This window comes from Takifugu flavidus, chromosome 20 (genome assembly GCF_003711565.1).
Source record: "Takifugu flavidus isolate HTHZ2018 chromosome 20, ASM371156v2, whole genome shotgun sequence".
NCBI classification, from domain to species: Eukaryota; Metazoa; Chordata; class Actinopteri; order Tetraodontiformes; family Tetraodontidae; genus Takifugu; species Takifugu flavidus.
In genome coordinates, this window is record NC_079539.1 from 1831380 (window position 1) to 1934692 (window position 103313).

Here is a 103313-nt window from a genome sequence, read left to right on the forward strand (position 1 = left end):
AGGATATGAATCCAGACGCGAGAATGAAGCGTCTCTTTCTCTACAGCCTCGCTCGGGAGGCTCCGCTGCCTCCAGTGAGCTTTTAAACTTATCATAAATGTATTAAGATTGCAGCGGGCCATGAAACAGCTGTAGACAATTAATCTTCTGCAAATCTTATCCGAGGAATTGGTTTCCGCGAAGTAACATCTGCTGCGAGAGGCGATTATTCATGGGCAACGCGCAGCCGTTGCATAGGGCACAATCATTGCCAATGAAGTAAAAATTTATAGTTTTCCCTGTTCAGTAAAAATAACATTCAGCAGCATTAAAACATCATCCATCAACATTGTCCTGGGGCCCGGGGGCCATCCCAGGCAGAGAAATTAAAAAGTATTCATTTCACAGGGAAGTTGCAGAGCGTGCTGCTTCACCGGGCTGATTTTCTCATTTATTTATTTCTTTTTTTTCTCCAGCCGAAGAGAAAATTGGAGACACTGGTTTGCTTTTGCTCCGGTCGGCAGGCGCGAGGACGCGAGCCCTCATCAGAACCCCCCCCTCCACGAGCGATGCTGATCCAGAAGCGCACATGGGTCACAGAGGGATGACGATGAACACAAACGGGCCAAATATGAACTTGGACTAAAAACCAAGATGTTTGTGAAATGAATCTAATGGCAGATACACACACAGCAACAAAAGCCGCGTGTTCGCGTCCTTTTTATGGTGTTTGTTCGACTGTTTTCATCTACTTCATGCATCCCCACAAAGGCAGAAAGATGAGGACGTGTGTGTTATTGCGTTGCTCAAGTCAACCTCAAGTTGTACTTTGTACCCTACAACTATTTAAAAAAATCTTGCAAAGATACAAGACATCAAGGTTCAAATAAAAAATACCCAAGTTAAAAGGTCCAAGCACTTAAAGGTCATTTCAAAAACAGAACTAGAGCCTTTATTTGGTGTCGCAGCACAGTTGTGATATGAGCGGCCGGATTAGAGATTGATAGAGCTCCTCTTCCTCATTCCCCAACTGCTGTGATCTCACAGATGGCAACATCATTTAGAACGGAGGCTGTCAGCTGGAGCCAGGCCACACGATTTCTTTAAAAGAGATGGATCATCTGTAACTTTGCCTGTCACTTGTTTTTAGTTTTACACAGAGGTGGATGCGTTCTGGGGATCGATCCTCGCGATTCCCTCCGGTAATCACAGACGCACAGAGAAAGAAGGAAGAGTCGTCTGTCATCAGCGTATAAGAGAATCAATTAAACCGAGAACCTCCAGAAGAGCAAAAACGAGACTATTGAGATGATGTGTTCGCACATCGGCCTCCTCCAGAGAAGCCTCATGACTTGTTCAAGAGCGCTGATATAGTTGAAGCCACTTTTTGCTTCTTTCAACTTTATCTGTGGCTAAATAAACGTATCTTGTCGTTACCAAAGTGGTGGCTGTTTAGCTTGACATGATTTCATATGAAATCTATTAAACTAGCTGAAGTTTGGGGGGAATTTCCAGCATAATTTAGGTACGTTAATGGCGTATTTTGATTCCGTTTGCGTGTCTGACCAACGCAAAGCCATGATAATCAACTTTAACTTGCCTTTTAAATCCACTCAACACTAAATTAGTCTTTAATTAGCGCTAACCGCAGACACGGGTTCAGTCTGGATTGCTCCTGAACCAGAACCCTGACATCCACGGCGGCCCCGCGCAGACTCAGGCGACCGTCTTTAAAGCCCAACATGTATTGTTCGGCGTGACACGCTCAATTTATCATTAGTTGTGAGGGAAGAACGGATGAGTACACTTTCAATTTAGTTCCGCTGCTTTCTCCATTCATCACGCCTCTCTCATCATCCATCATTTCCCGTGCTCACATCGAAACCCAAACACACCCTCATAAGTTAAATGCAATTAATCTTCATGCTAAGATAATTTTATATTAATGAACCCAGACATTTCTTTGATTATTCATTTGATGAAGTTGCTTCAGGGGGGCGATGACAAGATCTGCGATGCCCACTAAGCATGAAAGGAAGAAGCATTGGTGATTTTCTTTTTTTTTTTTGGATTGTCTTTCAGCCGAGCTTTATGTACATTTCCCAGGGAGCGGCTGCCGCAGAAGCCTTCTGTCTTCATACAACAAGCCCTGAGAAATTGAAAAAGTTGCAGCAATAGATAGGAGGTGACCTGGAAACAAAAGCAATCAGGGCTGGAGGAGGATGTGGCGGGCGGGCGGGCCGCGGCGGCGGCGGCTGCCAGACATTCAGCCCGCTCTGTCAATAAAAGAAGAAATACCTTTTGAGGCACACGGCCGGGGGCAAAGAGGAGTCTGCAATTTCACACCTTCATGTACCTCGCTGGGGGACATTTTTCATCCAGCTGCAACCTTCCCGCTCGGCAACGTGCGATGAATCGTTGGGGACAGATTGGAGAGGACAGCAGAAATGATTCCTCTCATAACAAACAAAAAAGGGGAGCGGGGGGGTGGCGGGGGAGGTCGTTGGTTCTCTTCTGCCCGTCCGATCGCCGCATAATTATTAAATAAACTGGAATTCAACCCCGAATCAATCAGTTCTCCGTTTGAAGGAGTTCAGAGTCAATTGTAGCTCAATCACAGCGAGAGTGAGGGGAAAAATCAATTGTGACCAATTATAGTAGGTTTCATTAGCGTATGTAAATCAGCACTTTTAGAACTCTCGGTCTAATATTTCCCCCTTCTGGACGCTGGGGCGGTGCGCACGAGGCCCAGAAGCATTGTTGGTGTGTAGCATGTGACAGCTCCAGGTTCATTCCACTGTGTCCTGGCTGGTCTGTGTTAAAGTGGCTATTTTACCTCTTAGAATCAAATAAAATGAGATTTGGTTTTCTGGGGGGAGGCTGGACGACTTCACGAGGCTTCACCACTGACAGTTTAGACCCGTCAGGGGTCACTAGATGCATCTGAGGGCCGATGCTAACAATTAGCTATGAGTACGCTGTCGTCATGCTGCAGAATCAGTGAGGGCCAGTCGCTGTAAGACGAAGGGACAGAGGAAAGCTTCCCCGAGGGCTTTGAATGAAATGTGCACATCAGGATCGAGCAGAGACGGAACCTGACCTTTTATCTGCTGACATTTCACCACTGAAGACGGACCTTCTTTTGTATGTAAGAGATCGGATTAAGGACTCGTCAGTGGAGTAGTTAGAACTGTTGAATAAGGTCCTGGGCTCGATTCCACCTCAGGTTGCCTGAACGGCCTGTCGCTTTGTCAGTATCGACCGTCTCTCTTCAAAAACTAGACTCGTCAAAGTGAAACTGGCATCGCTGCAGCTGCGGGACTCTCCTGTATCTGTCCTTTATTATCGAGGGCCGCATCACTCTGAGGCCTCTGTCAAGGTTTTTAAGAGATGACTTGTCTATGGAGGCTTTTATTTTGAAGGGCTTCCCCGCGTTTGTCGTCCACGGCCCACTGAAAGTAGCACACGAGCTACATAACAAGATAACCTGACCTGAAATGGTGACTAACCGTTGAACCCGTTCCCTCTGTCCAGCCCGGGCTGTGGGTCTGACCCAGTGGTTTCTTCGGCCTCCCTCTGGTATCGATCCCCTCTCTCTGCGACGTACCCCCACAGCGTCCCGTGCATTACGGCGGGAGCGCAGAACAGATGGCGGAACAATGTATTTAAAGGCATTACGCTCCAACTAATGGCGAGTCTCAGGGAGAGAGCCTCAGTCATTTAGGCCCGTGAGTGGTCGGAGCGCTCGGGTTCCCAGCAGCACAGCGTGATTTAAAATGATGTCCTCTCCGGACTGCATTCACTTGGATTCAATTTGGAAATGTATTCATATTTACTTAGTGTACCTGCATTGCATTTGTATAGATCACTTGAGGGTAAAAGTAAAACGGAGCAAATCGAATCAACATATGTGGACATGCGGGGTAGTCTACAGGCAGGGTCACTCCAATGCCTTTTATGATGTCCCTCAGAAATCTATCTGAATCACATTAAATTGGATATAAAGATGTGCAGACACATACATCACAGTAAATGGTGTGGCGGAGCATCGCTCGCCAAGAATCCCACCTCAACAATCGGGTTATAGAATCGGCTTTAGATCCTATTAATAATTCACAATCTTGTTAGGGGAGAACAAACATTTCTGTTCAAGCAATTTGAGTTGTGGGATTGTTATTACAGCCCGGAGGGAGCCGGATCGGCCCGGGCGTGAGACGCAGAGAGGCTGTGAAATGTGCGGAACAATAACTCCATGCTATTTCACAGTCGCTGCTTTCTTTATTAAAGCGCCGTCACAGTAAACATGTCTGCATGGGCACCACTCGCCTCGTCCTCCTTCTCATCCCCAGCGAGAGGAGATAGAGCTTTTGCCTTTTTTTATGATTATTTTTATTATAAAAGACAGCCGCTGCGCTTTAACTGCCTGAATGAGCAAGCCATCGTTTCATAAAACGCCCTCTGAAAAGTGATAAAGGACTCTTTGAGGGCAACAGTCGGGAAAATGTCTTGTTTGGAAGAGAGAAACAGAACAAAGCTGATCGTGTCTCCGGTTAAAGGTGGTCAAATGCTGGTTGGTGTTCACATATGATGTCTGGAGGGTTTATGGGGGACTATATGTTACACAACATATTCAGGAAGGGAAAAATGGATCAAAAGACACCAGATGGAGCAGGATCGATTCAACTAGAGGAACAGAAAATACTCAAATCAAGGAAAAGACAGTTTTAATAGAAAAAGGTCATGAAATGTGCTTAGGGAGCACATAAAACCTATTCATCGGCCTCGCTTATCAATTATTAATATGTGCATTATGTAAATGACGTGGTTGTTCAATCATAAACGCTGTCGAGAACAAAATTTGCTTCTGTTTTACATTAAAAAGCTTCCTTTTATGCTCCAAATTACAAATATGGTGCCTCTTCTTTACTGTCCCAGATATATAATCAGCAAATGAACAGAGCTTATTTATTGATCCCTGGGGGCAACTTAAAAGCAGCAGGTCATAATTTAATAAAAGCTAAAGATAACGTTCAAACTGAGCTCACCCGTTTGCAGAGGGCTGTTTTACATAGTGGGAGCTTTTATTTTATTTGCTTTTTTTTGCTTTATTATGGTGAAAAATCCGATTTTACGCCACTAGTTTTCTCAGCAGAACGGACAAGCACTTTAGAGTTTGCAGGACGTAAATTCATTGTTTATTGTCTCGAAATCAAAGGCCTGATTTCCCCTTATTGATCACGATGACATCACAGCAGCCCTTGAATCAGATTTACAGTCGCTGCCGGTTCCTCTTTGTTCAGCCTGATTCATCTCTCAGGCGCTTTTATCAGCCGGCCTGTTTGCATAGATTTAGATGAAAGTAATACAGAATGTGGTTTTTTCCCCACATATTTTATGACTTCACAGTGATTATTTCTGTTGCCCCCATGCTTCACCTTTGCCCCTGCGCTCTGGTAATAGTTGGATAATCCTTTAATTGATTTAATAAGAAACATTTTAAGAGAAATCTGATGGCTTAATAACACTTTGGAAATATGAGGGTTTTCCTGTGTTTCCTTGCTAAGCATCAAATCATTTTAATGAAATAAACTATGGGGGGAAAAGGAAAATTTGTGCATTCATGTATCAAAAAGTGGCATCGCTGAGTGTCGCTTTAAACTAAAAAGTCAGCAAACATCATTATTCTTGTAACGGCGTGTTTGGAGGTTGAAGAGTGCACGTTTAACGACCGTTACAGCAGGTATCAGTGCCATCATTAACATGTTAAACGACGTGCACAGCCTCCAGCACTCTCGTGCGGAGGTTATTAACTGTTCGTGTGTCCCGCCCACCGCTGTCAGACGCCTCCTGTCATGTTTGAGTCGTCAATGAAGGAATAAGATGGATGAAAGGAAGAGAATTGGAAAATCTATGGATAACATTTTTCAGAAACAGAAATTTAAACATGAAAAAGAGCAGCTTACTTCATCATACAGGTGGTTTAAATATTAAACGCACATTGTCACATTGGTAGGAAAGATAGAGGAGGACGAACAGGATTGTGTTGTCGTATGCTGCCCCCTTCTGGCGGCGCACTGATGTACATTCTTCGTTTTTTTTTTTTTTTTAGAGAAGTTCGTCAAAAGAATTCAAATAAAAATGTAAATATTGGACGTAGTTTGGAGTCACATCAGCATCTGTGTGGTCATGGCGACAGCCCAAAATCACCAGCGTCCTCTGTGTTTTCGCAACAGCTGTTTGGCAAGCTCCCGTTCTGCCCCACGATGATGCTGCTGTACATCTTCTGCTGCTCCTCTTTGTAAGAATCCTTCACTTTCTGCCGTTTGAGTCCTCCATCCCTGGGAGAAATAACCAATGAACACAGTTTTGCCTCATTAATTCTCAACGCTGTCCGCTGTGCTTGCATTTTTAAAGGCCAGAAACGTGAACGTGAAGTAGGGGAACCCCACCACGGCAGGTCCAGCAGCCCTCCCTGATGAGCGATGGCTGACTTCACTCTGTTTGCAAACCGAGCCGCATCCTCCCCTTCCTGCTCGCAGAGCACAGGACACATAAATGTAGCGTGGCTAAAGCTAATCCGAGCTAACGTACCCGCGGTGACACAGGCATACCTGTATGGTCATGGGAGGGAGGTACCACACGTTGACCACGATGGCCCAGCTGGTCATCATCCGCAGCAAATAACTGACCATGTTGTATTTACTGCTGTTCCAGAAGGCATCGCCAAAGCGAGGGTCGTACTAGGGAAGAGCGGAGCTTAGCTCCCGACGCTCACGCGTACCCGCAGCATCTCATCCACTGCTCTTACCTTGATTGTCACCGGGTAAATCGTCCCCCCGATTTCAAAGCTTCCCTTCTTGAACATCATGACCGACGTGTTGTTGATGCAAGTTCCTGTGACGAACACATCTGAGGTTAAGAAAAGCCCCAAAAACCGCCGCCGCCTCATCGCGACCACGTTCCGACTCTGACCTTCGGGAAATATCAGGATGGGAAGTTTGGTCTTGGCTGCGATGTGGGCTGTCAGCCTGCCGAGAGAGGAAGAGGTTTTGATGAGTCACTCAGGAGGAGAACCCATGAAGAACCCGTGGGAGCGTCGTGACTGTCATCTTCACTTTTTTCAGCGATTCCATCCAGCAGCGTAGGCGTCAAAATCTTCATCTATAAACGTCAAAACGCCTGCCTTCTGCTTTTGCATTTTGCCTCATAAATAAACAAGTAAACACATGTAAATCCTCTCCCACTGATATATTTGCTTTCAGACACTTGCCTGGAAGCCAGGGGTGTCCGGATCCAGTCCAAGAAGGCAGAATCCAGCCGGGATTTCTGTCCTACCGGCTGGATTTTGGCTCTGGAGGACTGGATCTGTTTTTTTCAGTCACTGAGTAACATTCCCCAGAGTTTGAGATCATTGTTGAAGCCAACATGTTCCACACACCTCAAACACAGCATGCAAACTAACGCCGCTCTCCTTCATTCAGACTTTTTAAACGATCCATCGTGGTGTCATACCTGCTGGTCACGGCGTGTCTGTCCTTCATCTCCGACCTCTCAAACCAAACATGAGGACAAGCCCTCACCATGGACCTCTGGATGACTCCCAACAGACCCCCGTGGATCTGACCCACCTACCAGAGAGACATGAAAGTGTCCAAATATGGGAGACAGGAGACACAATGTCCACCTATTAATGAGGCTCACCATGGCGTAGCAGCCATCGTTGGCCAAAATCACAACGTCGATGGGCGAGGTGTGATTGGCTACGCAGATTCCTCCTTTCCGGGGTCTATTTTCTCTGCAACACACAGAGCTAGCCTTGGTTAGCGACTCCTGATGTATGAGTAAGGGTGACGTGCACGCGCGGAGCAGGAACTGACCTGTTGTGATAGTGGATGGTGGCTGAGAGGCCTCGGGCACAGATCCTGTAGCAGGTCAGGTGCACCAGCTCGCTCAGCCAGTTCTTCGCACTGGGCAAATCACAGAAAACACGTGCGATTTCCACAAAACCTGCACAGCATTGTCTTTACAAGGTGAGTAAGGGGAGATCCGGGCTCGCTCTCTTCCAACCGTACCTGCTCTCGGGGAGAATTCCAACCAGAATTGTTCCCATGACGAGCCAGGAGAGGCCGATGAGGGCCAAGGTGATCCTGCGGAACGCCAGAGAGGACACTGAGAACATTTAGGACCATAACTGTTATTATCCTGGGTCTAGTCTGTGATGCTCTGTTTCTCCACTAGGGGCGTGGTTGACCCATCGCTCCTGCTGGCTGCCTCCACACCTGCAGCTGATCGGGTTGATTGGAAGCCTTTTAATTAGCCTAATTAATTAGTCCTGGGTCAGAGCCTTTCCTCAGTACCAGTGGTAACCTGAGGGGTCCAGACTATCATTCCTTGAGTTTTCTAACCATGTCTTTGCCACAAGTAGCACGAGCACATTCCTTCACCGTTGAAATATTTTGGAAATAAACTGTTGTTGACTGAAGCTGCCTTCCTTATCTGTCGTCCTTGAGTTTTGTCAGTGAGTTCTAACAAAACATCACAGTCTACGTCATCCACATCTGTGCGTCAGGGAAGCAGATGCTAACAAAAAATGGCTAAGCAGCCAAGTGAACTCGTCTGACTGAACAAAATGTTCGTTATACAGCGACCTGTTTTTGGAGAACCAGTCGGGCCAGTCAATACGCAACGCTCCTCACAGCTCTTCTGTTTAAGGCAGCAGAGGCTTTCCAATGTCAATGTTTACTTTCTGATCAACCCAATTGGCCCCGACAGTCTCAGGAACCCAGGAGAGATCGCTTCACACTGACCTGAGGGGGAAGAGGACGCAGTATCGCACGAACACGCCCACACCCCAAAAAACGGTGAGGCGCAGGCTGATGTAGCGGAAGTTCTGATTGGTCCGGGTGAGGAGGTTCCACGAGGCGAGCTCCTCGGAGGAGAAGCGCTGCGTCACCTGGTCGTCCACGATGCTCTCCAGGCCCTTCTTGTAGAAGTAGAAGGCGTCGCTCAGGGCGAACTCCCCCTCCGCCTGGGAGCTCCGCAGCTGCCCCATTTCCTCCTCCATCGAGCCTCCCTCACGTTCAATGATCCCTGGGACAGTCACAACATGTTTGGTGGATGTTAGATCAATTCTTAGATGTTTCAGGGATTCGTACGCCTCTGTGAACAAAAGGGAGTCCTATTTAGCAACATTAGCTTTAGAGTGGAAGTCACACTTTAAATATTTAAAGTCCATATTGTCTTGAAGATTTTGTGGATAATTATTTGCTTTTTGGCGACGTTGAGGACTGAGTAAGCTCTAAAACTCAGGTTTTACACACTGCTGCTACTCAGAGAGCAAATATGATTTAGGCCTTTATCGAAAATTAAGACTCCAAATATTTAAAGTTCAATCATTTGAAAGAGGCTTATGATGATGATGAAGACAACGATGAAGATGACCGAGCCTCTTGTCAGCTCTACTGTATCACAAGACCCCTGACGTGTCGGATACGTCCGACCCTTTCGTGACCCTCTTGTTTCCTCACAACACCTTCACATTAAACACTCATGGCGGGCTGATGGCGGCGTACGAGGCATTCTAAACATTCTGTACATTTTGATGCAAACGGCTGACGTTGCTCTGAAAAGAGCCGCACAACAGCCGACTCCAACCAGCTTCTCCGTCGCTTCGCTGATACGCGGCGCCAGTAAAGAGCACGTGAGTCTGCTATTTGATTTAAGTTACGTAATCTCTGCTTGCATCATCCTCCTGAGACCAACCATGTGTTGTTCATGCACTCACCACCACCACATACATACATACACAATGTCACATGATCTGTCTGCAACTGAAAGAAATCCCTCATGCAGCAGAACCCAAAGTCCTCGGCGCACGGACGACAGCTGCACTACAGCTGCACGCGTCCACGACAGACTCCCCCAGTCTGCATGTTCCTGCTAATGCATCTGATTAACTGATTCCTTTTAAAGACTAAAAAAAGTTAAACCTACACTTCCTGGTTTATGGCTTCTCCTAATGTCTCATACAGCAAAGCAGAACTCTGCAGAAAAAAACGTTATACTGTAAAAAGTAGCAGCTATACTTAGTTATTAAGAGTAAGTACTGTGTATTTTTTCCACTTACCATTAGGGAGTGGCACTGGCACGCTTGGCTGCTCTTCCCTCCCCCTCTGGATCCGCACTGTGGCCCACTATATATATAAAAAAGATTTTAATATTATATTCGATATATTGGATTGCAGGATCACCATTAGCTTTAAGTTGACCAGGAATCACAGCCTCTGTTTTCAGGTACCTCCAGGACTTGGACAAGAATCTGGATGTAGACCCCAGTGACCCCCAGAGAGAGGCCGAACATGGCTGGGAGCATGATGAGAAACAGGACCACGAACATCCACGCATGGAAGACCCCGACAGCCACACACCACATGTCCTCCATCATCACTGTCAGCTGAGGCGGCCACAGCGGAGGTCACCTCATCATCTGCAAGCAGGGAAGCACCATCACAGCAGCCTTTTCGGGTACAAAAGCTCATCATGGATGGAAAAATAAATACAAGAGTTTACTGAAAAATGGAAAGAAATGATCCCATGCTTTATATCTGCAATCACGACTGTACGTCAGCACTCGCAGGAAACTCGTTTATTAGAGTAAAAAATAAAAATCCTTATGCCGCAGAAGCGCTTTACATTTGATCATGTTTGCGTTAAGGGTTTTTGTGAAAAAGGAAAAAAAATAAAAAGTAGGGAAAAAACGCTTATTTCGAGTTAAAGCCCAAACAGTAAGAACTTATAAACTCTGGGACATTCCACCACGAAACGGGGAAAAAAAATAGTAGCCGTACCGTTACAAGTCTTACGAAATAGTGACAAATATAAAAACGAACAGTACTACGGAGGAAAAGCAAATCTACATAAAGATATAAATACCTGACCAGTTGTAAAATATTCCCGACGGTGTTTAATCCTTCTGCGGCAATGAAAATCTTCCAACAATAGATGGTTCAGGCCCGAAAAGCAAACTCGGCGAGCTGCGTAAAACACCCATGTGACTGCGCTGGAAAAACGCAGCCTGCGGAATTCCACCATTCCACCGCGGCTGCGAATACAGTGCGCAGTAGTAGCGCTCCTCAGGCGAGCGGAAAACAGCATGGCGGCGGAGCCAACAGTTCGTGTGCCTGGAATTGTTTTAGCTTCTTTAATGTTCCATCATCTTAACAGTGATTCCGACGTGGTGAGAATAACGCCCACCATCTACTTAACGATATATATTGCGATTCGCACTGCTTGGCATTTGGTCAACATTTCAAAGACAGGCATGAGAGCTAATATAACTTCAATGTTATTCATTAAGGAACGCGTAACTTCATTAGTTACGCGTAACTTCATTAGTTACGCGTTATTACTTAGACTATTTTCAACTGTCATTTGTCGCAGGGGAATAAATGGGTGTAAATTATTTTCAAGACTCCCATTCTACAAAATTTTTAACCAAATTAAGTGCGCTGTCCCCTTTGATGCACATTTAAATGCGAGAGGGACTTATGGAATTGGGTCCATTTTGTGTAGATCTTTGGATATATACGACATATGTTACAGCTAAAATCTGAATTCCCATCCATTTGTAATAATGTAAATGTAATAAACATATAGTTTGTGGAATAATCAAACGGCATCAATGCACTGTAAATGGAATCGGAAACGTTCTTTTTGATTAAAATGACAGTTTGTTTCTGTCTCACCTTTCTGCAGGAAGGTTTCATCCTGGGAGAGAGCAAAATTGAAGAGCAGGTCACCATAAACGACTCCCAGGCTGATCACATTCACATTGAGGAAATATACAGTGAGTTATATCTGGACACACTAAGGATTAGATCACTCGATAAAGCCTCTTTTTTCCTAAAACAGATGTACAGAAGCACCTCCCCTGCCATGAACTGAACAAGTGAGTATTACATAGAATAGATAATACCTTCCATATGTGATCCCAGATGTTCACAGTTGTTCTCTTGTGGCGGTTTGTGTGTTTTCAGCTTCTACAACGCTGTCAGTGACGTGAATATGGACGTTATAACGAAACTCCTGGCCGACAATAAGCAGGTAAAATCAATGCGTTTATCGCGCGGGGAGCTTTGCATTTCAGCTGCACCGGAATACTGTTACACTCGCCCCCGTCCCCGCCCCACAGGAGAGCATCATCGGTTGGTACAGACAACGCAGGAACACGGAACAGCAGATGACATTCCGAGAAAAGCTCGTCCACGAGAAGCTGAAGAGCGCGCTGTCCAACCCTCACCTGATCTTCCTGCTGCTGACTCCCAGCAGCGTGTCGCCGACAGGATCAACCCACAGGATGGAGTACGCTGCCTTCATCTCACGCAGCAGGTCGCCATTTCATTCATGAATCTCTGTTTATTTATTTGACAGTGGAACCATGTCTGAACCTACATTTAACTGTATTTGTACACTGATTTGTGTGTTTTCATGTTCTGCCTGCAGACGGTTCACAAATGTTCCTGTGCTGGTCAATAACCTGGGGTTACTGGAACAGTTGTCCTACTGGAAGGTGTCCGCTCCGTGTTCCGCCGCAGGTTATAACCTCACCATGAAGAAACACGGGTCTGATCCTGCGCACGGTCGAGATTTTCTGATTCGTTTTGTCACAAAATCATTAAACGCCTCTTCTTTTGTTCCAGCCCTAAATTCTTCTGCTCCAACGGACTCCTAAAGGAAGTCAGTGAAGTGAACAAGATGAACGACTCTCTGCAGTCGGAGCTGCAGGTGGGGTTGGGGGTGGGGGTGGGGGGGGCACTGAGGTTATGTTTGAAGGTTCCATTTTACACATTTGTTTCCTGTTTGTTAGAAAGCATGCAGAGAGGTGGAAGAGAGCGAGCGGCTTGTGGAGGCACTGCAGGCGGACCTTTTAGCTCTCAGGAGAACGCTGGGGAGAAGAAGCAGGACGCAGTCGCAAAAGGTCTGAATCTCCTCAGAGAATCAAGTGATCCGGCACGTTTGAGTTCCAGGCTTCATGGTGCTGGTTTTAATGTGTCTGCAGCCGCCGCCGATCGTCCACCTGAGCAAAGGAACAACCTGCTGCTGCACGAAGCCATCAGAAGTTTGTTTGCCTGCTCGCCTCTGTTTCACACTCAGACATTGACCCTCGAGGGGTTTCCTGTTCCCAGCGCCTGCTGCAGCACCGCGCACGACGCGTCCACTGCAGCAGGCGCGGCCGAGCACCACGGGCTGTGCTCCCTGGTGCCTCCCAGCGGTTTAACCCCTTGGAAGAGACTGAAGCAAATGCAGCCAGTGAGGGAGAGCAAACGCAGGAAAAGCAGTTCGTGATGTGGAAATGTACAACTTTCCATGGAGCCGTTTTATTTCCTGATGAATCTTGAAGCGTTCCAGAGATGTTGATGAGAAATACTGTGTATTTATGTTAAACCGTTTGCAGTCTACAGCTGCACTAGCAGCGTGATGGACAATAAAATCTTTTACAATTTTCTGCAGGTTTAGTTTTTTCAGTTGGGATATTTTTGATTGATTCCAGATTAATACAGATGTTTTTGATATGCAAAAGCTCACAATTGGTGTTATAAAAACTGCAAAACTAGTCTGAATGGTTTTCATGTCTCCAGTGTGCAGGGGATACATTCATCTGAGCCAAGCTGTGCCACTGTTGCATTTTTAGTCAGAATCACGTGGATTGAGACCTGACCTTGATGTGTTTGAACAAGAATGATAACATGTTTACTTTTGCCGGTGTCGAAAATCAGGAGCTTAGTCACATGACCAGTGTATGGCAGGAACCAATGATCCAAGATACAGTTTTCAATCCAGAGCTGGTTTCTAAAATATTCTGCCAAACATTTTTTTTATCATAATAGCACCAGATCAACTGTTATTGTCTCTTTAAACCTGAAACCAGGGACTTTTCTATTTGTGTTGAATTTGCATTAGGAAAATCAGGCAAAAATCAGTTAGACGGCTCATCGGCAACATTTTATTGAACAAGAAAAATACTAATTCAGCTGTTTGACAGCACAAATATTGGGGTCTCTCATGAACTGGGGATGCTTGTGAGTAACTGACATAAAACCTGAAAGAAGAAAACAACACATTTAGATGTTAAATTCTAAATTTAAAAAAAGACATAACAAAGTCAGTATACATTTTGCACTGAACTACTTCAATACAAAACTCACCCATTGATTGAGCTTTCTTTATTGCTTTGGCAACCTGCTTTTGCTTTACTCCACAAAGGCCTAAAATGAAAACAGTGAGAAAATGCAAAAATTCCAAAACTGATTCAGACATCGACAGCAGCAGAAAGCAGACAGAAGCAGCTCACCTGTGAAATGTCGGGCATAGATGTGTCCAGTGTGAGGTGAGATAAACTGGGAAAGGAGCTGGGGAGGAGACAGGTGTGTTACTACATGTAAGGATGGTGAGTGGAAGACAGCAGCTTAAGACAAAATGCTATCTGAAAATGAATACAGGTGAGGTTCTGTGAAGAAAACACGTGATATAATGGTGTTAATTAATTAGAATCCTAAATAGAACCGTAAACCTGGTACTCCTGAAGAACTACAGGTACCAGGCTCACCTGAATGTTTTTGTAGTCCACTGTCACGTTACAGAGGAGGCATCCTTTTTGGGGTTCTTTGTACGGGTTTTCCATCTTGACAAGCTTTGAGATGAAACAAAATAGTATCAAACGTCGCATTGCAAATGCACTACTAATAAAACATGAATTTGTTACCCACCACGCCATCGTCTTCTTTGGCAACGTCTGGTTTGACCGTTAGACTCCTTAAACCTACGAGAGATTACAAATGATCGAATCGCTGCTGTCTTTAGCATTAGCATCAATATTTGTGGCTTATCTGATGAACGTGGCTCCATACACTTTTTGAAATAAACAACTTTGTTTATACGTAATAGATGCAGATGTGTGTATTCCTGTTGCCTTACTTATGTTCCCATGTGGCGATAAACCAGGTTTTAACCTCTGCAAGATTCTCAGTGTGTACATTTTGACCCAACACACGATAGGATGTTATGAAACAGGACATCCGTTGCTTCGCCTGTGTTACACAATAGAAGTTGCCGCCTCTATGCACTCTGGTTTCAGCAGCATGTGTGCGATTATCATTTATTAAAAATACATTTTAAATAAAGAAAGCGATACAGGGATAGAATAATTTGTTCTTTAAAATATACACAGCGTAGTATTTCTGGAAATTGTACGCCTCTTGTGCAAGAATACGGCGGGGGGCTAATGTTTTTACGGAAGGAAATAAATGTTACACATACAAAGATTCATAGACCTCATTGCAGCAAGATAGTTACCCCATGGTTACTTTCGTAAGACTCTTGCTACTTCTGTATGAAGTATAGACGCATTGTTTCTTTCGCATCAGCACCTTATAGCGACTGTCTGTTATGTATACGCTAGAAATCAACTAAAATTTTAAGGGTAATGATTGATTGAGCATTTATATACGCAAGTTTGAGCCTTTAAAGCAAAAGCGGAAGCGATGTTGGGATTCTTGTCTTGCTGTGACGACGGTGTTGTCAAATTTCAAACGAGTTTGCTCTCTTTTCAATTGAAAACTAAACACAAGAGCAACGCTGCACGTTTTAAAAATACTTTTACAAACATTATTTTCTGTATTTCGTTGTATTTCAGCCGTAGGACCAACTGTTACCAATTAGTTCGCAAAGGGAACTAATGTAGTCTCTTTAACAGGAATGAGCTAGCTAGGCTTAGGTTATTTAACGGTTTTTCGCAACGTGAATATTTTTAGACAATAAGAGTGAGACAATTAAGAAATTATTTTATTAGCACACCCTATTTGACATGGAGCACCATTCGTTGCTTGCTGTGGCTGCTGCGACTGGACTGTGATGAATGCTGGAAAGCAAGAAATCAAAGTCAAAAGAGTTTCCTCCAGGAAGAGGACCAGGGAGAGCCTACTGAAGAGACTCCTGACACCTGCCAAGAAGGGAGAGGGCGCCTGTTTGGAAGAATGCTCCAAAAACTGGAGAATTGGCAGCATCATGGCTGATGTAAAAGCCACTGAGGTATGATCTGGGCCCAACTGGAAGGATTCGGGAATTTTTGTAAACTGTCAACCTTTTCTCATGATGATCAGAATCAAAGATTTCACCTAAATATCTTCCATTAATAAAGTCAGTAATACCCATGCATGGATTAAGATATTAAAGGACCACAACTTTATATTTGTCCGTTCTTTTGTCCAGTACTGCAGTGACAGTGAGGATTTATTTGGAGGCTATGACAGTATCCTGGAGGACAGCTCTCTCTTGGCAAAGCTTGACAATGCAGAACAAAACGAGAGGCGGCGCGATGCCCAACCTTCAGGCGACGCAGATGCTGTGGCGGCTCCCAACTTCAGCAGTTTGCTGCAACCTAAACAGGAAATTCGCACGGACTCCGTGTTGGACTCCCTCGGAGACGAATCCTTCGAGGATTTACCCCCCAGTCAGTTGCAGTTTCAGGAGCAAATCCTTGAGAATGCAAAGAGGAGAAGACTGCAGGAGGGCGATAAAACCTCCACACCTAAAAGCACTAATGGAACTGGCATGGAAAGTAATAGTGGGGGGGCCAGTAGACATACCAACATACGCAGGAGCATGATGGATAAGTTAAAGAGGACAATGGTTTGTAACGCAGCGTCTCCCTCCAGCCTTTCCCGGACTATTATGTTAAAGGAGGCTGTGGTTTCGGAGGAGATCAGCGTCGCCATGCAGGCCATGGAGACCGTTTCTGCTGAGACAACTGACCTGGGGCCTTTCTTTGGCCTCCCTACCAAAGTGAAAGACCTGTTGCACTCCCTGAGAGGAATCAAGAATTTATATGGTATTATTTTGGGTTTTTAGTTTTAAATAAGTCCCTTCATTTTTCACCCTCTTATCTAAATGGGAAGGTTTTTCTTCCTCGCCAGTTATGTTTGCTTGGTTGTTTTGATATTTTACATCAGGTAAAAGAGAAATCAGACAGTAAAATGATAATTGTGTCATCTTTTAGCGTGGCAGGAGACATGTCTGAACCTGGAGTGTGTTCAGGAGAGGAAGAATCTGATCTACTCTCTCCCCACCAGCGGAGGGAAGACTCTGGTGGCTGAGATCCTCATCCTGAGAGAGCTGCTGTGCAGGAGGAAAGACTGCCTCTTCATTTTACCGTACATTACACTGGTCCAGGAAAAGGTACTGCCAAGCAAGAAAGCCACAGTAAAATGTGCTAGCTTCAGTTTCAGACAGCTTTTCCCAAACCAAGAGTAATTTTCACAGCTGAACTGATGTTGATGGGATTAAAAACTGTCCTGCGGTGACGGTACGCCTGGTTGCTTTGCAGGTGCGTGGATTAGCAAGCTTTGGCCTGGAGCTGGACTTCATGGTGGAGGAATATGCCGGCAGCAAGGGCAAATTTCCACCCGTAAAGCGGAGAAATAAATCATCGCTTTATATTGCAACCATAGAGAAAGCCCACAGCCTGGTTAACTCTCTGATAGAGACTGGCAGACTAGAGAACCTGGGCCTGGTGGTGGTAGATGAGGTACACTCACCCTAATAATCTCATGGTTTGACTGTAAATATAAGAAGGATTAGGAGTGAAGAGTGTTCTATTTTCCTTGCATATGTAGCTGCATATGTTGGGTGACGGCAGCAGAGGAGCTGTGATCGAAATGACGCTGGCCAAAGTTCTCTACGTGAACAGTAAGTGCTTCGCTCACATCCGTCCTGCGTGAACGTTGAAAACCCTCCAGAGCGGATGAACACGTCCATCGTTTCTTTGCCAGAGGCGACTCAGATCATCGGGATGAGCGCCACTTTGGGAAACATCAGAGACCTGCAGGCGTTTCTGAGGGCGGAAAATTACACCAATGACTTCAGGCCTGTAAGAGACTTGAGAGGAACCCGTTCCAATGTGTGTCACGAGTGGTCGCTGGTCTCAGTCCGCCACCCTTTTAAAACTCTTCTCTGGTCAGGTCCAACTGCAGGAGTACGTTAAACTGGAGGACAGCATCTATGAGGTCGACCCAAAGGAAGAGAATGGTTTCAGATTCTCACGCCTTCTCAACTTTAAAGTGAGTTGATGTGTGTTCCGAGTTGAAGCAGAGACCTTAGTCATCACCCAGACGAGCTTCTATTTCCAACAAACAGTGTAAAAAGACACTATTAATGGATTTTCTCATCTCTGGTCCATCAGTATTCGAGTTCGATGCAGAAAATTGACCCCGACCACATTATTGCTCTGGTGACTGAAGTCATTCCAACACACTCGTGTCTGGTGTTCTGCCCCACTAAGAAGAACTGTGAGAATGTTGCAAGCATGATCTGCAGATACCTGAAAGAGTAAGCCAGCCGGTAATTTGATGTGTTGTATGTGGCTGTGCTGTGATCAGTTCTGACTCCTCCAGGGATTTCCTCAAGCACAAGGAGGCAGAAAAATCCATCCTCCTCAGAGAGCTGAAGGAGAGCGGGAACGGCTCCATGTGTCCGGTGCTCAGGAAGACGATACCGTTCGGCCTGGCCTATCACCACAGCGGGCTGACCTCAGAGGAGAGGAAGCTGGTGGAGGAGGCCTACTCTACTGGGGTCCTCTGTCTCCTCACATGCACCTCCACCTTGGCTGCAGGGATTAACCTACCTGCCCGCAGGTTGGTCTCACCTGATTTGTTTTTTTAGGAATCACTTGTAATGTTTTCAAACTAACACTAGAGGGCGATAAATGGTAGCTATGTAAATTCATAGCGTCAGTCGATATTAATCTTTCTGTTCATTAAAACTAAATGATTTGAGAATCCCTTACAGCTAGTCTGTTTACCCTTAACAACTTTTTGTACTCTCATTTTGAAGTAATGTTAATTAAAACCTACCAGTGAATTGTTTTTTTTTATTGTTACACCTCTTTTGTTACGCTCAGCTCATCTTTCAACACTACACCGGTATTAATTTCATGGAAAACTTCATTTAACCTGTGGAATTCCCAAAAAGTGAAATGCAAATCAATGTGACCAAAAACATGAATGAGAGTGATTAAATCAAACAAATGGAATGTAATCACAAAAGTTCCCTCAAAACTGAAATAACGAAGCTCGTGTCGCTTGTTTTTCTCACCCGGACATCTTTGATTCAGAGTCATCCTGCGCTCGCCATACGTGGCCACAGACTTCCTGAAGAGGAGCCAGTACAAGCAGATGGTGGGGCGGGCCGGTCGGGCGGGGATCGACTCGGTGGGCGAGAGCATCCTCATCCTCCAGGACAAGGACAGAAAGATGGTTCGAGTTGTCAAAGGCTCTTTCAGTCACCAGGGGGCGCTGAGATTGTTTAAACATCTGTTTTAATTATTCCAACCTTCAGGTTTCATCATAAAAATGGATGAATGGTTTCAGATATTAAAGTGAGACGCTTTCTCTTATAGTGGGGATTTAAGTGTTGGGGGGAGGTTAGGTTAAGAGAGAAGATTCTGTTAGAGGAATTTGAACATTATTCATGAATTAAATTGATATAATGATAATCTATAGACCGAAACTGACACTGAAGTGAAGCCTGTCATCTTCAGTTAACTGAACTTGAGAGCTGGCTTAATGAAATGGGCCCAGCAGCTCTTCACAGCTCCAACCAGTGCTGTATTATACACATATATTTGAACTATCTTGGTTTATGTTTCAGGCTAGATCACTGGTGTGTGCCCCGATGGAAAACTGTTACAGCAACCTGATGCATGAAGATGGAAAGGGCCTCCTGAGCCTCATCCTCTCACTCATCGGATTAAATGTAAACCCCTCTGTTTGTCCCCCCTGTGTCTACTCATGCGATGTTCTACTTCCTGTTCCATTTGTCTCTACTGAGATGAATTGAAACCCCATTTTGGTCCCAGATCGCCACATCAGTGGACCAGATGAGAGATTTCTTGAGCGGGACGCTGCTGTACGTCCAGCAGGAGCAGCTGTGTGCTGACAGGAGTCTGTGGGAGGTGGTGCAGCGGTGCGTTCAGCGCCTGAAGGACAAAGGTCTCGTCTCTGTGACGGAACTCTCCCAGGGTCACTCGCTGCAGGTTACCAAGCTGGGGAGGGCCACTTACAAAGGTGGGTCAAGTTAAGGATAATCCAGAAGGATGAACTGCTCTGAGTCTGTGTGAAAGGAGACACTTCCCCAGTCATTTTGTCTCCGCTTGTCATCTTCAGGCTCGGTGGATCTGGCCTACAGCAAAGTTCTGTACCAAGACCTCACCAAAGGTCTTGATGGTCTTCTGCTCAACAGCTTCCTCCACCTGGTCTACCTGGTCACACCCTACGATATTCTTTCCCAGTGCAAGCCTGAATGGATGACGTACCTCAGACAGGTCGAGGCTGTGAATCCCTAAAGTCCTTTTACTTGTGGTAAATGTGGGTAAACCAGTCGCTCTTAACATTTTCTCTCTTTTTTTTGCAGTTCTCGCTGCTGTCGCCTGCAGAACAGAGGATGTCCGCAGCTATCGGGGTGCCTGAGAGTTTTGTTGTCAGACAAGTTGCGGGGCAGACGGTGAAAAAGGTGGAGTACGCCTCAGGAGACTCGTAGGACGAAGTGCTGCAGCAGCAACTTTGCAAAATGACAACGCTTTAGAGGCTGCTTGTTGTTGGGTGTCCAGGGTGTCGACATGGATGTGGTGAAGCGGATGTATTTGGCTCTGGTGCTGTTTACTTTACTGAAGGAGACAAACCTGTGGAGCGTGGCCGAAAAGTTCCATCTGAGCCGTGGCTTCATCCAGACGCTCCTCAGCTCCTCCTCGGCCTTCTGCTCCTGCGTGCTGCACTTCGCAGAGGTGAGATGACAGCTGATGAAAAGTGATTCCAGGCCTGTTAAATGAACAGTGCTTCCTTCATGCTCGTATTCAGGAGCTGGAGGAGTTCTGGCCCCTCAAAGCTCTGCTGACGGAGCTGATGCGAAGGCTGAGCTACTGCGTGACGGCGGAGCTCATCCCCCTGATGGAGGTGGTTGGAGTCATGGAGGTTAGTGTGGAGAGACGAGAGGATCTTTTAAATAGTTGACCAAATTGCAAAGTCTTTCAAGTGAATCTAGAAGCATAAATGTGACTAACTGAACACAACTAGCATGTTTTTGTCTCTTAGCTCAGATTCGTTTGGACTGGATTTATTAAAGTCTATTGCAGAAACGCACTGACCACTCAATTTCACATCATCCCTATCATCTTAAAGAAAACATCGTTTTCTTTCTGCAGTCGCGAGCAAAGCAGCTGTATAAGGCCGGCTATAAAACGCTGTCTCACCTGGCCAACGCTGACCCTGCTGCCCTCTCCAAGACTATTGAAAACCTGTACAGGAAACAAGCCGTTCAGCTAGTGGCCTCTGCGAGGGTGGGTGTCCCCATTACCTGAGTTTCATATTTATAATTGTTAACAGGAGCCCTTTCTTCATCAGGTGATGTATCTGTGTTCCAGATGCTTGTGAATGAGAAAGCTGCAGCTCTTCAGGAGGAGGTCGACGATCTGTTAATGGTTCCTTTAGATCTGCCCACACCATAAATACAAAAAACAGAAAATGTCACCTCTCCCTATTTATTTATACTCTTTATAAATATTGCTTTTTATCACCTTATGCGCACCTATTAAACTAAGGTACTTGAATGATTAATTGTGTTCTTTTTTTGCTTATTTAATGGTAGCCTCCACCTTACAGATCCTCGATTCACTACCATGCTTTTATCACTCACCATTGCACTTTTAATGAGCTGGTTGGTTAGACATCGATAAGTATTTGTAGAAGATATTAATCTATAAAGCTATGCTGAGAAAACTCCCAGCATCCCTTTACAAGCCTCTCTCTATCTAGTAGACTTCATCTGTGAACCTCGAAGTGGCTGCGTTTGAACGTGCCCCAGTTTTTGATAGATCTGGACAAAAGGTTCTCCTGTCATGCACCGTGACGTGAGGAATTACCTCCAAAAACTCCGAAATTAAAAACACTTGTATGCTTTATGGAGTTATAACAAGGAATGTATTGTACCGTTTTATGGTTTTACCGTTTTATTGTTCATTTATGTTTCATGCACTTGTTTTTAACAATCTTTAACTTTATATGACTGCTACCTTGGCCAGGTCTCTTGTAAAAGAGATCTTTAACCTCAACGGAACTGGTTAAATAAAGGTTAAGTAAATAAATGTATAATCACATTCACAGTATCATGAACCAAGAAATGTAAATGAATAAAACACACTTGGAGCAAGGCAAAAAGATTTCAAAATTAGCAATAATTTAAAAGTACAGAAATACAAGCCGTTGCGCCGCCCCCTAGCGGCGACATAGTCATGAACGTAAGCCAAATTATTACCAATAGACATTTTCAATTGACTTTTATTCAAACAGAATAGTACTTTATTTTAAACTAATATACTAATTTATACTAATTTTATATAACGCACACATAGCCGAGTTTCGACAAAATAACGAACTGTAATGTGACTTTTCAGTCAGTTGGCCATCGAAGAAAAGTAACAGATGGTACCTGAAGGGTGACTGAGACCTCACCCGACCTTCCATCAACAGGCTGTTTGCCTCCGCAGACGGCCCCGGCCCACAGGTTCGCCCGCTCGGCCCCGGAGCCGGTGATGTTCCGTCCGTTCCGATGGATGAATCGCGGCTCTGGCCAATGTAAACAAGGAAGTAGCGCAGGAAGTGGTGTGCGCGAGCTGCGGCTCAGTCACTCGTCATGGAGCGTGTCGCGAGCTCGCATCTTCTTCTTCTTCTTCTGTGTATCCTGGGTTCTGGAAGCGGCGGATTCCTCCTCCGAGACCAGAACCAGAACTCCTCACAAGTTCTGGAAGCTGCAATGATTGCGGATCTGTCTGCGGTGCTCCACCGCGTAGACCCGCGCTTTTTGTCCGTCACCATCGATGCCAGCCTGGCCGCGGAGGAGAAGTTCATGTCCCTCCTGAGGTGGGTTCTTAGCCGCGGAATAGAGTTCAAACGGGCGCTGCGAGGCTTCGTGCCGCTCCTGTTCCAGTAAATCCTGTTACTGTCAGCTCAGTTAATGCGCTGCGATCTGCTGCTAACTTCCATTTAAAGCCGCTTAAATCCTCTAAACTCCCGGGTGATGATCTGAGCTCCGAAGAACCTGCGGCCCCGGAATAATGCGATGATTGGATTTGTCTTTTTAAAAAGGGCTTAAAACTCGCTTCTGTTTCAGTTTAACGGATTAAATAAACTTTGAGCAATGAGCCATTCTATTACCCACAACGGGACATTATTTTGTTGTTGTTTTTCTTTATTACCTGCATTGTTTATTGTTTGGCACAAACTTTAAGGCGCTTAATTGGTCTGAGGTTTTTACGTGTTTGTAACTGTTGAGAACATTTTTAAATCGTCATTTTCTCAAGGTTTACAGTCGCCACATCCGCACTAAAGGTTTTGTTTCTTTTTTCCCAGCTCCCCAAAGATAAGGACCTTGGCCAAAGCATTAAATCCAGCTTTTCTAAGATTCGGAGGGACCAGACAAGACTTCATGGTGTTCACCCCGCAAAAGTATCAACCAGGATTTACTTCAGGTGAACTCACATATATTTCTATTCACGTATGTCTTCACACTCGCACGTGTTCAAATTTGTTTCATTGTCTTCTTAGAACATTCCTGTGACAAAACGGAGTTGCCCTTGTCGCACAGGCTGAAGACCGAGTGGATGACGCAACAGGTGATCCTGAGGAACGAAGATCTGCAGAGCGAGTACAGACGAGTCAGGTTCACAGGTGCTTCTTCTTTCTTCATCGGCCTTTTTGATGATCCGTTCTGGGTTTTAGATTAAACAATAACGCAGCCTCAGATATGTTAAACACACGTGCACTGCTCTCGCGTCTCTGCCTCAGAGTACACCGTGGATCTTCTGCACGCCTTCACCAACTGCTCGGGTTTGGATCTGGTCTTCGGGCTGAACGCTCTGCTCAGGACTGCTGACAACACGTGGAACAGCAGCAACGCCCGCTTACTGCTGCAGTACTGTGAAGCCCAGCAGTACCGAATGTCCTGGGAGCTCGGCAACGGTACCAGTCCACACCATCAGCACCTTTAAAGACTTTTAACGGCTGTGTCATCTTGGTTTTACTTTTTTTTCTCAATCAAGTTTGACTTGGGGAAAAAGGGCATCAAGCACGTCATCGGTTTTCATATGATCTTATTCAGGAAGTCATATTGTCATTTAAGCTCTATTTTGTTCCCTAAATCTAACTTTGTTTTTGCTGCATTCTTTGTGAAACTGATATTATTATTTCTTTAACCATTTGAAACAAACCTTTCGCTTCAGAGCCCAACAGCTATGAGAAGAAAGCAGGGATTCATCTGAACGGATATCAGCTCGGAGAGGACTTCACTGTCCTCAGGAAGATTCTGTCGGATTCCAGATTTTACCGTGACGCCAGACTGTACGGACCAGATGTCGGTCAGCCGCGGGACCACCGCACCAACATCCTGAGGGGGTCAGGCCTCACCGTCTGCACACATATGTTAAATATGAAATTAGCACGTGATGATTCAACACACACATGCTGATGATGGGAATAGTGGAGTTTCTTCACCCTGGAATATTTGAGACTATTCAGAGCTGAACTGGATCCTCTTTCTAATCGAATGACACGGTCACGTGGGCTTTCCGCTCCTTCCTGGCGTCAAACAGAGCGAGGAAGTCTCTTCTTACAGTGCAAGTTTTGTCTGCTGCTGATCTAATGCACATTCAGTCAAACGGGGAAGTCTGCACACGTGGCGACAATGACTGTTAAAGCCATGTGAGCCAACATCCTGCCGTGTGTGTTGCGGCTGTAGGTTTCTGCAGAGTGGAGCCGGGGCAGTGGACGCCTGCACCTGGCACCAGTGAGTTGGGCCAACAGTATCATTCAAATACCGTAATTATCAGAATTCTGAATGAATCATGTTAAGTCGCTCATTCTTTCCTCTTCCCCAGTTATTATGTGAATGGCAGAGACACCTCCTTGGAGGATTTTCTAAATCCCGACATCCTGGACACCCTGGCTGTCAAGATCGAGGAAGTCTTGAAGGTAACAACATGCAGTTTCATGTGTGGATGGACACAGAGGTGTCAGGTGTTCAAGTCAACCCGTTTCTCTTGGTTCAGGACGTTAATCAGGTGTCTCCTGGGAAGCCAGTGTGGCTGGGAGAGACGAGCTCGGCCTACGGAGGAGGGGCCCCGGGACTGTCGGACACATTTGCCGCAGGATTCATGTGAGTTTCTGCGTGTTGTGGCTGTATATTGGCATAAAAATCCACTTCAAACTATAGAATAAATATGGCATGTCTGCATTTCAGTCATTAAATACCTTCTGGTTTGGATTAAAGTCAAGCAATTGTTGCACATGCTGCAGAGTGCACGTGCTCTTTCCCTAAGTGAACGCCATGAGGGCTGGGACTTCTCAGAAGTGCTGTTTCCTGCTTAATTAAGTTTACTTTCCAAACCCTCGGAGTAGTCCAGCTGCTCGCACCACAGCTCGTGCACTCTAAAATAAGGAAGATAGAAATGTGAAGCACGATTAGCAGTTTTTTTTTAGCATTTCCAGCGTGTCGGTGAACACTTGCTGTCTGCAGGTGGTTGGACAAACTGGGCCTGGCAGCCTCACTGGGCCTGGAGGTCGTGATGAGACAGGTGTTAATTGGAGCTGGGAGTTATCACCTGATCGACGACAACCTGGATCCTCTGCCGGTGAGACCTTAATCTCTTCTAGCTCTCAGAATTCCATACCTGTAATACCTGTAATTCCCTGGAGAGATGACTTACATCATATTGAATCAGTAATGTAGGGAAATTTGGATTTCTCTGCCACAATTCCTGCATGATTAATGCATCTGTCTGTCTGCGGATGCCTGTTTCATACGCTTCTGGCCTCTTCCTGCAGGATTATTGGCTGTCTCTTCTCTACAAGAGACTTGTTGGACAGGAAGTCTTGAAAATGATGCAAACCGGCCTTTCTGGAAGTAAGCGCGTGAGGCTGTATTTGCACTGTGCCAACAAAAAGAGGTACTCGGCTCCTTAGTGGAGTTATTTTATTTAAATAAACAGTGTAGAGTAACATGTTCCTCTGTCCAGTTACAGAAACGGCGCCGCCACGTTGATGTCCATGAATCTGAGTTACAAGACAGCCAGGATCTCCCTTCCCAAGTGCCTCTCCTCCAGCACAGTGGAGGCTTTTGTTCTCGAGCCCGAGCAGCCGGGGGAGGAAGGGCTGAACTCCAGGTGCCGCTCAATATACCCGCCGATGACTGAGTTAGCTGGGAAGCTTCTCTAATTCTCTCACGTGAAAAATCATCCTCCGTCAATCAGGTTCTCTTAGAGCCAAAGGTTTTTCCTGGCAGCTGTGCATGGAAAACAGGTCAATGTGTAACACACGGTTTGCTTTAGTCCAGAAGGTTCTGCCTGTTTGTACAGCGAACCAGCCATTTCCAACTCTGAATGCAGCTCCGGCGTCCATTGTTAAAGTCTTTGTTCATTCAAACAGATCGCAGGTGTTGCCAGATCATTTGAGTTAACAGTGTTTGCCAGGCTGTTTTTGTTTTTGTTTTTTTGTTTTTTTAAAGTTCTGGATTGCACTGAACTTTACCTGGAATGGGCTCATGAGCTGACTCTGGTCCTCCTTCCAGGTCAGTGAAACTGAACGGCAAAGTGCTGGAGATGGTGGATGATAAAACGTTCCCAGACCTTGACGGAAGCCGCCTGCCTCCGGCCGAACATCTGCAGCTCCCCGCGTACTCGCTGGCCTTCTTCGTCTTCACAGATGCTGAAGCCGAGGGCTGCGTCTGACCTCTGACCTCTGCCACACGGACTCCACAGACAACATGTTTATAGAGCTGCTCATCACTGGGCTGAAGTGACTTGAACTCCGGTGCTGTTTCCTACAATGAAGAATAGATTTTTTTTCACATGATTGATGCTGAGATAACCTATTTATAGGGGTTTAATTTATATTTTATTAACGTTGGTGAAACATCACTGCTTAATCTAGCAGGCAGTAACCTAGCAACAAAATGCACCAATGAAGAAATGCATTTAAATAAAGCACATACGGGTTATCCATGCACATAAAAAAGATATAAATGTAAGGAAGATTATCAAAAGATTTACCCTTTGAAATATGCAATGTAAAGGATGCTGGATTCGTAATCAAAATCATTTTATTTAGAAAATTTAGAGGAATTAAATGACTTTCTTGTCTGAGCGAAGCAGGGTCTTCAGGGACAAGTACGAATTGAAATGGGACTAGCTCACAATCCTCTTGTATGGGTAAGATGTTGAAACTGCTGGTGATGATCAAAGCCTTTTAAAAGTGTTTCCATTTACACAGTTTCACCTCATACAGAATTTTTGTGTAAATGATACACTTTTGACAATTAAATCATATTTTGAAATGAATGATATGTTGTCGAACTGTTTTTCCTGTCAAGTATTGCAGAACTTGATGTGTTTTTATTAAAATAGACATCGATAGTATTTGATGTTGGTGTTGTTCCATGGTTTGTCCACAGGGTGTCGCTGTAGTCATTAGGTTTGACTTTTGCCATGTTGCGTTCACGTGAAAAACTGAATAGTTTAGAAAGGCTGCTTAATAAATGCTTGAAACCTGTATAATATTTAGAAATAATCTCCACAAATTTGTGTGAACAAACTAACAAATTTGTGGAAAATTGGTGAACTGTGTTGTCTTCTTATATGAATCACTGTCCTAAGAATGAGTGGCAAAAGCAATAAACACCGGGTACGCTTAAACGATTAAGGATAGTTTTCATTTTTATCCAGTAAATTGCCTTTGAGTTTCTTAAGTAGATGCACTTGTAGTATTTGTATTAAACGTAGATTGATCCTTGTTCATTTATTTGGCACTAAAGTGTCAGTAGTGTGTTTGCGGCTCATCAGACTGAAGGTATTGGCATTAATTTCGCAGTAATACTACACTACCCACAGCCCCCCGCGTTGAGCCATGTTGTAGGAAATCCGCTTGCGGCGGATTATTGTAATCCGACAGAGTGTCTGGACGACACATCGGATCACGACAGAAAAGCAGAGCCCAGCGGCCTGTACCAGATGCACCTCAGTCCGAGAATAAAGGGATAAAGTTGCGTTATGATCTGACGTACTGCCGTGTGCTCCTGAAGGCATCACCGGCGGTTCCAGACCCGTTTCCTGGACCAGACGACTCGTTTGACAGCCAGTGACAGCGGCTTGGCATCACTGCACCGCAGAGCAGCGCGCACGGAGAACGCATTCATTTAATATTGATAGATCCCCCTTTTCCCGACCCCGTCAGTTTTAAGCCCAGCCTAGCCCGGCTCGGTCGCCTGTCTGCGGAGCGAAGCGCTGCTGCCCCGAGCCGCTGACACACTAGCTAGCGCGGCTAGCTCACCCCAGCTAGCTAGCTAGCTAGTAAGGAATTTCTCAAATTTAGGTAGGAATTTCTCAAATTCTCCGACCCGCAGCCCACAGGGAGGGAGGATGTCGGCGAAAGACCAAAACAAACTCTCCACCGTTGACCGGCCTATTAAAGGTATGTGACATTAATTCTCGTTTTTCCTCACGGGTGCAGGAAGTTACCAGTGACTGCCGTTGAGGCTAGAGCACCAGACGAGACCGTAACGCATTGCTGCATTTTAAATTAATCCCGTTACAGTTAATTTGGGCAGGTTTTTGTCGAGCCCGATGGAGCCTGGTGCTTACCACCGCCTCGCCGCATTAATGGGATGAGGCAGCGACATTATGTAAATTGATCAATCTAGTCACAGCTAACGGGTTAGCGTTTCTAGCTTAGCGGCGCGGAGTGCCAGATGTCAGTTATGCGTTTGACATTCAACTGGAAATGTGCACGCACGCTCCGTGACCGTCGAGCAAGTTTGGAGCCCAAAGCATCCGACTGCAGCGTGAGAACAATAAGCACGCTGTGTTTTGCAGGAAGGAGGCAAATTTCAGTGTAGATAACTTTGCGTAAAGTAACATCGGTTCTGGGGGTAAATGCGGCGTTGCAGTGTGCGTGTGAACGTGAAGGTGTGTGTGTGTGTGTGTGTGTGTGTGTGTGCGCGCGGGCGTGTGTTGGCCTGATTGTAAGAAACCCCTCCCAGACCAATAACACTTTTATTTTTTTTTACATAATGACCGAGAGGAAATCTATGACAACAACTGCGGAGGCTGTTTCTCTTCTAAAACCACTGTGATACTACTAGAACATCGAGTTATTTCTGCAGGAATAGGCTCATTTTGCTCCTTAAAGGAGAAGAAACACTGGAGACACCCCACAAGTGTGTCACAATAGCTTAATATGATGCCCACATTGTTGCATTTTCACCAGTATGCAGAATTAGGTGGAAATTGTAGCAGGAAGTGTGTCCTAAAGGTGTGTTTAGAGAGCTAATATTTCACCTGTCAATATATGGTCGACACTAAAAACCAGTGTTAATCCTCCCCAGTCAGGACACACACACACACGCGCACACACACACTGTTTGTTCTGGTGTTTGCTGCATTGCCTCCCCCCTTCAGTTTGTTCACTTCTGATCATCCTGCGTGCGTTTGTAGCTAATAATGATTTGAAACGAGAGTTTCCTGTTGCCTTTGCAACATTTTTAGCCAGCGTTGGTTCTGTTCAGCCATTCAAATGTGCCAACCAACCGACGCAGGAAATGTTCCAACTGCGTGAGGTTGGCGAAGGTGTGGTCAGCGTATCACAGCAGCTGCAGAAATCCGCCTCTTGACGTTAGCGCGGCTCTTCTGTAGCCCCCCAGATGCTTCAGGTCTGTACACGCACGCCTGGTGGAGGAGGGGGGAGGGATCCTCCCAAAGGGAAGAATGAAGTTCTGGATCGGTCGGTAAATCTGCTCTTTTTCAAGGTGGATCCTGAAGTGCGAACCCTGCCCAGCCGCCGTTGCTCTGCCAGCACGTAATCTGGCCGCTCGATAAGATTTCAAACCCTCCAAAGTCCTTTCTGGACAATCTTTGAATCCCGTCTCGGGAACATCGGAGTGTCGGGAAAGTTGAGTGAAACTCGCTCAATTGGTTTCAAGTGAAAATGAGGAAGCTAATTCTCAGATTACACACACACACACTAATAATGCTGTTTATTTGTGGATTATGATATTCATAAAAGACCTTTATGGTCTGTAGCGTTCCAGAGAACATTCCTGTGGAAGGGGGGGGGGGGGGGGGGCTGTGCACACCCCTGCTGGCGACTGCATGTTGGGCTGTCTCGTTTACACTGTGTTGAAGCATCACCGGGGTCACGCCGCGGCGGCGAGCGCCCACTTTGCTCAGTTTTTCTGTGGAACCTTTGGAAGACGAGAGACAATTATGTTCATCTCCTGGCAAACTGGCTGGATGGAGGCTGAGGAGCACAAAGCCGTAGGAGAGCTTTACATCATTAAACCTGCCTGCTTAAGGCTGCCGCTCACACACACACACGTGCACACACGCACGCACACACACTGTCTTAGCTTATATCGGAGACCACAAGCTAATTTTGCAATTTTTAGAAAAGCTGGTTGGCTGCTAATTATTTAGGCTCCACTGTTTTGGGTCGTGAGCCTCGGTGTGTTTGCGTCAGCTTCTGTTTTGCGCCTCCGTTTCCTGATTGAAAGGGTAAAGCTTCATGCAAAGCAAGAGGCAGAGCCAGCTGTTCTCGAATACACCGTAACACTGTTCTGCTGCAGCTCAGGATCCCGGCCCGAGGCCCGTGCTCTCTGACATTTAATCAATGAACTCGGCTCTCCATCCACTACGTTTCTCTCTGTCTTTAGCTCAATTTTCTTTCTGCAGTCGGATCGAGTCGAGTTGCTTCTCAGTGCTTCGGCTTCGTCGCTAACGCCTTTTTTTAAATGTATTTTTAACGCCAACGCTCCCACAGTTCTGATGAATTGAATCTGATTAATGAGGTGTGTGTGTGTGTGTATGTGTGTGTGCGTGCGTGTGTGTGTGCGTGTGCGCTGCATTGGCCTTTTGGCTTAGTTACTGATTGTAATTGGATCAGTCTGGCCGTTTGCATCTGCTGGCAAGTTTAACGACTCTGTCCTCGTCCATGATTAATGGAGGACCTCCGGGCCTCCTCGCGGACCTCCCCGCTCCCCCCGTCCTGTGAGCGCCGCCTCCATCATAAAGGCAACAGGTGCCGTCGCGGTCGAGGCCGCAGGAAGGCCGAGGAGCGCGAGCCAAGTCCCGCCGTCCACGAGCCAAACCAGAACATCGAACTTTTATTGAAGACGAGCTGCGGTGGCCGGAGGAGAAACGGGTGTTTAAGAGACGCCGTTGATCAGAGCCGCGCTCGCCGCGGCGTCTGAGCGGAGCCGCGGGGCCGTTACGTCCCCGCAGACCCAACCCTGTTGGCACACATAATAAACTTTATTAGTTTCTGTAAACTTTCTATTGGTTTCTTGCTCCTCGCCGCCGGCGCTCGGATGAACCAGTCTTTTATGTGGGACACAGTCGCCGTCACTTCGTCGCCATAAAGGAAAACGCTTCTCCCGCCTTTCACGTCAGGTTCAATACGGTCGGATTGTTTTTACTTATTTTTTTGCTACCGTACGCAAACGACCTGACCTTCACACCCATCACAAACCTCATGTAAATGTCACCGAGGGCGAGGACGCCGAAAAGAACCGCCCCGACGCGGCAAAACTATGGGTTAAACCATTAATGTTAAAGGGTTGAAGAGCTTTATTTCTTCACATTTTACCCTCGTTATTGGTGGTATAATCCACCGGATTTGAGAGGAGTGACTAAATAAGTGCCTCACTAATTTGGGTGTGTGATCTGTGTATCCCCACGGGACAGACAACACACACACACACACTCTGCCGACCCAGTGATCCAGTTTAGGACCTGCAACCAAACCAGGTCGCCGACTCTTAACCAACCAGCCGACCGGCTCTGTTCTGTTCACCACCAGCTGCCGGAGCCAGTCGACCAATCGGCGACGACCACTGAGCAGTTTTTGTTCTCGGGGGAGAATCTCCCCCCCCCCAGAGGAAGTGGTATCCAAATAACCACCGCGGATGAACCGTTCCTCCTCGCAGCTGACAGGGCGGCCGGCAGACTTGTCATCTGCGTCAAAACAGGCTTCTAGTTTACACAGCTTGAATAAACTCCGCTCAGCCGGGCTGGAAATTCTGACGCCGAGCGGAAATTGATCATTTCTTTTCAGCACAAACACACACACACACACACACACAAATCCAGACTGGGAAAATTGTGAAATATTCCAAGTTGGAATTTTCCGCAGGGAACGGGCTGATTGATAACAGGTGACGTTAAATAGTGCCAGGTTAGCCGTGCTAATGCAGGTTTGTCCCCCATCCTGTCTCTGTCTCTGCAGCGGTGCCACATCCTCCCAGTACACGCCTGTCAGTCAAAGACTTGTACGTGGACGGGAGGCCCAGCGTGGAGGTTCTCAAGGCCCACCTGGTGAAAGAGGGCCGGCTGGAGGAGGAGTCCGCGCTGAGGATCATCAACGAGGGAGCCGCCATCCTCCGCCAGGAGAAATGCATGCTGGAAGTGGAAGCTCCCATCACGGGTGAGACCCTGGGGTGGGGTCTGGGGTGGGTTCTGGGCCCAGACAGGTTAGTTTTGGTGGGACGCGCTGGGACAGAGATGTCCTGTTTGAAACTTCAGCCACTTGGACAGTCTCAGACGCAGCAGCTGGCCTCCCCGACATGTGGCTTAGCTTAGGTATCCAACCCTCCACCCTCATGCCCTTTGTCTATTTTTATCCCCTCCTGCGCTCTGCTCTCCGACTTCCATATTTTCAGGCAATCGGTGTTTCCCCCAGCGCCCGGCGTCAGCTCGATTTTGCCTTTTGACGTGTCTCGTCGGGGCTGCAGGACAATACGAAGCTGAAAATGAATTTTGATCAGATGACACTTACTCACACGGAGAAAATTCAGCACAAACCACTCATTTGATTTTGGTTTAATTATTTGTTATGTCTCCCTGATAACAACTTTAATTTAGCTGGCTGATTAGCGACCAAATAAGCAATATGATAACTGGTTATTGTTGGATGGAGCTCACGCAGCTGCAGCGCCATCATTTCCCTCTCTCTATGTCTCTCTCTGTCTCTCTATGTCTCTCTATGTCTCTCTCTCTTTTGCACACACACTTTGCTGTGAAAATAAGCCTCGATGTTACCTACACGCCTATATGTTTGTGTCCAGTGTGTGGCGACGTCCACGGCCAGTTCTTTGACCTGATGAAGCTTTTCGAGGTGGGCGGATCCCCCAGCACCACTCGCTATTTGTTCCTCGGCGACTACGTGGACCGAGGGTACTTTAGCATCGAGGTATGCGCTCGCCTCCAACACTTGTGTTTGTGTTTCTGCCCTTTGGAGTCACGGCCCGTCGCTCTGATCCTGCCCCACAGGGTTTTAAATAGTTGTAGGAAATGAAAGGCGCACTGTCTCCCTCCTCCTCCTCCTCCTCCACCTCCTCCTCCCGACTGCGGCACGCGCGTAAACCCTCAAGTTTACTTCCAGGCACATGCCCCGTCTCGGCCTGCGTCACATTTCTAGAAAAATCAGAGGGAAAACCAGGGCGTGTTGCAAGGCCGAGGGGTGGCGTTCCAGTTTTATTGGCTGCCGTCGCGCTTCCTTGTTGGGACAATCGGATATCTTGTAACACTCTCGTCCACACAAGGACGAGAAGCGGCGTGATCCCGTTTCAAAGGCTTGGTCGGAAACGGGGTCAGATATATTTTGGAGTAGCAGATGCTCCATTGAACTAGATGAAATTAGAAAACCGTTTATCTTCAGGCAGCCACACTTTCCAGACGGATTAGAAGAGCCTCGGAATACTGGAGGCGGGCGTTCTACTTGCAGAGTCAGACGGGAGGTTTTCCTCAAACGGCACAGCCAAATAAAATAATCAGGATCGCAGCCTCTGCAAAAGCACTCGGAATAACGTCGGCTCCGGTCCTCCCTGCGCCGCTTCAGGTGGTGTTTGGGCTCCGGCGGGTACTTCACAGGCGGTTACTGATACTGTAGTTACATTTACTCAGGAGACGTAAAGGTCACAGGGATCCTTTTACACCCTGTTGTCCAAACAGCCTCAACAGGAGCACTCGGCTTGTCTGTCATGCGACGGCGTGCCATTTAGGCCCACTTCTGTAACTACAGACTGTGAAAATCAAATGTCAAGAAGATCAGCTCCGCAGAGGTCCGTGTCTGGGGGAGGAGGGGGGGGGGGCATTAATGAAGACCGCAGCGGTCCCTTTGTTCTCCCGCCGCTTCTTTTGTGATCGGGCCGGTTGAGCTTGGATAAACAGCTGTTCTCGGCACGTTCAGCGGAGAAAATGGAAGGTTTTAGGGAAGGAAAGGGTCGTGCGTGTATCTTCTCATGTAACACTGCTCAGAGGCTGGAGATGGTGAGATAAGCAGCTTTAATCCCCTGTTTTATCTCTGTTTATGCTGACTCGTTACCATGATACCTGGCCCAGCATGTTAGAGTCACAATCAAAGGAAGATATTGAATCATCATATGAATAGTTGATGACTTCTTTTGTATTATCCCCTGCAGCATCAACCGTGATGTCATTTTTTTTTCATACAACAACCCTCCGAGAACATGAGTCATGTGTGTTAAAGAAAAAGACCCTCCGAGCAGGAAATATCGCCGATTTCCTCCACGTCTGGTGTGCGTTGATGTTAAAAGGAGGCCGGATTTGGAGCATCATAGGCGATGAGTGTCTTAAACGTGTGGGATTTTTCAGATACTGATGTTACATTTCAATATAAATGTGGCAGAAAGGAACGCCGGGCTTCAAATTAGGAAAAACTGCTTTTTAAGAACCAGCTGAAGCATTATAATTGAATTCACTGACATTTAAACACCGTGTGAGAGGTTTCAGCATTTGAAGTGGAAGGGCTGATGATTCATTCCTCACCTCCGTGTGTGTGTGTGTGTGTGTGTGTGTGTGTGTGTGTGTGTGTGTGTGTGTGTGTGTTGTGTGTGTGTGTGTTTCTCTGAAGTGCGTACTGTACCTGTGGGCTCTGAAGATCAACCATCCCAACACCCTGTTCCTCCTCAGAGGCAACCACGAGTGCCGGCACCTCACAGAGTACTTCACCTTTAAACAGGAGTGTAGGTCACCTCGTCCCCGTCCTTTTTTATTTGACATCAAGAACTTTTTAACTGACCTCCCACGCCTCTTCTTCCAGGTAAAATAAAGTACTCGGAGCATGTTTATGACGCCTGTATGGATGCGTTTGACTGCCTGCCTCTAGCCGCTCTCCTCAACCAGCAGTTCCTGTGTGTGCACGGAGGCCTGAGCCCCGAGGTCACCTGTCTGGATGACATACGGAAGGTAAACCGAGTGGACACGTGGCAGAATATTTATCAGGCGGTAATAATAATCTATATACTCCCTGCCGGGCCCTGCTGCACCAACCTACCGTTAGCAGGAGTTAGCAGTAAAATACAGGACTAAATATCAGGTCCATCCCAGGAGAAACAGAAGGGAGGCGAAGAGTGAATTTTGAGTGGAGTTTTAGTGGCTTAGCAAGCTACAAATGTTTGGGATCGAGAAGATTCCGGGTCAAAATAGCAGGAGCCCTTCATGAGAACCAGCACCAGCGGACTGGTTAGCAGCTTGCTAAATGAAACCGGTCCCGCGTCTCTCTGCAGCTGGACCGATTTAAGGAACCGCCTGCGTTCGGGCCGATGTGCGACCTGCTGTGGTCAGACCCGGGGGAGGACTACGGCTCAGAAAAGACCCAGGAACACTTCTGCCACAACAGCGTGCGAGGCTGCTCCTACTTCTACAGGTACAGCTTTCCGCCACTGAAAATGTTTCCACATTACAAAAACAAGGGAGAGGGAGGAGAAGGAAAAAGCTCCCGCCGTTAATCTGAGCTGATTAAAGCTTATACAAACAATGGCTTATCTCTGGATAAGTGTCCGCTTAAATCCACTATCAGCCAGGACCTGAAAATAAATATTAGCATTCTCTGTTTTGAATTTACAGCGTTGACAGTTGCAGAATGCAGCTGCTTTCGAAAGCCTCTTTTCCTCCATGTCAGGTTGCTTCCAGTCCACTTCCAGTCGCACTTTTAAATGCTGCCGTTTTCAAATCCCAAGGAAAACAATGAAAAAGGGGCTGAATGAATCCCATCCAAGCGAACCGGATCCTCAGCAGTTATTGCTACAGAGAGATTAAGAGAAAAACCCGTTCACACCGCGAGCCAACGGAGGTCAGGGTCAGGAGCAATTAAAAAGCCCTTAGAAGCCTCAGCGGTGCTCTCCAAAAAGAATTTAGACTCCCACTCCTGCTTTACCAGATCCTTAATTCTAACACCTTAAAGCTTCTCTTGCTACACTCTGATTCACACTGCCCTTTCAATTGTCATAGCAACCAAGGTGACTGAGCGAGGGAACAAAAAAACGGCGAGCTGTGGGAGGATACTGAAATCAATTTGGCAGAGTGGCATCATCTCATCGTGTCCAACGCGATGCCTAATATTCATTCTCTGCTCTGTTTGCAGTTACCCAGCAGTATGTGATTTTCTGATGAACAATAACTTGTTGTCTGTAATACGAGCACATGAAGCCCAGGATGCAGGGTGAGTAACACGCACGCACGCACGCACGCACGTGTCTGAGAGCTGGCCATCCTTTTCTGTTCTGTTTTTTCCCCCCTTCACGCTTGTGAAACTTCCCCCCCATCAGGTATCGAATGTACAGAAAAAGTCAGACGACAGGCTTCCCTTCTTTAATCACAATTTTCTCGGCTCCCAACTACCTGGACGTGTACAATAACAAAGGTAAGTGGAGGCGGGGAAACCATGGCAACCCGACCTTGCATCAGCGGGAGCCAAGCGGGGATGATGTCGTCGTTAAAGAATGTCAGCGCCTGTTGTTCTGTCCTCAGCGGCGGTGCTGAAGTACGAGAACAACGTGATGAACATCCGGCAGTTTAACTGCTCCCCTCACCCCTACTGGCTGCCCAACTTCATGGACGTCTTCACCTGGTCTCTGCCCTTCGTCGGCGAGAAAGGTGAGACGGTTCGCGCGGACGAGCGTCGGCCGTGACGTGGGCTAAGCTTCTCTGTCCGTTGTTGTCTCGCAGTGACGGAGATGCTGGTGAACGTGTTGAACATCTGCTCCGATGACGAGCTCATGTCAGAAGGGGACGACACGTACGAGGGTAAGGGGCCGTAGCCACATCTGGCGTCGGAAAGCCACCCGGCCAATTAGAAACGTGCAAATAAAGGAGGCTACATTACCCCTTCAGTCTGTCACATCAGACTGAAAATCAACAGTGCCCATCGCTAAATATAACCCACTTCCTGTCTTGGTTTTAGCACCCGGCCTGTTTCCTCCTTGAGAAATGCGCAGATAGCGTCTGAAAAGGTTCAGTAATTTCCTATATCAAACAGGCAGATGGGAAGGATGCTTTGTAGTTTTTTCCACATAAACCCCCCCCATCCAGGCTAGTGAGCTGCTGCAGAGTAAGAACTGCTGCCGCGGCCTGCGGTGAGGCGTTGCTCATTAACGCTAAATGTAATTAGCGCTGCACAGGGAGGAAGCGGGACTTTGGAGGTTGTTGAAATGAGCGTTACAGCAGAACGAGGGCCGCAGCTGAGCTGCTAATGCTTCATCACTGCCCGTGTTGGCGCCATCGGATTCACCAATGTCGGATGTAAACGGGACTTTAATCACCGTTCGTCTGGCTGGTCTTCTTTCCCTCATTGTGTCTTTGTTTTGTCACTCAGGCGGAGCTCCCGCTGTCAGAAAGGAGGTGATCAGAAACAAGATCCGGGCCATCGGAAAGATGGCTCGCGTCTTCTCGGTGCTCAGGTGCGACATATTTCTCCGATGGTTTGGCTACATTACAGTTTATTCTGGCATTGAATCATCCAGCTGCTTCTGTCGTCTAATGCTAAAGCTAAGAGTTCAAATGAGTAAATAAGACGTTAATGTGAGTGTGTGTTGGGCAGAGAGGAGAACGAGAGCGTCCTGCAGCTGAAGGGCCTGACCCCGACCGGCACTCTGCCCGTGGGAGTTCTGTCCGGAGGACGGCGCACCCTGCAGAGCGGTGAGTGCAAACGCAGCCGAGCATCCCACCGAACGCTAACGCGGACGCCAGCCGACACTAACGTCCCGTGCCTGCACTCACACCGAGAGACTAACCGCAGAAGCGCTCGTACGAGCACACAGCCGAGCGTCAGAGCGGCGTCCTCTGGGTGACCGTCGATGCTTAGCACGCTGCCCGAAGCTTGGAATTAGAATCGGGTTGGTAACAATAAAAGAGGCGATTTCACACAATCCTGGTGTGTTTCAGCATTAAAAAAAAATTAGCCAACTCAGTTTTTTGATCACTCAATAGAAGAATTTCTGATGGCGTTTGAAGGTGGTTCAGAACTAATTTAAAGCATCACAGTTGGATGAATTAATAATGCCCCCATTTAAATCTTGCAACACTGTCTTTGGTCACTGCTTTTTTTTTGGGGGGGGGGGGGGTTGTATGTTGATTGACTCCTTGTTAACAGGACCAGGTGCTGTGATAATGTGAATGACTGAATGCATTGATATTTAACCTTGCAACTCTCTCTCCATTGGTTTTGGGCATGGCACTTCTACTCACGCTTACACAGCCACCGTAGAGGCAGAAGAGGCACGAGGTACGCATCCATCCTTCTGTCCGTCCGTTTGTCTGGGTCTGGCAGCTCCCTGTCATGAATTTTAACAATGTGACGCCGTTTGGTTTCATTACTGCGCTGCGGCTGTTAGATGAATGCTTACTGCAAGCCGAATGCAGACAAACGTAGACCGTTTCTTTGTTTGCTTGTGTCCAGACCCAGTCCTCAAGGCCCCAAATCCAGCCGGGATTCCTGTCCTCCCAGGTAGACCCCCCCCCCCCCCCCTCCTCAGTTTAAGCAATTTCTGCCTGGTTGGACAGAACCCAGCTGGATTTCGGCCCTCGAGGACTGGTTCTGGACACTCTTGGATTAGCTCAGCCAGACCTCCCCGTCTGTTAACTGGATTATGGGCTTCACAGGTTCACTTGAATCATTTTATTTAAAGTTGGCTGTAAAATAATTGTTTATATTCCGATAATTGCTGCTTTGTCTTCCTCTGCTCAAACGCTGCCTTTAGAGCCACTTTATGAACAGTAATTGGGGCTATCGGATGGCTCGGTGATGACTGTTTCACATTTGATGCTGCGTTCTGGTGGTTCTGATTGTTCTGTTTGCTTTTGCAGCCATTCAGGGCTTCAACCCACAGCACAAGATCCAGAGCTTCGAGGAGGCTCGAGGCCTGGACCTCATCAACGAGAGGATGCCCCCTCGCCGCGACAGCAATCAGCACGAGGCCGCGCTGTCCCTCAACAACCTGCCCGCCAGCACCGGGCCTCCAGACAAGAACGGCACCAAGACCCAGGCCTAAAACCTCCCCCTTCTCTTATGCCTTCTCTCCCCACCTCCCCCCTCTCCTCCACCTCTCCTTTCGTCCCCCCCTGCTTCCTTCCCTCTCCCCCACTTCTCTCCTTTAAGAGCAGGAGAAGAGGGCAGTTCAGTCCGAGCGACTCTCGCCACGCTTCATTTATTTTATCATCTTATTAAATATCATAGTTTAAGCCTGAACAGTCAGAAAATCTCAAAAACTTGGACCTGCTGCAGGCGCTCGCTGCCCAGTGCTGTCCGGGACGGCACCTTTTACTGTCAGCGTTTATAAGGTGTCGAGGGAGGAAGTGACGCTCATTCTAACGCTGTGTTTGTGCCCATAAACACACACACACACACACACTCTCACACACACTCACACACACACACACACACACTAAAATGACAGAATCATTTTGCATAAACTCCATCCTTTCTTATGCCAATGATAGTGTGACTGAGCTCTGAGGAGCAAGTATTGACATTTATATTATAATTATGTATATTTTAATTGTTCCCTCTTTTCAATGTGATTTTTTTTTTTATAAGACATAGATCTAAAGGGGGGCACAGAAAGAAGAGGAACAAATGAATGAGTTATACCACTTTATTGTCACCTGAATTCGGATGATAGAAGAGCTAAAACTGAAATTACGAGCTTTTTCCCCACATCGGTCGTGAAGCCGGGGTTTCTGATTCGACGACGTGTCATTGAACGCAGCGCTGACAGAACCCTGAATTCAGATTTCAAAAGCAACAGGTCTTCTTTCTGTGTCCAGGGCTGATGTTTATTGTTTAAAAAAAAAGTCCATGAAAGCATCAAGTTTAGACGATCGGGACCGACTTGTTGCTGTTTGCAGCCCGAAGACCCCCGTTAGAGTCCGATGCTGGCTTTGATGAAAGTAATTGAGGGAAAATAAAAGGCAAAATGGATGTTTAGGGTGTTTAACAGATCTGGGAGGGTGGGACGTTTGTGGCTTTCTTTATTTTGGAGGGGGCGGGTCGAGCATGCTGGGATTTTGTGGAGAACGAGGCCTCGTTTGACTTCTGTTCATGTCTCTGAACTTATCTCACAGAATGTACAGAAAAGGTTTCAAAAATGAATTGAACTTTTTTTTTTTCCTTCGAAAGGAAATTTGGGGGAGGAAAAAGACAACTTTTTTCTTTTTTTTGGGTCGGATCGATGTGTTGCGGGGCCTCTCATTTATGTAGATGTTTCACTCCATTCAAATAAAAAAAACCCAGAAAACTACCAGTCCTCGCGTCTGTTGAATGTTTCTCAAGGACGCCGTCTTTCCATCATGCAGCTGCCAATCGCAGGCCTGCGTGGGCGGCCTTTTTGTGCGGCTCCAGGAGCTGAGTGGCACTGAAGCATCTCCAGCTCCTCGTTTTTATGTGTGGGCCCATATGTTTCTTAGCAACGAAACCCCCTTCACGTTATTACCTGCAGATCGCCGCAGATGCTTTCGCTTCACAAGTTTGAGCAGGCAGGAAAAAAAGGTTGATTATGGTTGGAGAAGAGGAGCAAAATGCCACGGGGGCGTTTTAAACACAGTTGCCACATAATAGAATCTGCCAGGTTGGGGTGTGTGCACGTCGGAAAGGAGTGGAGAGAACATATTTGTGGTGTCACACTGCACCTTAAAAGTGATCATTTAAAATCAGGGACGGGAAGGTGTTTAAAACTATTTAATGCAGTATTTGGAAAAAGAAACTGGAAATTTAGCTTCTTTAGGAAAACTGTCGGCATTTGTTGCGTGTAATACCTCGTTGCGCCACCAGAGGCGATAGTGAGGTTATATTGCACCATCTTCCTGGGGTCCAGACATAATGGAAGGCCCATAAAAACCTACAGGAATTCAGATTATTGCAATTAGCCCTAAAACCCGGAACTACTACAGCACTAGCAGCATGTCAGATCCAGCATTTTTGCACAATTGCAAAAGGACAGTGACTGAAGCTTCGGTTCAAAATACTGTAACAAGCTGAGCTGGTTGGATTTTGTCCATTTTAATGATTTAGGAAGTGATGCGCTTGTGACTTATTTAATGACTTCCTTTGAACGAGGAGCTTCAAACGCATCTCACTGCTAAAGTACCTCTGAGGCAGTTTCGATGTTTGTCCAGCAGGGGGCAGCAACCAACAGCACTGCTGCACGACATCGCCCGTTCTGTCCAGTTAATCACATAGAGCTGATGGATGTTCCCTCCCTCCATAAAACCTGACATTGATTTATGACCTGGTCTCACAGGAACCGCCCCAGAGTGTAGAATAATGATATTCAGGATGAGAATCAAGGATGCCTAGTGTCTTTGATTCTTTTAGAAGCTAATCAAGGAGTCAAGATGCAACAGAGCCAAGAGTTGATGGCAAGAGAATACAATTTTCTTGCTGCTTTCCATATAGATGATAACTTGTATAGAATCTGAAAAAAAAGACATAATAAAGCCACTCGGAAGCTTTTGTTTCTCTGATTTATTTGACTGCTTTACATTACACAACCCAAAATGATGACAGATGGATGGCGTTGCCCAGCAAAGCGTGAAGACAGACACCTTAAATGTGGCGGATGCTTCCGTGTGGATGACTACAAACTGCTGCTTTAGCGTCGAGATGTGCCTTCGAAAAAGGCCAAACCCCAGGGCCAAGGTGAAGGTGAGCTGTACAATCATCAAATAAATAAATTCCACATAATAAATAGTTACTACAATCAGATGAAGTTACTCCTCGTGTTAAACAGCCGTCATATGAAGTGAAGCCTAAAAAATAAAAAAAACAAGTGAGAGGACTGAATCTGCTTTTGTTGGTTCGACGTTGACTGAAACCACAAGCTTGATATGACAGAGGTGAGTGCACGTCCTGTATTAGCATAAAACCAACTAGAAATACTCAGCAATAAAAGCAACACTGATTAAAGATTGGTTACATCGCAGAGCTGCTAACATCCGACGTGGCAATGTGGTCATTGGTTACCACGGCGATACAACCGCAGTTGTAAGTGAACCTGCTTCATGTCACCAGGAGAGCTCCACGGCCGCCAACGTGCTACCGAGAGGACCCGATCCTGACCCGCGGAGCTCGGCGAAACCAAAAAAAAAAGAAAGAAAAGGGGCGACAGGTGACGCAGGACGTGGGTGATTAGCGAGCAGTGGCGACTAAAAGGGCAGCACAGGTAATATGAGTGTTAGTGCATCAGTTAGGGTTAGTCAAAGTAAAGGGCTGAACAGGGCCGGCTCTGATCCACAGAGCCCACACGGGCGCACGCATCCAGGGACGTGATTGGTTAGATAAGTCATGGCTCGGTGCGTTCCATCATGTCTGATGTCACTTCCTGTTTTTCGCCTTCGTCAAGTATCTCAAAGGGGCTGGGGGGGGGGGGGGGGGTCAAAGGCCACCGCCTGTTAGAAAAGCGAGGCCCTCTTCTTTAGGTCGTTTCTTTTCCACAAAGACAGACGGTCGAACTCGGCCATCGGCATCCCGAACACCCGCTCGAAATCCTCTGGGGACAGATGTCTCTGAGGACACGGGGACAACCAGCTTTTATCACATTTGAAAACAGGAAGGCTTGGAGGTATTTCGCTGTTCCACCGCTGGCTCCTCCTACCTCGAGGCGAGTGCGGTCCACTCCTGGTGGCAGCTTACAGCGCCCTCTGTGGGTCACAATCAGAGCTTCATAGGGATAAATCTGCAGAGACAGAACACTTGAACGTGCCTTCGTCTTCGTCACCCATCGCACGCTCCTCCGAACGTTTGCTAAATGTTACAGAACACGGATAAAAGATAAATAACCCACCTTCTGTTCCAGAATGCTCGGTAAAGAGTTTCCTCTGTCCATCCTCTCCCTCTGAGCTTCACCGTTCTAAACACACACACACACACACACACACACACACACACACACACACACACACACACAGACGTGCTGTCAAGGCCTGCCGTCAGTGCACCGCCGATGCCGTGCACGTGCCTCATGGGCGTGCATGATGCTTACCTGAGCGGCTGCAGAGACAGGAAGTCACGGGGAGCAGAGAGCGAGATCCAGAACATGAACAATAAAGGGAAAAAAAACATCAAATTAAAGCCACGCCCCTTATTTGTGATCCTCTCTTCTTCTATGGTTTCAGAGGAAAGGTCCTACCTGGCCGTCCCTTATCTCCTTCTGTGGAAAACTCTGCTGACTGCATCTGCAGATAGATAGATAGATAGATAGATAGATAGATAGATAGATAGATAGATAGATTGATTGATTGATTGATTGATTGATTGATTGATTGATTGATTGATCGATCCTACCCTGGTCAAGCCTGGGCCCGAGTGTGAAGGAGACTTGGAAGCACCGGTGGACAAGCCTGCGCGGAATCAAAAGACAATAACTGAGGACCAACGTGTCCCGACGGCGAGGACGGGTGACGGCGGCGCCGGTCCCTACTGTTCCCTACTGGTGTGCATGTGCGTCCTGTTGGGCAGCGACTGCGTCTTCCTCCGGAAGCTGACGGCCTTCTCCTTCTCCTCCTTCAGGATGAGGCGGCCCAGGTTGGACTTGATCTTCTCCAGCTCCTGTTCCGGCAGCGTCTTGGACTCGTCCGCCTGGTCCTCCGTCTCGTCCTCCTCCTGCAGCCTCCTCTTGTTCCACTCGATCTCTGTACGGGAAGATGACATCACAGGCCGATGACCTCAGCGTTCTAAATGATCGGGACCACATTCCTGGTGCTTCCATGGCAACCAGTCGTGGCGGATGGTGCATTCGTTACCCATGGCGGCCAGCGAGGGGGGGCAGGGCCAGTACTCTGTCTCTATCTTGGACGGCTGGTTGGGGTCTGGGGGCTGAGCTGCCGGAAACTTGGCCGACTGAATGACGGCTTCGACGTGTTTGTTCACATCTGCGGAGCCGGAGAGGGCGGAGTGGGGTGAGCCGGACGGGACGCAGACGGAGGAGAGGCGACGGCGGCGGCGGCGGCGGAATGAAGCTCACCTTGTTTGTAGATGGGAGGTTTCCTGTAGATGTTGCTCCCATTATCTGCAAACACGACAGTTATGAAAATAAAACGGCAAAAACGAAACCTCAAGCGGCTCAAATTTAATATTGGATGAGCAACGCCAAAGCGAGGACGAGAATATATATTTAAGTGAGGACCTTTTTTGGTTCTCACATCTTTAGAGGTCTGTTTGAGGGTGAAGACTTGGTTTTAGGTTTAAGGATAAAGTTAGGGTTGGTGCACTTTGCATGTGTGTGTGTGTGTGTGTGTGTGAGTGTGTGTGTGAGTGTGTGTGTGTACCTGAGCCTGGTCTGTGGAAGTGTTGATGGCTGGAGCTGATCTTGCGTGAAGTCTGCAGTTGCAGTGAGGAACCTCCAGGGGACCCGCTCTCACTTTTGGCTCTGAGAGTCTTCACCTTCACACACACACACACACACACATGCACATTCAAAACGCTTCACCGCTGTCCTTGGAAGAAGCGGTTTTCTGCCTGGTAGGACAGAAAACCCGGCTGGATTCACGCCCTCCAGGACCGGGTCTGGACACTCCAGCCTTCAGGTCCAAACAGCGCCGAGGCCCATCAGACTTAACCGTCCAGATTTAACTATGAATGAGTTGTTGTGTCGTCTGCGGGCGCAACAACACTACGTTTCCCATGACTACCAGCGTAAGCACATGCCAGACTGGCGGCTGAGGTCGCCCTGACAGAGACTCTCTTTGTTACAGCAGCAACGCCGGAGCCATTAAATGTCAGATTTACACACAGAGATACAGAACTGAGTCATGGAAGGCTGCAATGGGGGGGTCACTGAGGGTTCATGTACTGTACTACACCCGCTGGGCCCACTGGACTCTGCTTTACTGGTGCACCAGTGGAGAGAAACCACAGGTCAGGTTGTTGGACAGGAACATTAAAAATACATGATGAGGATGATGACCATGCATGACACCGCTAATCGGAATCAGCCTCCACTGGTGCAACAGCAGCAGCCAATCAGGGCCAGCGCCTTAGCTGGTGACATCACACCCAGTATGGCGATGCTTAACATGTCTGCCATATGTGCAGTTATTACTACAGTTATTACAGTAGCGGACTCAATAGTAACTAAAAAAACAGATCATTTGACTAACAAGTTTGTTTGAAAGCCGCCGCTGCTAATTTGGAAATGTGGGCCTACGTTAAGGCAGAAAGGCGGGACACGTTTGTCTCATTTGTATTTACCGTATGAATCACCCGGCTCACCGCCGCCACTTAACCCGCTTAGAACTGCAGCGGCTGACGCGGGATTAGCGGTTGTGACTCACTCGCTAATATCTAACGGATGTCACAGCACGCTGCCGTCGCCCGAGTTTGCATGCTAATGAGCTCGCAGACGGAAGTCACACGCGCAAAAACACCGAATCTTACCTCAGGAGACCTGGGAGGAGACGTGGGGGGCGGGGACAGAGATCTCTGCAGGGAGGCAAGGAAAAGAGACAGACTGTGTGATGAGAGGGTGTCGTAGCGTCTCTGAGGCTGATTAGCAATTAGCGCGTGAGCACAGAGGTGGTGATGGCGATGAATGTAAGACACCTCTCGGCGCGGCGGGTCCAGTGGCGAGAAGCTGAGGTGCGGCTGGTAGGTCATGAGGTCGGGTCGCTCCACCTGCAGGATGGCTTTGTCTCTGGGCAGGGCTGCCAGGTCTCGATAACCCACCACCTGGTCGTTCACCCGGGCCTGAACGCACACGCGTGAAGGTCAGAGGGTCAGCGTTCGTGTGGACGCACGCTAACAAGACGGAGGTGTCTCACCGTGATGGTCGTGGCAGGAGACCCCGGGGTGCTCAGGCCTCTGGAAGATGGCAGGTTGACCGGGGTTACCTGTCCCTCCACCTGTGACACCAGCAGGTAAATGCCCATTACCAATTAGCATATTAGCACAGTTTCCTGTATCCTGTTTAATCCTGTATTTATTTATTTTTTAGACGGTTTCCTGGCCAATCAGCGGGGAAGGAAGTGCGAGGAAAAGACTTCCTGCGGCAAGAATGCAAACAAACCCGCGCGTCTTTGTGTGTGTGTGTGTGTGTGTGTGTTGCTGGTGGTCAGGCTCAGGTTCAGCGCAGTGGTGTTTACTGGCAGCCATGTTTGTCCCCAACGTTCGGCGCCGCGATGAGAATATCGGCGATGATCCCGGTGCCAATAACCGACACTGAGAGGCGGTTGGTTACCTTGTGCATGGTCGGACGGTCGGCCTCCTCCCGGTCGGGCTGAAACGGCTGCAGAGATACAGGGAGACGGTCAGAAGCAGCAGATTTTCCGGCCTGAATCTCGGGATTTATTTCGGAGAATGACTCATCTCAACTCTGAGGTCGTTTCACTTCTGGTGCAGCAGAGGGTGGAGAAAATACGATTTCAGCATCTGATTAAGTTATTTCGCCGTTTCGGCGGGACTATTTTCAGCGGTGGAATAATCCACTCTGGGAACAATAGGGAGCATTTGGGGAGATGTTCGGAGCCATTTTTTAATATGGTAAGACCTCTAATTTGGAAGCAGTGCAGCATGAACATGGCTGCTGCTCAGACAGACACCACCTCCCAGAGGACGGTCCCCCAGCCTGGTGTGGGGACAAGCAGACTGTGTGTAAAACAACTCCACGGATCAGAGTCAGGCTGGGCCGTCATCAGAGACGCCTCCTGGGGTCGGTCAGCTGAGGGAAGGGCACCTTGGAGCGGGACAACGCTGTTTTTCGAGGGATATCCTGACTTCCTGTGACCCCCCCTCACTTCAACTTGCGTCTTCTCTTTCATCCAACCCGCCCTTCATCTTCCTCTTCCTCCCTCCCTTGTCATCCCCCTCCCTGCTCCTCTCATGCCTGTTTATCAGCTCGCCCAGCCGGGCCAACGCCCAGCCGGTCCCCAACAGCTACTGCCCTGGTTACGCGGCTCTCTCTCAGGAGAGGCAGCAGAACGCCGGGCTGGGGGAACGCCGCCGTCCTCCCGCTGGAGCGCCAGATGCTGCTCGTCCCCAGCTGAACTGCACCAGCTCCAGAAGCACCTGTCACTGTCACCTGGACCAGCTGTGTCCATCGGGGTGACCAGCGGACGTCCTGAGTCATGTTAAAGTTGAACACCAACGGCCAACAGCTTGTTAGCTTAGCATAGCACAATGGTAGCTAGTCGAGCAACATGTGATGTGTGTGTGGGTGGAATGGCAGAACTAGATTCAACACTCAAAAAAGTTGGAGGTGATGAGAAGTTTGCTAACAAACAAACCTGTGTTTTAATGAGCAGGGTGGCAGCATCAGGAATAACTGCCTTAGACATTTGTTGAGTGTTGGTTCACTCCTAATCAGAGGTGGTTATTAACAGCGTGGGCATGAATGGACGCATGACGTTTGCCTGTGTGGTGTCAAACTGTGTCTGTGTCTCCGAAGACGACCCGTCTGGGATCAATCCACCTGACCGGCAGCAGCCTGAGTGCTTTCTGTGTCTGATAGTCTTATCAGGAGAGCTTTTAACCACCATGGAGCCATCAATGGAGCTGAGCCCATTAGCCCCCCCCCCCCCCCCACACACACACACACTCACACATCTACAAAATTGAAACCTTCTACAGCCTGAATGCATTAAATCACATCAAAGATAATACAATATTATAATGGATTCATTCCATTATAATATAAAACCATGTGTTTGTGTCATTTAGTTAAAAAAAACTATTTTATGCTAAAATTATGTTGTGTTTATATATTTTGGAACACAACTTTCTTTTTTCCCTCACAGTTCTGTTGATATTTTATCATAATCTTGATCATAAAGGCAGGAAAATGCTTGTGAAATAAGTCAGCTTTCCTCTTGATGGACTGTAGATTAACAGAATGTGTCAAAACAGCGCGTCAATGTGGGGGGAAATGAGACATTTTCCCTTTCTATTGGAAGATCTTATGCAAAACAATTGGTCTAAAGGAAGCACATCCAGTGCTGGTAGTGTGGATCCTCCTGTGTGTTTTATTTTAGGAATAAAATCGTGCTTTCGGGGCCTAAAACGAGGCAGTCCGAGGATCTGTCCCGGAGAAAATACGCAAAATCAATTGAAAATGACGCAATGTGGAAAAACCTCACGTTTTGATCAACACATCGAGCAGCTCGGATCACATTATTCGACGTTTCCAGCCCGTGAGGCGATGGTGCTGCTGGTTATTTGGCCTCTGGCAGGTTAATAACGCGGATGAAGAAAACGGGAGGAGGAGGCAAGTGCGTCTGCAGCCGCACGATAATAAATAACAAGGCGTGAACGTCGCGGATCAGACGCGGCGGAAACGTGCAACATTTGGCAAAAAATAGACTTTAAACTGTGCGGAAATAATCCGTTTCTTACCTCCAAACAGCGCAGAAATCAATCAAAGTGTGCAGGTTGTGATGAGAGAAGGAGACCGACGGTGACGCTTGGAGCCCGTCAGAGCTGAGGAGGAGGATGAGGGGGAGGAGGAGGAGGAGGAGGAAGGTTGTGTGATGTCGACTGTGCAGGCCCGGGCAACGGGCTGCTGCTGGGACCCCCCCTGGAGATGCTGCTGGAGGAGGAGTTGATCTGCTGCAGGCTGGATTATGTACTGAATGTTGGGAAACGATGGGGTTTTTTGGGGGGTTTTTTTACAGACAGATATCGAGTTTTTGTGGCCATTATATATATTTTATTATTCTTATACGATTATTCTGCGACACGTTTGCAACCCATGGGGTGTTGATCAAATCTCGCTCACATTTTCTAATAAAATAATCACAGTCCGACTTTTTGCGTTTTTCTCACAGGCTCTTGTATTTATTGGCCTTAATTGTGTTGAAATTAAACCAAATTGGCAAATACACATCTTTGTAATCATTTTCCACAACTATGCTGGAACCAATGCATTGGGAAGCACTTAGATTGTTTACCCTGTTGGTTTTACCACTTTAAAAGAAGGACAGGTTTGTTTAATACCGGTATGACATTTAAAGTTAAGTATCGCGTGATCTGAGACGTGAGTGGCTCTTTAAAACGATGACGTCACATCCGTGTCAAAGTTCGTCAGTTGATTGTAAAATAATCAGACATCTCACTCAGGGCGTTATACATTTATCGATGTTTTCACATATTCCTTGTTTCTGACCTCAGTTTTAATGTCGTACTTTATTTCTCGTAAAATGTTCAGCTCCTGTTCAAATATTGTTGTATTATATTATTACCATATATGTCGCAATATACAATATTGTTATATTATTGTTACTGTATTATAATAACCGCGTAAAAATTGTTATGCCTACGGAAGTAGGTAGTTTAAACATACATTTTCACAAATGACGAGTGTGATAATTTTTTAATCGAACTTATGTGGCCAAACTTTGTGGATGATTCCGAGGATGAAACATATCCCGACGGGTGGACGAACGTTGACCCAAGAGCAGTTTCTTCGTTAATATTGACGATCTTTGTTTGTAAAAATGGAGTCGGACGGTGGACTCGCCTCTCTGGTAACTCAAATTGTGTACAATTTGTCCACTTGAATTATTTTCCATCTTCAATTCATGAGTGACCGCACTAAATGATTACATACGAATAAATATGAGACTCAACCGAACTGTATAAAGCACGCGTGCGAAGAAAGTTAGCTTACTTTGCCCACGCCAGGCGACCGAGAGGAAAACACGTGTAGAATAGCCGAACACATTAGCCTGATGCGTCAAGTGATTTCTTTTATACTGTACACGTACTCGTGTTAAAACACCCCGCATTTGGAATACGAGAACCCGTTTTGTGTGGAAGTCGGCTTTCCCTCCTGTGGCTGGTGTTGCTAATGCTAAGCCCAGCCTCGCCACAGAGCGCTAGATGCTAACATCCTTGGGCTGATGTTGACAGGTGCTAAAGTGATGCTCGGACTGTTCCCGTTGTCACATTGGCTTTTTGCTGTTCACAGGGGGTGGAGGGGGCGTCCGCAGCTGCACATGCTCTGTCTCTTCCTGCAGAAGCTTATGGAAACGATGTAAGTAGACCCAATTCCATGATTCTTGGCTTTACCCTGCAGTTCAGTCAAATGCAACATTCTTACAGGCTGTTTCTTCTCTTTTAGCCCCGATTGGAGGTGATGTGGGCAATAAAAGCCAGCAACCATGCAGAGGTCTACTTCAATGTAAGAGTTGACCGTTACTATTGGCGCTTCACATCACAACCGAGTGGGATTTTTTGTTGAATATGACGTGAAAAACTGCGTCTTCAGCTCATCTCGTCGGTCGACCCCAAGTTCCTCAAGCTGACCAAAATGGACGACCAGATCTACGAGGCGTTCAGGGAAAGGTTTGAAGATTACGACATAAAGCTGCTGAAAGAAGAGGATTTGAAATCTGACAAAGCCAAAGAGGTCAGTGTCACCATGACCGTACCGCCGTGACTCGTGGGTGTGTGGCGAGCCTCTCTGTTGTGTGGCGTCCTAGACGTGGCGTACCTTCTGCAACCAGTTCCAAGGCGTGGTGGAAGACTTCAACTACGGCACTCTGCTCCGCCTGGACTGTGAGAAGGATTACTCGGAGGAGAACTCAATATTCGGTACGTCTGCATCCCCTCGGGTGATTTTAAAGAGTCAAACTGCAAAACTCATCTCTGTGATGCGTTTTCCTGTTTTCAGCCACCAGGATTCAGTTCTTGGCCATCGAGATCGCCAGAAACCGAGAGGGCTACAACAGCGGCGTGTTCCGATCCAAGCAAGGAGCCCCCTCCTGAGGGGGTTTGATGGACACCACCCCGTCCCAACACCTTTTGTATCTACTGTAAAGTTTTATTGTGCCCATGATGACAGTTGTTTATCGAGTAACGTGAACGTTGCATGAATTTGCCTGTAATGGAGGAAACGACCGATTAAATCAGGATGTTTTACCGAGGTGTTGAATCACCAAGACTCCATCGAGGAAAATCTGTTTGTCTGGACTCTTTACTGACATTTACAATTTTTTTTGCTGTCTGGTTTAACTGGCACTTGCTCACTCTTTTCCCATTTTTTAAACCAAAAATGTATGAATACAGTCCATATTAATGTCCATATTTGTTGCAGCAAATTTAAAAAAAGCTCACTTTAGCCGCCAACGTCCGTGGATTACAGATGAGTCGAGCGAGGGAGACGGTGATGTAAAAATCAATTATGTTTATTTGCAGTCACAAAGCTTACACTATATGTAGCAGACATCCAAACAACTCAAACAGCTATTCACTCTATGGACCCAACACATTCACATCAGGGACACGAACCAAAAAAAAAATTGAACAAAAACCAGATAAACATGAGGAACTCAATAAACACCCATGTGTGCTGACGATTAGAAATGAGCTAGTTGTCACAAACGGTTAGCAGCAACAGTAGAGAGTAACACAAGATGCTAACAGACTCCACTCCTCCTTCGCTCTGACAAGTTTTTATTTAACACCGCTTTGACTCTTCAACGAGGGACGAGAGAATGTTCTTCGATATTGGTTTTTAAAACTCAAACTGGGTTCCTTCCAGAAGTTCCGACGAGTGGGCGTCTTTAGATGACCTTGTTTTCCCCTCCATCATTTCGTCCAATGAGGTGGCACAAGCCTCGGCTGTTTGAGCTCCGTCGCAGGGTTGCAGCACCATGAGACGCCACACACACACACACACACACACGCACACACACACGCACACACACACACCAGGCAACAGCGAGCCACCACGAACACACACACACTCACACGGGACTCAGCTGCAGGACTCGAAAGGGTGCAGTCCTAAAACCTGGTCCGAGGACTCCGGAGCGTAAACTACGCTTTGTTTACGTTTCCAGCATCACCATGGTAACAAGCATGTGCGCCTGGGAGGCCTTTAAGAGACATTCAGGTGTTCTTGGAACCTCAGCGCTGCGTCTGCTGTGGCCCTGGGCCAATCAAAACACAACAGTCAACTTAAATTTGAAGAAAATTACCTTAGAAATAATTATCTGGTTTTGATCTTAGATGGGACATTAAAAAAAAAGAAGTAACCTTTCCATTATGATCACATTAATTTTTCCCTCAAATATTTACCTTCACTAACCTGGTCCTTCTTTTAAAGTGTTATCTAAAATAACATGAGGGAAAAGAGTAGGTTTAGCCTAAAGTTGTTGTTTCTGTAGCTAGTGGGCAGAACCTGAGCTGCTTTAAACCTGTCAAATTTTGTGTCAAAGAGCAAAACAAAAAAAAACAACCATGTTGGCTTTGTCACATTAACAGTCATAAACCAACAGATGACTCGTTGGCGTGTTGTTCGTCGCTAGAAGAAACCTGCCGTTTGGACTGACCCAGAGTGAGGAGCGACCGACAGCAGGACAGAAACAGCAGAATGTCCCTTTAAAGCCCACTGAGGTCATTTACGTCACTGCAAACAGAGACTTGAGGAAAATGTACAACATGGATGCTCCGACTGCCTTCCTCTTAGTGTGTGCAGCCTTCCTCCTGCTCATCACAGCAACTCTGCAGCCTAAGTGCTGGCGTGGTCACGCTGGCGTGGTCACGCTGGCCCCGCCCCCCCTCGCACACGGACAGTTGCACTAACTCACTACACTGTAAAAAGCTCAATCACACCATTTTTTAAACATGTTTTTTTTTTTTTTTTTTCCTCAACTCTTCCTTGTGGTTTAAATTTCGATCATTATAAACATTTTTCAAAATGTTACCAAAAGAAATGTACACTTGGGTTTTTGTGTTTTTCTATACAAGGCAGGCAGAAGCGGATTACTACGGTTACCGGCGTTCCTCACCCTCGGCTACCTTCACAGCACTCCGTCCTTCCTCTGCCAGTGATTTAGAGTGCTTAGACATGCGACACCCCCCCCCGCCCCGACTCCCCCCTCTGTTAGGACAGCCGGACGAGTCCGACTGTTGTTTTAAAATAGATCTGTGTATATTTATATATGTTTATATCAAAAAAGGGGAAGGAGGAGAAGGGAGGGCCGCTTGCTGCATTTCATGGGCGATCCTGTGCGCCGTGATGGGAGGGAGGAGCTGATCCCCGGGCATCCGGGCCCGCGGAGGGAGGGGGGAGGCTGATGCAGGGCCGGGGAGGCGGGAGAGGGGGGGGAGGGCCGTCTGAAGCTGGGTAAGACTGGTCTGCGTGGAATGTCAGCTCATCATGTCGTTGCTGTTGACGCCGTATGTGGAGTTCTTCATGCTGTCGTTGACTTCTCTCCTGAACACCGACAAGTTCTGAGTGAACCTGCACACAGACATTTTCTTTACTGGAGGGGTCCGTTTCGGCCCAGGAAGCCCCCTACGTGGCCCAGGACCACAACAGTCCCGCCGGGTCACATTTCAGATTCGACTGCGACGTTTCAGGAGTCGACCAGACCCACCTGTCCCGGTTCTTGGTTAGAAGGTTCCTCTCGATCCCCTCCATCAAGTTTTCAAAACACAAGTGCATGGCCTGCTGCTTCTCTGGAGGCTGGCTGTTGACGATGCTGTTCCTCAGGTCAGCGAAATACTGCAGGAACGGAACTGGGTTACAAACGCACATGTGGGGGGACGCCCCCGACCCGCGCCGCCGTTTACCTTCTCGTTGAGCAGGATGAGGCCCAGCAGAGGCCGGGACATCGACCACTGGTTCCTACAGTCTTCGAAGATGATGATGTTCAACACTGTGGACAGCATCTGCAGCACGACGACAACAGGGTCAGATTTAGACAGCAAACACCAGTCGGGGGGGGGTCTGGAGCTGATCTCCGACCTGCTGGATCATCTCCGGATGCTGCTGCATGATGTGCAGGAAGCGGTCGTCCGTCGCCATGGCAGCCGGCCGCTTTTTCGTGGAGCGCGACAGCTGCTTAAATAAGTAGGTGACGATGTGGTCCAGACTGGAACAGCAACCTGTGCATACCATCGTATCTAAAACACACACACAGCCTGTAACCATGACCACTCCCCCCCCCCGCCCCCTCCTCCGGATCGTTTTCAGGCTGTATTTACCGAGCGCGGTGAGACCTTCTGATATGGACGACAGGATGTACATCACGACTTGAGGCTCCAGGCTGGCGATGAAGTTCATGTGGTCCTGCGTCAGCACTTCCAGCAGGGAGTAAAAGGACTGGCTGAGCTTGGGGTAATCCTACAGCGGAGGGCAGAGGCACACGTGAACCGACCGACCGACCGACCTACTGCCGACGCGCCGCGATTGGAATTCAAACGCACCAGCAGGTCGCTGTGAGGGATGGACAGCAGTAGTTTGATGAAGGTCTGTAAGGCGTTGTCCAGAGCGTCGTCGCCGTACAGCCGGAAGACTCCGAAGTTGACGTAGTTCCCGCTGAGCACCGCCTTCAGCATGGTGAAGCACACGCTGACCCCCTTCAGCTTCACCCCGTACACCTGGTCCTTCGGGACTTCTCCCAACGTCAGGATGCGATTCCCTGCAATGAAAGCCACAGGCTTGTTCAGCTTCCCTCGCCTTAAACAACAAACCATGAGTTATTTTTCCTAAGGTTCATGACTCGGTACCGTAAGTTGTGATCATCTTGCTGGTTTCTCTGAACAGCAGAATGCCGTTGGGCGAAGACACATCAAACAGTAGCCTCTGAGATCTATTTAAAAGACAAAACACAAACAGAAGAGACAGTCTTGAGGACACTGTAGTTGTCCTCAGGGAGTCTTAACGTCATACAGCCACCAGGTGTCACTGTTTCGCTCCAGCATTTCTGGGCTTCATGGAATTGGTCAATTCAAACAATCTAATTTTAATCTAATTTTACCTGTTGTGGACAAGCTCAGCCATGAGTTTGAGGACAGGTGTGGTGCAGGCTGGGTCGTGGTACCACAGCTCAATAGCTCGTTGCAGAATGGGCATGTAGGTGGGATATCTGTGGGCCTGGGCTGAGGAAAAGTTCTGGGATCCGTGTGATTAACGTTACATTAAAAAAAATAAATGTGTAAATCAGGATACATCCAGTCAAACAGCATCATGAAGCTGGTCTTGGCGTTGAAGGCAAACGCGATGCCGCGCAGGTCCCTGACCAGACCCACCAAAGTTCTCTACAAGTAACAAACACACAGAACCATTAAAACCAAAACGTCTCACAACAGCAGCACAGGAACCGATTGGACGGAGTGACCTTGGCTTCTTGCTCGTTGAAGGTGTTTGTACTGAGCATCTGCGCCACCGCCTCGAACGCCGCCGTCAGAGGCAGCATGAACTGTTCAAACTGGTCCTCGTCCTCACCTGCGCACAAACACGACTCGGCGTTTAGAACTTGGAGTCAGCGCTGTCCTCGCACGCTTCAAATCGAGTCGCGCTTACCCAGATCGACCATCAGCAGGCGCCCGAGTGCCGTGTAGAAGGTGGTCCGGCACCTCATGTCGCTCAGATTGGACTGGTTGTTGACCCCCAGGAAGGAGAAATGCTCGCTCTGAAAAAGCGCCGTCGTAGCACAGGTCAAAGTTCACCCAGCGGCATCGTGGGAGGTTGGAGGCGGGTACTCACCGTGTGGTTATTCAACATGAACTGGACGGCGCTGAGCTTCACCAGCTTCCTCACGCTGCTGTACGTGAGCGAACCCGAGTTAAGGGGAAAAATGGTCACACAATTCACAACGACAGACGCGGACGGAGGCGGGCGAGCTTCCGCGGACGGAGCTCATCAAGGATATCCCAGAGAAAGGTCATTCAGTAGTTGGAGCGTCTTGGAGGTGATTGGTTCACACTGACCCCAGTACTTCAAGTTTGTGATGCTGAAAGAGGCAAAAATGGTGCCAACCGTCACAACTTCCTGCCAATGTTACAACAAACGGGGGCCAGATCGTCCGCACTCACATTTTCCCTATAAAGACACTGAGTACCATCGTCTCGTTGTTCAGACCCAGGACCTCCGATAGTCTCCGATAAAGCTGCAACACACACAAGTCCCGTTAATGAGCTCAGACTGGACCCCGACTCCACACTTCAGGGACATTTTTATTTATTCTCTGGGAGTTTTGTGTAGAAGGAAGCCCCCCCCCCCCCCATCACTCAACAGTAAGAATGAATCACGTGTCGGATTTTTAAGTGCCTTCAGTATCTGACACACACAGAGTTGACTGGCACAAACCACTGCCGGGTCTGGCATAAAGGGCTCTTTGGAAAGTGCTGGACTCAGCATTAGGACAAAAGAGCCCCCCCCCCCCCCGTTGACAATGGGTTGCCACCCAGGTCAGGTCCCGGTTCATTTCAGAGTGGACGCACGTTTGTGGACGGTTGCTCTTGTTTACCTTTGAGGATTTCTGCACCTGGTCACCGATGTAGATCTTCCTGAACTGCTCAAAGAAGCTGAGCATGGCCAGCTCCAGCCTCTCGTTACCGGCCTGAGCCAGCCGAGAGTCGGTCAGATTCATCAGCTGGAGCACCCTGAGGAGTTAAAGAAACCAGGAGTGGCGCTTTAATCACAACTCAAGGACGTTATGTGCTGTAGTCAAAACATGTCCTTTCTGATAAGGATTTCCTCTTGTGTCCCCTGATAGATGACACCAGGGGGAAACAGCAATGCTAACCAAAGCTACCAAAGGTGATCTATTCGTTCAGGGTTCATTCTTACCGACAGACCAACTCCCCGTCCATGGCGTCCTGCTCATCAGTGCTAGCAAAGGACACCCGTCCTCCGATCACGGCCCCGATTATATAAACCAGCCACGTCAAGCGACCTATGGACGAAAACCCCGTCAGTCCCGCGATGAAATGTGTCCAGCTAGCACAGATTGCGTCTCATACCCTCCTGCACGGTGATGTCCACGGCATTCGAGTTGGTGGACTGCAGCAGTTCCTGGTAGGACTGAGCTGCCTGGTCGAACAGCTGCACCAGCAGAGCGCAGGTCTTTTCATATTCGCACCTCCCGATGGTGGACAACTGGTCTAGCTGCTGCTGGACGAGGCCCGCGTCGTCCAGCGGGTCTTCCAAACCGTCTCTGTAGCGTGAACACACAGGCCGACGGCCCGTTTAGTCCCGAGGCAAAACCGTTTTGACCCTTTCTGACCCGGGATGACCTCACCGTAGAATGACGTGGACCGACTCCAGCCGGGAGGTGATGTACGCCTTGGTGACCTCTGGGGTGTAGGTCTCCAGCAGGTGAGGTTCGGTGGCTTTTACGTACGGGACCGACGCTGCCAGTCGCTGCCAGAGGCTCAGCAGGTAGTGAACACTGTTGGGGGCAAACTCCCAGTGCTGGGGGACACAAGAGGACAGAATTTCCCCTTCACTTCAGGCCTCATTGATAGCAACCAAACTGGATGTGACATATAAACAAGAATCACTCTTCAGGTTATAAAATTAAAACAAGAAAAGAACGAAACGGGCTATTTTTGGAGTCTGATGCCTATCAGAGGTGAGAGGCATCCCACAATGCATTTCACCGATGCAGAAAGAACCTGCGTCAGAAGTCGCCGAGCCCATCCTTGCACGCTTCGTCTTGAGAAGCTCAGATGGTCGAGAACGAGCACGCCAACGCTTCTGGCAGCAGCGTTTAGCCTGCGAGCCAGCACTCACCTGCAGACTGGTGACGGTGAAGTTAGCTATGAGGCGAATAACCTCGGGGTAGTTCTCCACTTTGACCAGCTCCCCGAGCTGGTAGTTGCTTTTCAGCCTCGCAAGCAGACGGCAGAACTCGTGGTAGTTGTTGGGATCCGGCAAACACTGCCGTGCGGACAAAACCGGTGACATCATCAGCTACAGCGCTAAGCAACGAGACGCGCGGCGGGACAGACGCACACCTGTGGGTTCGCTAGTATCCGCTTGACTCCGTCCACAAGATGCGAAAGGAACTTGGCTCGTTCTGCATTGTTGAAAAGGGACCTCCTGACGGAGGCGATCTGGACCAGACAGGATAACACCTGAGCACAAACACGGCAGTGAGTCTCGGCGAAGACGCGGCGAATCTGTCGCGGCGAGAGAGCAAACGTACCAGCGGGGAAAGGGACGGCGGGATGGAATGATACAGATTGAAAAAGAGTTGCAGAGTGGAGGAATCAAGGAACGCTGCAAGAGAAAGATCAGAGGTTCAGTCCGTGTTCCTGTGCCACCTCCACCCCCCGCTCCCGTTCTACCTGATCTCCAGGAGGTGGGGATCTGCACGGTGCACAGGTCGTCCGACGACTCGTCTGTGGAAGTTCCTATGAAGTCGTAGTTGAGGCAGTTGTAGCTGAGCTTGAGCAGCTGCATCAGCAGGCCGTGCTGGGATTCGTCGTTCAGGTTCAGGTTCTTCCCCGAAGCCTTGAAAAAGACCATTTGTTACAAACTGGGCTGGATCGCAGCCCTCAAGGGGGGGGGGTCGGGTCCCCCCGATGAGAGCCGCGACCGTCTCTCCGTCGTGTTAGAGTGAGCTCGGGCACCTGCTTGAGGAGGTTACAGGACAGCGTGAAGATGTCGAAGAGGGAGGAGTCTCGGAACGACGAGGCGATCTTCCTGTGTTTCGTCAGTGGGTGCGTCGTGTCGGCCTGTTGGGACGAAACAGCGCACGTTGAATCACGATTTTCACACGCGCGCGCACAAACTGTCGCCGCGAACCTGGTTGATCTCGTTGGTCAGCTGGGACAGGATCGTGACCCCGATGATGCAATGTTCCACGCTGTCCTGCGAACACGGAGCGGATTCATCGTAAAAGACCGGATATCGGCGCCGTCGTGTGGCTCGCACACACGCACACACACACACGCACACGCACACACGCACACACCTGGAGGAAGCGGGTGACGTCGGCGATGACGTTTCGGAACACGTAGTCATCTTTCTGACAGTCGAACCAGCCCAGTTTGGTGATCCTGGCGTACAGCTGGATCAGTGCCTGCGTCACGAACGCCGCTAATTTTGGCCGCGTTGCCAGATAGTTCAGCACATAGTTCCCTGAAACAAACAAACAAACAAACAAAAGAGGCCGCGGCTCAATAATAGAGAGGCCGGGGGTCACGTGACACCTCAGAAACAGGGACGGCGGGGAGGCGCGGTCAGTTCACACAATTACGGGATCTAAAAGGGATCACTCACGGATGTCGATGCGTTGCTCGAGGGGAAGAGGGTTGCTGGTTCGAGACACCAGTTTGGATAAACAGGTGGCTGCGAGCAGCTGAGAATACGATGACTGCCGGGGAGAAAGGACAAAACAACAACATTATGTGGGAACGCCACGCCGATCGTTGGCGCCGCCGCACTAGAAACGACACAGGTGACTCACGCTGCCTCTCTCCAGCAGCAGCTGACACTTGCTGAGACAGTCGGGGCTGTTGGTGAACTCCACCAGGGCTTTCTCCGCCTGGTGTCGGACGGCGGTGTCAGTAGTCTCGTACAGCTGCTTACACAGGATCTCCAGCTGGGCGAGGCCCTGGAAACACACACGACGTCCACCTGAGTGTCCGACAGGCTGCAGCGGGGTGTCAAATATGAGCAGTGAAGAAAGACGACGTAAAGGTCGATAAATGCGGCAAAATCTGCCACCGAAATCTGAAGCAGCCTCGTTTGTGCCGACGTAAAGAGGAGATTTACAGGAAATGCCGAGTCACCGCATGACTCGGAGAAATTCAAAACAGCGACAAGGGGAACAGAATTTCAGGATGCGACGCCTCAGGGGAAACCCGAGACCAAAACCAGAGGAGGCCTGAATCTTCATAGCGTTCACCGGGGCTGGGACGGGGCGGTGAGCCGGAGTCGGCGTGGCCTCACGCGGACCGGCGCACTGTTAAAAAAAGCTTCTGCCGGCCTCAGATAACGAGCACGGAACGAAATTCTGCAGCTGGCGGATCTGCTGTCCCCCCGTGCAGTCAAAATAACAACAATCATACATTAGGGCCGAACAACTGAAGGGTGAGGGAGCGATGGAACAGCTCAAATGACACAATTACCTCCGGGAAATTCAATCTCCGCTGTATTATTCGGTGCTTGGTATCTTCTGCTGTGTAAAAGTTCTTAGAGATTCCTAGTTGGTGGAGAGGGAGGCACCATCCTGTTGGCACTGATGGGGGCAGTATATGCAGATGTGTATCTACTTAATAATAAATAAGTAATTACGTGGCCTTGGATATTAAAGTAGTTTTGTAATCAGTCCACAGTATTTTATTGGGAGCTCATGTGACAAATCTAATACCAGCCTGGCTTTGAATAAACTGGATGCTGCGGCTCCTCCGCGCTGCAGCATCGGACGTCGGATTTCTGCAACCGGCTAAAGCTGCCCCTCTCCGCCACGGTAGTTGGGAAACGTCCACGTAATTTAAAGTCACCGCATGAGTTTAGTTTCACTACGGTGCCTCATAAAAAAACGCACAAACGACCTCCCATTAAACCGTTGCTAGCTAACGTTGCCAACGGCGCTTCCGACAAGCTCTCGATGCAACACTGTTTATTAATACGGCTTTTAAACTACACTTGCGATGGAGGACACCAGTCGGGTGGCTAAGAGAAACATTCCAACGCAGACGGGGTTTTTTTTCGGACACATTTTATTAAATGTGCACTGCTCTGCCTCGTTGCACTTGCCCGACATGTGTCCAGAACACACCACAAAGCTAGCTTGAGACGGAATAGCTAAACAAATCAGCACTGCTTAGTTACGCGCACAAACACCGCCGGTTTTAAATCCCCTGTAGCCAATGTATGAAATAATTACACTGACTGCAAATAGATGCACGAAACCGGGTTTTCCATAGAAACAACGGAAACGATGGTATCACGTTTTCAAACGGACCCAGGCGGGAGAAGTTGACGTCTGGGGCTAAAGCTAGAGTTAGCCTAGCTTGCTATTGGGTCGCCCCTTTTCCAAAACAGGACCTTAAATCAAACAATCATCAACATTTAGGCTACGTCATTGAAGAAAACGTAAGCGTTCGTGCTCATGACTGCAAGTACCGGCCATTCCTCGAATCTCGCTGGCGCCAAATGATGTTTAACCACTTCGTGTTAGCCTGACAGCTAGTCATCCACTCATTTGTTTTAATGTTTACTTCATAGATACACGCCGATTAAACTGGGTGATGCCCCGCGTCCTACCTACACAGACTAAGGGCATGGCTCAGATTAGAACCGAAGGGTCCAGGGATTTTCATTTAGGCGTTTTAAACCCGAAATCATCCTTGAAGCTAGCGAATGCTAACTGCAACAAGCCAGCCCCAGCAATGACAGCAGGCCACAAGTCAACACAGGCGGCCACATCCTCGCTTTTACCACCGACAGCCTCAACACAACCACCCTAAACACACACTGGCCGCATACATGCTGGGCCCGATGGGCGCATGCAACCGAAATCGCCCTCAAACTTATTTTCGGGCGTGTAGATAAATTGTCTGATGCCAAAACATGAAACCTCCACTTACCTGCACATGATCCGCCATTTTTCTCCATTTCATGCACCTCTCACTCCCCCGCTTATGGTTATGGGGAGAGGCAACAGCGCCCCCTCTGGTGGCTCCTGCGCACTGCAGCTTCCACCACACGTCCAAAACAAGCAAAATACACACACGCATATGTTTTAATGTTTAAAACTGTTTTACATTTTAAATTCTCAGATAAGATGCAGTCAATTGATACAGAGAACTTCTACAAAGGGGTGCAAGGAAGGGTACATGTGCAGACCGGGAATTTAGCGCAACGGTGTAATAATAGTAATGAATTTGCATTCATTGGTCATTTTAAACACATCAAACGATGCTACCATCACAGGTCTATGTTGATGTGTGTGAGCAGAGTAGAAACAGAATACTGACTAAACTGTTGCGCCGCCAGCAGAGGGAGATATTTCACTTCTGTTGCTGAGACTGACACACGTTTGGTTTTGAGTGTGAATTTAAGGCATCATGCCATGCAGTTAATTTCACTTAGTTTCACATATTGTTCTAGATATTTGGTTATCATTGCATACTTTTGAAGTTAGATAATGTCTCTGTGGGTGATGCCTGATATTGAGGGAAAAAACACTTCAAAATCAAAATCAAAAAGGGATCGAACATAGAAAGCTAGGGATCAAGGGTTTTTAATTAATAGAAAAAAATAATTTGTTAATTTTATAAATTAAAAATGCTTAAGTGCAACGTGTTGGTTCATGGTGGAATATTATTAATTTTTGGATTCGTGCAACATTTGTTAGTCTATTTCCTTCATTTAAAAAAACAACAACTCGCAGTTATAATTGACTCTTCATAAATTTTGGGTGGACTTCTGGTCCGAGTTTCTGTGAAATCACGTGGTTTTAAGTTCACGGTGCGCAACTTCCTGCCAGCCTCCTTAAAAGCATCCCTCCACCCCCCCTCTCACTCCTCTTCAGCTCTCTCCGTCAAACCGCAGGTAAGAATCCTTGACCAATATTCAGAGGCTCTTCAGGAATTAAGAACCAATCAGACGTTGAATTCTGCAATCGTTGAAATAGATCCGATATATTAGTTATATTTGTAAAGGATCTGGTGTTTTCTCGTATATATCCCACTTTGGACCAGTTCCCGAAGCAAAAGTCGGATCATATTCGGCATGTCAGACAAAGTTAATGTGTTAGAAGCAGTGAAGTCAGCGGACGCTCCAATTCACTTGCTCTGTGTATACGAGGCATTACGGTAAATGCTGAGCACAGGCGGCTTTCTCTTGCATTTATTTCGTCCAGTAAATGTGAAACTCTTCATGGTTCATTAATTGGAGCAGTGAATGTTTAACAAAGTAAAAAAAATGTCGATATTGTCATAATGTTTGATAATGTGCCTGATATCAGTCATTCATAAGTGGTTCAAATCAGCATTTGGATAACTGTTTCTTATTGATCACTATAACAGCTGGCAGCTGATTCCTGTGTGTCGGGTAAAGGTAAGTTCCAGCTGCTGGTGAGGGGCAGAAAGGTGGGAGGTCACTCCTGGGAACCAAGGCCCCTTCCCTAACTGTCCATCAACCTGCCACCAGTTCCAGTGAGTCAAAGGAAACATGCGGTAATCTGAATAACTTCTATTTTCCTCAGATTCGAGGACTCTGAAGAAGACAGCATCGCCATGGCTACTAAGTAAGCACCGATAGCTCGACTACCTATCTAATTTACATAGACTGCATATTTATGCCAGGAAGAAGCTTTTATTAAAGTGTGGCACACCCCTACCGTGGCCTAGACCATTTCACTGAGCACCTGCATGAAAAACCTGCAACTTTAGTCATAGTGAACATTTTAGAAACAAGTTACAGAGTCTTTCAGATATAAACGCACAGCAGGAACTAAACGTAGCAGCAACATAAAGGCATTGGTTAAGCTAGAAAATAAAGCTCAAGATAGAATAAAATAAAACAAGATAAACTGAAATAAAACAATCAACAGCAACGGAACATCTGACCTGGTAGGTGTGAACCTGTTACCAGGAGGGTACTTTAAAAAAAAAGCTGCTTGAATTAATGGAAAACGATGTGATTGACTGCGGCTCAGGTAGAGAGCTACAGACCAGAACCTGGAGACTGAGATCACTGGGTCAGGCACCAAAGATTCTGAAGGGAAACAGCACTTGGGGCTCATTACCTTCTGGGCCTGCTTCCCCATTTCTTCTGCATATTCTTCTCCATCATTTTGCTCAGAGAACTCATTTCCAGTGTTCCAGAAGATGAGCTCGTGTTCTCCAGGATACTTCTGGGGCTACAGAATACAGGCAGCGTTCAGCGAGCGTTCACATTTTTGGTCAGCAGTAATGTCCCAGTATGAAATGTGTGTGAGACTGTAAATTATGTTGTGAAAAAACAAATTCACACAGATTGAACGACTTCTTCAATGTGTCAAACACTCAGCCCGGCTCACAAAGGTTGAAGCTTGTTTAAGGTGCAAAACTGTCTGAGTCAGCTGAGTCTTCTTCCTCTGCAGGAACAGTGAGACCTTCCTGAGTTCCATCATAAAGAAGAGTCAGCTGATCCAGTCGGGATCTCCTAAAATCTATCAGCTGAACGCGGTGACGAAGATCACCAAAGGCCTGAAAACAGTGACTTTTGGCACCAAAAAGGTGAACAGGCTGAACAAAACCATCCTGCTTCTGGGTGAGACAGGAACAGGGAAGTCCACTCTGATCAACGTCCTGGTCAACTACGCCATGGGAGTGAAGTGGGAGGACGAAGTCTGGTTCAAGATCGTAGAGGAGACGACGAGGCAGTCCGAGAGTCAGACGTCAGACGTGATCATGTACCAGATCTTTGGGTTCGAGGGGAAAACGCTTCCTTTCTCTCTGACCCTCGTCCATACTCCCGGGTACGGAGACAACAGAGATGACATAAATGATGACATCATTGGTGAGAGACTGCTGGAGTGGTTCACCTCTGATGGTGGAGTTCACGAGGTCCACGCAGTGGGTCTGGTGCTGAAGGCCAGCGATAATCGACTGAGTGACCGACTCAGGTACGTCTTTGAATCAGTGGCGTCTCTGTTTGGAGCAAACATGGAGGAGAACATGTTCGCCCTACTGACACACTCAGACGGCGGGCCGCCCGATAACGCCCTGACCGCTCTCGCAGACGCACAAATCAAGTATGCAAAAGATGAGCAGGGCCAGCCCGTTTACTTTGTGTTCAATAACCGCCAGAGCGATCAGAGAACGGGACGATATATGCGCAATCTGAAGAATGCTTGGGAAGATTCTGAGGATGAAATGAAGCAGTTCATGGAGGTCCTGTACGTCACCGAAGCTCAGACACCGAGGACAACCGTGAAGGTTATAAATCAGCGAAATCAGCTGAAGGAGTGCATCATTAACATTCAAGATAAACTCAAGTTCATCGAGCTTAAAAAGAAAGAGATTGATGAGGAGAAAGCGTTATACATCAAATGCGAAGAAAAGATGAAGGTGAATGAGAACTACGAAGAAGATGTGAACAAGCGCTACAAAGAACCCATTGAGGGTGGACGCTGTGGGTTCTTGGGGTTGTACTACAGGGGGGCTACGTCATGCCTGCTGTGTGAGGAGACGTGTCACCATAAATGCACATGCACCTTCCTAAATGGTTATTTTTGTCCGATCTTTGATGGTCGTGGGCACTGCACAGTCTGCACCAATCAGTGTGAAAGAAAGCATCACGTGAAGGATACGTGGATCTACGTGACAAAGACAAGGAAGGTCAGAAAGACCTATAAAGACATCAAAAAAAAGTACAAGGAGGGCGTGAAGGGAATGGAGAAACATTCGAGTACTTTGGAGCGAATGCAGCAGGAAATGGATAAACTTCTGGAACAGGAACACGAGGGGCTGGAGAAAAGCTTCCAGCATATCACCAGGCTGGAGAGCATCGCCCTGAAAGTCGACTCCATTTTCACCCTCAAACACCTGGACTTCCTGATCGAGAGGATGCAGGATGAAAAGTTTGCAGAGGAGGTCAGGAAGCTGAAGGAAATGAAACAACGCATGGAAGGTAAAAACCTCAGAAAATTCCTGAACTACGCTGCAACAGCAGGAGGGGATAAAAAGAAGCAGAAATGATGTTAATTTCATCAAGAGCAAGGCTGGACAAAAGCTGAGCAACCCAGACCCTGCAGAGCTTCAGTGATGTTGTCTTAACCCTTTAATGCACAACATGGGTCTAAAGTGACCCGACTGAGTTTTTATTTGCTTTATCTTTGCAATTAATTAATTTTATTACTCAGCATTCCAGGTATTCCTCAATTAACTTGTTTTTGATCATAATTCATCCTTCTTGTATAATTTTATTTTTTACATTTTGAATAAAAACACTTTTTACATCACTACCCCTCTAATGCACAACATGGGTCTAAAATGACCCGTAACCATTTCCCATGTTATTTCATGTGTTTCTATGCTGAATGTTTCTAATCAATGTATTTACTCATTTATTAATCAAACTATTCATTAACTTTTAATTGTTTTATGTAGCACAAATCATCATATTAAGTGTTCTGTTCTTCCTTTATGAATAAGCATAGCTTTTGTCAGTCTTCATGAAGTTTTCCCACGTCCACATGGGTCAGACCCACATTTTGTAACATACAGTATTTACAGTATTTACCACTGTGGAGAAGATTGTATTTGAAGACCTGAACCATCTAAGTCTTATTTTACAATAATTATCATATTACCTAATAATAAAATTTGATGTGATAACTCTGCATAATTATTGATTATGTAATTAATTTGAATTTGAAGAATAAGTAGCTCCATTTCTTGTCAGAAAGGGAAAAATTTTCAATGGCTACCGTCGCTAGCTAGCTGTTGACATTTGACGATCATGTTTGTGTGACAAATAAACACATTTCAAAGATAAAATGTATGATTATTTGGCCTAAAGGATTGCTAACGTGATTATTTGAAGCAAATTATTGTTATAGTTTGAAGTAATTTAATTCAAAATCACACTTGGATAAATGGGTCATTTTTTTACCCATGTGGTGTAGTAATCCAAAATCTATTTTATTCCTGAAATAATAAAAAGAAAATGGAAGCATTGACCTTGTACTAATCAAAAACAAGATATTAAAATTATAATTGGGACATTTAATAATAAAATGAATTGATTTTTAAAAAATACAGCAAAGAAACACTCACCCAGCCTGAAAACACATAGAAAATGAATGCGGCTAATTTTTGACCCATGTTGTGCATCAAAGGGTTAATGCCTATTTTGTGAATGCTACGCAACGGGACATTTGACCTTTTCAAACAAATCCTGCCATTTTGTTTTAATGTGGTTCTTTTTTTCCCTCCCAGCTGAAAGCTGATGTGTTGACAGCATGTTCATGTATTAAAAAGCCACGTCGAAAACATGCCTCAAGTCTTTGTGTTTCAGGGACGTCGTCTCGGGGAGGGGAGGGGAGGATGGGTGGGGGGGGCATCCTGGGTGTTTCCTGGCTGAGGGGTGGAAAGCAGAGTTGATATTTTATCCTATTTTATAAGGCCACAGTTTATTCCCGTCCGCTCTTATCATTTCCCCTTCATATGTACCGTCTGACCTGAAGCCTCACCCTGACTGTACGCAGCAGCTTCATGGTGAAGCTGGATCTTATCGGGCTGATCTCCCACCGGCCTCCACTCCCTTCCTGGATTTGCTCTCTCAAGCTTCAGCCTTAAAGCGACACCAGCCGCTAAGTCGACGCTTTAGCAGAAACAGCCAGGCCCTCCCGCTTTATAAAGGCTTATTTATTCATCCATTATTCTGATCAAGGTGTGTTTCCCAAATCCCGTTGGTTAAAGTCACATGTCCCTGGATTTATTTGCTTCTCGCCGGCTTTTGCTTGATTTATTACAGGCGCTTTTGCCGCCATCCTTTTAACTGTTTGCTGACTGTTATGACCTGCAAGAGGCGACCGTTGATCATCACGCCGCTTCCCTGGTTGTTCATTTGTCATCTCATCGCTCCAACTGTTCACGTCTTCAGCGGGCTTCGCCGTGCCAAGAGGGTGATAAACATTTAATGTGATTGTGCACACGTGTACGTCTTCGGCCCATTTTTACTTGAGTTATTTAGTCATTTGGTTTGCAAGGGTTGCATTTAGTCAAGGGTTCTTCATGGAACACTCTTATATTAAACATCGACTCACTGAAAAGTGGATTCCTATGTATCAAGTTAAGAGTTATAATTATTTGCTTCCAGCTCAGGCCTGGTTCAAATATAAGAACATCACAGAGACGAGTCAGCTGATCCAGTCGGGATCTCCTAAAATCTACCAGCTGAACGCGGTGACGAAGATCACCGAAGGCCTGAAAACAGTGACTGTCGGCACCAAAAAGGTGAACAGGCTGAACAAAACCATCCTGCTTCTGGGTGAGACAGGAACAGGGAAGTCCGCTCTGATCAATGTCCTGGTCAACTACGCCATGGGAGTGAAGTGGGGGGACGAAGTCTGGTTCAAGATCGTAGAGGAGACGACGAGGCAGTCCGTGAGTCAGACGTCGGACGTGATCATGTACCAGATCTTTGGGTTCGAGGGGAAAACGCTTCCTTTCTCTCTGACCCTCGTCGATACTCCCGGGTACGGAGACAACAGAGATGACAGAAATGATGACAGCATTGCGGAGAGACTGCTGGACTGGTTCACCTCTGATGGTGGAGTTCACGAGATCAGTGCAGTGGGTCTGGTGCTGAAGGCCAGCGTTAATCGACTGAGTGACCAACTCGGGTACGTCTTTGATTCAGTGGCGTCTCTGTTCGGAGCAAACATGGAGGAGAACATGTTCGCCCTACTGACGCACTCAGACGGCGGGCCGCCTGAAAACGCCCTGACCGCTCTCGCAGACGCACAAATCAAGTATGCAAAAGATGAGCAGGGCCAGCCCGTTCACTTTGTGTTCAATAACTGCCAGAGCGCTCAGAGAACGGGACGATATACGCGCAAACTGAAGAATGCTTGGGAAGATTCTGAGGATGAAATGAAGCAGTTCATGGAGGTCCTGAACGTCACCGAAGCTCAGACACTGAGGACAACCGTGGAGGTTATAAATCAGCGACATCAGCTGAAGGACTGCATCATTAACCTTCAAGATAAACTCAAGTTCATCGAGCTTAAAAAGAAAGAGATTGATCAGGAGAAAGCGTTACACATCAAATGCAAAGAAAAGATGAAGGCGAATAAGAACTACGAAGAAGATGTGGACGAGCGCTACAAAGACAAAGAACCCATTGAGGGTGGACGCTGTGGGTTCTTGTGGCTGTACTGCATGGGGGCACACGAGGGGCTGGAGAGCATCGCCCTGAAAGTCGACTCCATTTTCACCCTCAAACACCTGGACTTCCTGATCGAGAGGATGCAGGATGAAAAGTTTGCAGAGGAGGTCAGGAAGCTGAAGGAAATGAAACAACGCATGGAAGGTAAAAACCTCAGAAAAGCCCTGAACTACGCTGCAACAGCAGGAGGGGATAAAAAGAAGCAGAAATGATGTTAATTTCATCAAGAGCAAGGCTGGACAAAAGCTGAGCAACCCAGACCCTGCAGAGCTTCAGTGATGTTGTCTTAATGCTTATTCTGTGAATGCTACGCAACGGGACATTTGACCTTTAACCTTTTCAAACAAATCCTGCCATTTTGTTTTAATGTGGTTCTTTTTTCTCCTCCCAGCTGAAAGCTGATGTGTTGACAGCATGTTCATGTATTAAAAAGCCACGTCGAAAACATGCCTCAAGTCTTTGTGTTTCGGGGACGTTGTCTCAGGGAGGGGAGGGGGTGGGGGGGGGGGGCATCCTGGGTGTTTCCTGGCTGAGGGGTGGAAAGCAGAGTTGATATTTTATCCTATTTTATAAGGCCACAGTTTATTCCCGTCCGCTCTTATCATTTCCCCTTCATGTGTACCGTCTGACCTGAAGCCTCACCCTGACTCTGTACGCTTACATCAGCATAAACTAGAGAAGCAAAGGTGGAGAAGCTGGATCTTATCGTGCTGATCTCCCACCGGCCTCCACTCCCTTCCTGGATTTGCTCTCTCAAGCTTCAGCCTTAAAGCGACACCAGCCGCTAAGTCGACGCTTTAGCAGAAACAGCCAGGCCCTCCGCTTTATAAAGGCTTATTTGGGGCGAGCATCACCAGTGTTGATCTCATGTTGTACCAGACTCGTGTGTGTACAGTCCTTATCCCTGGCTGCAAAGATGTTGGCGAACCGTTCCAGCAGCTCCCAAAGCTTGCATGTCTGGTCCGCCTGTAGGCCCTCACAACTTCTCAGGTACAGGTACAGGTCATCAATAGCTTGCCTAGTCTCAGCTGATGGCACTTGGGGTGGCAATGATGATGTGGACGCTCCCTTGACTCTGGCTGGTGGTGGTTGCATGGAGGGGACCCGAGTGCTTGGCTGTGGAGAGGGCACTTGTCTCAGTCCCTTCTCACGTGTGGGGTGAAGCGTAACAGCCTCAGAACCCAGGTAAAGTGTAGTCCTGGGAAGGTCGACCACAGCCTCCCACTTGGCTAGCAGATCCAGCCCGATGATGCAGGGGTCTTGTATGTCGGCCAGCCAGGACTCGTGATCAATTGTGCGATTAGCAACACATACCTGGAGAGATCCTTCACCCCGCATTCTGGCGCGCTCACCGGTGACTGTGGCTCTACAAAGCTTAGTGGGTTTCCAACCCCGTGGTCTCGGGCCCTCTGTACCTGGTAGCGTTCCAGGCCGGACCAGCGAAATGGTGGACACCGTATCCACCAGGGCTCTGCATGGAGTGTCATTAAGAGTACAGTCCAGGTACAGTCCATTTGTCTGGCCCAGACGACCCAGATGCCATTGCAACTTGGCAGAGGAGGGAGGATGAGTCGTGGGTGACAGTTCCCCCATTGTGCCCCCGCTCTAGTTTAACGGAGGCTGAGGAGCTGGGCTTCGTAGGGCTGGTGCTGGGCAGTGGCGTGCGATGTGACCCGGTTCTTCGCACCGGTAACATCTTTCCATAGGCTGCCCGGCTGTTCTCCTAGTTCCTCGTTGGGGTCGTTTCAGGGGTGTGGTGGTGGCTTGGCGGGTGACCCCTTCGTCATCAGTAGGCAGCCTGACGCACTCTGTACCTTGTATTGGTGGAGCAGTCTCCCGTGGACAGCACATGTTCAACCCGCTCAGATTCAGCCAGGGCTGCCGTCAAGGTCTTTGGTGCATGCAGGCGGATGTGTTCTCGAAGTCGCTCTGGCTGAAGCCCTCGGACGAAAGCTTGGAGTGCCAGCTCGTCCTGTACTGTAGGGTGGAAGGTAGGATACCCACACCTGGCATAAAAATGCAGCATACACTCTCTCCGCGTCATGGCCAAACGGTGTTTCAGTGCTCTTTTTATGGCTTGCCAGTTAAATATCTCTTCAGGCTGGAGGTCTGTGATAATCTGCAGGGCTTTGCCTTCCAAGGCAAAGGCGACCTGGACTGCTGTCTCTTCCGCTGACCAGGCATTGAGCTGGGAATGTGGCAGCTTCATGGTACTCAGTCGGTAGTGTTTCGTCCTTCGCTGGTTTTCCAGGCAGCGATCTGCTGCTGGCCGCTAGCTCCATCAGGGAGACTCTTTGCCCCAGCGTCTCCCTGTGGTGCTCCTTGCATAGCTCTCAAGCTTTTGCAGAGCTCTTCCACTTCCTTGAGGGTCCCTTCCATCATGTTCAATCCCTCTTCTGACACCAATGTGGCAAGCTAGGATTTTTAGTTGCGGAAGAGCTCAGACAACTTCTGCCAGCTTGTTCTGCAATTCAACTGCAGAAAGTTTATTAAACGCTGAACAAAAGACACACGAACAAAGGAAAGTCTTCAGTCACACACACAACCTCGCTTATGGTGTCCAGGTGCAAACAATAATTAAAACAGTCATTAAACACATCAACAACCAGAACTCAATAAATAGAACACTAACATTGAAAGTTGCAAAAGATAACATTTACAACGAACAAAAACAGGGTTAGCACAAACCTGAACCCACAGACACACTGCCACAAAGCATGCTGGGAATTTCCTACACTGACCCTCCCCAACACGCTACAATATGTTTAACAAAGTGAACAAATGTTGATATTGTCATAATGTTTGATAATGTGCCTGATATCAGTCATTCATAAGTGGTTCAAATCAGCATTTGGATAACTGTTTCTTATTGATCACTATAACTGCTGGCAGCTGATTCCTGTGTGTCGGGTAAAGGTAAGTTCCAGCTGCTGGTGAGGGGCAGAAAGGTGGGAGGTCACTCTTGGGAACCAAGGCCCCTCCCGTAACTGTCCATCAACCTGCCACCAGTTCCAGTGAGTCAAAGGAAACATGCGGTAATCTGAATAACTTCTATTTTCCTCAGATTCGAGGACTCTGAAGAAGACAGCGTCGCCATGGCTACTGAGTAAGCACCGATAGCTCGACTACCTATCTAATTTACATAGACTGCATATTTATGCCAGGAAGAAGCTTTTATTAAAGTGTGGCACACCCCTACCGTGGCCTAGACCATTTCACTGAGCACCTGCATGAAAAACCTGCAACTTTAGTCATAGTGAACATTTTAGAAACAAGTTACAGAGTCTTTCAGATATAAACGCACAGCAGGAACTAAACGTAGCAGCAACATAAAGGCATTGGTTAAGCTAGAAAATAAAGCTCAAGATAGAATAAAATAAAACAAGATAAACTGAAATAAAACCAATCAACAGCAACAGAACATCTGACCTGGTAGGTGTGAACCTGTTACCAGGAGGGTACTTTAAAAAAAAAAAGCTGCTTGAATTAATGGAAAACGATGTGACTGCTGCTGGGCTCAGGTAGAGAGCTACAGACCAGAACCTGGAGACTGAGATCACTGGGTCAGGCACCAAAGATTCTGAAGGGAAACAACACTTGGGGCTCATTACCTTCTGGGCCTGCTTCCCCATTTCTTCTGCATATTCTTCTCCATCATTTTGCTCAGAGAACTCATTTCCAGTGTTCCGGAAGATGAGCTCGTGTTCTCCAGGATACTTCTGGGGCTACAGAATACAGGCAGCGTTCAGCGAGCGTTCACATTTTTGGGCAGCAGTAATGTCCCAGTATGAAATGTGTGTGAGACTGTAAATTATGTTGTGAAAAAACAAATTCACACAGATTGAACGACTTATTCAATGTGTCAAACACTCAGCCCGGCTCACAAAGGTTGAAGCTTGTTTAAGGTGCAAAACTGTCTGAGTCTTCTGAGTCTTCTTCCTCTGCAGGAACAGTGAGACCTTCCTGAGTTCCATCATAAAGAAGAGTCAGCTGATCCAGTCGGGATCTCCTAAAATCTACCAGCTGAAAGTATTGACGAAGATCACCGAAGGCCTGAAAACAGTGACTGTCGGCACCAAAAAGGTGAACAGGCTGAACAAAACCATCCTGCTTCTGGGTGAGACAGAAACAGGGAAGTCTGCTCTGATCGACGTCCTGGTCAACTACGCCATGGGAGTGAAGTGGGAGGACGAAGTCTGGTTCAAGATCGTAGAGGAGGAGATGACGAGGCAGTCCGAGAGTCAGACGTCGGACGTGATCATGTACCAGATCTTTGGGTTCGAGGGGAAAACGCTTCCTTTCTCTCTGACCCTCGTCGATACTCCCGGGTACGGAGACAACAGAGATGACATAAATGATGACATCATTGCGGAGAGACTGCTGGACTGGTTCACCTCTGATGGTGGAGTTCACGAGGTCCACGCAGTGGGTCTGGTGCTGAAGGCCAGCGTTAATCGACTGAGTGACCGACTCGGGTACGTCTTTGATTCAGTGGCGTCTCTGTTTGGAGCAAACATGGAGGAGAACATATTCGCCCTACTGACGCACTCAGACGGCGGGCCGCCCGAAAACGCCCTGACCGCTCTCGCAGACGCACAAATCAAGTATGCAAAAGATGAGCAGGGCGAGCCCGTTTACTTTGTGTTCAATAACTGCCAGAGCGCTCAGAGAACGGGACGATATACGCGCAATCTGAAGAATGCTTGGGAAGATTCTGAGGATGAAATGAAGCAGTTCATGGAGGTCCTGAACGTCACCGAAGCTCAGACACTGAGGACAACCGTGGAGGTTATAAATCAGCGAAATCAGCTGAAGGACTGCATCATTAACATTCAAGATAAACTCAAGTTCATCGAGCTTAAAAAGACACAGATTGATCAGGAGAAAGCGTTATACATCAAATGCAAAGAAAAGATGAAGGCGAATGAGAACTACGAAGAAGATGTGGACGAGCGCTACAAAGACAAAGAACCCATTGAGGGTGGACGCTGTGGGTTCTTGGGGTTGTACTACAGGGGGGCTACGTCATGCCTGCGGTGTGAGGAGACGTGTCACTATAAATGCCGCATGAACTCCACCAGCCCAGATGGTCCTCGTTGTAAGATGTTTGATGGTCGTGGGCACTGCACAGTCTGCACCAATAAGTGTGAAAGAAAGCATCACGTGAAGGAGAAGTGGATCTACGTGCCCAAGACAAGGAAGGTCAGAAAGACCTATGAAGACATCAAAAAAAAGTACAAAGAGGGCGTGAAGGGAATGGAGAAACATTCGAGTACTTTGGAGCGAATGCAGCAGGAAATGGATAAACTTCTGGAACAGGAACACGAGGAGCTGGAGAAAAGCTTCCAGCATATCACCACGCTGGAGAGCATCGCCCTGAACATCGACTCCATTTTCACCTTCAAACACCTGGACTTCCTGATTGAGAGGATGCAGGATGAAAAGTTTGCAGAGGAGGTCAGGAAGCTGAAGGAAATGAAACAACGCATGGAAGGTAAAAACCTCAGAAAAGCCCTGAACTACGCTGCAACAGCAGGAGGGGATAAAAAGAAGCAGAAATGATGTTAATTTCATCAAGAGCAAGGCTGGACAAAAGCTGAGCAACCCAGACCCTGCAGAGCTTCAGTGATGTTGTCTTAATGCTTATTTTGTGAATGCTACGCAACGGGACATTTGACCTTTAACCTTTTCAAACAAATCCTGCCCTTTTGTTTCAATTGTGGTTCTTTTTTCTCCTCCCAGCTGAAAGCTGATGTGTTGACAGCATGTTCATGTATTAACCCTTTAATGCACAACATGGGTCTAAAGTGACCCGACTGAGTTTTTATTTGCTTTATCTTTGCAATTAATTAATTTTATTACTCAGCATTCCAGGTATTCCTCAATTAACTTGTTTTTGATCAGAATTAATCCTTCTTGTATGTTTTTCTTTTTTACATTTTGAATAAAAACACTTTTTATATCACTACCCCTCTAATGCACAACATGGGTCTAAAATGACCCATATCCAATTCCCATGTTATTTCATGTATGGCTGAATGTTTCTATGCTGAATGTTTATAATCTATGTATTTCATCATTTATTCATCCAACTATTCAGTAAATTTTAATTGTTTATTCATCATATTAAGTGTTCTGTCCTTCCTTTATGAATAAGCATAGCTATTGTCAGTCTTCATGAAGTTTTCACACAGTAAATATAACTGATAAGGTTTAAGTTACCTTGAGAAAAAGTACATTACTTGTCAGAGAGGAAAATATATTCAATACACTACTATTAGCTATATTGTGTTATAGCATATTATATTGTAGCTAGCAATCTATCTTAGCTAGGACACCAAAATAAAGCTAAACTAGTGCGACAGTTGACAGATCCTGTCACTAGAAATGCCTCAAGATCATAATAAACCCTTGCTGCCCCACTATCAAGCTTGTCTCTGTATACTGATGATCATATGTTGTGCATTTGCTTTTCTATATTCAGATCATGGCTGTTCATAGATTCACTGCTGAAATGGTTGTGGGGATGCTGCAGAAGGGACTAGATCAGGAAGATGAGGATGGAATTGGTCCTGATTCTGAGTCTGAAATCTCAGATGATGATAATGACCCAGCCTATGTGCCTCAGGGTCAAGCTGGAGTTATGGGTGTGTCTCTCCTGAATGAAGAAGACTCTTCTGATGACGAAGAGGGCTCATCTGATGAGTCTTTTGAAGAGGAAATTCAGACCCAGTCAAATAGATTTAGTAAAAAAGGGTCTTACTGTAATTACAATCCCCCCACTCACAGCAGAATAAGAAGCCATAACATTCTTCCCTGAAGTTGCTGCTGATTTAGATTTGCACTAATAAAGGCAGCAGTCGCGGTTTGCTAAATGTCACGGTGCCGCTCTGCATCCTGATAGGCCTTGTTACAGTTGTGTTGTCCATTAGACTTGTCTGATTGGACGTGTTAAATTGGAATTTATTGCTTATGGTTATGGGGAGAAGCAACAGCGCCCCCTCTGGTGGCTCCTGCGCACTGCAGCTTCCACTACACGTCTAAAACAAGCAAAATACACACACACATCAATCAATCAATCAATCAATCAATCAATCAATCAATCAATCAATCAATCAATCAATCAGTCAAAAAGGGATCGAGCATAGAAAGCTAGGGATCAAGGGTTTTATTAATGGGATAGGATAAGGATAAAAACTTTATTGATCCCACATTGGGGAAATTACACATTACAGCGGTAGCCCGTGGTGTACAGTACAGAATAGTACTAAAAGAAAAAAGAAAAAGACTGTTATATTATGTACATTACTATGTGCATTATACAGTATATACAGAAATTAAAAATTATGTACAGAAGGAATGTCGGACAGTATGAAGAAAAATGAAGGTGCAAATAAGATGTGCAAATAAGACATTCCAGAGGTAGGATGATTAGTTAGTGCAGAGAAACATGCCAACCTTGGGTTATTGGTGCTACATTAAGAGTTGTGAATGTTGTACAATCTGACAGCAGTTGGGATAAATGACCTGCGGTAACGTTCCTTTTTACACCGTGGGTGTAACAGTCTGCTGCTGGAGGAGCTGCTCAAGGCCCCCACAGTCTCGTGTAGGGGGTGAGAGGGGGTGTCCATAATTGATGTCAGCTTGGCCAACATCCTCCTCTCACCCACCTCATCAATGGAGTCCAGAGAACAGTCCAGGACTGAGCCAGCCCTTCTGACCAGTTTGTTCAGTCTCTTCCTGTCCCTCTCTGAGCTTCCACAGCTCCAGCAGACCACAGCGTAGAAGATCACCGATGCCACCACAGAGTCATAAAAGGTCCTAAGCAGGGTCCTGCACACTCCAAAGGACCTCAGTCTCCTCAGCAGATGAAGACGACTTTGGCCCTTCTTGTACAGGGCGTCTGTGTTATGAGAAAATAGATGTTAATAGAAAAATAGATGTTAATAGAAAAATAGATGTTAATAGAAAAATAGATGTTAATAGAAACAAATAATGTATTCATTTTATAAATTAAAAATGCAACATGCTGGTTCATGGTGGAATATTATTAATTTTTAGATTCGTGTAACATTTGTTAGTCTATTTCCTTCATTTAAAAAAAACAACAACTCGCAGTTATAATTGACTCTTCATAAATTTTGGGTGGACTTCTGGTCCGAGTTTCTGTGAAATCACGTGGTTTCAAGTGCACCAGCTTCCTGCCAGCCTCCTTAAAAGCATCCCTCCACCCCCCTCCTCTCACTCCTCTTCAGCTCTCTCCGTCAAACAGCAGGTAAGAATCCTTGACCAATATTCAGAGGCTCTTCAGGAATTAAGAACCGATCAGACGTTGAATTCTGCAATCGTTGAAATAGATCCGATATATTAGTTATATTTGTAAAGGATGTCTCGGAATTTTTAAGCCGTTTGAAGAAAACAATTAATCTAAGTTACTGCGTAGGAGATGGTTTTAATCCTGTCAGTCGGTCAGGATACACACACGGAAGCATGCGGAGAGATCTCTACTAAATGTACACAGTTCTGATCTTATATAGTTGAAGGCCCGCCTCTGAGGCGCGGACGTCTTCACAGCATGTGTTTGCTGCATGCACAGGACACAGGACGCCAACACAGGAGGTGCGCGCTGTATGCACCCAGGAGTTTGGTGCCTTCACAGCAGGTGTTCCGGCTGGCGCAAGAAGTTGAATGACTGAGAATCCCCCCCAATCGTTTGCCGCTGGTCTTCTTTCAACCTTTGTTTCCTTGTAAATGAATGAGGCACCAAACGGACTTCATCTGCTCTCCCAGTCTCCACCACACCCTTCCTAAATTTCCATTTCAACCCTTCCTTTTGCACTCAATTTCACAATACATTTCATTTCATTACATTTGACAATAAAATGCCATTTCAATGTCCTCCTTTTGTATACAATTTACATTTCATAATCAAATTCCATTTCAAGGATCTGGTGTTTTCTCGTATATATCCCACTTTGGACCAGTTCCCGAAGCAAAAGTCGGATCATATTCGGCATGTCAGACAAAGTTAATGTGTTAGAAGCAGTGAAGTCAGCGGACGCTCCAATTCACTTGCTCTGTGTATACGAGGCATTACGGTAAATGCTGAGCACAGGCGGCTTTCTCTTGCATTTATTTCGTCCAGTAAATGTGAAACTCTTCATGGTTCATTAATCGGAGCAGTGAATGTTTAACAAAGTGAAAAAATGTCGATATTGTCATAATGTTTGATAATGTGTCTGATATCAGTCATTCATAAGTGGTTCAAATCAGCATTTGGATAACTGTTTCTTATTGATCACTATAACAGCTGGTAGCTGATTCCTGTGTGCCGGGTAAAGGTAAGTTCCAGCTGCTGGTGAGGGGCAGAAAGGTGGGAGGTCACTCCTGGGAACCAAGGCCCCTCCCCTAACTGTCCATCAACCTGCCACCAGTTCCAGTGAGTCAAAGGAAACATGCGGTAATCTGAATAACTTCTATTTTCCTCAGATTCGAGGACTCTGAAGAAGACAGCATCGCCATGGCTGCTAAGTAAGCACCGATAGCTCGACTACCTATCTAATTTACATAGACTGCATATTTATGCCAGGAAGAAGCTTTTATTAAAGTGTGGCACACCCCTACCGTGGCCTAGACCATTTCACTGAGCACCTGCATGAAAAACCAGCAACTTCAGTCATAGTGAACATTTTAGAAACAAGTTACAGAGTCTTTCAGATATAAACGCCCAGCAGGAACTAAACGTAGCAGCAACATAAAGGCATTGGTTAAGCTAGAAAATAAAGCTCAAGATCGAATAAAATGAAACAAGATAAACTGAAATAAAACCAATCAACAGCAACAGAACATCTGACCCGGTAGGTGTGAACCTGTTACCAGGAGGGTACTTTAAAAAAAGCTGCTGGAATTAATGGAAAACGATGTGATTGACTGCGGCTCAGCTAGAGAGCTACAGACCAGAACCTGGAGACTGAGATCACTGGGTCAGGCACCAAAGATTCTGAAGGGAAACAGCACTTGGGGCTCATTACCTTCTGGGCCTGCTTCCCCATTTCTTCTGCATATTCTTCTCCATCATTTTGCTCAGAACTCATTTCCAGTGTTCCAGAAGATGAGCTCGTGTTCTCCAGGATACTTCTGGGGCTACAGAATACAGGCAGCGTTCAGCGAGCGTTCACATTTTTGGTCAGCAGTAATGTCCCAGTATGAAATGTGTGTGAGACTGTAAATTATGTTGTGAAAAAACAAATTCACACAGATTGAACGACTTATTCAATGTGTCAAACACTCAGCCCGGCTCACAAAGGTTGAAGCTTGTTTAAGGTGCAAAACTGTCTGAGTCTTCTGAGTCTTCTTCCTCTGCAGGAACAGTGAGACCTTCCTGAGTTCCATCATAGAGAAGAGTCAGCTGATCCAGTTGGGACCTCCTAAAATCTACCAGCTGAACGCGGTGAAGAAGAAAACCGAAGGCCTGAAAACAGTGACTGTCGGCACCAAAAAGGTGAACGGGCTGAACAGAACCATCCTGCTTTTGGGTGAGACAGGAGCAGGGAAGTCCGCTCTGATCAACGTCCTGGTCAACTACGCCATGGGAGTGAAGTGGGAGGACGAAGTCTGGTTCAAGATCGTAGAGGAGGAGACGACGAGTCAGTCCGAGAGTCAGACGTCAGACGTGATCATGTACCAGATCTTTGGGTTCGAGGGGAAAAGGCTTCCTTTCTCTCTGACCCTCGTCGATACTCCCGGGTACGGAGACAACAGAGATGACACAAATGATGACATCATTGCAGAGAGACTGCTGGAGTGGTTCACCTCTGATGGTGGAGTTCACATGATCAACGCAGTGGGTCTGGTGCTGAAGGCCAGCGATAATCGACTGAGTGACCGACTCGGGTACGTCTTTGATTCAGTGGCGTCTCTGTTCGCAGCAAACATGGAGAAGAACATGTTCGCCCTACTGACGCACTCAGGCGGCGGGCCGCCCAAAAACGCCCTGACCGCTCTCGCAGACGCACAAATCAAATATGCAAAAGATGAGCAGGGCGAGCCCGTTTACTTTGTGTTCGATAACTGCCAGAGCGATCAGAGAACGGGACGATATGTGCGCAAACTGAAGAATGCTTGGGAAGATTCTGAGGATGAAATGAAGCGGTTCATGGAGGCCCTGAACATCACCGAAGCTCAGACACTGAGGACAACCGTGGAGGTTATAAATCAGCGAAATCAGCTGAAGGAGTGCATCAGTAACATTCAAGATAAACTCAAGTTCATCGAGCTTAAAAAGAAAGATTGATCAGGAGAAAGCGTTATACATCAAATGCGAAGAAAAGATGAAGGCGAATGAGAATACGAAGAAGAAGTGGACGAGCCCTACAAAGACAAAGAACCCATTGAGGGTGGACGCTGTGGGTTCTTGTGGCTGTGGTACAGGGCGGCTACGTCATGCCGGCGGTGTGAGGAGACGTGTCACCGTAAATGCGAATGCACCTTCCTAAATGGTCGTTTTTGTCCGATCTTTGATGATCGTGACCACTGCACAGTCTGCACCAATCAGTGTAAAAGAAAGCATCACGTGAAGGATACGTGGATCTACGTGCCCAAGACAAAGAAGGTCAAAAAGACCTATGAAGACATCAAAAAAAAGTACAAAGAGGGCGAGAAGGGAGTGGAGAAACATTCGAATACTTTGGAGCGAATGCAGCAGGAAATGGATAAACTTCTGGAACAGGAACACGAGGAGCTGGAGAAAAGCTTCCAGCATATCACCAGGCTGGAGAGCATCGCCCTGAAAGTCGACTCCATTTTCACCTTCAAACACCTGGACTTCCTGATCGAGAGGATGCAGGATGGAAAGTTTGCAGAGGAGGTCAGGAAGCTGAAGGAAATGAAACAACGCATGGAAGGTAAAAACCTCAGAAAAGCCCTGAACTACGCTGCAACAGCAGGAGGGGATAAAAAGAAGCAGAAATGATGTTAATTTCATCAAGAGCAAGGCTGGACAAAAGCTGAGCAACCCAGACCCTGCAGAGCTTCAGTGATGTTGTCTTAATGCTTATTCTGTGAATGCTACGCAACGGGACATTTGACCTTTAACCTTTTCAAACAAATCCTGCCCTTTTGTTTCAATGTGGTTCTTTTTTTCTCTCCCAGCTGAAAGCTGATGTGTTGACAGCATGTTCATGTATTAAAAAGCCACGTCGAAAACATGCCTCAAGTCTTTGTGTTTCAGGGACGTTGTCTCGGGAGGGGGGGGGTGGGGGGGCTTCCTGGGTGTTTCCTGGCTGAGGGGTGGAAAGCAGAGTTGATATTTTATCCTATTTTATAAAGCCACAGTTTATTCCCGTCCGCTCTTATCATTTCCCCTTCATGTGTACCATCTGACCCGAAGCCTCACCCTGACTCTACACAGCAGCTTTATGGTGAAGCTGGATCTTATCGGGCTGATCTCCCACTGGCCTCCACTCCCTTCCCGGATTTGCTCTCTCAAGCTTCAGCCTTAAAGCGACACCAGCCGCTAAGTTGACGCTTTAGCAGAAACAGCCAGGCCCTCCCACTTTATAAAGGCTTATTTATTCATCCATTATTCTGATCACGGTGTGTTTCCCAAATCCCGTTGGTTAAAGTCACACGTCCCTGGATTTATTTGCTTCTCGACGGCTTTTGTTTGATTTATTACAGGCGCTTTTGCATACATCCTTTTAACTGTTTGCTGACTGTTATGACCTGCAAGTGGCGACCGTTGATCATCACGCCGCTTCCCTGGTTGTTCATTTGTCATCTCATCGCTCCAACTGTTCACGTCTTTAGCGGGCTTCGCCGTGCCAAGAGGGTGTTAAACATTTAATGTGACTGTGCACACGTGTACGTCTTCGGCCCATTTTTACTTAAGTCATTTGGTTTGCAAGGGTTGCATTTAGTCAAGGGTTGTAAAGCCAAACCCCTTGTTACTTGCTTGGCACTTTAGTGGTTCTTGGTGGTGGGCAAGTGTAATTGCAAGTAGAATAGGGAAAGGTTTGTGACGTCACCACGCAGAGGCGTGCCTTCCACACCTGCGAGGTGTTTCCAATTGTCCTCATTCTCAAGCTAGAAAAGCAATGAGACAATTCTCGAGGTGTTTGCTCGCAAGATCTGGAGGGACAGTTGGTAAGCACCATTTTAATTTGTTTTAAGCCTTAAATTTCAGTGTGTCGGAAGAAAGACGTAATACTGTATTGTGACTGCGCTGATTGTTGAGTTAGAACGTTCACTTTCACAAACAGCACTGTTTACAATTAGGATGTTGGTGTTCAGTGAGAGGCGTAACAGGTATATTGTTGTAGTTTGTAGCGACTAAAACACAATTAACCCTGGTTGTCCTAATGAAATTATGGTGTAGCCTACTTCCTTGGTTACATTATTGCGAGTTTGCACATTTATATTTATGACTATTGGGTTTTATGTGTAATATGTCTGTGAGTTCTTAAACATGTTCATTTCTTGTCAAACAATTTCATATGTTTATATTTCTCTTTTCTATTTCAAGGTTTTTCACCTAGTGGCCACTGGGCTACCTGTTGTGATCTTGGGCTGTCTGTAAACTAAAAGTCACCCTGATGGAAAAATTATAATAAAGGGGGGAAAAAAAAAGAAAATTGAAACCCAGACTGTTGCCTCTGAGTGAAATCCTAGTCAACCTTAAATCTTGCAATTCCTTTCAAGTTGGAAAATAAGGGCAAATAAACCTGAGAGAAAAGAAAACCTTCACCCCCAAAAATAACTTGACAATTGTTCTTCATGGAACGCTCTTATATTAAACATCGACTCACTGAAAAGTGGATTCCTATGTATCAAGTTAAGAGTTATAATTATTTGCTTCCAGAGGAAAGCTCAGGCCTGGTTCAAATATAAGAACATCACAGAGACGAGTCAGCTGATCCGGTCGGGATCTCCTAAAATCTACCGGCTGAACGCGGTGACGAAGATCACCGAAGGCCTGAAAACAGTGACTGTCGGCACCAAAAAGGTGAACAGGCTGAACAAAACCATCCTGCTTCTGGGTGAGACAGGAACAGGGAAGTCCACTCTGATCGACCTCCTGGTCAACTACGCCATGGGAGTGAAGTGGGGGGACGAAGTCTGGTTCAAGATCGTAGAGGAGGAGACGACGAGGCAGTCCGAGAGTCAGACGTCAGACGTGATCATGTACCAGATCTTTGGGTTCGAGGGGAAAACGCTTCCTTTCTCTCTGACCCTCGTCGATACTCCCGGGTACGGAGACAACAGAGATGAAATAAATGATGACAGCATTGCGGAGAGACTGCTGGAGTGGTTCACCTCTGATGGAGTTCAGTCAGGGTCCACGCAGTGGGTCTGGTGCTGAAGGCCAGCGATAATTGACTGAGTGACCGACTCGGGTACGTCTTTGATTCAGTGACGTCTCTGTTCGGAGCAAACATGGAGGAGAACATGTTCGCCCTACTGACGCACTCAGTCACCGAAGCTGAGACACTGAAGACCACTGAAGACCCACATAAGGGTGGAGACATCACCCATGCAGGATTATTTGAGTCACTGAGTTGCAGTAGTTAACAAGCCCCGTCCTGTTATTACGCACAAAGCCACTAGAGGTCACTTAACGCGACCTGTCGGCCATGTGAATCTGCCATTCTAAAGAAAAATGGAATAATTAGAAGTATCTATGGGTCATTAAAGGAAATTACTATTGCAAACAACCCTTTTACTTTCATTTAAAGAAAGCATGTAAAACAAAAAACAACTGCGCCTGTTAGAAGTGCTTCCACTCACACATACAGGGCACTGAGCTGCAGGAAAAAGTCAGTGACACGTTTAAAATTTCAAATTTGAATAAACCAACGGGTAAAACGTGGCCTAATAATTTTATCTCCTGTGATTCAATTGGCTGGTGTAGATGTTAGTTTTAAAAAACTGAAGAAAAGGACCTCTTTGGAGTATCTCAATAACACTTGCTATGACCATTCTTGTCCCCTAGGGGAGCATAGCACCAGGAAGGGTAATGCGAGGCTTTGCGGGCGCACGTTAAACGCGCGCGCGCGTACACGCACATACATCCATGTTATAAAACCTATATTTCTGTGGGTATGTTTATGTTTACTTAACCCTTTAACGCACAACATGGGTCTAAAGTGACCCGACTGAGTTTTTATTTGCTTTATCTTTGCAATTAATTTTATTACTCAGCATTCCAGGTATTCCTCAATTAACTTGTTTTTGATCAGAATTAATCCTTCTTGTATGTTTTTCTTTTTTACATTTTGAATAAAAACACTTTTTATATCACTACCCCTCTAATGCACAACATGGGTCTATAATGACCCATATCCATTTCCCATGTTATTTCATGTATGGCTGAATGTTTCTATGCTGAATGTTTATAATCTATGTATTTCATCATTTATTCATCCAACTATTCAGCAAATTCTAATTGTTTTATTCAGCATATTAAGTGTTCTCTCCTTCCTTTATGAATAAGCATAGCTTTTGTCAGTCTTCATGAAGTTTTCACACAGTAAATATAACTGATAAGGTTTAAGTTACCTTGAGAAAAAGTACATTACTTGTCAGAGAGGAAATATATTCAATACACTACTATTAGCTATATTGTGTTATAGCATATTATATTGTAGCTAGCAATCTATCTTAGCTAGGACACCAAAATAAAGCTAAACTAGTGTGACAGTTGACAGATCCTGTCACTAGAAATGCCTCAAGATCATAATAAACCCTAGCTGCCCCACTATCAAGCTTGTCTCTGTATACTGATGATCATATGTTGTGCATTTACTTTTCTATATTCAGATCATGGCTGTTCATAGATTCACTGCTGAAATGGTTGTGGGGATGCTGCAGAAGGGACTAGATCAGGAAGATGAGGATGGAATTGGTCCTGATTCTGAGTCTGAAATCTCAGATGATGATAATGACCCAGCCTATGTGCCTCAGGGTCAAGCTGGAGTTATGGGTGTGTCTCTCCTGAATGAAGAAGACTCTTCTGATGACAAAGAGGGCTCATCTGATGAGTCTTCTGAAGAGGAAATTCAGACCCAGTCAAATAGATTTAGTAAAAAAGGGTCTTACTGTAATTACAATCCCCCCACTCACAGCAGAATAAGAAGCCATAACATTCTTCCCTGAAGTTGCAGCTGATTTAGATTTGCACTAATAAAGGCAGCAGTCGCGGTTTGCTAAATGTCACGGTGCCGCTCTGCATCCTGATAGACCTTGTTACAGTTGTGTTGTCCATTAGACTTGTCTGATTGGACGTGTTAAATTTATTGCTTATGGTTATGGGGAGAAGCAATGGCGCCCCCTCTGGCGGCTTATGCGCACTGCAGCTTCCACTACACGTCTAAAACAAGCAAAACACACACACACACACACACACACACACACACACACACACATACACACACACACACACACACACACACACACACACACATATGTTTTAATGTTTAAAACTGTTTTACATTTTAAATTCTCAGATAAGATGCAGTCAACTGATACAGAGAACTTCTACAAAGCGGTGCAGGAAGGGTACATGTGCAGACCGGGAACTTAGCGCAACGGTGTAATAATAGTAATGAATTTGCATTCATTGGTCATTTTAAACACATCAAACGATGCTACCATCACAGGTCTATGTTGATGTGTGTGAGCAGAGTAGAAACAGAATACTGACTAAACTTTTGCGCCGCCAGCAGAGGGAGATATTTCACTTCTGTTGCTGAGACTGACACACGTTTGGTTTTGAGTGTGAATTTAAGGCATCATGCCATGCAGTTAATTTCACTTAGTTTCACATATTGGTCTAGATATTTGCATACTTTTACATGCATAACCTTGCATACATTGCATACTTTTGAAGTTAGATAATGTCTCTGTGGGTGATGCCTGATATTGAGGGAAAAAACACTTCAATCAATCAATCAATCAATCAATCAATCAATCAATCAATCAATCAATCAATCAATCAATCAAAAAGGGATCGAACATAGAATAGGATAGGATAAGGATAAAAACTTTATTTATCCCACATTGGGGGAAAATTGGGGAAATTACACGTTACAGCTTTAGCCCGTGGTGTACAGTACAGAATAGTACTAAAAGAAAAAAGAAAAAGACTGTTATATTATGTACATTACTATGTACATTATACAGTATATACAGAAATTCAAAATTATGTACAGAAGGAATGTCGGACAGTATAAAGAAAAATGAAGGTGCAAATAAGACATTCCAGAGGTAGGATGATTAGTTAGTGCAGAGAAACATGCCAACCTTGGGTTATAGGTGCTACATTAAGAGTTGTGAATGTTGTACAATCTGACAGCAGTTGGGATAAATGACCTGCGGTAACGTTCCTTTTTACACCGTGGGTGTAACAGTCTGCTGCTGAAGGAGCTGCTTAAGGCCCCCACAGTCTCGTGTCGGGGGTGAGAGGGGGTGTCCATAATTGATGTCAGCTTGGCCAACATCCTCCTCTCACCCACCTCATCAATGGAGTCCAGAGAGCAGTCCAGGAGTGAGTCAGCTCTTCTGACCAGTTTGTTAAGTCTCTTCCTGTCCCTCTCTGAGCTTCCACAGCTCCAGCAGACCACAGCGTAGAAGATCACCGATGCCACCACAGAGTCATAAAAAGTCCTAAGCAGGGTCCTGCACCCTCCAAAGGACCTCAGTCTCCTCAGCAGATGAAGACGACTTTGACCCTTCTTGTACAGGGCGTCTGTGTTATGAGAAAATAGATGTTAATAGAAAAATAGATGCTAAAAACAAATAAATAGAAACAAATATTGTATTCATTTTATAAATTAAAAATGCAACATGCTGGTTCATGGTGGAATATTATTAATTTTTGGATTCGTGTAACATTTGGTCCTGACTGTCCGTTCATGCACTACATCCACCTCCTGACTCACGGTTAAAGCGCATGCACGCCAACACTCTGCCCCTCACTCGCACTCACATATACGCTCACCCCCCGCACGCTGCACCATACATGCCTCTCCACCACTACTCCCATGTCTGCCATCAGGATCACAGGTCATTCACTCCATTGACACCATCATTTCATACGGACAGAAACCCAGGACTGTTCCCAGACGCAACAGTGCTTTTATTGTTCCCATAAAAAGACATGATGAGCGCACATCCGGCGCGGACATAAAGATGGCCGTGCTGAACGTGTGCTCTCTTTTAAATAAATCTTTTATAATAAACGACTTAATTTTAGACAGAAACCTCGATGGTATTCTCCTTACTGAGACATGGCTTGGCACTGATGCACGCTGCTGTTCTCACAGAGGCTTGCCCCCCAGATTTTAACTTTTTATTTTCTACAAGGGGGGGCAGGAAAGGAGGTGGAACCGCTTCAATAACAAGGACCAAAATGTCATCAAGCGAGGTCTCTTTTAATAAGTTTCCATCATTTGAGCATCATGCCTTTGTTTTTAGCAGCCCTCCTGTTCTATGCATAACAGTTTACAGACCACCCCAATACTCCACCTCTTTTATCAGTCAATTCTCGGAATTTTTATCAATCATTTACGCTAAATACAACAGGTGATTTTTAATCTACACATCAACAACACCGCGGACCCAGTGTCCAGAGAATTTTTAAACCTCCTTCACAGTTTGGATTTTAAACAACATGTCACACAGCCGACCCACAGCAGGGGGCGCACCCTGGACCTGGTCATTACCTATGGCCTGTCCGGGGGTGGGTCCTCGGTTGTGGATCTGGCCGTGTCTGACCACTTTTGTGTGTTTTTTAACATCACCAGTTTTAACCAGCGGAGGGCCCCTTTGGGAACAGTGAGGAGACGCTACCTGACTCCTGAAGTGGCTGCAAATTTTATCCAGATCTTACAGAGCAGTCCCGCAGAAATTTTACCAGCATCATGTGATCTTATTATTGACACTTTTAATAATAAATTAAAGTCAACGCTGGATTCTGTGGCTCCACTTGTCACAAAATCAGTAAGAACAAAACGTGCACCACCGTGGAGAAATGAAGAAATTAGAAAACTGAAAAGAACCTGTAGGAGTGCTGAGAGGAGGTGGAGGAAATCCAAGCTGACCATTCATAAAGAAATATTTTATCACCTCAAAACCTACAACAACACAATCAAGCAAGCAAGAACCTCTCATTTCAAATAACTAATCTCCGACAATAAAAACAACCCCAAATTTCTATTCCACACAATTGAGCTTTGAACCAATGGTAATTTTAACAGGTGTCCCACAACAACAACTGACACCCTCTGCGAGACCTTTGCAGACCACTTCAGGAGTAAAATCGATGCTATTAGATCCAGTCTTTTATCACAACAAATTTTAATCACCAACACTCCTGGATCATTGCTTTCACCTGAGGAGACACTGGGGAGTTTTGTCCTAGTTGATGCGAGGACACTTGGTCGAGTTTTCTCCCATGTAAGGCCCACAACCTGCCTTTTAGACCCAATTCCCACACCATTTTTTAAAACATTTTATGGAATCTTTGAGGAACACCTTCTATATATGGTGAATTGCTCTCTTCAGACGAGTGTCTTCCCCACCTCCTTTAAAACGGCGGTGGTGAAGCCCCTTCTGAAGAAGAGCAATCTAGACCACAGCGTTTGCGCCTCTATCCAACTTACCATTTTTAAGTAAAATTTTAGAAAAACTTGTTTTTAACCAAGTGAATGATTTTTTAAACTCAAACGACATTTTTAGAGAGGCATCAGTCTGGTTTTAGGATGAACCACAGTACAGAGACAGGCCTTTTGAAGATTTTAAATGACATCAGGTGTAACCTAGATAACAAAAAGCTCACGGTGTTGGCTCTACTGGATCTGACCGCCGCCTTTGATACAGTAGACCACCATATTTTATTAAATAGACTGAAGAACCTGGTCGGCCTCTCTGGTACTGTTCTTAACTGGTTCACCTCCTACCTTACGGATCGAAGCTTCTTTCTAAGTATGGAGACAAAATGTGGGGTTCCCCAAGGGTCTATCTTAGGTCCAACTCTTTTTAATCTTTACATGCTTCCTCTTGGGGACGTCATCAGGAGCCACGGCATCAGCTTCCACAGCTATGCTGACGATACGCAGCTGTACATCGCCGTGGCTCCTGATGACACAGGGCCAGTTGATGCCCTTTTTAACTGTATTCTAGATATCCAGTCATGGATGGCAGAAAACTTCCTACAGCTCAACCAGGACAAAACAGAAGTCTTAGTCATTGGTCCTGAAGGTCAGAGAGAGAAACTTGTACCAAAATTAAAGGATTTTAAACCATCTCAATCTGTAAAAAATCTGGGTGTGATCTTTGACTCTGAGCTTAGTTTTATCCCACACATCAAAAACATAACAAAGGTAGGTTTTTACCACCTGAAGAATATAGCCAGAGTCCGCCCGTTTCTCTCTCAGGCCAGCACGGAGGTGCTGATGCACGCTTTTGTCTCTTGTCGTTTAGATTATTGTAATGCCCTGCGCTCTGGTCTTCCAAAAAAGAGCATCACTAACCTACAATTATTACAAAACTCAGCTGCACGGGTGCTGACGAGGACCAGAGGGCGGGAGCACATCACACCGGTTTTAGAATCGCTGTATTGGCTACCCGTGCGTTTCAGGGTCGATTTTAAGGTTATTTTATTAGTTTTTAAATGTCTTAATGGTCTTGGCCCGACTTATTTATCTGACATGCTTTTATTCTATCAACCCTCGTGGACTCTGAGGTCCTCCGGCACCGGCCTTTTAACCATTCCACATGTAAGCTCTAAAACGCACGGGGAAGCGGCCTTCAGTTACTATGGTCCCCGACTGTGGAACAGCCTGCCGGAGAACCTCAGGGCCGCAGAGACTGTTGAGAGTTTTAAAAAGAGGCTCAAGACACACCTTCTTAATCAGGCCTTTAATTGATTTTCTGATTATTTTTAATTTCTTATGTCTTCTTATCCTTATTTTACTTGATACTTTTACTGTTTTACTCCCTCAGTTCTTAGTTTCTCAGTTTTTAGTTTTTACACCTTTTATCCCATTTACTGTTTTAGTCCTTCAGTTTTTAGCTCCACTGTTTCCTCATGGTGTTTCCTCATGGTGTTTCCTCATGGGGGCCTGCCAGGCTGGGAGATGTTTCCGGTCTACCGCTGGGGGTGCTGTCCCGTGGACGGCTCTGTGCCTGGGTGGTTAGGGGGCTCTGTGCCTTGGTGTGGAGCCTCCGGTCTGCCCGGGTCAGGGTGGTCTTTGTGGCGTACCACCTGTGGTCACGGACCGTGACCTCCCTCGGCCTGGTGGGCCTCCAAAGGTGGCGTCTCCTTCGCCTCAGGTCTCGGTGCTCAGCCGTGTCTCAGCTTGTTTGTGTGTGTGTGTAAGTGTGTTGTATGCATGTGTGTGTGTATCTGTGTGTGTGTCCTTTTTCTTGATTCTCTTGTTTCTCTTTGCTGTTTTTATCCTTTGTGAGGCACTTTGTGCTACCTAGTGTCTGAAAAGTGCCATATAAATAAAGATTGATTGATTGATTGATTGATTGATTGATTGATTGATTGATTGATTGATCGATCGATTGATTTGTTAGTCTATTTCTTTCATTAAAAAAAAACAACAACTCGCAGTTATAATTGACTCTTCATAGATTTTGGGTGGATTTCTGGTCCGAGTTTCTGTGAAATCACGTGGTTTCAAGTGCACCAGCTTCCTGCCAGCCTCCTTAAAAGCATCCCTCCACCCCCCTCCTCTTCAGCTCTCTCCGTCAAACAGCAGGTAAGAATCCTTGACCAATATTCAGAGGCTCTTCAGGAATTAAGAACCGATCAGACGTTGAATTCTGCATTAATAATAATAATAAAAAAAGCGATATATTAGTTATATTTGAAAAGGATCTGGTGTTTTCTCGTATATATCCCACTTTTGACCAGTTCCCGAAGCAAAAGCATACAAGGCATTACGGTAAATGCTGGGCACAGGCGGCTTAATCTGGAATGTAGTTCGCCCAGTAAATGTGAAACTCTTCCTGGTTCCTTAATCAGAGCAGATTTTTGCCAGCTTATTCTGCAATTCAATTGCGGAAAGTTTATTAAACACTGAACAGAAGACACACGAACAAAGGGAAGTCTTCAATCTCACACATAACCTCGCTTATGGTGTCCAGGTGCGAACAATAATTAAAACAGTAATTAAACACATCAACAACCAGAACTCAATAAATAGAACACTAACATTGAAAGTTGCAAAAGATAACATTTACAATGAACAAAAACAGGGTTAACACAAACCTGAACCCACAGACACACTGCCACAAAGCATGCATGGAATTTCCTACACTGACCCTCTCCAACACGCTACAATATGTTTAACAAAGTGAACAAATGTCGATATTGTCATAATGTTTGATAATGTGCCTGATATCAGTCATTCATAAGTGGTTCAAATCAGCATTTGGATAACTGTTTCTTATTGATCACTATAACTGCTGGCAGCTGATTCCTGTGTGTCGGGTAAAGGTAAGTTCCAGCTGCTGGTGAGGGGCAGAAAGGTGGGAGGTCACTCCTGGGAACCAAGGCCCCTCCCCTAACTGTCCATCAACCTGCCACCAGTTCCAGTGAGTCAAAGGAAACATGCGGTACCGTAATCTGAATAACTTCTATTTTCCTCAGATTCGAGGACTCTGAAGAAGACAGCATCGCCATGGCTACTGAGTAAGCACCGATAGCTCGACTACCTATCTAATTTACATAGACTGCATATTTATGCCAGGAAGAAGCTTTTATTAAAGTGTGGCACACCCCTACCGTGGCCTAGACCATTTCACTGAGCACCTGCATGAAAAACCTGCAACTTTAGTCATAGTGAACATTTTAGAAACAAGTTACAGAGTCTTTCAGATATAAACGCACAGCAGGAACCAAACGTAGCAGCAACATAAAGGCATTGGTTAAGCTAGAAAATAAAGCTCAAGATAGAATAAAATAAAAGAAGATACACTGAAATAAAACAATCAACAGCAACAGAACATCTGACCCGGTAGGTGTGAACCTGTTACCAGGAGGGTACTTAAAAAAAAAAAGCTGCTTGAATTAATGGAAAACGATGTGATTGACTGCGGCTCAGCTAGAGAGCTACAGACCAGAACCTGGAGACTGAGATCACTGGGTCAGGCACCAAAGATTCTGAAGGGAAACAGCACTTGGGGCTCATTACCTTCTGGGCCTGCTTCCCCATTTCTTCTGCATATTCTTCTCCATCATTTTGCTCAGAGAACTCATTTCCAGTGTTCCAGAAGATGAGCTCGTGTTCTCCAGGATACTTCTGGGGCTACAGAATACAGGCACCGTTCAGCGAGCGTTTCCATTTTTGGTCAGCAGTAATGTCCCAGTATGAAATGTGTGAGAGACTGTAAATTATGTTGTGAAAAAACAAATTCACACAGATTGAACGACTTATTCAATGTGTCAAACACTCAGCCCGGCTCACAAAGGTTGAAGCTTGTTTAAGGTGCAAAACTGTCTGAGTCTTCTGAGTCTTCTTCCTCTGCAGGAACAGTGAGACCTTCCTGAGTTCCATCATAAAGAAGAGTCAGCTGATCCAGTCGGGATCTCCTAAAATCTACCAGCTGAACGCGGTGACGAAGATCACCGAACGCCTGAAAACAGTGACTGTTGGCACCAAAAAGGTGAACAGGCTGAACAGAACCATCCTGCTTCTGGGTGAGACAGAAACAGGGAAGTCCGCTCTGATCAATGTCCTGGTCAACTACGCCATGGGAGTGAAGTGGGAGGACGAAGTCTGGTTCAAGATCGTAGAGGAGGAGACGACGAGTCAGTCCGAGAGTCAGACGTGATCCTGTACCAGATCTTTGGGTTCGAGGGGAGGGAAACACTTCCTTTCTCTCTGACCCTCGTCGATACTCCCGGGTACGGACATACAGGAGGGACTGAAAGAGATGCCTTCATCGGTGAGAGACTGCTGGAGTGGTTCACCTCTGATGGTGGAGTTCACGAGGTCACGCAGTGTGTCTGGTGCTGAAGGCCAGCGATAATCGACTGAGTGACCGACTCGGGTACGTCTTTAATTCAGTGGCATCTCTGTTCGGAGCGAACATGGAGGAGAACATGTTCGCCCTACTGACGCACTCAGACGGCGGGCGCCCCCGATAACGCCCTGACCGCTCTCGCAGACGCACAAATCAAGTATGCAAAAGATGAGCAGGGCCAGCCCGTTCACTTTGTGTTCAATAACTGCCAGAGCGATCCGAGAACGAGACGATATATGGAGACTCTGAAGAATGCTTGGGACTTTTCTGAGGATGAAATGAAGCAGTTCATGGAGGTCCTGAACGTCACCGAAGCTCAGACACTGAGGACAACCGTGGAGGTTATAAATCAGCGAAATCAGCTGAAGGAGGGCATCAGTAACATTCAAGCTAAACTCAATTTCATCGAGGATAAAAAGACACAGATTGATCAGGAGAAAGCGTTACACATCAAATGCGAAGAAAAGATCAAGGCGAATGAGAACTATGAAGAAGATGTGGACGAGCCCTACAAAGACAAAGAACCGATTGAGGGTGGATGCTGTGGGTCCTTTTGGGTAAAGGGGGCTACATCATGCCTGCTGTGTGAGGAGACGTGTCACCATAAATGCCGCATGAACTCCACCAGACCAGATGGTCCTCGTTGTAAGATGTTTGATGGTCGTGGGCACTGCACAGTCTGCACCAATAAGTGTGAAAGAAAGCATCACGTGAAGGAGAAGTGGATCTACGTGACCAAGACAAGGAAGGTCAGAAAGACCAATGAAGACATCAAAAAAAAGTACAAAGAGGGCGAGAAGGGAATGAAGGAACATTTGAGTACTTTGGAGCGAATGCAGCAGGAAATGGAGAAACTTCTGGAACAGGAACACGAGGGGCTGGAGAAAAGCTTCCAGCATATCACCAGGCTGGAGAGCATCGCCCTGAACGTCGACTCCATTTTCACCCTCAAACACCTGGACTTCCTGATCGAGAGGATGCAGGATGAAAGGTTTGCAGAGGAGGTCAGGAAGCTGAAGGAAATGAAACAACGCATGGAAGGTAAAAACCTCAGAAAAGCCCTGAACTACGCTGCAACAGCAGGAGGGGATAAAAAGAAGCAGAAATGATGTTAATTTCATCAAGAGCAAGGCTGGACAAAAGCTGAGCAACCCAGACCCTGCAGAGCTTCAGTGTCTTAATGCTTATTCTGTGAATGCTACGCAACGGGACATTTGACCTTTAACCTTTTCAAACAAATCCTGCCATTTTGTTTTAATGTTGTTCTTTTTTATCTCCTCCCAGCTGAAAGCTGATGTGTTGACAGCATGTTCATGTATTAAAAAGCCACGTCGAAAACATGCCTCAAGTCTTTGTGTTTCGGGGACGTCGTCTCGGGGAGGGGAGGGGGGTGGGGGGGCATCCTGGGTGTTTCCTGGCTGAGGGGTGGAAAGCAGAGTTGATATTTTATCCTATTTTATAAAGCCACAGTTTATTCCCCTCCGCTCTTATCATTTCCCCTTCATGTGTACCGTCTGACCTGAAGCCTCACCCTGACTCTGTACGCAGCAGCTTCATGGAGAAGCTGGATCTTATCGGGCTGATCTCCCACCGGCCTCCACTCCCTTCCTGGATTTGCTCTCTCAAGCTTCAGTCTTAAAGCGACACCAGCCGCTAAGTCGACGCTTTAGCAGAAACAGCCAGGCCCTCCCACTTTATAAAGGCTTATTTATTCATCCATTATTCTAATCACGGTGTGTTTCCCAAATCCCGTTGGTTAAAGTCACACGTCCCTGGATTTATTTGCTTCTCGACAGCTTTTGTTTGATTTATTACAGGCGCTTTTGCCGCCATCCTTTTAACTGTTTGCTGACTGTTATGACCTGCAAGCGGCGACCGTTGATCATCACGCCGCTTCCCTGGTTGTTCATTTGTCATCTCATCGCTCCAACTGTTCACGTCTTCAGCGGGCTTCGCCGTGCCAAGAGGGTGATAAACATTTAATGTGATTGTGCACACGTGTACGTCTTCGGCCCATTTTTACTTGAGTTATTTAGTCATTTGGTTTGCAAGGGTTGCATTTAGTCAAGGGTTGTAAAGCCAAACCCCTTGTTACTTGCTTGGCACTTTAGTGCTTCTTGGTGGTGGGCAAGTGTAATTGCAAGTAGAATAGGGAAAGGTTTGTGACGTCACCATGCAGAGGCGTGCCTTCCGCACCTGCGAGGTGTTTCCAATTGTCCTCATTCCCAAGCTAGAAAAGCAATGAGACAATTCTCAAGGTGTTTGCTCGCAAGATCTGGAGGGACAGTTGGTAAGCACCATTTTAATTTGTTTTTAGCCTTAAATTTCAGTGTGTCGGAAGAAAGACGTAATACTGTATTGTGACTGCGCTGATTGTTGAGTTAGAACATTCACTTTCACAAACAGCACTGTTTACAATTAGGATGTTGGTGTTCAGTGAGAGGCGCAGGCCCAAACAGGTATATTGTTGTAGTTTGTAGCGACTAAAACACAATTAACCCTGGTTGTCCTAATGAAATTATGGTGTAGCCTAGTTCCTTGGTAACATTATTGCGAGTTTGCACATTTATATTTATGACTATTGGGTTTTATGTGTAATATGTCTGTGAGTTCTTAAACATGTTCATTTCTTTATTGTCAAACAATTTCATATGTTTATATTTCTCTTTTCTATTTCAAGGTTTTCACCTAGTGGCCACTGGGCTACCTGTTGTGATCTTGGGCTGTCTGTAAACTAAAAGTCACCCTGATGGAAAAATTATAATAAAGGGGGAAAAAAAAAGAAAATTGAAACCCAGACTGTTGCCTCTGAGTGAAATCCTAGTCAACCTTCAATCTTGCAATTCCTTTCAAGTTGGAAAATAAGGGCAAATAAACCTGAGAGAAAAGAAAACCTTCACCCCCAAAAATAACTTGACAATGGTTCTTCATGGAACACTCTTATATTAAACATTGACTCACTGAAAAGTGGATTCCTATGTATCAAGTTAAGAGTTATAATTATTTGCTTCCAGAGGAAAGCTCAGAAAAATCCAGTTAGCTCTTCACTAACCATCGCTGATTTGTACCTTTCCTCCCTCATGTGGGAAGCATCTTGTTGGGAGAGTTATTAATAATTCACATTGAGTTTGTGTTATCTTTACACCGCACATTGGTCTTGTTGTTTTCTTCACGCTGTTGTAACATCTGTCACTTTACATTTCTGCCCGCAGCGTTCACGTGACGAGTAAATATCCCTGTGTGTCCTTTCAGGCTTTTCCTGACTGGAAATCCCACTGGCGTTTCAGTGCATACAGCGACGAGAGCCTGTGTGCTTGCATTGTTTTATGGCCGCACACATGCATGCAAGCCTGCAGTTTCCCTTTGTTATTCCGTGAACTTGTTAATATTTTGGGTTGACCCCATAAAAAGCAACCTGAAGGTCACTTTAAATGCTTTAAACCGACTTAATTCAGCCTTACGTTTGACCTTAACTCATTAAGTCCTATGGCAATGTGTACTGAACATCCTGGTGTGGTGATCAGGTGACAGTCATGTGACTGGACAGGAAGTGACATCTCCAAACAGGTGCCATCATCCTGGATACGAGGAAGAAGCTCATTTCAAAGCTTGTTGGTTCTCACCAAAGGTAATATTACACACATTTAACAGTTCCAGAGCTTTAAAACATACCTTACATTACACTGCATCTCTTCTGGTCATATTTTTTCTAAATAAGCTAGTTTTAATAATAATTATAATCTAACAATATTTTTTAAATTGTGGGTTTATAATGGTGATTCCAGGCGCAGTCCTGACCATACAATCACAACAACTTACTCGGTATTCTGCTGGAATTTTTGCATATTTACCGTGATCTTCTAAGTTTTTTCCCTGGATCTTGCTGAAACAGCACTGAGGGTAACATGCAGATGAGCAAGTGCAACAGTGTGCTTGTCATGGCTGCTGTTGAGGCTCTGCACACACGTCCATCATTAGCACATGTAAATCACTGTAGTCTGTGCTCCTCCGGTGCTGCAGCGTGGTTACAAAGTAAGGCGGACTGGACGTCTCCGGGGTCCCTCTGTGTCAACATGCGCTGGGCTAATAGAAACAACATTATCTCCCTGAGGCTTTTGTGATGTGTGTTTTCTGACCCACCGGTGGAGCGCTGCGGACGTATTGAGCGTCCTGCTATCTGCAGTGTGGAGTGAATTCAGAAGTGTGTGTGTTTGTTCTGTCAATCCAAAGAGAAGAGCGTTAGAAAGTTAGAGAAGAAAAATCAAAGACGGGCGATTTACACCCAGCCTTATCTTTAAAATCCCGGCTCGGCCCATTCCTCGGTTTCTTGATTTCTTTGAGATCATGTCAAAAGAGGCTGAAACTCTCTTCCACCACCTGCAAACAGGGTTTGTGGAATGAAAACCGGTGGTTAAATATAACAGAACGTGAAATAAGACAGCAGCATTCCCGCAGACGAGGCAATTTGGTTGATTCTCTAGCAGATTTGCTGCATTCCAGGTGAAATTGGCAATAATATGTACAGATTATAGAAGAAACTGTGTGTAAATTTTATATCCAGAGGCGTGATAACGACAGGCAAACTGGCAGATCGTTCGCTGCCTTTTTTTTGTTTGCCAGCCACGTCAAGCGACCTACGGACGAAAACCCCGTCAGTCCCGCGAAGAAATGTGTCCAGCTAGCACAGATTGCGTCTCATACCCTCCTGCACGGTGATGTCCACGGCATCAGCGACTCTACTCCGAGCTCCTCCCGGATGGCAGAGCTTCTCACCATCTCATCCACGGGCTATTTTTGGAGTCTGATGCCTATCAGAGGTGACAGGCATCCCACAATGCATTTCACCGATGCAGAAAGAACCTGCGTCAGAAGTCGGCGAGCCCATCCTTGCACGCTTCGTCTTGAGAAGCTCAGATGGTCGAGAACGAGCACGCCAACGCTTCTGGCAGCAGCGTTTAGCCTGCGAGCCAGCACTCACCTGCAGACTGGTGACGGTGAAGTTAGCTATGAGGCGAATAACCTCGGGGTAGTTCTCCACTTTGACCAGCTCCCCGAGCTGGTAGTTGCTTTTCAGCCTCGCAAGCAGACGGCAGAACTCGTGGTAGTTGTTGGGATCCGGCAAACACTGCCGTGCGGACAAAACCGGTGACATCATCAGCTACAGAGCTAAGTAACGAGACGCGCGGCGGGACAGACGCACACCTGTGGGTTCGCTAGTATCCGCTTGACTCCGTCCACAAGATGCGAAAGGAACTTGGCTCGTTCTGCATTGTTGAAAAGGGACCTCCTGACGGAGGCGATCTGGACCAGACAGGATAACACCTGAGCACAAACACGGCAGTGAGTCTCGGCGAAGACGCGGCGAATCTGTCGCGGCGAGAGAGCAAACGTACCAGCGGGGAAAGGGACGGCGGGATGGAATGATACAGATTGAAAAAGAGTTGCAGAGTGGAGGAATCAAGGAACGCTGCAAGAGAAAGATCAGGTTCAGTCCGTGTTCCTGTGCCACCTCCACCCCCCCGCTCCCGTTCTACCTGATCTCCAGGAGGTGGGGATCTGCACGGTGCACAGGTCGTCCGACGACTCGTCTGTGGAAGTTCCTATGAAGTCGTAGTTGAGCAGTTAGCTGAGCTTGAGCAGCTGCATCAGCAGGCCGTGCTGGGATTCGTCGTTCAGGTTCAGGTTCTTCCCCGAAGCCTTGAAAAAGACCATTCGTTACAAACTGGACTGGATCGCAGCCCTCAAGGGGGGGTCGGGACCCCCCCAATGAGAGCCGCGACCGTCTCTCCGTCGTGTTAGAGGGAGCTCGGGCACCTGCTTGAGGAGGTTACAGGACAGCGTGAAGATGTCGAAGAGGGAGGAGTCTCGGAACGACGAGGCGATCTTCCTGTGTTTCGTCAGTGGGTGCGTCGTGTCGGCCTGTTGGGACGAAACAGCGCACGTTGAATCACGATTTTCACACGCGCGCGCACAAACTGTCACCGCGAACCTGGTTGATCTCGTTGGTCAGCTGGGACAGGATCGTGACCCCGATGATGCAATGTTCCACGCTGTCCTGCGAACACGGAGCGGATTCATCGTAAAAGACCGGATATCGGCGCCGTCGTGTGGCTCGCACACACACACGCTCGCACACACACACACACGCACACACACACACGCACACACACACACCTGGAGGAAGCGGGTGACGTCGGCGATGACGTTTCGGAACACGTAGTCATCTTTCTGACAGTCGAACCAGCCCAGTTTGGTGATCCTGGCGTACAGCTGGATCAGCGCCTGCGTCACGAACGCCGCTAATTTTGGCCGCGTTGCCAGATAGTTCAGCACATAGTTCCCTGAAACAAACAAACAAACAAACAAAAGAGGCCGCGGCTCAATAATAGAGAGTTTAGGGGTCACGTGACACCTCAGAAACAGGGACGGCGGGGAGGCGCGGTCAGTTCACACAATTACGGGATCTAAAAGGGATCACTCACGGATGTCGATGCGTTGCTCGAGGGGAAGAGGGTTGCTGGTTCGAGACACCAGTTTGGATAAACAGGTGGCTGCGAGCAGCTGAGAATACGATGACTGCCGGGGAGAAAGGACAAAACAACAACATTATGTGGGAACGCCACGCCGATCGTTGGCGCCGCCGCACTAGAAACGACACAGGTGACTCACGCTGCCTCTCTCCAGCAGCAGCTGACACTTGCTGAGACAGTCGGGGCTGTTGGTGAACTCCACCAGGGCTTTCTCCGCCTGGTGTCGGACGGCGGTGTCAGTAGTCTCGTACAGCTGCTTACACAGGATCTCCAGCTGGGCGAGGCCCTGGAAACACACACGACGTCCACCTGAGTGTCCGACAGGCTGCAGCGGGGTGTCAAATATGAGCAGTGAAGAAAGACGACGTAAAGGTCGATCAACGCGGCAAAATCTGCCACCGAAATCTGAAGCAGCCTCGTTTGTGCCGACGTAAAGAGGAGATTTACAGGAAATGCCGAGTCACCGCATGACTCGGAGAAATTCAAAACAGCGACAAGGGGAACAGAATTTCAGGATGCGACGCCTCAGGGGAAACCCGAGACCAAAACCAGAGGAGGCCTGAATCTTCATAGCGTTCACCGGGGCTGGGACGGGGCGGCGAGCCGGAGTCGGCGTGGCCTCACGCGGACCGGCGCACTGTTAAAAAAAGCTTCTGCCGGCCTCAGATAACGAGCACGGCACGAAATTCTGCAGCTGGCGGATCTGCTGTCCCCCCGTGCAGTCAAAATAACAACAATCATACATTAGGGCCGAACAACTGAAGGGTGAGGGAGCGATGGAACAGCTCAAATGACACAATTACCTCCGGGAAATTCAATCTCCGCTGTATTATTCGGTGCTTGGTATCTTCTGCTGTGTAAAAGTTCTTAGGGATTCCTAGTTGGTGGAGAGGGAGGCACCATCCTGTTGGCACTGATGGGGGCAGTATATGCAGATGTGTATCTACTTAATAATAAATAAGCAATTACGTGGCCTTGGATATTAAAGTAGTTTTGTAATCCTTCCACAGTATTTTATTGGGAGCTCATGTGACAAATCTAATACCAGCCTGGCTTTGAATAAACTGGATGCTGCGGCTCCTCCGCGCTGCAGCATCGGACGTCGGACTTCTGCAACCGGCTAAAGCTGCCCCTCTCCGCCACGGTAGTTGGGAAACGTCCACGTAATTTAAAGTCACCGCATGGGTTTAGTTTCACTACGGTGCCTCATAAAAAAAACGCACAAACGACCTCCCATTAAACCGTTGCTAGCTAACGTTGCCAACGGCGCTTCCGACAAGCTCTCGATGCAACACTGTTTATTAATACGGCTTTTAAACTACACTTGCGATGGAGGACACCAGTCGGGTGGCTAAGAGAAACATTCCAACGCAGACGGGGTTTTTTTTCGGACACATTTTATTAAATGTGCACTGCTCTGCCTCGTTGCACTTGCCCGACATGTGTCCAGAACACACCACAAAGCTAGCTTGAGACGGAATAGCTAAACAAATCAGCACTGCTTAGTTACGCGCACAAACACCGCCGGTTTTAAATCCCCTGTAGCCAATGTATGAATTAATTACACTGACTGCAAATAGATGCACGAAACCGGGTTTTCCATAGAAACAACGGAAACGATGGTATCACGTTTTCAAACGGACCCAGGCGGGAGAAGTTGACGTCTGGGGCTAAAGCTAGAGTTAGCCTAGCTTGCTATTGGGTCGCCCCTTTTCCAAAACAGGACCTTAAATCAAACAATCATCAACATTTAGGCTACGTCATTGAAGAAAACGTAAGCGTTCGTGCTCATGACTGCAAGTACCGGCCATTCCTCGAATCTCGCTGGCGCCAAATGATGTTTAACCACTTCGTGTTAGCCTGACAGCTAGTCATCCACTCATTTGTTTTAATGTTTACTTCATAGATACACGCCGATTAAACTGGGTGATGCCCCGCGTCCTACCTACACAGACTAAGGGCATGGCTCAGATTAGAACCGAAGGGTCCAGGGACTTTCATTTAGGCGTTTTAAACCCGAAATCATCCTTGCAGCTAGCGAATGCTAAATGCAACAAGCCAGCCCCAGCAATGACAGCAGGCCACAAGTCAACACAGGCGGCCACATCCTCGCTTTTACCACCGACAGCCTCAACACAACCACCCTAAACACACACTGGCCGCATACATGCTGGGCCCGATGGGCGCATGCAACCGAAATCGCCCTCAAACTTATTTTCGGGCGTGTAGATAAATTGTCTGATGCCAAAACATGAAACCTCCACTTACCTGCACATGATCCGCCATTTTTCTCCATTTCATGCACCTCTCACTCCCCCGCTTATGGTTATGGGGAGAGGCAACAGCGCCCCCTCTGGTGGCTCCTGCGCACTGCAGCTTCCACCACACGTCCAAAACAAGCAAAATACACACACGCATATGTTTTAATGTTTAAAACTCTTTTACATTTTAAATTCTCAGATAAGATGCAGTCAATTGATACAGAGAACTTCTACAAAGGGGTGCAGGAAGGGTACATGTGCAGACCGGGAATTTAGCGCAACGGTGTAATAATAGTAATGAATTTGCCTTCATTGGTCATTTTAAACACATCAAACGATGCTACCATCACAGGTCTATGTTGATGTGTGTGAGCAGAGTAGAAACTGAATACTGACTAAACTTTTGCGCCGCCAGCAGAGGGAGATATTTCACTTCTGTTGCTGAGACTGACACACGTTTGGTTTTGAGTGTGAATTTAAGGCATCATGCCATGCAGTTAATTTCACTTAGTTTCACATATTGTTCTAGATATTTGGTTATCATTGCATACTTTTGAAGTTAGATAATGTCTCTGTGGGTGATGCCTGATATTGAGGGAAAAAACACTTCAAAATCAAAAAGGGATCGAACATAGAAAGCTAGGGATCAAGGGTTTTATTAATGGGATAGGATAAGGATAAAAACTTTATTGATCCCACATTGGGGAAATTACACGTTACAGCGGTAGCCCGTGGTGTACAGTACAGAATAGTACTAAAAGAAAAAAGAAAAAGACTGTTATATTATGTACATTACTATGTACATTATACAGTATATACAGAAATTAAAAATTATGTACAGAAGGAATGTCGGACAGTATGAAGAAAAATGAAGGTGCAAATAAGATGTGCAAATAAGACATTCCAGAGGTAGGATGATTAGTTAGTGCAGAGAAACATGCCAACCTTGGGTTATAGGTGCTACATTAAGAGTTGTGAATGTTGTACAATCTGACAGCAGTTGGGATAAATGACCTGCGGTAACGTTCCTTTTTACACCGTGGGTGTAACAGTCTGCTGCTGGAGGAGCTGCTTAAGGCCCCCAAAGGACCTCAGCAGATGAAGACGACTTTGGCCCTTCTTGTACAGGGCGTCTGTGTTATGAGAAAATAGATGTTAATAGAAATAAATAATGTATTCATTTTATAAATTAAAAATGCAACATGTTGGTTCATGGTGGAATATTATTAATTTTTGGATTCGTGCAACATTTGTTAGTCTATTTCCTTCATTTAAAAAAAAAAAAAAAAAAAAACTCGCAGTTATAATTGACTCTTCATAGATTTTGGGTGGATTTCTGGTCGGAGTTTCTGTGAAATCACGTGGTTTCAAGTTCACGGTGCGCAGCTTCCTGCCAGCCTCCTTAAAAGCATCCCTCCACCCCCCTCCTCACTCCTCTTCAGCTCTCTCTCCGTCAAACAGCAGGTAAGAATCCTTTACCAATATTCAGAGGCTCTTCAGGAATTAA

General features: G+C 46.7%; 15 protein-coding genes and 2 long non-coding RNA genes across 32 annotated transcripts; 11 read left to right on the top strand and 6 right to left on the bottom strand.

Moving 5' to 3' along the window:
- Window positions 1–4686: 4686 nt before the first annotated feature.
- On the bottom strand, window positions 4687–11069 carry gpat3 (glycerol-3-phosphate acyltransferase 3). 2 transcript variants are annotated; one of them, XM_057018573.1, is made up of 13 exons: window positions 10912–11069; window positions 10277–10465; window positions 10106–10172; window positions 8787–9069; window positions 8052–8126; window positions 7857–7946; window positions 7681–7774; window positions 7492–7607; window positions 6952–7007; window positions 6788–6873; window positions 6591–6719; window positions 6429–6508; window positions 4687–6317 (listed from the first exon to the last, which is right to left on the bottom strand). In XM_057018573.1, the coding sequence occupies exons 2-13, from the start codon at window positions 10421–10423 to the stop codon at window positions 6164–6166; spliced, it is 1377 nt and encodes a 458-aa protein (XP_056874553.1). In that variant the 5' UTR covers window positions 10424–10465; window positions 10912–11069; the 3' UTR covers window positions 4687–6163. The 2 variants fall into 2 exon arrangements, with proteins under 2 accessions (XP_056874553.1, XP_056874554.1); XM_057018574.1 differs by having other exon boundaries at window positions 10917–11054.
- abraxas1 (abraxas 1, BRCA1 A complex subunit) lies at window positions 11064–13482 on the top strand. Its single transcript, XM_057018575.1, has 9 exons — window positions 11064–11215; window positions 11734–11824; window positions 11890–11926; window positions 12015–12081; window positions 12170–12366; window positions 12481–12600; window positions 12678–12762; window positions 12845–12955; window positions 13037–13482. The coding sequence occupies exons 1-9, from the start codon at window positions 11132–11134 to the stop codon at window positions 13136–13138; spliced, it is 894 nt and encodes a 297-aa protein (XP_056874555.1). The 5' UTR covers window positions 11064–11131; the 3' UTR covers window positions 13139–13482.
- A 476-nt stretch (window positions 13483–13958) lies between these two features.
- mrps18c (mitochondrial ribosomal protein S18C) lies at window positions 13959–15086 on the bottom strand. The gene is made up of 6 exons (XM_057018576.1): window positions 14953–15086; window positions 14745–14797; window positions 14585–14668; window positions 14330–14387; window positions 14184–14243; window positions 13959–14077 (listed from the first exon to the last, which is right to left on the bottom strand). The coding sequence occupies exons 1-6, from the start codon at window positions 15011–15013 to the stop codon at window positions 14001–14003; spliced, it is 393 nt and encodes a 130-aa protein (XP_056874556.1). The 5' UTR covers window positions 15014–15086; the 3' UTR covers window positions 13959–14000.
- Window positions 15087–15780: 694 nt separating this feature from the next.
- helq (helicase, POLQ like) lies at window positions 15781–21641 on the top strand. 2 transcript variants are annotated; one of them, XM_057018570.1, is made up of 18 exons: window positions 15781–16065; window positions 16246–16864; window positions 17033–17211; window positions 17360–17560; window positions 17649–17721; window positions 17805–17902; window positions 17994–18092; window positions 18215–18360; window positions 18426–18665; window positions 19145–19286; window positions 19681–19785; window positions 19889–20096; window positions 20196–20353; window positions 20443–20541; window positions 20639–20812; window positions 20886–20999; window positions 21230–21364; window positions 21429–21641. In XM_057018570.1, exons 1-18 carry the CDS (start codon window positions 15889–15891, stop codon window positions 21456–21458), a joined length of 2997 nt encoding a protein of 998 aa, XP_056874550.1. In that variant the 5' UTR covers window positions 15781–15888; the 3' UTR covers window positions 21459–21641. The 2 variants fall into 2 exon arrangements, with proteins under 2 accessions (XP_056874550.1, XP_056874549.1); XM_057018569.1 differs by having other exon boundaries at window positions 21449–21641.
- On the bottom strand, window positions 16233–22654 carry LOC130517026 (uncharacterized). 3 transcript variants are annotated; one of them, XR_008947627.1, is made up of 5 exons: window positions 22513–22654; window positions 21382–21517; window positions 20711–20972; window positions 18353–19325; window positions 16233–18031 (listed from the first exon to the last, which is right to left on the bottom strand). It is a non-coding gene; the product is annotated as an uncharacterized LOC130517026 (long non-coding RNA). The 3 variants fall into 3 exon arrangements; XR_008947625.1 differs by having other exon boundaries at window positions 18353–19262; window positions 21278–21517; XR_008947626.1 differs by having other exon boundaries at window positions 18128–19325; window positions 21278–21517.
- A 62-nt stretch (window positions 22655–22716) lies between these two features.
- Window positions 22717–27412, top strand: hpse (heparanase). The gene is made up of 12 exons (XM_057018572.1): window positions 22717–22943; window positions 23433–23551; window positions 23628–23750; window positions 23868–24041; window positions 24302–24473; window positions 24817–24864; window positions 24956–25049; window positions 25127–25233; window positions 25594–25708; window positions 25902–26023; window positions 26093–26239; window positions 26644–27412. The coding sequence occupies exons 1-12, from the start codon at window positions 22717–22719 to the stop codon at window positions 26801–26803; spliced, it is 1608 nt and encodes a 535-aa protein (XP_056874552.1). The 3' UTR covers window positions 26804–27412.
- Window positions 27413–27981: 569 nt separating this feature from the next.
- On the top strand, window positions 27982–40659 carry ppp3ccb (protein phosphatase 3, catalytic subunit, gamma isozyme, b). Of its 2 annotated transcripts, XM_057018022.1 has the most exons (14): window positions 27985–28541; window positions 32349–32546; window positions 33187–33311; window positions 34995–35106; window positions 35184–35329; window positions 35650–35789; window positions 36507–36584; window positions 36691–36785; window positions 36893–37018; window positions 37091–37168; window positions 37737–37821; window positions 37962–38059; window positions 38619–38645; window positions 39227–40659. In XM_057018022.1, the coding sequence occupies exons 1-14, from the start codon at window positions 28490–28492 to the stop codon at window positions 39409–39411; spliced, it is 1545 nt and encodes a 514-aa protein (XP_056874002.1). In that variant the 5' UTR covers window positions 27985–28489; the 3' UTR covers window positions 39412–40659. The 2 variants fall into 2 exon arrangements, with proteins under 2 accessions (XP_056874003.1, XP_056874002.1); XM_057018023.1 differs by lacking the exon at window positions 38619–38645 and having other exon boundaries at window positions 27982–28541.
- LOC130516784 (uncharacterized) lies at window positions 28550–32146 on the top strand. The gene is made up of 2 exons (XR_008947583.1): window positions 28550–29778; window positions 29875–32146. It is a non-coding gene; the product is annotated as an uncharacterized LOC130516784 (long non-coding RNA).
- Window positions 40660–41867: 1208 nt separating the features above from the next.
- dmtn (dematin actin binding protein) lies at window positions 41868–49013 on the bottom strand. 2 transcript variants are annotated; one of them, XM_057018024.1, is made up of 15 exons: window positions 48741–48955; window positions 46591–46638; window positions 46175–46255; window positions 45957–46100; window positions 45792–45836; window positions 44684–44798; window positions 44380–44424; window positions 44159–44287; window positions 43847–44047; window positions 43701–43756; window positions 43546–43591; window positions 43399–43406; window positions 43201–43266; window positions 43012–43092; window positions 41868–42922 (listed from the first exon to the last, which is right to left on the bottom strand). In XM_057018024.1, exons 2-15 carry the CDS (start codon window positions 46597–46599, stop codon window positions 42809–42811), a joined length of 1140 nt encoding a protein of 379 aa, XP_056874004.1. In that variant the 5' UTR covers window positions 46600–46638; window positions 48741–48955; the 3' UTR covers window positions 41868–42808. The 2 variants fall into 2 exon arrangements, 1 of the variants encoding a protein (XP_056874004.1); XR_008947582.1 differs by having other exon boundaries at window positions 43399–43591; window positions 45792–46100; window positions 46591–46742; window positions 48741–49013.
- A 764-nt stretch (window positions 49014–49777) lies between these two features.
- Window positions 49778–51303, top strand: pbdc1 (polysaccharide biosynthesis domain containing 1). Its single transcript, XM_057018025.1, has 6 exons — window positions 49778–49870; window positions 50314–50379; window positions 50467–50526; window positions 50614–50754; window positions 50828–50939; window positions 51019–51303. The coding sequence occupies exons 1-6, from the start codon at window positions 49841–49843 to the stop codon at window positions 51111–51113; spliced, it is 504 nt and encodes a 167-aa protein (XP_056874005.1). The 5' UTR covers window positions 49778–49840; the 3' UTR covers window positions 51114–51303.
- Window positions 51304–51516: 213 nt separating this feature from the next.
- xpo7 (exportin 7) lies at window positions 51517–61841 on the bottom strand. 2 transcript variants are annotated; one of them, XM_057018020.1, is made up of 28 exons: window positions 61686–61841; window positions 59558–59704; window positions 59371–59464; window positions 59063–59229; window positions 58894–58959; window positions 58719–58823; window positions 58434–58599; window positions 58292–58365; window positions 58101–58220; window positions 57877–58023; window positions 57383–57555; window positions 57105–57298; window positions 56932–57037; window positions 56609–56744; window positions 56175–56248; window positions 56012–56092; window positions 55846–55909; window positions 55663–55771; window positions 55478–55584; window positions 55309–55397; window positions 55118–55225; window positions 54867–54949; window positions 54564–54778; window positions 54342–54480; window positions 54103–54242; window positions 53928–54026; window positions 53732–53859; window positions 51517–53595 (listed from the first exon to the last, which is right to left on the bottom strand). In XM_057018020.1, the coding sequence occupies exons 1-28, from the start codon at window positions 61833–61835 to the stop codon at window positions 53502–53504; spliced, it is 3375 nt and encodes a 1124-aa protein (XP_056874000.1). In that variant the 5' UTR covers window positions 61836–61841; the 3' UTR covers window positions 51517–53501. The 2 variants fall into 2 exon arrangements, with proteins under 2 accessions (XP_056874000.1, XP_056873999.1); XM_057018019.1 differs by having other exon boundaries at window positions 54103–54260.
- A 422-nt stretch (window positions 61842–62263) lies between these two features.
- On the top strand, window positions 62264–66587 carry LOC130517332 (uncharacterized). Of its 5 annotated transcripts, XM_057019131.1 has the most exons (4): window positions 62586–62652; window positions 63129–63159; window positions 63308–63349; window positions 64187–66587. In XM_057019131.1, exons 3-4 carry the CDS (start codon window positions 63339–63341, stop codon window positions 65784–65786), a joined length of 1611 nt encoding a protein of 536 aa, XP_056875111.1. In that variant the 5' UTR covers window positions 62586–62652; window positions 63129–63159; window positions 63308–63338; the 3' UTR covers window positions 65787–66587. The 5 variants fall into 5 exon arrangements, 3 of the variants coding, with proteins under 3 accessions (XP_056875112.1, XP_056875111.1, XP_056875113.1); XR_008947698.1 differs by having other exon boundaries at window positions 62264–62652; window positions 63308–64298; XM_057019132.1 differs by lacking the exon at window positions 63129–63159 and having other exon boundaries at window positions 62559–62652.
- Window positions 66588–67321: 734 nt separating this feature from the next.
- LOC130517611 (uncharacterized) lies at window positions 67322–83341 on the top strand. Its single transcript, XM_057019612.1, has 3 exons — window positions 67322–67792; window positions 81905–82554; window positions 82843–83341. The coding sequence occupies exons 2-3, from the start codon at window positions 82448–82450 to the stop codon at window positions 83339–83341; spliced, it is 606 nt and encodes a 201-aa protein (XP_056875592.1). The 5' UTR covers window positions 67322–67792; window positions 81905–82447.
- LOC130517331 (uncharacterized) lies at window positions 71880–75407 on the top strand. Its single transcript, XM_057019130.1, has 3 exons — window positions 71880–71898; window positions 72047–72088; window positions 72930–75407. The coding sequence occupies exons 2-3, from the start codon at window positions 72078–72080 to the stop codon at window positions 74542–74544; spliced, it is 1626 nt and encodes a 541-aa protein (XP_056875110.1). The 5' UTR covers window positions 71880–71898; window positions 72047–72077; the 3' UTR covers window positions 74545–75407.
- LOC130517333 (uncharacterized) lies at window positions 76373–81186 on the top strand. The gene is made up of 4 exons (XM_057019134.1): window positions 76373–76887; window positions 77101–77257; window positions 78472–78513; window positions 79348–81186. The coding sequence occupies exons 3-4, from the start codon at window positions 78503–78505 to the stop codon at window positions 80273–80275; spliced, it is 939 nt and encodes a 312-aa protein (XP_056875114.1). The 5' UTR covers window positions 76373–76887; window positions 77101–77257; window positions 78472–78502; the 3' UTR covers window positions 80276–81186.
- Window positions 83342–86198: 2857 nt separating the features above from the next.
- Window positions 86199–94353, top strand: LOC130517425 (uncharacterized). Of its 5 annotated transcripts, none has more exons than XM_057019291.1 (4): window positions 86199–86727; window positions 90599–90746; window positions 91640–92366; window positions 92520–94353. In XM_057019291.1, the coding sequence occupies exon 4, from the start codon at window positions 93252–93254 to the stop codon at window positions 94122–94124; it is 873 nt and encodes a 290-aa protein (XP_056875271.1). In that variant the 5' UTR covers window positions 86199–86727; window positions 90599–90746; window positions 91640–92366; window positions 92520–93251; the 3' UTR covers window positions 94125–94353. The 5 variants fall into 5 exon arrangements, with proteins under 5 accessions (XP_056875271.1, XP_056875272.1, XP_056875269.1 ...); XM_057019292.1 differs by having other exon boundaries at window positions 91640–92339; XM_057019289.1 differs by having other exon boundaries at window positions 91640–91681.
- Window positions 94354–97718: 3365 nt separating this feature from the next.
- On the bottom strand, window positions 97719–101841 carry LOC130517612 (exportin-7-like). Its single transcript, XM_057019613.1, has 11 exons — window positions 101814–101841; window positions 100349–100488; window positions 99685–99831; window positions 99498–99591; window positions 99190–99356; window positions 99005–99070; window positions 98830–98934; window positions 98550–98712; window positions 98409–98482; window positions 98218–98337; window positions 97719–98140 (listed from the first exon to the last, which is right to left on the bottom strand). The coding sequence occupies exons 1-8, from the start codon at window positions 101839–101841 to the stop codon at window positions 98638–98640; spliced, it is 822 nt and encodes a 273-aa protein (XP_056875593.1). The 3' UTR covers window positions 97719–98140; window positions 98218–98337; window positions 98409–98482; window positions 98550–98637.
- Between the last annotated feature and the right edge of the window lie 1472 nt (window positions 101842–103313).

Bases quoted from the DNA above. Each gene is read 5' to 3' on its own strand.
- mrps18c (XM_057018576.1), bottom strand. From the start codon at position 15,013: ATGTACACACTGAGAATCTTGCAGAGGTTAAAACCTGGTTTATCGCCA. The intron at 14,798-14,952 runs GTAAGGCAACAG...AATCTCTCGTAG, and splicing joins ATCGCCACATGGGAACATAA to GTTTAAGGAGTCTAACGGTC. The intron at 14,244-14,329 runs GTGAGCTGCTTC...TTTTCATTTTAG, and splicing joins CTATGCCCGACATTTCACAG to GCCTTTGTGGAGTAAAGCAA.
- xpo7 (XM_057018019.1), bottom strand. From the start codon at position 61,835: ATGCGTGTGTGTATTTTGCTTGTTTTGGACGTGTGGTGGAAGCTGCAG. The intron at 58,824-58,893 runs GTTCGCGGCGAC...TCGTCCCAACAG, and splicing joins TGACCAACGAGATCAACCAG to GCCGACACGACGCACCCACT. The intron at 54,027-54,102 runs GTCGGAGATCAG...GTCGTGCTGCAG, and splicing joins ATCCGGAGATGATCCAGCAG to ATGCTGTCCACAGTGTTGAA.
- abraxas1 (XM_057018575.1), top strand. From the start codon at position 11,132: ATGGCGGCGGAGCCAACAGTTCGTGTGCCTGGAATTGTTTTAGCTTCT. The intron at 12,082-12,169 runs GTAAAATCAATG...CCCGCCCCACAG, and splicing joins TCCTGGCCGACAATAAGCAG to GAGAGCATCATCGGTTGGTA. The intron at 12,601-12,677 runs GTCTGATCCTGC...CTTTTGTTCCAG, and splicing joins CTCACCATGAAGAAACACGG to CCCTAAATTCTTCTGCTCCA.
- hpse (XM_057018572.1), top strand. From the start codon at position 22,717: ATGGAGCGTGTCGCGAGCTCGCATCTTCTTCTTCTTCTTCTGTGTATC. The intron at 24,865-24,955 runs GTGAGTTGGGCC...CCTCTTCCCCAG, and splicing joins GACGCCTGCACCTGGCACCA to TTATTATGTGAATGGCAGAG. The intron at 26,024-26,092 runs GTACTCGGCTCC...TCCTCTGTCCAG, and splicing joins CACTGTGCCAACAAAAAGAG to TTACAGAAACGGCGCCGCCA.
- dmtn (XM_057018024.1), bottom strand. The intron at 43,757-43,846 runs GTAGGGAACAGT...GATTCCGCGCAG, and splicing joins CAGGACGCACATGCACACCA to GCTTGTCCACCGGTGCTTCC. The intron at 43,592-43,700 runs GTAGGATCGATC...ATCTATCTGCAG, and splicing joins CGGGCCCAGGCTTGACCAGG to ATGCAGTCAGCAGAGTTTTC.
- LOC130517425 (XM_057019288.1), top strand. From the start codon at position 93,252: ATGGAGACTCTGAAGAATGCTTGGGACTTTTCTGAGGATGAAATGAAG.
- helq (XM_057018569.1), top strand. From the start codon at position 15,889: ATGAATGCTGGAAAGCAAGAAATCAAAGTCAAAAGAGTTTCCTCCAGG. The intron at 18,666-19,144 runs GTTGGTCTCACC...TCTTTGATTCAG, and splicing joins ATTAACCTACCTGCCCGCAG to AGTCATCCTGCGCTCGCCAT. The intron at 20,542-20,638 runs GTGGAGTACGCC...TTGGGTGTCCAG, and splicing joins CGGGGCAGACGGTGAAAAAG to GGTGTCGACATGGATGTGGT.
- pbdc1 (XM_057018025.1), top strand. From the start codon at position 49,841: ATGGAGTCGGACGGTGGACTCGCCTCTCTG. The intron at 50,527-50,613 runs GTAAGAGTTGAC...CTGCGTCTTCAG, and splicing joins ATGCAGAGGTCTACTTCAAT to CTCATCTCGTCGGTCGACCC. The intron at 50,755-50,827 runs GTCAGTGTCACC...GTGGCGTCCTAG, and splicing joins AATCTGACAAAGCCAAAGAG to ACGTGGCGTACCTTCTGCAA.
- LOC130517612 (XM_057019613.1), bottom strand. From the start codon at position 101,841: ATGGAGAAAAATGGCGGATCATGTGCAG. The intron at 100,489-101,813 runs GTAAGTGGAGGT...ATTATTAAGTAG, and splicing joins AAATGGCGGATCATGTGCAG to ATACACATCTGCATATACTG. The intron at 98,713-98,829 runs GTGCCCGAGCTC...GTCTTTTTCAAG, and splicing joins CCTGTAACCTCCTCAAGCAG to GCTTCGGGGAAGAACCTGAA.
- ppp3ccb (XM_057018022.1), top strand. From the start codon at position 28,490: ATGTCGGCGAAAGACCAAAACAAACTCTCCACCGTTGACCGGCCTATT. The intron at 28,542-32,348 runs GTATGTGACATT...CTGTCTCTGCAG, and splicing joins CGTTGACCGGCCTATTAAAG to CGGTGCCACATCCTCCCAGT. The intron at 36,786-36,892 runs GTAAGTGGAGGC...TTCTGTCCTCAG, and splicing joins GGACGTGTACAATAACAAAG to CGGCGGTGCTGAAGTACGAG.
- gpat3 (XM_057018573.1), bottom strand. From the start codon at position 10,423: ATGATGGAGGACATGTGGTGTGTGGCTGTCGGGGTCTTCCATGCGTGG. The intron at 8,127-8,786 runs GTCAGTGTGAAG...GGCGTTCCGCAG, and splicing joins TGCGTCCTCTTCCCCCTCAG to GATCACCTTGGCCCTCATCG. The intron at 7,947-8,051 runs GTACGGTTGGAA...TGATTTGCCCAG, and splicing joins GGAATTCTCCCCGAGAGCAG to TGCGAAGAACTGGCTGAGCG.
- LOC130517611 (XM_057019612.1), top strand. From the start codon at position 82,448: ATGTTCATTTCTTGTCAAACAATTTCATATGTTTATATTTCTCTTTTC. The intron at 82,555-82,842 runs GTAAACTAAAAG...TTGCTTCCAGAG, and splicing joins GTTGTGATCTTGGGCTGTCT to GAAAGCTCAGGCCTGGTTCA.